This window comes from Platalea leucorodia (genome assembly GCF_965183815.1).
Source record: "Platalea leucorodia genome assembly, chromosome: 1".
Taxonomy (NCBI): domain Eukaryota; kingdom Metazoa; phylum Chordata; class Aves; order Pelecaniformes; family Threskiornithidae; genus Platalea; species Platalea leucorodia.
In genome coordinates this window covers 110,358,186-110,488,107 of record NC_138823.1, presented here as the reverse complement: position 1 = coordinate 110,488,107, position 129,922 = coordinate 110,358,186, and the positions used below count along the sequence as shown (strand labels likewise).

General features: G+C 44.6%; 2 protein-coding genes across 2 annotated transcripts; one reads left to right on the top strand and one right to left on the bottom strand.

Moving 5' to 3' along the window:
* The first annotated feature begins 8,495 nt into the window (after positions 1–8,495).
* On the top strand, positions 8,496–73,557 carry VOPP1 (VOPP1 WW domain binding protein). The gene is made up of 5 exons (XM_082337790.1): positions 8,496–8,806; positions 51,775–51,833; positions 67,020–67,097; positions 69,174–69,310; positions 73,047–73,557. The coding sequence occupies exons 1-5, from the start codon at positions 8,756–8,758 to the stop codon at positions 73,226–73,228; spliced, it is 507 nt and encodes a 168-aa protein (XP_082193916.1). The 5' UTR covers positions 8,496–8,755; the 3' UTR covers positions 73,229–73,557.
* A 7,365-nt stretch (positions 73,558–80,922) lies between these two features.
* On the bottom strand, positions 80,923–112,457 carry LANCL2 (LanC like glutathione S-transferase 2). Its single transcript, XM_082312569.1, has 9 exons — positions 112,109–112,457; positions 101,776–101,893; positions 98,449–98,656; positions 96,114–96,261; positions 95,349–95,495; positions 91,560–91,742; positions 89,266–89,442; positions 85,846–85,918; positions 80,923–84,071 (listed from the first exon to the last, which is right to left on the bottom strand). Exons 1-9 carry the CDS (start codon positions 112,310–112,312, stop codon positions 83,956–83,958), a joined length of 1,374 nt encoding a protein of 457 aa, XP_082168695.1. The 5' UTR covers positions 112,313–112,457; the 3' UTR covers positions 80,923–83,955.
* Between the last annotated feature and the right edge of the window lie 17,465 nt (positions 112,458–129,922).

Genomic DNA, 129,922 nt, shown 5'->3' with positions numbered 1-129,922 from the left:
TGAAGAGACCTTACACCTATTGAATCTACAATCCATTGGGCTTCTTTCTTCACTCTTGACATAGAAATCACCACACTGTTCATATTCCAGCAAACCTAAAGTTTTCTTGTCCACAGCCTCTCAGGATCCATTTAGACAGCAACAGCTATCCAGGTGCCAGCACTCATATCAGTGCTGCGTTTTGTGCTTGAATGGTTCAGCGCTATGAAACTTAACTCTGAGACAAGTGCTTGGGAACCCTGCCCAAGGGGCAAAACCTACATTTGACCTCCTGTATTCCCCATTTGCCTTCCTTGACTCATCATCTCTCCTGAAAATTTCCTTGTCTGACAGTTCATTACCTCACATGAGCGTATGGTGGACAACCCTGTCCAGAGTTTAAACAACGTGAGTCGTGACTCTGCTATACCTCATGCCATCTATGCCAGCCAGCTTTGCTGCCTGCCCTATATTTTTATCTAAGCTGTGTATCCATGCCGTCAAGACTGCTTCACAATCTTGGTTGGTAGGTAGACTTCGTATTGTTGAAGGGCTTAGGGTCACCCACTGGGCACACTTGCAGACCATCACTCAAGTGAGAAGGAAAGGTTACTCATCTACCACCACTGACCTCCTGTTCTCTGTTTTAGTCCCTGTTGAATTTTCAGGAAGCCAGGAGATATGCTTGATCCCCTCTTTTGGTTTTGTGTGCAGCCCTGGTAGTGGTGGTGGTGGTAGTAGTAGCAGTAGTAAAACATGGGAGAACAGGTGGATGGAGATGCCACTGGGGGTACCATTAAGGCAAATATTCCCTGACTATCAGTGTTGCGTGTGTGTGAATGTAGATGGAGACAGCACATCTCAAAGAAGGTTGATTAAAGGTTAAATAGTCTTCCTTTTCATAATGGACCCCATGAGGCTCTCTAAGGTTGCTACAACAGACTGAGTGAACAGCATCATTGCACAGTTCTTTTAACAGCCCTACATATTTTCCATTATTGAAAATGGTTTGTTTTACAGATCAGATGCCCCATTAGTATTGTTATGATTTCTTGTCATTCTGACATCAGTTGCATTTTATCCCTTGTGATTTCTAGAATACATCTCGTGTTGATTTTTTTTTCAGTCCAGCAACAGATTAATCCTCTTCCCATCTCATTACAATATGAGAAAATTGAGATTGCTGGGGGACATTAGTTAATAAACACATTGCCTGTAGTTCCCAGACAATTGATGCATTTTTCCATCTTTCTTTAATGGGATGTTATTTCTCACATTGAAATATCCAGGCTATAGCAGTGGAGAAATTCTCACTGTGCTACAGATAAATTCAAACTGAAGGAAAAAAAAAAACCAGGAAATGGTTGCTACTTCAAATGAAGAACAAAAACCCCTATTAGGCAACTTACTTCATCTTTTTTGTTTGACTTCAAGCTGAAATCTAAAACTTGATTCTCCACTTGCACTGGTTTTATATTTGTCCCACTGACTTCAGTGGAATTAATCCTAATTTACATTGGTATGAGAAGAATTGGATTGCTGAGGTCTCATTATTCCAGACTGTAACCAATGACCTGGTGGAGCTTTTTATTCTTTGGCTAGGAGGGTGCTGTAAGGGTTGAGAGACCATTCACGGCACAGACAGGAAGATGAGATAAGACAAAGCAAAAATAAAGTGCTTCAGACTATTTCATTCCAGAGGGCTCGTCCTCACAGGCCACAGGGGATGGCTTTGCATTTCCATTATGCCACCGTGTGCTTGGAATTGCATTCCCCAGGCATTTTCTCCAGAGTGCTAAGAGAGCTCACTGACAGTGTCCGGATACACGACATACTCCTGACAATGATCAGTCCTAGTTCTTAGTCTCTGCCAACATCCCTTTCCTCTCCTCATCCCTTTTCTTTTAACACTTAGGGAGAATAACCATGTTTTCAAATCAAGTGGCTGCTCTGTAGAAGAAATTAGTGGTGAGCAAAGCAGAGAGCAAGCAAGTGCTGATAGAGACATGTAGACATTCAGCAAGAGCATCCTTTTTTCCATTTGCAGTTTACTGTACTGCCTAATATTCTGAAACAAAAAGTGGTTTGGTATATTACATATTTATATATAAATTACAGCTGGGTTACTCAACCTCAGTGATTGCAGGCAGCGGCTGTTGGTTCTGTGCTTGGCCATACGGGGTGAAGCACTACCACCTCTTCTTCCCCCACCTTGCCTCCGTACCACAGGCTCTCACTTTCCCAAGGGAGGACGCAAATTGCATTTATCTGCCCCACACCACTGCCACTCCACAGCTTGCAGGCCACCAGCAGTACACGTATCACCACTGGGAATCTCTGTTTCAGTTCATTTCCAACCTTGTGCACCATACTGCTTATGTCTGCCGTGCTCTGTTGCGCCGTGCCTTTCTCTTCAGAGTCCCACCCTGCTCCATCTCCTCGTCCTCTTCTGGCTTCCAGACCCTCCTGACAAAATCTTACTCATTTTCTGACCCCGGTTCTGTCTGGCCAAATTTAGGCTGTTTCGTTTGGTCTCCCTATCTCCTACAGATGCAATTCAGCCCTGTCCTCCTCCGCTGGCAGATGTGATCATCTGCCCAGACCTTTTCCTTCTGTCTCCGTACAAACCACCTGAAGGTGGCTTGGAAAGTTACCGCTCTAATTTTGACAGCATTTCATACTCACCGTGCTCAGGTCTGAGGCAGTGCAAACTACATCTAGCTCCAAAAGCATGTGTTTAGACTTCTAAATACCCATTGAAATCAATAATAGGAGCCCAAATAGGAATTCAGAGCCTAAATGTTTCTTTAGCACTGAGCTTTGGTCCTATAACAACACTCTGAATGAACTTAACCTTCCTTAATCCTTCCACCAAGCCAGTGTTTGACCTTTCACGACGGGCTGCAAACAAAGAGTTTGCATTTACAAACGATCCATCTTGCAGGAAAAAAAAGAATCCCTCTGAGCTCCTGAGTTCTCTAACACAGCATTAGTATCTTTGCTGAGAGGATAAAACTTCCTTCTTGATTGAGAAAACTGAACAAAAAAGCATTTGATCTGATTGACACGGCTATTCTGGTTGCATTGGGTAGTATGTTTAATCAATAAGCTTTGTCTGTCGGAATACTAATGCTCATCTTGTACTTGCTGCTTCTCAAAATACTGTTTGCTATAGAATTATTTGTTTAATATGATGGACAAATATCTGACTCCGCCAAGAAAGCCTGAAAGTCACAGAGTGGGAGCAGCAGGGCTGTTCTTTGGGAGCCTAGAGTGGCTTATAGATAATCACTCCACCCTTCATTTCTTAGCATATCCGTTAAATATGTTATATTTTCTTGGAAACGGTGTCTGAAGTGGCCACGGATTTCCAGTGTGGTAGTATATAGTGACTGCGACTACGACTCTTATTGGGAGGTCTCAGAGTACAATCCAGTAAGCAGTCATTCTGTTTCAGTTCAGTGACTTTTATTTAATGTCAGTAGTTATGGAAAACTGGCCTTTTCATGCACTTTGCAGATATTAATGAAGACTAAAAAATTAATATCTGGATGTATTGGAATACTAAAATCCAAATCAGGTACATTTTTTTTTTGACTGGTGCCACTCAGCTCAATAATGTCCTTCCATAAAAAATTAAGTTGTAGGAGGTATAAGTATTTACATTACCACTTGAAGGAAGGGCTGTTATGTCTGGATCATCTCTCTAAAGCTCCATGGACTCTTACTGAAGATATAATTATCAAAGATGGAGGCACTGGGGGTTAATATGCTACTGAATTTGGAGTAGGTTGTTAAAACTTAAGCAAGTCCTGAGTCAGATTTCCTTTAAAGTTGCATTTAAAGTCATTCATGATGGGTAGTTATTGGTGCAAGTGATGAAAAAAATTAGTCTTTATTCTGGGAAGTTGGATTATAATTCAACTATTATTCTGCCAAGAGACTACACCTTTCTGTAAACTGCTAGAGAGTTAGAAAAAACGGTCATGGTTTCTCAGAAAATGTCCCGTATGTCTTAAAAGAGGCATAGGATCTTTAAAAAAACACACCATAGATAAACAAAGTGCTTTCAACAGGTACGGAAGCTGCAGAAGTATGATATTATGTTTGTCTTGGCTGGCTATTGCTGCGTTCATGAATATTTTTTCTACCTGTTTTTAAATGAATAATGCTAATGTAGTTTCTCAACAGATATCAGTGATGATTTTGGAAGGCTGAGACACTTACTGAATATTTTATGTAATTTAAAAGGGCTTTCTTTTACTTACTGACAAAGGCTATTGCCATTTACATAATTATAAAAAAAGAATCTCAAAATGTATTTGAGGTGATCCTACACTTAAAATACAGAGTTTGGAAAGCAAACAAGAATTTGACTAATTTTTAATAGCACATCTGAGGGAGGTAGTGGCATACTTTAATAAATACAAAATAGTGAATGTAAATAATTATTTACAGTTCATGCAGAGAAGCAAATGAGAATACTGTATTTGTTTGTTTATTATAAAGTTGTTACCTGCTTCACACACAGCCCTTGTGGAATCGAGTATTTCTCAATGGTATTAGACACAACTGTTTCAACATAAACAAGAAAACGCTCAATAAAAAGCAGTTTATAAGCACTATATTCTTTAAAAATATTCACCAGTCTGGGTTCAAAAGAAATAAGGCCTACAAGAGGCCTTACACATACACATAGGCTTACACATACACACATGTACGTGTACTGTGAGTCCATCCCAGGAATTGTTGCACCTGTTACTCAATTCGAAAAAAAAAATCACTCAATTTGAAAAAAAAAAATTGGTAGAGGAGTGGCAGTCTCAAAAATAATATATCCTTTTACGTTTCAGGAAATAGAGATGGCCAAGTAAAAAAAATATGTTAATTTTAGCACCTCCATGGAGAGAACGATGGCAATATTATTGAGGAACACCTAAGAATCCATGGAGGAGAGGGATATTGTGAATATTCCAGCTGCAGTGCAAGCCTCGATCAGATAAAATAAAGCTTCATTAATGCTACTGCTCCTGGAACTATTTTTTTTTTTTTAATATATATTTATTTCTATGCGCAGATTCTGGGTGCTCTGGAGTATTAAGCTCTTTGAACACCGTATCTGACGAAAGACTGGAATCAGGACGTGAAGGAAGAGGCTGGTATTTTACCTAGGGACCTCGCCTCTAACAAAAGCCTTATCTCATTTCACTGTTGTGTCAAACCGGCACGGTGCGTGCGCCCTGCCTGCCTCGCTGCCGAGCTGCGGCGTGGTGGATAGAAAGTGTTCATTTATCGCCTAGGCAAGCTCTAAGGGTCTCTGCTGCAACTCGCACTTTTGCTGAGAAAATGCCACATGCTGGGCTAAGTTCATTTTTACTCTAACTCCATTAAAGCTAATGGGCTTTCCCCAGGGATGAAGATGGTTCCTTGAAGCTAGGTGGAAATGAAAGAAGACATGGCTTAAGGGAGCCGAGATATGACTGAAATGAAATACGAAACCATTTAATCCTGGGTCAGGAGCTGGTTTTCCTTTTTCAGCTTATCTCTTGGCCTGGAAAGAATTTTATAGCATAGGATATCCATACCCTTATCTAGGCTGGATAATAAGCCATGCACTGGGAAGCATATGCTTCCAGACTGTGTGGCTTCCTCTTCCTCCAGCCCACCACCTCCATCTCACTCTTGCTAATCTGCCTATTGGAAAAAAATCCAACATAATCCTTTTTTTTTCCTTTCTTGCCCCAGCTGAAGCCTTGTTTTTTTTGAGAGAAAAAATCTAATGCTTTCTTGTTTCTCAACCCAAACTTAGTAGTGATGTATGTGTTAATAATTAACCAAAATGTATCTGACAGCTGGCTCTTGCCGAGGCATCTTGCCGAGCTGGGCCATCAGCTGAAAGTGCAGGCAGCGTTGGCCTTCAAGGGTGGTAGTGTCTTAGGTTGCAAGACTCCAGATTCCTCTCCTACTTTTTCTTTACGCCTTAGTGCTTTTTCAGTCCTCCCAGAATTTGTGCTATCAGGGTTTCTGCCCATCTCTGGGCTGCCAGAGCCCCCCTGCCAGGAAACACAGCAGTGGCACAGAGCACCCCTGCTCAGCGCTGACATTCAGATTCATTTGGTGTCCCTAAATGGGTCAGGCTGTTCGGCTTCTCCATGAAGAGTCATGGTGTCTCGATGTGTCTCCAAAACACTGTCTCCTAGGTCATGCCACACAGACATTAGGGATGGGAAGGGCATTTAGTGCTAAAGCCATACGTCAGGCTCTGAAAACTGTCTTTTTCAAACTTCTATGAATTGGAGCCTTTTTGAAGGGATACCTGACTTTGTCTATTGAGACAACATGAGCTGATCTATCTTAGATGATGATACTCAGCGTACAACGTGTCTTTCTCTATACGTCAGATGTAAGAAAGTGTGACATTTCAGCTCAGACTACGTAGGGACTTGTGTGTATAGTTGCCCCATTCAGTCTTCACTGTTGGACAAAGTGACGGCCGTGACATCTCCTTAGGAATCTTCTAGGAAATTCAGTTAGAGATGTGACTGTTCATCTGAAAAACGCACCTCACATCTTCAGATTGGTTGGCATCAAATAGAGATAAAAAGCGATATCAAAATCAGTCGTCATTCAGGAAAGACTTGGACAGGCTACCTCCGAGTACTCAATGTCACACAGTGTGTGGGAATTTGTTTAAGTTTACCGTCACTTCTTACACAGACCCTATGACCTGGGCCTGGGCCTGAGAGGACGTATGATTAACGGTGCCAGCTGGAAGCCACTCCTAAACTCCCCCAAAGTTCACTGTATGGAAATAATCACCACCTGATGACATTTTGCTGGGCAACCTGGCATCAGGAGACGGCAAGTTTCTTCCTTGAGGACTATGACAACAGGGAAGTGCTGAACAAAGGAGCTGGGTGTTACAAGGATGTGCTAATCGTTTTTAAACAGGCAGCCCACAAAAGGATGGTGGGAGGGTACACTTCCCGCAGAAATGCTGCTGGGAAAGGTCTGTCATTCAGAGGGAAACAGGGGAAGGTAAGAGAGTTTCCCCCCCTTATCTATTTTGATATTCTCCTGAGGGCTACGTAGCTAGCTCTCCTGGAAAGCAAGGGCAGGAGACCTCAGTAAACTCTGGTCCCTCATAGACTTAAAGAACAGCTGTGCCTCCCTCCCACTGAACACATTGCTGTGTCCAGCTATGGTAAGAGTGGAAAGGGCTTGGAAAAGGAGGCTCAAAGCACCAGGACAAGATGGTGGTGAAGGAAACACCCAGGGCATAACAACACCAGCCACCTGTGACGGGGCTCACTGCTGGAGTTGGCGAGAACCTCACCTCTGGACTAGGACAAGTCCTGAGACCTTTGTGAGAAGATGACCCAGGGCTGTTGCTAAGCAGGCTGAGGAAATGAAGGACCAGGGCGGGAGCACAGCCTCTCCTCTGAGGTGCCAAAGGTGCACCCTGTAGGCAGGGGGGGCTAAGCCCGCTCACGCAGCTCCTGTTCCCACCCATGAGGCTGATGGAGGCAGCACTGTCACAGAAGCACAGAACCACAGCAGGGTTTGGGCTGGAAGGGACCTTCAGAGATCATCCTGTCCAACCCCCTGCCATGGCAGGGACATCTTTCACTAGACCAGGTTGCTCAAAGCCCCATCCAGCCTGGCCTTGAACATGTCCAGGGATGGGGCATCCACAGCTTCTCTGGGCAACCTGTTCCAGTGTCTCATCACCTTCATTATAAAAAATTTCTTCCTTATGTCCAATCTAATGTGACCCTCTTTCAGTTTAAAACCATTGCCCCTTGTCCTGTCACTACGGGTAAAAAGTCTCTCTTCATCTTTCTTATAAGCCTCCTTTAAGGATTGAAAGGCCGCGGTGAGGTCTCCCTGGAGCCTCCTCTCTTCAGGCCGACCAGCCCCAACCCTCTCGGCCTTTCTTCACAGGAGAGGCGTTCCAGCCCTCTCCCATTTTGGCGGCCCTCCTCCCGACCTGCTGTAACCGGTCCGTCTCAGTCTTGTGCTGGGGACCCCGGAGCAGCACTCGGGCGGGGTCCCACGAGTGGGGCAGAAGGGGAGGGTCATCTCGTGTTGAACTTCACGAAGCTCGCCCGGACCGCCTGGTCACCTCCCCCCGGGGGCGCCGCACAGCCCCTCCCGGGGCAGGCCGCCGCTCGGCGGGGCCAGGCCAGGCCAGCGCGGCCGCTCTCTGGGGCCACCACGCCAGGGCAGCGCGGTGCCGGCCGGGAGGCCGTCAGCCGCCCGCCGGGGCAGGGAGGGGGGCGGCCAGCCCGCTCCCCGCAGCCCCGGCGCCGCCGCCACCGCCCCCTCCCGGCCGGGCAGCGGCGCGGGGCGGTGCCGGGGCGGGCCGAGGCCTCTCCCCGCCCTCAGCCGCGGCGGCGCCCGGCCTCTTTGTGCCGCCCGCCCCAGCGCCGCGCTGCCCAGCGCTCCGCCTCGCCTCGCCTCGGCGCTGCCCGCTCGGCTTCGGCCGCCGCCACCGAGGGGATCGGCGGGTCAGCCCGCCCTCGCCCCGCTGCGGGGCTTCCCCGCCTCCGTCGCTTCACCCCGCCTCGTCCCTCTGCCCTCGGCGCGGGCTCCTCGCCGCCCCTTCCCCCGGCCGTCCGTCAGCCCGCCCGGTTCGCTGCCCCGCCGCGCCTGTGTCCGCCCCGCCGCCCCCGGAGCTCCCCCGCCGCCGGGGATGGCGCCGCTGGCAGCGCCCGTCCGCGCCTGAGCCGTCAGGGGCGACCCCGCCGCCGCCGCGGGAGGAGGAGGAGGAGAGATGAGCCGCTTCCAGCCCGGGGTCGCGCTGCTGCTCTCGCTGCTGTGGGAGGTGAGGTGGGCCGGGGGCTGGGGTGGGGGGGGCGCCGCTCCGCCTGGCTCCGGCAGCCCCGGGCGGCCGGTTCGCCCCGGGAGGGCGGCGGGGGATCTGCCCTCGGTCGCGACCTGGAGCTGCGGAGCTGGCAGCCCGCACCCAGCCGGGGGTGTGGGTGGGCGTGTAGGGGAGATGGCGTTACAATGTTTATTTGGGGGCTAACGTCCTTGTGGGAGCGGGCTCGGCTGCAGAAGCTCCGGGGCGGTGCGCGGTCCGGGGTGCCTGGGAGCGGCGGTGCGGGGCCGGGCTGGGCAAAGCCCGGCTCTGCCGCCTGAGGAGGCTGCCGGCGTGCGGGAGTTACGGCTCTTAGCAGCGACCGGACTGGCTTGCTTTTTTAGTGTTTTATCGCGGGAGCGGGAAAAGGTTACCTGTGGTGTGCTGGAGCAGAGTAACAGGGGACCTGTAGGCAGGGGCACAAGCTGTCGGAAGCTGTCCCTTCCTAAAAGGCTGGCTCTCCGAGGGACACGAAACCCGCGCCTTTCCGTCAGGGTTAATGGAAGGTGCATCTTTTATTTTTAAGTATCCTTTCACGGACACAGTCTACATGGCGAGGTCGAGGTGCGGCGGCATCGGCTCGGGAGGAGCCGCGGCAGCCCCGAGCAGCGCGGTTCAACTTCTGGGAAAGCCGCGGTAGCGCAGCTTTAGCAGGTACAACAAACAAGCAACCAAACAGCAGCAGCAACAGAAAAATAGCAGCTCAGGTTAACTGGAGGGGGGATTTGTGTCACGCACTTGTGTCATGGGGCTGGGAAACCAGCTCCTTTTTTAGCAGGCAGATCCGTAGATGTTTTCTGGTGGCGAGCTGTCCCTTGGGCTTTGGTTTAACCTTGGGGTTGGGTTGGGGGCAGGCTGGGGGGCAAGGGTGACCACCCTGGGGCAGGTTCGTGGCGGGCACGCTGCTGTGTGCCGCTCCCGGCGGCAGGGTGGCCACCCCGCGCCCCTCGTCGCCAGGGCACGCGCGGTGGCAGCGTGCTGGGGTCACTTCAGAAACGCCCGTGGGCTCGTCTTGGGTACGTCTTTACATTTATAAAGCCCAGAGGCAGTCTAGCCAAGGGTGTTGGAGGGGTGGAGACTTGTGTTGCCTCTGTGATGGAGCAGTTTAGACAGAAAATGATTTTTTTTTTTTTTTTTTTTTTTAAAAACACCATACCACCAAACCTATCCATGGAAACCAGAGCACTGGCTGTGTAATTATTGTTTTCTTAATGGCTATAATTCATGAAAATGATGTTTACTACATGTTTATGCCACCTACGTAGATGAACGATTTCTGGTATGTTGCCCACTATGTCATCCAGCATCATCCCATTAAAACACTCGGATCACAATCACCATTTAATGTAAATAAATGTAACTCTTTTCAAGTTAATTGAGCTGCGTCTCATTACCCCAGCTGTAAACCTGGCCGAGAGCCTGGCCCGCGATTGCTCCTTGACTCTGCAGAAGCTCTTCAGAAAGCACGAATGGCAAAATGTCGATTAAATGAAACAGGCACCGGCATTTCCCAGAGGGAATTTGTTCATCTGAGAGTGTGAAAGGCTTCGCCCCTCCAGGATCTGTTTGATTAGATGTCTCTGCTCTCTAACGCATATTCCGCTGAAAAAGATCCTGTGTGCCTGAAAAAAGTAATTTGCATAAATCCTCTTTGGATGTAGCCCATGTTGCTGTTATTTAAGCTTTTATACTGGTTTTAATTGTGTCTTTTTTTTCTTTTTTTTTTTTTTTCCCCTTTTTCTTTTAATCTAGAATGTTTGTTTTGCCATCTGGTGTTGTGGATTTTTTTTTTCTTTCCTGGAAGTGCTTAGGATACCTTTTTAAATGAGATGCTATGTAAAGAAGAAGTATTACAAATTGGTTTAAGTTGTACTCGATGGGGAAAAAAAGGCCCAGAAGCAAAACACTGGGGGTTTAAATAACTGAATCAGAGACAGCTGGTTGTTTAGAAGGTTTTTGGTATTTGAAAGTTTTGCTGTATTCTGCCTTAACTTCCATACTGGCTATTATCTGAAATAGCATTGTTACAATTTTTTTAAAATCTGTTTGCAGCTTTGATGTGATCTTAGCTAATGTTTAACACAGCGTGAGCCGAGGAATATATTTTTCATTCAGCATTTTGCAAAAGGCTTTGACTGTTACCCAAATAATGGGGGGGGGAAAGCCATTTAGCCCTTCAGAGCAATTTGCAGTAGTTTACTGATGTTTAAAGTTCTCCTTGCTTAAATTACCCAAAACACCTGTAGCAAGATGTTCATGTATTTTCTGTCCGTGTGCATTTGAAAATGCTATTTCTGGTTATATGGATGGAAGGAATATAAACTCCTTCACAAGTAAACATACATCAGATTCAAGGTGGGTGTGAGTTTGGATGCAGGGAATACTTCTTTGTGGCTTTCAGGTTGAAGCCTAGGTTGAAGCCTAGTCAGTAACTGACTGTGCCGTGCTCCCATGGGGAAGTGGTGGTTTGCTGTTCCCGATGTAAAGGCAGAAGATGTAAAAGAGGGACTGAGGGGCAGGGGAAGGCGCTTGCGTGTGCTCACGGGCAGTTTCACGAAAGCAACTGAAGGCATCGCTATCGAAGCAGGATCTACGTGTAAGAAATTTCTGGCTCTCGATGCTAGGACACCAGTCCTTTCTCTAGCAGAGCTTGAGATACACTAATTAAAGAAACACCCAGAACACTGTGGTGGTAGGAAAGGGGGATTAATTGTGAATGTTCTTGTTTGACAAGGGTTTTCCACCATAGCGACAAAGACTTTCTTTATTTTCCTCCCATGATGGAAGAAAAATCTCCAACCCCAGGGCCCAGGAAACTCTGTTCTGAGAAGACCTTGCTGTTAAAAGCCAAAGATGCCATGAGTTTTGGTCACAACTTAGTCATCATTGAACAGTTTAACCTGCAAGCTAAAATGAGGAACTTCTAAGGTGGATAACTTGATAGGTAATTTTGGTTCTTGCAGGAAGAAAGGAATACTGTTGAACCTTCATTCCATCTGTCTTTTTCAAATTAATTTGGCTGTTCGGAGGTAGCAATATGTTATTAACCGCAGTTGCCTGAAACACCCTTTTTCACCAGGAGCCTGGATGTCTGGTAGACCCTTAGTACTGGGGTATGTGATTTCAACGTTCACATATAATCAGTGGTCTCGCTCACTAGCGTGGCTTGTGGTTCCACTGGCAGGACTGTGTTTTGTCTCAGTTTTATATGAGTAGATGGCTCTCAATTTTGTGGAAAGCTTTGAGGAAGTCCTTAAAGTGATGTCTGTTTGGGGTATATATCAAGATTTTCTGCTTTTATTTCATCAGACAGCCTGAGGGCTTTGGCTGTCTGAGCTTAAATGTGACTTTAATGAATAGTGTTGTCTTTGGGATGGGAAAAAAAAAAAAACCCTAAACAAGCAGCCCCCCACCCCCTTGATGATGGAGCGAGCTTATTGTCAGCCTGAATGAGGACACCAGAGTATCTTGGTGTGGCTTGCTTCTCAGACCAAGTGCTTGCTTTCTCTCCTGCAAGCTGCGGAAGTGCTGGGTGGAGGAGAGCTGGGTGGCTGAGGCTCAGCTCAAGGATGGGGAGGCTCAGCTCAAGGATGGGGAGGCTCAGCTCAAGGATGGGGAGGCTCAGCTCAAGGATGGGGAGGCTCAGCTCAAGGATGGGGAGGCTCAGCTCAAGGATGGGGAGGCTCAGCTCAAGGATGGGGAGGCTCAGCTCAAGGATGGGGAGGCTCAGCTCAAGGATGGGGAGGCTCAGCTCAAGGATGGGGAGGCTCAGCTCAAGGATGGGGAGGCTCAGCTCAAGGATGGGGAGGCTCAGCTCAAGGATGGGGAGGCTCAGCTCAAGGATGGGGAGGCTCAGCTCAAGGATGGGGAGGCTCAGCTCAAGGATGGGGAGGCTCAGCTCAAGGATGGGGAGGCTCAGCTCAAGGATGGGGAGGCTCAGCTCAAGGATGGGGAGGCTCAGCTCAAGGATGGGGAGGCTCAGCTCAAGGATGGGGAGGCTCAGCTCAAGGATGGGGAGGCTCAGCTCAAGGATGGGGAGGCTCAGCTCAAGGATGGGGAGGCTCAGCTCAAGGATGGGGAGGCTCAGCTCAAGGATGGGGAGGCTCAGCTCAAGGATGGGGAGGCTCAGCTCAAGGATGGGGAGGCTCAGCTCAAGGATGGGGAGGCTCAGCTCAAGGATGGGGAGGCTCAGCTCAAGGATGGGGAGGCTCAGCTCAAGGATGGGGAGGCTCAGCTCAAGGATGGGGAGGCTCAGCTCAAGGATGGGGAGGCTCAGCTCAAGGATGGGGAGGCTGAGTAGAGCTGTTTAAGCCCAGTAGAGGACCCTGCCTGTGCTGCAGCAGTAATAAAGATGATGTTTTATTGCTACTGCTGCTGAGTAGCTTGCTGGATAGCTTCAACTTTCAAAACTCACGAATAATTTTAGGTGCCTACGCTTCTGCTTGGCCCATGTGGTGTGTCCAGAGGACCCTAGGAGCTAATGCAACTGCCTGAATATTTAAGTCAAGCTTTTTAGTGCTCTGTATTAAGGTAAGCTGAGGCCTGTGGTAGTCGCTGTAGGTGGTGTGAGACATGGGTGAGAATCCCACCACGAAGGTTTCCACATGGCTATACAAAATTTAGATCATTGCTTTTGGAAATACTAGCATTGATATTTCTACACACTCAGTTTCTCATTACTAAGAATTATAATGTGGATGCTAATAGAAATACTGAGAATTGGATGGTTGGTTCTTGTTAATTTGTCAGATGAAGGATACTACGAAAAGAGTTAAGTGCCTTTTTTTAAAAGAATGAAAGAATGGACATGTCATGTGAACAGCAAAATGTGTTATCTTGAAATAACATTCAAACACACCCGACAGTCTGTCATACAAGATTTATTTAAATAAAAGCAAAGTTGGCTAGCTGCTTCCCACTTAGGTAACTGCTGTGTGGAGGGTTTTAGTATTATTTTTGTAAGTGGACTTCAACAGGACAGATTTTAGCAAATAAGATAAACCTAAAATCTCTGTCCTAAAATCTCTTCAAACCTGAAGAGCATTTTTTTTTTTTTTTTTCTTTTACCCTTGTACAAGCACATTAAGATGGGCAACATTTTCATCATAGTATGCACAGGTAGAGTTCAAGAGGTTGTGAGGACACCCCCCCCCCCCAGTTTCTGATACTTTTTTTTCTATCCATTAACTGTCATGGTTTCCTTTATGTACAAATTACAGGAACATAGGTACCCTTGAATGTACGAATATGCATGCACACCAGGATTGTTGTCTCTATGCTGTCCCTCTCGGTGGAAGCTCTCTAATACTGTCCTATTGAAGTTTTAACTCTTGTAGCCATGGCATCAGTGGGTGGTGGGAGGAATACCTTGCCCAAACCAATGGGGAAAACCATATCCCAAAAATTCTATAAGGGAGTTGTTAGTATAGATGTGTCCGCTAACCCTCTCCTGCTTGTTAGTTTTAGTTATGTAGGGGCTCAGCAGCTTAAACAATTTTTGGTGGCTTTTTTCTCACCCTCTTGCAGCCGGTTGGAAAGCAGCTATTGCATTGCTGAGCGAAGGCAGGAAAGAGCTTACTTATGATTTATAGTTTGGGGATCCAACTGGTGCTGGCAAGTCTCCCCTGCCTCTTGACAGCAGCGAGATGGGCTGTGATTTCCAGGCAGGAGGACTGAGCTTGCACACTTTTCTCACTTTGCTCCTGCTGAGGAGGAGACGGATTCGTGTTCGCTGCAGGAAGGGAACGGTGGCCGAATGCCATTTGCATCCTCTAAGGGGAGGTGCGAATAGCTATGCGATTTTTTTAGTCTTTTTTTTTTTTCATCAGAAAAAGCATCTGTAAAACCTGTTTATATTTTTTGCAGCAGTTGAAAATGTTTAGCACCTTCCGTTATGCTTTCTCTATAAAAGGGAAGTCCTCTGACTCTCTTTTTATCTCAGTACTTCCCACTCAGCTAATGCAGGTGTATGGAAGGATGTGTTAGACTTGACCAAAGCAAGCCTTTAGACTTCAGCTGCTCTTTGAAAATGGATTTAGCTAAAATCAGTGATAAAAGGCTCAATGGAAACTCTCTTTGGTTTAATGCAAATTTATTTGGTTTACTCCACTAGGAAGAGGCTTAGGAAAACTGGAATGAGTGTGCCCGCATACAGGTCTGCTCTGCTCATCTGTGTAGGCTGAGTTTACAGGCAGGAACAGATTAATGACTGAGCTTATGCTACAGAATTGAAAATTAAAATTTCTTATTTCTTGCTAAGACAAGGTGGCTACTGATGTACTTCAAATCTGTTGTGATATAAAGTAAAATCCATATAAATAAAAAAATACAGGAAAAAAATTATAGAAAGGTAGCATTTTTGAATTTTTAAGCCTAACTTTTGAAGATGCCGCATTGCTTTGTGTCATCAGCAATGCAGCTGTTACCACAGTTTTTGTGCTTTCCTGAAGGCTTTGTTGAAATCCTGTTAATTATGGCAAATACAAACTTTCTTCTGACTAGCAAGAGGCAAAGCCTTTCTAAAACTCTTTTTTTTCTTTGCTCGAATAGTTCCTTTTGGGCAACGCGTATTAACTTTGTCTGAAGGCTGGGGACACAGCCTGGGATCGTGGGCATTAAACAGCACTTCCAAGACAAGGGGAAGATAAGGTCTTAAATAGTGGATGTTATCACTTTCCTGACATCAGTAAGGTAATACATGAATTGAAATGCCATGCCTGGTATTTTGAGGGAGCATGAGAGGGGAGTCTGGGTTTGCTGAATGCTTTCTTTTTATTTTCTTTCTTTTTTTTTTTTTTCTTCTTTTTTTGAGAACAGTGTATCTTGACAGGTTTCTCACATATTAAGTGGAAAAGTTTTCACTGCTGAGTTAAAAATGTCTTTCTTCTCTAGTGTGTCTCCGGCTTCACGCTAAATAGGTGTTAACTTAACCCGTGTTTTAAATAACTCAGCTAAAAATCTCTTCCTCTTTCTCAATGACTCAGTTTTCAGTCTGGTAGACTTTTAGAAGGAAAGGAATTAGCAAAAGGTGGTTTCTAATCTGTGTCTGATCCAATGGAGGGGTGGGCTGTTGCTGGCAAGGGTGGTCCCTAACCCCTCGTTCTGCTGGCTGTGTGCTCCCGCAGGTCTAGTGACCGTGCAGCTGTGGAGGAATTGGATCAAGCCACTGACGCTATGGAAGACTAAGCCACCAAAAAGAGGACAGGGAAAAAATTGAGAGGGAATAGTTTTCCGTTGGTTCAGCAGAGGTTTGTGCAATGGTAGCATCGTGAAACTTGCTACAAGGGAAGAGAGGGAATGTATGGCTTGGAGCAGGACTGCCTGTTTTGGTAGCACACTTGTTGTTTCAGTTAGATATCACCTAACAGGAGTTACAGGACAGACAGTACTGCATTTTTAACAAAGAAGAACCTGCAGACCTTTACATGCAGTGCTAGAAGGGAAAACTAGCTGAGTCTGTTTCTTGTTTTCCCCTGAAAGATGCTGTTAGATAAGACTAACTTCTCCAGATGGTGTCCTGTTGTTTTCCCACATCACTTGCCAAGTGTCTGTCAGAGCAGAAGTTCTCAAACTGGAGCTAATGACCTCCCCAGCCTTTCCCTGGGGTGGGAGAGGGTTGTGGCTGGAGACCATACCCCCAGGGAAGGTCCACCTTCAGCTGCAGCGTGGGAGGGACCATCGTCCTTGAGTCCAGCTGGTGGGTAACTGTGAACCCAGCAGTCCTCCAGCACGCCGTTCCCTCTGCGTCTCATCTGGAGGTCTGGGGGAAAAAAAAAAAAAACAACCAAAAAAAACCCCAAACAACCCTACCTTGGGTGCATCCCTTTCATTGGAAATCACCATGAAGTGATCTGCGCTGTAGGTTCAAAGTTCAATGACGGTGGAAAGCGTCGATTTTCGGAGGGTGCTGAAGCAGGGCGGTGGGAGTGTGCCCTGACTCCAGCCCGGGCTGCACTTGAGCCCTCTGTAAGCAGTTTGTTCCTTTCCTGCCAGAGCAGGAATGATGGCGTGCCACTTGGCTTGGTCTCTCGCCTCTGATGTTGGTGGGCATCATGCAACTAAATAGCTGGCAAGAGTTTTGAGGGTGGATCCTTCCTTCTCAGGTCTTGCACTGGTGGAATTAGAGGTGAGGATCATGAACCCCAAGTATGCAGCCCATACCTGTGCAAATCCGTCTTTCCAATACACTAAGTTAAGGCAAGTACATTTAATGTATTTTTATGCCTTTCTAGTTACATACATTCCAGTCTGTTTGGATCCTCCCTCAGAGGAGGAGGAACTGGAGAACTCCGAAATGAAATTCATATGAGAGGAATGCAAGCATGTGGGAGGGTGGCAGGGGTCTCATTGACGGCAGACCGAAGCCCACGGGCAGCACGTGTTTCAAGAGCCTTACACTTGATGTGAGAGGAGTATTTTGTCGCACATATTCATCATCTTGGGGCTCAGTGGCACTGCCGTCCAAGGGAGGGTGATGCTTTTGCAGACCTGCTCTGCTTAGCTGGGTGTGGGCAGCAGTGTAGTTGCAGTGACAGACTTGTGCTACCATGGAGTCAAGAGCTGGTAGTGTGCCTGTGATCTAGAAGGTTTAGTCTTCAAGAAATTAGGAGCTCTGTCAGGGGATGTATACTAGAGGAAAAAAAAAAAGCCATTGGCTGTAGTAGCAAAGGCAGGCTTGTTTTAAGTGGCTGTGAACTTGTTTTTTTGCTGGCACAGTTGTATCTTTTTGCACACCTGATGCACGAAGGTAGGCCAACGAAATTCTCGTGTGTCCTGGCCTGAGTCTGTATTCCTCCCTTTCTGGACAGGAGACACGCCTTGCCTAACCAGAGAAGTTTAGTTGTTTATACCGCGCTGGTTTTAGTACAGTCCCTGTAGTGTCAACACAACGGATTGATATTAAAGTGCTTGTATGCACAGTGACTCCCATTTGGGCATGACGGTATGATAACAGACAGTGCAGTTGTCTCTAACCGGGGAATTGCCCAGGTGTATCTCAGTGTTTCCTTTTTCCCAATTTTATTAAATCTCTTCACTGAAGTGGATAGAAAACCTGTTAACACGGCAGATTCCTTTCTGCTTTCCCCGCAATGTCTCTGTAAATGCGGAGAGTCGGTGCAGGCGCTGTGGCGGGTGCCTGTGAGCGTGCTTCAGCTCTTGGCGCAAGAACCAGGCGAGGATGAGTCAAGCAAGTGTTTTCTTTCATTTCTGCTCCTCGGGTGAAAAAATGTATTGCTCATCGCTACAGATAATTATCTCAGTACTGGTGTGAGTGACATCCAGGAATTCACTGCTGGCTCTCTTACAGTGTGAGTTTCCAGCTCAGGGCCCTACTTCCCCACCACATTTGGAGCAGTGGGTTCAACCCAGTACAGGAAGGGTAACGGGTGTAAAAGTCCACCTTCATTTGTTCAAATGCCATGAAGTTTGCAGGGTTTCAGTCCAAAACAGAGGAGGAAACCTTTCTCTCTGCAAGTACTGCTTTCAAATGGTCAGCCAGTTGTCTAGCCTAAAAAAAAAAACGGGTGGGGAGGGGGGAAGGAAGGCTGAGAGAAGTCCTAAATCTGCTTTTACATGGTTTGCTTTTCTTTTTAAGGCTGACATAAGCTGCTCCTATCTTGAGTGCTGTCTTGTCTATCCCAAAGAAATATCCCTAACAATAATAACTATTTCCAATGGTTTGAGCAGCGTTACTGCTGAGGGCGCCTGCCAGTCGCGAGCTATCAGCAGTGCTGTCACAACAGGCGCTCACATGTGTCAGTGGGGTTCTGCGTGAGGGACCGGCAAAACTCTCATCTGCTTTTTGACTAAGGCAACCCACATCTCCCGGCTGTCATACAGAATTAATAATAGTGTCTGGGGTTGGGTTAAACCTCTTCAGAACTGGGTCATCCCGTAGTTCGAGAATAGCGTAAGATAACATTAAGCTGCTTCATTGTTTTGTTTTGGTTTTTTTCTGTAGCTGAAACGATAGCAGTCTCTATTCCCAAACTTGTCAGTGTGTGTCCCTGCATAAAGCATATTGTGCCATGCTAAGGCTGGGGGTTTGCCTGCGTATTGCTTGGGATGACCTGCATATCTAGGGACACGAGGGAGCAGAGGAGGCAGTAAGTGCCAAATAATGGCTAAATACTATCAGTGGCGTAACCCTGAGAAAAGATAGCTTTTGATTTGAGTGTCATTTGGCAGAGGTGAGTTGAGATCGAAGTCATTATTTTGTTCTGTCTTCCATTCCTTTGGTATTTACAGAACTAGGACTTGATTTTTTTTTTTAGCAGTGTTAATGCCTTGTTGTTGAGGGGCTTCACAGTTTTGGGTTTTGCCCTTAATGGCAGCAGCGCACAGCTAGCTGAGCTGAACGCTGAACTTGCAGCGTGGTAATGGAAAAGTGTCCCAGGATTCCCAGGTGATCTGCAGATCTCAGAGGTTGTATTTTCTGAAATCCAGGGTTTGAATTTTGCTTCTCACTTACTGCAGGTAACATTTTTTGATGCTGGCTTATTAAAGCACTGGGTGAACGTTAGTAAATTGGATCTCATTACACCCTGTAGCTGGCAATTGTCTGCATAGATGTCTGCAGTGTTCCTAGAAGGCATCAGATGAGATCCTGAAAATGCTCTAGGAGATGCATTGGTGTATGTCCAAAATCTTACAGTGGGTGAAACTTCCCGGAGTGGCTATGCTGACCCACGCTGCCAGCTCCCCACATGTGCACGCTTGTCATGAGGTGCCCTGCAGGACCCCATTTTGGTTGCAGCTTTGCCTGACTTTCCCTATGCATGAAAACCACGGGCATGGCTGTGGCACAAAGCCAGGGGCATTTGGATTAAGCTTGTTTTAATTCTGTAGTAATCTTGACCTCCTATTTTTATTAAAGCCTTAATCCTGGGCCCCATCCAAAGCCCATTAAAAGTCAATGGAGACATCCCACTTGCTTCTAACGAGGGCTGGGTCAGGCTACCCGGAGGGTGCTGGGCACCTTTTACTTTGGCATCTCAATCAGCTTGAGGTGCAGGTGATCTCTGCTCTGTGCATCTTCTGGAGCAGTGCGGGCAGGGATGCTTGTGTCTTCCCTGGGCCGAAGGCAGATGTTTATACATCGCTCCTTCTGAAAAGCTTGGTCGCCTCGAGTCGGCTCTTGCCGTCGCTCATCTGTGCACCTGCGGTAGCCAGCATGTCCGCCCATGGTGCTGCCGGTGCAGCTCTCCTTGGGGAAGGAGCTACTTCAGCTGGCCGCGGTCGCCCTCCATGTTGCATAAGGAGAAGAGCATCATCGTGATTATATAAAAGAGATTATGTAACCAGGTAATTTGGTAATCGCCTCTCCGGTGAAGGCTAAGAATAGCTTGTGAATATGCATTTATTTCTGTGATAGCCATCTACAGTGATTAAGCGCTGGGAACTGTCGGTGCTGGGCCATGATGTGGGGTGAAATACTTGGCACCTGATGCGTGCATGTTTGCACTGAGACTCCCCAGCTCTGCGGCCCCTGTGCCGCTCTGGCGAGACACGTCAGCTTCTGTTCCCGTTGCCCCGTAGCGTGGTGTGACCTGCTACGCAGGTACGGAGAAGGTGTAAAACTGCTCTGACTGTAAGTTGTCTTGGCTCTTGATGAACCTGTGCTAGCTGCTGGCGGCATCCTTATGACGGCAAGCAAAGCAGAGGAGGGAACACATGTTATTTCTCTGTGAATTTGGGGTGGTTTTGCTTTCTCTTGCTTCCCAGGGTATCTTTTTTGTGCTGAAGTTGCCAGTACCCCCTGTGAGGTATCTGGGGGGATGCTGGACAATTTCCAGGGCTGGATAATTTCCAGGATCCTAGTGAGGAGTAGAGGAGCCTCCTGGGCTGCTTTGAGACAACTGAGAAGACCACGTGTGCCTCAGCCTGGCTCCTACCTCTGTCTCTGCTCATGGGTTTATCCCTCACTTGCAGAGGGGAAGGTGACTCACGAAAAAATCAGATGCAGCCAAAGCGGACAAGAGCTCCCGTAGTGCTAACTGAAGTCTTCAGGGAGAGATGGGGGAGTAGATGGGTGCTGTTCCTCGCAGTCTCTTAGCCCCGAGAAGGTGGTGCAGGGGTGAGCTAAGGATAGCTCGGGAGAAGGTGGGAAGGGGGCGAGAGGCTGCAGCAGGGAGAGGAAGCGAGCAAAAGGAGCTCTCTGAGTGCGGGTGATTCATCTGGGAACATCAATCCTGGCTCTGAAAATGTTCCCGCAGTTCTCAGCTTGACTGCTGGAGTCTGGGTGGCTGCTGGGTTTTGTGTGTTTTGTGGTTTTGTTTTGTTTTGTTTTTTTTCCCCTGGCTTCCCCTGTTCTTGGTGTTGTGTGTTTTTTCTTTCCCTGCCTTGTACACTGTCCTGACAGTGTAGTTGTCACCTTTTCTTGTTGCTCCAGTCACATCCTCTTCTCTACCTTGAATTGCTTTGTTGGCTCCTGATCTCTTGCTGCCTGAAGCTCAAGCAGTTTAACCTTCTCTTCAAACTGCCACATAATCTTTTCTCTACAGCTCTCACCTTGTTTCCTCCTTCTCCTGGCCTTGCTCTGAACCGTCATTCCACCCCTCTTGGCCAAGGGTGGCTTTCTTCTCTTTTTGCATGTTACTGATTTCATGATTAGCAGATATATGGTTTGCAATGGTTTCCAATTCCTTGGCTGCTGAGTCCCTGTTCTCTTTTTGAAAGGCTGTAACTTTTTCTGTACTTTCCTCTTCTCTTTCTTTTCTGAGCTTTCTTCAGTCCCATCTAGGATTCAGCCCTTGCACATCCACTTCCCACATGGACTTTGCCTCTCCCATCGTTTCTTTCCTTTCCCCTGTTTGCAGAAGTCTATTCTTGAGGCCATACCATCTGCACTTAGAAGTGCCCTGTAAATCTATTTCTCGTGTTACAATTAAATGTTTGATACAGACAAAAAAATTATATATATTTTATATATATATATTCCTTTTTAATTGAAAGAAATACAGATTTCCATTCTGTCCCTTTTGCCTGAATATCTGTTTCCTTGCACATTTTTGTGTGTTAGGATAAAGATTTGAGGGCTCAGCTTGCAGCTTCTCCCTAGAATTCGCTTTGCAGCATGGGTGACCCTTCATTACAGCGTGCTGCCCTGCGTACAGACCCTTTCTCCTTGGTATTTATGTCCCCTCTTTTTAGTAGGGTATCAACCCTGGAATACACTGCTGCTGCTGTCAGGGCCAAGGAGTGTTAGGGGAATGTTTTTAATAAACATATGGTTGTTGCATAATGTAGATGGAAAGTAGGCAGGGGAGACTGCGTGTGCAGCTGGTAAGCTTTCCGTGAACTGTAGAGAACATGGGCAGGCACAGGCCATGGGTAATATGAAATTATTATGATAACATGTAAATTCTCAGGTGTTAAGTGGACTTAACTTTTCAGTCTCAAACTACACATCTGGAAAAAGATGTGCGTTAAGTTGAGAGTTTTTGTGCAAGAGCATGTAAAGATGCGGGAGAGCTGTTGTGGGAGCTTCTGTAACATGAAAACTGTTTAATTTGCAACTGTGCAGATACAATAAGAATACTCCTAACGGGACTGATAGGCAAGTGTGAAGTAGTGAGAAGAGGAGGAAGACCAAATTCATCTACTATCTTAAGTTGTTAAAACCAGCGAAACTGAAATGGTATCTCATTTACATCAACATTAATCATAGAATCACAGAATTGTTTAGGTTGAAAAATACCTTTAAGATCATCAAGTCCAAACGTTAACCTAGCGCTGCCAAGTCCACCACTAAACCACATCCCTAAGTGCAATGAGAGGTATCTCGCAATGAGAGGTATGTTAATGAGAGGTATGTCTGTAAACTCCTGCCTAGGATCAAATGAAAACATTATTTCTTAGTTTCAGATGGATAGAAGGGCTCAAGGTATATAAATACGGTATAAACAGGTATGAGGGCAATTTTCAGATCTGGAGCAGAGACGCTGTACAAGATTTTGCTTTATTTTTGTCTGTGTTGCCAATATTGGATACAGCATGTATAATCTGATTAATTTTAGTAGGAGTTTTAGTAGAATTAATTTTTTAATTCTTCTACATTCTGGGACCTCCAGACGCAGGCTTTGATAATGCGAGTTGCTAGTCCATGGCAAAAACGCCAGGGTTCAGCTCGAATGTACCAGTTGTATTGGCTTTGGTGGCAGCACTCTCACTGGTGGGGAGGAGGAGAATGGGTTACATGTTTTGGAGTTTTGACTCTGGTCCTAATTGGCGATTTGCTCCCTTCCAAGAAAATAGACTGTAAAGATATTAAATTTCTTATGAAGGTTCAAGCTCAGTTAAATAGATTCAGTTAAATAGATTTCCAAAAGCAAGTCTGATGGAGAAAAAAATGAGCAGTGTCTGCAAATGTCCCACTGTCTGGAAGTGCCTGACGGAGCCAAATTAATAACTTTTAAGAAGTTTCTTTTTCAAATGTTCCTACAGCAGGCTTTTAAAAAAAGACCTAGAGAGGCTTGGAAACAGAGACTCTTTGTAAAAAGGCTTTCCTTCAAGTGAGAACATTTAAACACGATGTGAAGCAAGGTTAAGAAGGGATAATTAATACTAGGTTTCCTGATACTACCTAGAGAAAGCTCGGTAGCCTTATTCACAGCAGTAGGAAAGGCACCTGTAATTTCATTGTCGGCATTTGCAAGTGTTATTCTAGCATTGCTGATGACTCCCTGGACATCTCCTCAAAGGGGACTGCCTCGCTCGTAAGGGTTGTAAACACGTGGGTCTTGAGGAGGGACTGAGACCTGACTGTGAAGCCGTCCGCATGAACAAATGACTCTTCCAAGGTGTTTGATCTCCCTGTCTACGCAGGCTTGCCAGATTTGTCTGGACTTGGCCCTCCCTCAGCCTGGCAGGTGTTTTTTGCAGGCAGTCAATGGCAGGGATGCACCACCTCTGTGCCTGGGAGCTGTGCGTGTGTCAGCTTGGCACAGAAGTGCCGGCGGAGCTGGCATAAGGGTTACAGCCGGCGGGGCTGACGTCCTGCCGCTGTGCTGTGTACAGCTTCTGTCTGCAGGGCAAACCGGGACCTGCAGGGACAGAGGTGGTGCTCACGCCCAGGTGCTTCTTCCTAGAACACGCACTGAAGGCAGCAAAACTAAACCGAGGACCTGACTTTAATACCTGGCTATTTAACTGAAAAAAAAAAAAATCACCATTCCTTTCTCCTTCAGTGCTGTACGTTGTTCTGGAGGAGCAACTCTATACTAATGATGTCCTAGACTTTGATAACTGCTGTATTCATGGTAACGGCTTCTCCAAATATCCATCTTCCAAATTAGATTAAACCTCTTTGTACGTTTACAGTATTTCTTCATGCTTTATTCAAACACAAGTAATCAAATAAAGAACAAATCAGGCTGTTATGCTTCAGAAGTCTCTGACAGTTAGTACTTAGGTTTTTATGGGAAACCAGAATTTTGCAATTATTTGTAATGACAATAAGTGTGCTCATCTGGCACCTCTCACAGAAGGATTTCATAGCACGTAAGAAACATGAAATATGCCGTAGCATGTTCCAGTCACATCCAGGACAGATGCATAGCCATTGTACAGATGGGTAAGTGGGCAGAAAGTGTCATGCACAGTGTCAGTGGCAGGATTAGAAGCTTAACATTTCTGACTCATGGTTTCCCAGTCCAGTGCAGTACAAAGAAACAGCTTTGACCTCACAGTAAACACTTGCTTTGGCTTAGGTAAGCGCATGCTTTGCAATGAGCCCTTCCTTTCCATGGACTTCTAAACATGATCATATTTGGAAGTCCCATGCCAGGCATCTTGTAGATGGGATGAATCCATCCAGGCACGTGAATAGTCTAGAAGAAAATTGCTCGGATTGGGACTCCTCTCCTTGTGGAATTATCAAATTGTCACCCTAATGGTTGTTTAGTGCATCCTGTTAGTAGTGAATCTGAGATCAATAGATACATCCAGACTCATCCTACATGCGTCTTTATCCTAGTCTTTTGATTTACGCATTGGACATTTACCATTGAGCTATACTTGTATTGGGATTGTATACTTGGCTTAATGACTTTCTGTTGCTCTAATTAGCCTCAGACTGTTACTGATAGCAATATTTATTTGGGTAGAATATGAACTAACAAAAGTCTTGATCTGCATCCTACTTCTTTGGATAGCTGACTAAATCTGTTTAACTTACTGTTGTCTTTAGTGCTGCGTTCGCATGCACTGAAGTACCACAAGAACTAACGCTTGGGTTTGAGGGGTTTCGGTTGTTTGCTTTTAATTAATCATTCACTGAAAATACAGTCCTAGGACAGTCTAAAGTTTTGTGAAATTGGGTCAATGCCACTGAGGAGTTTTAGTCAAAATAGAAATAACAGCACATTGAAACAGTTTCAGCACTTTAAAAAGCTGGTTTTGTTTAAATACTTCCAAAAGCTAAGGAATTGAAAGTATAGGTTTACAGCATGCGGTCAGAGGAGAGTGGAACTTTTTTCTGAAAAGCTTGGCATTCACCCAGGGTGTGGGAGGCCGGTTTTATCTCCTTCATGTCCTCAGGATGATTTCAGTGTGTATCACCCTTCTCCAGGAAGAGTTCCTAGCCTTCAAGAGACAGATTAATTCCAGTGTACCCTATGTCAGTTGTTGACATTATCCCTCTTCTCGGCTGTGTAAAATACAAAGGAAATATGCACTAAGCTAGGTGGAAAGCTAGTGGTTTAGATGCTCTTTGAAGAGGGAGACCTGTGTTTGCAATGCTTGTTCCAATTATACCCCTTCAGAGATGGAAGAACATAGAAATTAAAGTCAAAAAAGGATGAGACGTTAGTTCTTTTGGTTGCTATTAAACAGCATGGCCTTGAGAAGTGCTTATGTGGGGGATTTGGGGAATCTGCTTGGCTCTGTTGGAGGTAATTCTGTCCTTGCTGTTTTTTACATGATGTCCCCAGAATTTTGCTGCTGTCACCTGGCAGAGATAGGATGCTGGTGTAGATGGGCATTTGCTCCTATATTTATGCATTTCATTCAGTAGAAACACTGCTAGCACAAAAATATGAGATGTTGTCTCCTCCAGTCGCCTGCAGCTTGCTGTTCGTTCACTTCCAGGAGAGGGAGAGAGGTCTGAGTCCTTCTGGGTGTGACAGAGGCTTGAACACCGATTTGCTGTATCCTGGCAGAGCACGTGAGCTGGTTAGACTGCAAGGTGACAGTCGCTACCACCTCCGTTCTCCTACCTCTCTGTTCTGCAGAGGTGTCCGTTGGGACACTTAACAGATGCCAAGAAAACAAAGATTTTTTTTTTGTTTTGTTTTGTTTTGTTTTAGGAATGCAGGAAACAATTAGTTTCACAACCCCAAGAAATAGAGTTATGTGCCCAACTCCCTAATATGAGTGGGTTTCTCAGAAGACTTCTGTTTAAAGTTTCAGATCAGGCTGGCACCATCTGGAGGTTACCTGCCGCTACATAAGTAATTCATATGCTGATATGAAATATTTATATTTAATAAATAGCTCATAAAAATCTGTCTCCCCCTTCTCCTTTTACGTTGAGAGGGTCTCGTAGCAATGAATGTTGTTGCACATCCAGGCAAGGAGTGTGGCAATACTGGAGAGATTTATTTCAAATAATTGCTGTTCCTCTTCAATAACTAGGGGGATGGGGAAGGTGGCACAGTGAAGACTGCGGAGAGGGCAAGGCCTAGTATGCCTTTCTCAACCTTAAAGACTGTTGTAAAACAGATTTGTATAACATTTGGGCTTAGGCAGTGTCTTTTCTAAGCACCAGATTTTTGCGGGCTGTGGCAATGCTGACCGTGCTATGCCAGTTCATGGTACCTTCCTCAGCTCCTGTCTGTCTGATAGGGGCTGGGGTAGGGGATTCATGCTGAGGCTGGTTTTGGGGCTGTCCTTTTCCTTTAACAAAAATCTTAAGACAATCTTAGATACTTTTCAAAAATTTTATTTATATGAACTGATGAAATGTCCCTGGAACTGGATGTTCAGTACATAAAGTGGGGAGTTTATGCCTTCCTGTGTAAGTCTCTTCTATGTCTGCTCCTCTGACTGGTTTTGTGTTGTTTTTGTTTGTTTGTTTTTCCTAATATTTTGAAATAATCCAATGACTTACACTTTTTCTGGACTAGTCCAGTTTTCCAATCTTAGGTTTCTGTGGCCAGTGACAGGGCTGGTAAATCAGGATTGATTTAGCACTGGCAGCTCTCTGTCAGGAGAGACCATGCAAAGGCTCTATGCAATGAAATTAAGAGATAAACAGTTTTCAAATAAAAGTATGCACATCAGCAACATCAATCCTAAAGTTCCTTGTACCAACGTGTAGAATTGGCACTCCAGGTTTCTTGTTGCACACTGTGGATTTATGCTCAGAGGAAGCCCTGCATTTTTGTTATCTTCAGCCTGTGATCACAATTTTATGCGCATAAATAGTGCTAGATTGTACAACGTCCCCGAAGACTCCTCTCTTCTACCATCAGGCAGACGCAGCACAGGCAATGTCGAAGCAAGCTGCCTACACTTACGCCTTGCAAATACGCCTCAAACCTGACCTGGAGGGAATACATCTGTGGGTGGAAACACAGCCCAAGCTTCCCACCTCCTTGGTGCTCTGTCCCTCAGCTGAGGCTGTTGGCAAAGTTGATAATGAATCCTGGTGATGGGGATGATTTTTTTTTTGTTGGGTGCAGAAGAGCCCAGTATGGTGATATGACAGTTAAAAAACCCGTGTTATTTCTTTGGAGCTCAGCTTATGTTAGAAATAATCAGTTACCTCATTCATTTCCTCACATATTTGAAGATATTTTTCCAACCTGTGTTTTTATGTGTGATCTACTGTACTTCACAGGGAGCAGTATGAAACTATGGCCCCATGGCTAGGGCAGTGGCACTTAGAAAAGTGGGATTCTGCTGTTGGCTCTGCTGCCAGACCTGGTCATGTTTCTTTGTGATCTCTGTTCTGTTTTCTTCTTTTAGCGCTTAAGAAATTATCAACTTCTATGAATAGGTAGTCTTCGAAGCTATGGATTAAAAGCCGTAGGAAAGATGGAGATAAATTTGACTGAACTGGTTTAATTAAAAGCTGGTTTAAATAAAATTGAGCAGATTCTACCATTAACAGAGGTGAGGAAGAGGGGTTTCCTTTCTCAGTAGGTCCTCTCTTTTGTAATTTGTATTTTTTTTGCTAATGAACTTAAAGGCCTTTAATGAAACTTAAATAAAAGAAAGGAGGGGGTGTGGAAATCTAGATACCAGTTTCATTCCCTCCGAGAGAGAATCTTTTCTGGGGTTCTCTTTTTCCCTTTGTTTCATGGCCTCAGTCACATCAACTTTCCTCTTGGCTGGAAAAGCCTTAGGCAGCACTTGACTTCTGATACAGTTAGGGTTCTGCTTTAAGGAGCCAGAGACATTGCCGTTGAGTGGTCTTAAACTCCCCTCCATCATTTGTCAGAGCAGGGCTGTCCTTGTTCTGTTGCATCTTGATTCTGGAACTTGGATACGTCATTTTGCAAGAAAAAAGTAAACTCTTCCTATTTAAATCCATGCAGCTTTGATTTGAGATTTGTCTTCAAATGAATTCTAACTCCAAATAAAGTTTGGTCATAATGTTATCTCAAAATTATGGATTCCCCATGGTTTTCCAGATGCTTGCCCAAGTTTGTCAGAAAATGTTTTAAAGGAGAAAAGTCTTCCAGAGATTTTGATTTGCCTTGAAACATAAAAAATACTTTTTGTGGCTTTGTCACGATGCTTTCATGAAAAGCACCCTCGATAAGCTACCACACAGACCCATCCATATGTTATGTTGGTGTTTGGGAGGTGTTGGTCAAAATCGGATGCCTTTCTAAATCCTCATCTAGCCAGTTCTCAGGCTGTGAAGTTCAATGGGATTTTTGCATGGGTGAGACGAGATGCTCCTCCTGCTTGGAGAGCTGTTGTGTTAAATTGGGTAGTCTGTGTCTTGCAGCCATAAGATCACCTTTGTGGTTGTTGATGGATTTTTAAATCTGCATAATCATGGGGTTTGTATTGACTGCAGCTATGTAGGGAGAGCCTGAATATTTAATGGAGTATTGAATACTGCATTACTTTTCCGTGTATGAACTTGCAGAAGGTGTTTTGATGTATTGGTTGGTTTGTTTCTCAAACTCTCTGTAGGGTCAGAGATCGCGTGTCTGAAATATTTTATACGTGTGGTGTGGGTTTTAGGTAATTAATACTTTATGCTTGCCCCTGAGATATGTGGTAGTGGTTAAAACTCAATTAAGTGGTGATTATGCAGTGATTATACTGAATGATGAATATTTCATTTATTTGGTTTGAAATAGGAAATAAAATATATTGCTGCTGTGCTGGTTTATTTCAAAAGACTTTGTCAAGACTAGCACATTCAAAATCTGTTCAGTCTTCTAAATTTATTCTGTTGGGAGAACACAAATATTTCTTTGAGGACTTTTTGAAAGGAATTGTGTTGTCTTGCTCTATAAGGATGCTTCTGGCACCTTTATAAAGGCTTTTTGCCTTGTCACCTTCAGGTACAGTCTGAAGTCGTATTCTGTTCACACTGTATATTAGTTCAGCTCTTGCTAATTGCACATCAAGAAATATATGTGACTGCATGACTGAAATAAATAAGATGGGTGAGACGAGAGTCCATCTGTACCTGTACTCTGTCTCGGACAGTGGCAGGTGCTGTGCCAGGAAAGGCTGTGAGCCTGCCCGCTGTCTGAGGTCCATTCCCTTCATACTTCTCCAACATACGCAGCACTTGGATCAGAGGCGTTAGGGTGAATCTGTCTGCTTCTGCAGTCTCCTGTGGCAACAGATTTCAGATTTTGTCTATCTGCTGCATAAAGAAGTACTTCTTAAACTAATTTCCTGCTAGGACAAGGGGCGTTAATTGAAACTAATATTACAGGACTTGATGAATAATCGTTCTATGTTCAACCCCATTCAGCTGTGCATTCAACCTTGCTCTTGCCCATCACCCATGCGTCTGTTTTCCAAACTGAAGGCTCCCAAACCTTTTAGACCCTTCTTGAAAGATAGCTGCTCCATTTCATTATTCATTGTGCTTGCCCTTTTCTGTACTTTTGACTCCTAGCTACGAGCACTTCTTGGAAAGCAGAAATTCTTAAGGGAGAAATTTGTCACTAGTATCTGCTGAAAATTTGGGATTGCCCTCCTATATGGAAAAAGAGCTAAACGGAGCTTTAAAATGAAGCCAATTTTAATTTCAAAGCTTTTAAAGAACTGTAATAAAATAACTCATTGGTTTGAGTTGGATTCCAGTAGTGTTACTGACTTTTAGTTGTAACTTACTCTGCATGGGGTTATTAGTGGAGTAAAGGACTTTTCAACACAGAGAACTAAAGACCGTGAAACCTACCTTGAAAAGTATGTAGACTCATGCCTCATGAAGCTTCGTTGCTGTCGGTAGGGCTGGCTAGGAGGTAAATCAGTATGTGTTCACCTCCTGTGCTGACACAGTGAAAGAGTAAAGCTAGTCTAACATAATTTTCAAAACTTGGTGCTGAGAGGCTTGCTTGAGCATGCCTGTAGGAAGAGATGGACAGATTTTAGCCTGAAGGACTGTGGATAAGTGCAGCTGTCAGAAGACGGTTGGAATACACGTACTGCTTCTGCAGCAAATGCTCAGCTCCCTTCTGTGGCGTGAGCATCAGCAGGAAGGCTGTTTACCATCATGACTGACTCATAAGAGCTGTACTGCATGAATCTAAGTTCTATCACGTGATTTCTAGCTCACACTACTGTTTAGGAGTAAGTTTCATTTTATATAGCTGTGCCACATTTATGGCTGTACTGTCCCAGTGTCTTCCAAGCAACATGGCTAACATCTGTCCTATGGTGTTTGTGCACCTCAAGGGAGAAGGCTATGCAGTGGAGCTCTTGGTTTGGTTGGGTCTGTTGGCTTTTTAATGTACATATCATTGTGCACTTTTACTAGAAAAGGCAAAGAGAGATGCATTGTGCATTTGGAAGGAAAAACAGTGGTGTTTGTGAAGGTTTCTGTCTGTCTTCTTTCAGTAAGACTTGAGACGCCATAGAGTTTTAGACTTGGGCTGCTCTCAGAGAGGAAGCTTGTCTCCCTCTGCTTTCTCAAAGATGAGCTTAGATGATCGGCTAGAGAGCCGTGTGCCAGGTGGATGAAGATACTGACCCAGAGTCAGCTGGGTGAAGATTACCCAGCTAGGTGATCTTCCAGGTCAGAGGCACAGACCATGGAAAGTTTCTTGAGCTCAGTTTTGTATTGTATGAAACTCTGTTGTAGAGAGTGGAGAGAAAGTGCGGGGATTTTTTTGGGTTGTGTGGTGGTTTTTTTTTTCTTTTTTTTTTTTTTTTTTTCTGTAGCTTGCGTTGTTGAGGGAATGGACTCTGATACTCGGTGCCTGCTGGATTTTCTGAGGCACTGATGCCTTTATGATATATCACATACATCTCTGTTAGTGCTGTAGTTGAACTGAGAGATGGCAAAGGCACCCATGCCAAGACAGTCTGTAGGATGAAGTGGGACCTCCAGGCTGTTGGGGTCTCTTAACTGTGCTCTGCCCTTGAAACTGCAGGCAAATTTAACTGCTTGTGGATATGCATGGCGAGTCAAAGATGATTGGAAAATCCTGAAGACACATTCTGCTGCCCATTTTACCTTCCTTATGAAACCACGTCACCACAGTGGTACTGCTATGGTCGCAGTGGTGAGACAGAGGTAAAACTGAAAATCATCTGCAGATTGTTAGCATTCGCATCCATGTCACTTTTACCCATTTCAGTATTGCTATAAATAAAGAAAATTGATCCTTTTGAGCCTTAATTTGATTATCTGGACACAAACTGCTGGAGAAAGAACTAGGTTATATGCTTTGATCTGTGTTGTATCAGTCAGATTACATAGTTGGGCTGTTCTTAACAACTAATGCTTCTGTGAGTGTATCTTACATTAAATATTGTAAATTAAAGTTCAACTGCTATGCATCTTACATGATGGGTTGTTTTTTTGATGAGCTCCAGGTGTGGGCCTACAGTAACTGTAAGTTTGTTCATCAGCATAGAGGTTTTTTTTTGTTTTGTTTTTCATAAATCGTATGCCTATGATTTTAACGTTCCTTGTGGAAAAACACAAGAAGTTGGGTGCCGATTGCTCAAAGACATGCTGCTTTTTCTGTTTCCCTATTCTTTTAAATTCAGATACATGCAGTCTTGTTTCACTGCAGGTCTTTGTAGACTTTGGTTTACCTACATTTTGCTGATGTGTGGCTAGGCATGGTTTTTTGAGAAGGGCTGTTTTAAGCACATCTGATACTTAAAGCCAGAGACCTATGGTTTCTGTGTCATGTAAATGAAAAATACTTTATTTCCATGCTTTAGACCTGACCTAGTTGAATGAATGACATGTGAAACTGAATCATAGAAATCTTGGCTTGATCCCAGTTCTAAATTCTTCTGAGACTTTGGACCATGGATACACTTACTCTTTTTCTCTGTGATGAATTGGGAATAGTACTATACCACCAATCCTCTACTTAGTTCCAAGGTCTTTTCAAAATTGTTCTACAAATTCAAGAATGTCACTTGATAGGGCTTAAAAAAAAAAAAAAAGAAAGAGGGGGGAAATGATTAATTGACAGCCTAATGCCAAAATAAAGTCTTGTCTGTTTACATGGAGCCAGAACATCAGGTAGCAAACTTGTCAGTGCAGATATGATTGGAGAAGGGAAAAAAAAAAAAAAGACTGTTTCTGTGAGAATGCCGATAGTGGTGACATGTTGAGACCTAGATCCCAAACAAATATATCTGTAGGCTTGCAAGGCTAATGCACTCACTGTGGGTACTTGGTATTTGTTGACGCTACACTCCAAGGAAGACTGGCAGAAACGCAGGGACATACGTGAATGGTAGTGTTTCATTTGGATGTAGTATCAGCAAAGAAACTGATGTGAGATTCTTTGATGCTCCTGATTTCTCGTTGATGTTCCCGATGCTGCAAAATGTTCTTGCTTTGCTGCTGCTTGGATGAAAACATAAATAGGGTAGTCAGAATAAGACTTTTTGCATCCCTGTCCCATTGTCCTGGTCCTAGTTCTTTCTTCCTGAAGCCACCCTAATCTTCAAAGAAATTTATGAAGTCCTCAGTAAGCCTCTTTCATGCTTTCTTTCCCTGTAACCATTGGTAAAGGCTTTCAGTAAACACCTGCAATTTCCTCCCTTGCTTTTCTGGAGGTCCTGCCACAGACTCTATGCCATGAATGCAAAACGTGACAGCAGTTGAGCAGCTGTACAGAGACCATTTGCTGTCATGACAAGGAATATTGCTTCACTGTTTTTCCTTTTACCCTCTGTCTGCATCTTGCTTTCTGTTGCTTCTTTTGTTTTGTATTTTGATAGTCCCTGCTCCCTTTCTGTGTAGTGATTGTGCAGCAATGTCTTGGTTCCTGATTAGGGATGCGAGATGCAACAAATGATAAATCTGAAATAATAGTCACCCTGACATACTTTATATCAAACTCTACTTCTGGTAAATTTATTTCCCCTTTATTTCTTTCTGTGGTGCTAAGCACAGCAAACAGCTGCTCCTACCAGCAGAAACTTGGGAAAAGCCACTTTCCCACTGTTCGTTTTCCCTTCAGTCCATATGGATTTCTCCTTAGACCTAGGGACAGATGCACTATGACTGCGCAGTTGTATAACACGCCATTGCTTGCTTTTCTGCCCTGAACTCATAATGAAGTATCCTAAATGATTATAAAAGCTTTAGCACCAGCTTCATTTCATTTTAATAGACCAATAAAAGCAACCAGTGCGAAAGCTGCTGGCTCCAGTACTCCTGCATAAGCCATTAGCCAAACAACAGTACTGGCTCTTGACAAAGAAAAACAGCAGTGACAAAACCAAGAATTGGCTCTGAAAAGAAGTCAACCAAGTGCCAGTGAATCCAGAGACCCGCTCTCAGGCATGCTGGCTGCCGTGAGCTCTTTGTTTGAGGTTGAGAAGTCGGCACTTTCTCATAATTTGTTTTACATTCTGGCTTTTTCTTTGTCTTCTGTAAATATCCTTTGCAGTGTTTCCAGCAATGCTGGCAACTGCCCAAGCGCCCGAGGAGCTTTTCCAGTTAACTTGCGTGCATGGAGACCTGACAGGTTTTGCATTTTATGCGTGAGACTGGCTCATCTGGCTTCTTCTTATGCTCTCCCCCTGCAATACTAGCAGCTACTGTGTTTGCAATGTTATACCCCACATGCCAGGTACAGTGTGTTGGCTTCGAAGAGCAGGAGTCTCCCCATAAGGCCCAAAGGAGCCCCAAGATGTCCCTGCTACAAGGCCCCTGGATACCTCGCTGGTTGTGGGGAGATAGGAGAGGAAGCGTGCCCATCTCATGGGACCCAGCACATGGAGCTCTCTGTACTGGGCAACAACAAAGAAATCCTGGGAGCCCTCTCTTTACCGAAGGTTTGTGAAGCGTGCCTCAAAGTGTGCCTATACAATCGGTATATTGTGTATTTCAAAGTACCCAGAAACTGTAAAACTACCTACTAGCCCACATGAAATATAAACTAGTACCATCTGCTTATATATTATCCTCTAGTGTTTTGCTGTGTTTAAGAAACAAAAGCACTGCTCAAGTTTTGGTACCTGCATGGACAGCCCGCGGTCTGGTTTCAGACACGGCTACCTGTCAGGATGGTTTCACCCTGGTACTTTCTCATGAATGGTAAAAATCTCAGTTGGGCAGGTCATAAGACCTCAGCTCTGTTGACACCCTTTTTTTTGGATGGTTTGTGGTTAGGCTTTGCCAAAGCCCTCTGCAAAGGCAATACATGGTTCTGAGAGATTTGGTCCCCTTTTCCCTGTCTCTTCTTTTGTTTTCCTTCTTTCAAGCTGAAAATAACCCACCTTTTTAATTTCACTTGCTGAATTTACAGATGTCATGATGACTCTTCCAGGAAAAGCTTTCAGCATTTCAGACTGTACTAAGACATTCACTGAGTATGGGCATTCCCAAAAACAGCTGGTTAGCTGGAACAATTTAAAAATGCAGTATCAGCTAGAACAAGACAGATGTTGGAAGAGAGAGATGTAGATGACCTCAGGGAGAGTGAGGAGATAGGATGAAATTATCCCAAAACAGAGCTTGGGAAAATAACTTGCCTCTATTTTGCGTTATGTTCTAGTTCAGTTAGTTGTACATTAGGTACAAATAAGGAAACTGAGACTTCTTCCTGTCCCCTACAACCTGGAAGAGCACTTAATAAGTTTGTATGGACTCTTCCCTTCCCTCTCTTTGCTTTTGCAGAGCTGGGTGAACAGCACAGCATCACCACCTTTCCCTCTTGTCCACATCTTGTTTGTCTGTTAAGATTTGTTCCCCTGTCCCTACAGAACATCTGCCAATCATCTAGGTAGATGTGGTTGCATGTGTACAGTTTTTTAATTTATATTATTCTGTGATTCATTTGTGTCCAACAGTGTCATTGGCAACAAGCTAAGAGGTCACGATCTGGTGTCCTGGTCCCATGTGCTTCTCTCCTTCCTTCTTTTGACTGACCTTTCTGGTTGCAAACCTTTGAAGAATGCTAATCCTGTTGTTTCTGGTCTCCTGATCTCATTTCTGGTTTAAAGGAGGTGTTTCTAACCTGTCAAGAATGCCATTACTATGGTAGCTAGACTTTTAAAGTTGCAGTTTTTTTGTAGAGCTGTTCTGAAATAGGACAAAAATTTCCAGATGATCATCCTTAGACTCTCAGTGCATGGTGGAGTTGTTATTTTTACTTGTCTTTGACATTTAGTTGTCAGTCTCATGTTGGTGATCTCCCTCCGCCGCCAAGGTCAGCAGCTAGAGTCAAGGGGTTATGATTACTTTCACGAATGAACACGGAGCTTTGTAGCCTGATGGTTGCAGACAAAAAGTTTGACATATCATACTCTTTGAACAGAATTATAAAAAGTGAATGCAAAAACATACCATGTAAAGAATTCCAACAGTGTTCTGCTGCAAAACCCTACTAATTTTGGTTTCAAAGTGAAGAGTTTCTCCTAATGATGTTTCTTTTCCTTTCTTTTTATTTAAATGAACATTGTACTGTTCCAAGAGCAGTCCATGTGGATGTGCCTGGAAGAAGTCATCGAGTCATCTCACAGGTGCAGTCATTCTGGGTGTGTAGGGTTTTGGTTCGTTTTTTTTTTTTTTTCCCCTGCAAATTACTTTGTGAACATGGGGCCATGGTAAAACAGCTTTGTGGCATCGGGTTTTTTCTTTTCTTTTTCTTTCTCCCCCTCCTCACCCTAGTGAAAGGAAAACACTTAGCCCTTCAGTTGCCTTACCTGGTAGTATAGTTGCAAGCCTTGAAGTCTCACTGAAAGCTTCTGGCTGGACTGGGCTGTAAGTGTGAAGAACATCCTCTAGTGTAAAGGTTTCCAAACTGTCGTACGAGTACCACTGATGGCACATGAGCTAGTCCAGACGGATGCAGATACCGCCTGCATTTGCACGTGTAGGGCCTGTTCATATCGGTGTAATACCAGCAAGGTTCTCCTTCTGAAAACCCTGTATTAAGTGGGTTGTTGGAGCTCAGCGATGACCAGGGTCTCGTTTCACCCTTTCCGTGCATCACCTTCAAGCTGCAGTGTGTGCAGGAGCGTTGCTGTGATGCGGGTGTGTGATCCTCTGTTTGTGGAGATGTTTGCACTGTTTTCCTTGTTCGTCTCCTTTTACCTAGTTCTGCAATTGCTCTTGTGGCACAGGCGAGTTCTTGCGTTATTGGTAGCTCTAATACTAAATATAAAAGCTGAATAAACTCAGTTCTATGGTCTAGTTTCTTTCTTTGAAGAGAAAATGAAATGTTTCAGCTAGACAGTATCTTCTTAGAAAAATATGCACTGAATGGATACTGTCTGAGAGTGCTGAGTAGCAGCCACATCTGCTTCAACCCATGAAGGCCCAGTCTTTTAGCATTGGGGACTATAGGCTATAGGTCTTTACCTGGCTGGATAGGTGCCTGTATGCCTTGGTGTATGTATCGTCCCATGACGGGACCTAATACGCACAAGCATCTTCTGCTACGGGAGCAGACATGCGTGCAGGGAGCAAGCTGCGGACAGCCAGAACAATTAATTTAACATGAATAATGAGTTCAGCTGTATTACTGCTGTCTCTGTAGACACCAGAGGGATATGGCTTTGTTCTGTTAAATAGCAGGAGCAAGGGAGCAGGAAGGACCCAAGACACCTCCTACGAGCAGGATGAGGTCAGGGAGAGCCCGAAAGCCTGAGGATAGCGCTGCTTGTCTCGGCCAGCGGTGGGGAAGTCTTGCCAAAGGCTGGGCTGTTGGGGCTTTTTTTTTTTTTTTTTTTTTTTCTCCCCCCCCTCCCTGGAGTAGATTAAAACTGTATCTAAACATAACAGAGGGGTCTTGGCGATGTTGCAAGCTTTGACTTTTTAAAAAATTTCTCCCCCCCCAAACTGTTACTTACCATGTTTTAAATTTTGCTCTGCCAGTGGGCCCTTAACAAGAGAACAGAATTTTTTTCACTAACTATTACCTGCTGAATGCTCTGGCTTTGTGACCTCTAACTGTGCCTTTATGCATGTGAATGAGGCAAATGAAGCCCAACAGAGATAGAAGCTCTGTATTTCCAATTATAATCAACAGTTTCCCAATTTCCCTGTCACTTCTGAGCCTTTGAATTTTACTCCTGTACCTAAGTCTTAATTTTTCTTTCGTACTTAATCGCTACTCATGGATGTTTTGTGTGAATTTATAAGCATTGTGTCTCTGCTAGTTCTGCTCAGTCTGGTTTGTAAGCAGGTAAGCATGAGAAGATACTTAGCAACTGAAGACAGAGCTGCAAGAGATGTAACTAAATAAGCATTTCTGCTGCATCTGACTTCAGTGCTTTGAAAGTGTTTTTAGTATTTAGATGTGGTTTTAGTTTTTAGTTTCTCCTTGCCAAGCTTAAGAGGCATGTTTGTTTCATTTCTGTTCCCTACAAATACCAAGTACTTTATTACTTTGTTCTGGGGAAATCCACTCATCCAGACTATAGACAAATTGGTTAAAGACTTTATTCAGGGAGATAAGCAAGTGAAACTTCCCTGTGTAATGCATTTCACACGAGAAATGCTCAATACTTAAAATAGAAAGAAAAATCAGCTCTTCAGCTGTAAAAATGTTTTCCACCTCATGAATTTTTATTAAGCATATTTTTTTTTCCCTGCTATACATGTTAGTAAGTCTGTGAGCCTGATCTAGTCAGCTGGTGAGTTGACTAATAATTTTAAATGAGAAAGAAAAAGCAGGAGAAAATGTTTGGTGCGGATGTCCAGTGGTCTACATCATGTTGTCCTCCTGCCCTTTCTCTGCTTGCTGTAGTCGTTGACTTGCCTTTGGCATTCGCACGAGCTAAAATATCTGCCTCCCGCTCAGACAGCCTTGTGCCAGGACTGAAACTGGAGCATATTGTTCCATCATTAAATGGGCAACGTTGAATACTTGGGAAATTAACAACAGCTGTAAGTTCTTCAGCTATTTTTATTTGTACTGTGGCTATAATTTTTCTAGTGTGTTTGTGCTAAAGTCAGAAGAGGAAAGGAAAATAGATCCCCCAAGAGGCTGACTTTTTGTTTTTAATTAAAAAAGGCCCTGCCGAACAAAAGCATCCATAAAACAAATAGTACCGAGGGCAGCCTAGCAGTTTATTCAGTGTTACATGGGCCCCTTGGTCTGGTTGCTGGTATGACTTTCTGGGGGTTTTAGTGGCACCCCAGCACACGGTGAGGTAACCGGCACCATTCATGGTCAGCCCTCTCCTTTAAAAGTCCTACTGCTAGTAGCGTGTCTTAGCCTTTTGTAAAGGTTGGTGGCAGCAAAACAATTTTCTGTTTTATTTATGTTTTACAGTCCTACCCAGAGACATAAGGCAAAATCCAAGGCAGCCACTCCATTCGGTGGTCTTTGGATGAGGCCCTAAAATCAAGCTAAGAAAGCTTAAGAGAATGATTGTAAAACAGGATTTCTTAAGTATCCTTTAACAGTCCAGTGACTTGGATTTCTTCCCAGAAGTTGCATGATCATACGTCGGGAATGATAAGGCAGAGCCCACGCTTTAAAACGAAAGGTCAGCGTGGGTCCATGAATTGGCATCTTGCCCTGGTACCAAAGGGGCTCAGGCTCCTGCTCTGCCCCTTCCCCTGCGGCACCAGGCAGCTCTGCGGGTGCAGAGGGGAGGTGGGGAGGTGATACTGGGGGAGAATGGATATCACAACATCAGCTGTTGGTGCTTTTTGGAGCACCTGGAATTAATATCCCTCACAAGGAGTTAGGATGTTGGCTTGAAGTTTGGAACGTAGTGAGAAGCAGTAGCTGGAATGGTCACTGAGGGGAAAAATAAGGCTTTTGCTTAATCTGTGGCCATTTTAATATTCTGACTAAACACTTGGTGAATGCAGGAGCAAATGAGAGGAAGCCTATCCTGAAGCATTGCCCTTTCTGAAAGTACAAGAAGATGCTCCTTAGAAGCCTTGCTGTTGAGCAACTGTAGGAACCAGATATTAGTGCATTGTTTGTTTATTTGAAAAGCAATTTAGCAAGAAGTTTTTTGTTGTGTTTTTTCCTTTAACTGAGGGGAGAGGTGGTCCAACTCTTTTGTCTTTTTATGTGACCCAACTCACAGCAAGACATCCATTCATTAGGCTGGACATAATTTTAGAAAAATGCATACCACTGTGGGAATTCATAGCCATTCCTTTAAAAATGTTGAAAATGTGTTGGTGTATTTCTGGATTTGAGTGGAAATGAATAAGGGAGGTGATTTGCTGTTCTTACTCAGTTACCTAAAACTTTAAGGGCAAAGCCAAACCTGTTCCCTCTAACACTTGTGCATGTGCTTAACTTCACTACTGTAAATAGTAACACAGGGTCCTCTTCGTATATGGAGTCCTGTTCACATATTTGAAGGACTGAGGCTTTATTTGATAGCTTATTTCTGATTTAGGAGTCTGTAAACTGGGGTAAGGATTGCTGCTGCTATAGAGAAACATAGCTTTATTGATATGAGTTGGCACCGCTGCATTTAAACTATTGGAAGTTTTCATCTTTTCATTGAAAAAGAACAGCGTCATGGCAAGTGTGAGCCAAGAGTGAGCAGTCTCTCAATGTTGAGGTGCCAGGCTCTTCCTTTCCCAAATTAGAGGCTAAGCAGACTACAAAACAAAGGGGTTTTTTTTGCCTTGCACTGTGGGAAGATGATAACAAGATTTCCGCCCTGGGCTGGCATGAGGAGCTGTAGCCAATTCATGGTGTCATGCTTCTGTGTCAGAAAGGACTCCTGGTTTGAAACTCGGTTGTAGGTGAAAAGTGGAAGCTGCTGCCTTGCTTGGAGGAGAGGTGCACCAGCCACCTGTCTGCAGTATGAAAATGACCAAGCCAGTGGAGTTGTCCCCTCACCGATACCCTTAGCAAGATGCTGTCATTCCTCCATGGTGGCCTGTCATTTAGAGTTTGTCTCTGTGATTTCTTTGGCTGCCACCCTGTTGGATTCTGACCTCTGAAGCCTGTTTGGAAAAGTGCTGGGAAGAAGCCTTGGCTGCAGCTCAGAGTTGGTGCTGTTTGTTGTAGTTAACCTCTTCTGCTGCCTGATGGTTTTGTTTCTGAGGAGCAGAAGGGAGGAGGGTGGGTGACCTGACTGAGGTCCGATGTCCTTCTGGATAATCCACATCCTGAAAACTACATCTGTGGTGTCACAGGAGATGACTTGGCATGATTGTGGTTTGGTTCTTCACCTCTTACCTGTTAACTCCAGCTAGTGTGCACCCTGGTGAAAGAAGAATTATCCCCAGATTTTATTCTGCTTCTCATCTTGCCGGTTGTCTTGGACACATCATTCTCTTGCTCACTTCTCTGCCCTGCTGCTCCTGTTCTGTTTCTTTCTCCCATCCGTGAGTTTACGTTTGTGGCTACAGTGTAAAGGATCTTTTGCCTGCACAGAAGTGCCCTGGAAAAATGTAGGAACTGTGATGCTGCTTTAGTGCCTTCATTCTGCAGTGCTGTTTCCCCTCTGGGACAAACCCTGTAGCGCTTGGAAGAGCAGCTGGCAGGCCTGTGAAGAGGGGGAGCAAGCCAAGCCATGTCCTGTGGAAACAGAAGCAATGCCCTTGATACCTCTGGAGTTGCCCGCTGCTTGCACGGGGATTGAATTTTCTCTGAAAGTTCGATTTACGCAACGTTGTCAATGCTGACCAAATACGCGACTGTGTCTGTGCTCAAGTCTGAGCTATTGGTGCTGTTTCCATGTGTTAATGTGGGCAGGCACTATTAAAATCCTCAGCACTTTCAGTCTAGTTGAATAATTTTCTAGCTTCTAGGTTTATAAATTAAACATTTATGGCCATATCTCATGCTATTATCCATCCATAGCAGTACCTCCAGGCAGGGATCTTGAGCTTTTTTGGAGTGTAGACCACATGTTAATGGAGAGCGAATGTTTCATTTATACCTCATCTCACTCTTGCAGTTCTCAGTTGCAGAACGTCCCTGAGGTAACCTCAGATGTTCCTTGTGAGGAAATAGCCTTAGTAAAGAGATTTTTGATGTCTGTGTAGTCTGTGTCAAAGGGAAGAGCAGAGTTCATTGCAGCATCCCAGCTTTTTTTTTGTGTCTTGTCAAGTAACTTCCCTGCACACGAATATGATCTATCATCTGCAAGCAGGAGAACATAACATCAGATGAACCACAGCCCACGAGACTGGTGATTGGTAATTAGAGGTCCAACAGTGATAACTAGGAAACTGGCATTTTAACTGTTATTAAAGGAAGCTGAAAGCTTGATGGGGTCCCAAGAAAATCCGCGTATATATGGACGGATATTTAAGCCAGGAGCATGCACTGATTGAACAAGAGAGGAGACAAGTAAAAAGCTACCCACATCCAGCATGTCCTTCATCAAGGTGTGAAGTGGGTGGTTTAAGGGGTGAAAAGCAGTATGAGCCAAGACATGGCTTCTATACCAAGAGATTGTTTGAATTTGACTGGTTATGTGTATCCAGTATCTCTATCTAGACAGTCATCTTTGGAACCTGCAGTAGATCTTTTTTTTTTTTTTTTTTCTTTTTTCTTTTCTCCTTCCAGGAAGCTATTTTGAACGTGGAAAAACTCAGGTGATCACTCGAACGAACAAAATGATCCTTTTAGCAAAATGTCAAATGCTGGATATGCTTTTGATTTAAATGAAGAGATTTGTCAAGACTCCTAGTGGATTATGTTGAAATTTGACAAGCTGGAACATTGGAGATTATTGTTCAGGCACATTCAGGCTCCTCATAGAAGAAAAGCAAATGTTTGTTATGGTCTTATGTAGGAAGTTACTTCATTTGGAAAAATGCTTTGCCATTAGTAGGCATCATTACTTGCCAGAAAGGGTTGACTATTTATTTGCTATTCTAGTCCTTTCATGGGAAATACTCCAAAGACAAATGCTTAGTATTTCTTCCTGCTCAAACAAGTAGGTAGTTGTGAGGTACAGCTGTTGATTTGTCTCACTGGAATTTAATAATCATATGCTATCACTATGGCAGTGTATTGGACTGTCTGAGTAGAAGTCAGTTTAGGTTCTTAGTTTAATTTAAAAGGCATTGATGTTTCAGTCTGCTTGGTGAGTGTCTGCCCAAAAGCCACAACAGAGCATCCCCCTGAAACTTTGAATTGACTTGTTAAGCAAATGTAAATTCCACTCAGTCAGGCTCTTCTGCTGTTACTCTGTTTGAGGAGAGTTTTGGCCCAAGACAGACATGTGTTTTCTGCCAATTGGTAGGAACTTTAATAGACTGCAAGAATAGAAAAACCTGATTATTAGCCTGGATGAACCCAAACCCATAAACTCCTCCCAGTGTTCCAGGAACTGAATCCCAAAGCAAACGGTTTTCTGGACTGCAACATGGAGATGATCGTATTTCAGCATTCTAATATTCACACTAGTGCAGCCCTGCTCAATGAGCTAGCCTTGCAGACTGGACCGTGTTCACCTTTGCTGTGTTTCAGTGTTTACTTCAAGGTAGTTAGTCTAATGTAGCTGGACCAAATGAACTAAAGTTTCCTTTAGAACTGTTTCTCCAGTACCAGTTTGGTCATTAAACCAGACTGGACCTGTATCATAAATTATACATCTGTGCTTTTCCCTTGAGAGATTGAGATGCCTTGTGAGGATGTGAACGACACAGTAATGATGGCTGTTAATGGAAGTATCATCTGTAGGTAAGCATCTGACAGCAGGGCTTACAATTCACTGTTAAGCAGGTGGGAGTTGACCAAGAACAAAGCTTCCCCCAGCAGAGTGAAGTAAATGCTTCTCAAAGAAGTATCTGGATTCTGGCTTGCCGGGGTTTTTTAGAAACTGGTTTTCAAATATCAGAATGTTTCCAAGGTAACCTCTTTAATCTCCACTATATTCAGATGCTCACTTGTTTAATACACACATGATGTGTGTAATCTGATTTAAAATGAGCAGATGCTCCTAACAACAATCTTAACGCTAACTATGATGGGTTTCTAGAATAAGCTCTTGAAGGTGAGGACTTGCCTTGGCCTTGCATACCTTACAGGGGAACAGCACTTGGATAATATTTCATGATTATTGATTTCTTTTGTTCCCTGCACTGGGTGTGTGATTGGTCATGGACTCTGCATCGTGTTTCTTGAGACTGAGGAGTCGCTGCCTTCAGTGTTACAGATGTTTTCAGGACTTCAAAGCACAAAGGATTTTGGTCCAGTATTTGCAGTTTTGGAATAAATAGCTTGGGAAACTGACAAAGGAAAAGTTGTCGTTGAATAAACAAATATTTTGCTTTCCAATGACTCCTTATAAGAAGGATCTGAGGAAGGTGTGCATCACTGGATTAAATGTCAAGAATGAAAAATAAGGGTAGTAGGGAGGGGAGCAAGAGTTGCTGTGATTATGCAGCTGCGCTCTGTCCTGCCAGCTCTCTTGCCCGCTCTCTGTGGAACAAATGAGCGCGTGGGGGATGCATAACATCAGCAGAACAAAGCCCGGGAACTCCCAAAGCAACTGCCCTGAGCCCTGGTGACCGTCAAAGAAATCTCTCCTCCTGCAGCCTTTGATGGGCTGTCATAGCTTAACTAACCAGCATCTGTAGCACAATGCTGTTGCTGCCTCGGTCTTGTCAGCGCTGCAAATGACTGGGAAAATTGAATTCTGAATCCATCTTCCTTTGCTTAGTCTTTCTTTGCTTTGGTTTTATTATTATGGGAGATGAAAGACGGCCCCTGAGGATTTAAGTACTAGGTAATTTAAAGGCTGTTTTCATTCTTGGGATGGTGAAGCGGCAGAATGAAATGTACATAGGAAATGGGCAAATTTGCCAGTTCAGCATGAACTGAAGGGAATGAATGCTGGCATGGCTTTAGAAAAAAATAGGGGAACCCCAAATCTAGACTTTGCTCTTAAGAGTACTCTAGATAGTAAGTGCCTACCTAGGGTTAGGGCTGGAGATGAACCAAGCTTCCAGTTTTTAGTCAAAGGAAAGCAAGTTTGATATCTATGTCTTGATGATGACACTGAAAGTGTTACCTAGGTTCATTAGAGGATTAAAAGTCATTGTATAACCAAATCCTTTTAGCTGTAAAAACTAGCATTTGTTCTGTTTTTAAAGAGACTGAGGGTGGAACTAGTGAGTATCCTCGCTCTTGGCATGGTCTTCCTTTCAATTCCTGACAAATGATCCCTTCCCCCCCCACACTCTACTTTATGGGTTGTTTTATAAGGTGACTTATGACTTATTCTGTAGTTAAAGAATGCAAATAATAACCTTGCTTGTATTTCTCATGCACACATAAAAGGAAACAGAATAATTGCAGAAGCTAAATTCAATTTTGGAGCTGTGGAACCTGCCCAATACCATTTGGAATAGATCAACCGCTTCTAGTGGAGTTGGGAAAATGTTACATCTGTTTCCTTCCAGTTGGAACAAAAAAGGCTCCAGCTACCCCCTTGAAGCTGCAGAAACTCTGGTGGAATGTGGAATCTTTTTTTGCTTTTCTTGGGGGAAAATGCTTTCAATATGTGGCATGCCTCATGCTTTCTTGCGGATCTGCCATTAGAACTTTCAGTGTAAGGTCAGTTCCACCGGGAAGGTTTAAACCCCCCCCAGCTTTTATGTTTGTACAAATGTTGCCAAGTTCATGGGTGTAGAAATAAGAATGTAAAGCAAGTCCTAACCTTCTCTGGTGTTGAGGATCTCTTGGCACTTTCTTAAGCATCTGACTTGACATACTGACATAGATCCAAGTTGGATATTTCACATAACAACAATAACTATCATAACTACGGTTTCCCAAACGTTTTGCAGATGGAATAGAGTTGTTCCATCCACAGCAGTCAATTGTTGTCATTAATGCCTCGTCTTAGCGCTCACGTATGCCGCGAGCTGTTTAGTAGGCGCGACTGCTGCGCGGGTGAGAACCGAGTGAGGGGATGTATGCGGGTGAGGTTTTAGACAGGCCATTCGTGATACCAAACCGGTTTAGGCCCCGCAGCGCCGATGGGAAGCGGAGGGTGTAGCTGTGGGAAGCGGAGGGCGTAGCTACGGGAAGCGGAGGGCGTAGCTCCGTGCGGCCGGCGCGGCGGCGGCGGGCGGGCGCTGTCCGCGGTGCTGAGGGCGCCCCGAGCCGGCGGGGCCGGGGCGGGGCGGGAGGGACGCCAGGCCCCCATCTTGCCTCTTGTGGGCTCCGAAAAATGAGGGTCTCTTTCTTTTCCTTTTTTTCCCCTCCCATTTCCCTACCCACCCCCGCCCTGGGAGACTGATGGAAGGATTATATTAAATTGAAATCGTATCGTTCTAGGACTGAAGTGCATTTGCAATTTGCTGCACGATGGCCAAAAAAAAAAAATAAAAATAAACGAGTCAGGCTCCTGAAACGAAATTGCATGGAAGGGATATTTGTATTTCTTTTGTGGGAAAGGTTAATCGATCTAAATGGAAAGTAATGCTTTGTGATGGGGAGGCTATCCAATGCTAAACCCCTGTTAATGCTAAATAAAAATATGATGATTAATGTATGTGCTCAGAGCACCAGAAGAACTAATAAGAATTAGCTGCTTGTGCTGAAATTTTTTACTGTTGCAAAACACAGACTGATTCATTCAAGATGGGAAAGTTGCTTCTTTTAAGAATGGGAACTAAGAATATGGGAAATATGCCCTCTTTCTTAGAGAACAGTCAGAAAGACTGGCCAGAAACAGCTCTTTCTGAAATACATGAAAATTATTCTTTATATTACGAGTTATATGACTTTGTAGTCTTGGTCTTGATGAAACAACTGTATATCTGGAATAGTATTTGTTCTGTTTACTGTTACATGGGAGGGAAAGCTTGGTAAAGGATCAGCATCCTATTATACAAGAGTTTCCTGCTGTTCCCTCATTACCTTAGAAAATAAAAGTACCTTAACATAATTCATAACTCTTTACTAAGAGTTGCTTCTGTCTTTTGTAACAAGAGTATTTGTTGAAATCACTGGTAACATGGCTTGCGAGCTCCGTTTCTTAGAATAGTTTGGAGATGGGCTACTTTTACCCTCTGCTGTTAGCATCACCAGGCAAGAAGTAAGGATGAATTTTGATGGATTCAGGCAAGGCTAAAGCAAAATGTATTTTCTGTAGTAAATTGTTTTCACCCTTAGGCTGCACTTTTCAGTTTCAGTGTATGTTGTCTCTTAACTCTAATGGATGATATTTTGCCCTTTTCTTGGCTATGGAAGAGTGGTATGCTCATATTCTTGTCTCTGCAAATCCAATCTTTCAAACTTGCAGCATGCAAAAGCCCTTCCGATTTCAGCGCACCGTATCTAATGAGCAGCTTGTACCATAATGCTTTCAGCTCTTGTCTAGGCACTGAAATGGATAGTGTTCTGAAAACTGATACAATTTTAAAGGTCAGATCCTATAAAACATTGTGATTCCTAGCCAATAATGTGCCTTCTGGAACTGATTATTTAGTCTGGAGTTGCACTGTAGACTGCCCCATCCTTTTGTCTGGGCTCCATCGAGTACTTGCCAGGTGCAGCGACTAATAAAACTGGAAAAGATCTGTATGGCGGAGTTTTGCAAGAGGCCTTCTGTAACAGAGGCAGCAGGCATAGCCAGTTGTTTCTCAGATGCTGTGGAGCCATATGGTCAGAAAGGTGTTGTCCTTCCCGTTTCCTCAATGGCTAGTTTGATGTAGCTGTGTGGAAGACAGGGTTCTGGGTGTATGTTGAAATAGGATTGTGTGAAGCTCAGAAATGATGAGGCCTTGTTCCATGTCTTAGATGCTTTTAACTCTTCTTCCTGTGCATCTGTGAATTAATCCTAGCAGAGCCTCAGAGGCTGTAGCCACAGGAATGACATTTGGATCAACTTGCACCCTACTAACATGTAGCATATAGCCAGCTGAAGGGGAGATGACAGCCACTAAGTGGGTCATCCCAGCATACTAGGAGCCATTTCTGTCACATCAGTATGGCAGGTCACTCAGTTAAATTCCTGCTTTTTTTCCCTTCTGAATGTACCTATTTGGATCCTTATAACTGTAATACATAATGGAAATTGTGTGTAGCATCTAGCTTTTTGTCTGGTTAAAAAGAAAGAGCCACACCCTCGGTTGCTGATAACAGGTAGGGTTTCATTGACTTTGTGATCGATAGCAGACCTGTGCCTCCTACAGAATTTGGCTTTGAGCAGATGTCACAAACTCGCTCTGAATGTCCCTTCAGCATACAGATAGCAATTGTCCTCCCCCTGCCCTCCGCAAACACGTCTGTCCACAGCAGGCTGCTTTTTTCATTGGTACCAGTAACAAAAACGGACTGTACTCGTATTGGAAAGTATTTGCTATCTGCAGATGGGGCTGTAATTGTTTTTACTTCTTTATTGTTATTTTCCAAACCTCCAATAAAAGCGCTGGGTGTGAATCTACTGCTCCCTTGATTGCAAAGAGTAATTAATTGATCAGATCTGTTTTCTTTTTACTGTCCTGTGGACTGAAAGATAATGATGTCCAATGTGGAGGATATTCCTGCTAGAGATAGTATTTCTGCAAATCCTGCAAAGCATAACTAATGATCCGTAGAGTACCATCCGACATTCAGTGAGCAGGCTGCCGGCTCTGTCTTCCCCCACACCATGTGCATACATATGTACTCGCGTTCTGTATTTTATGGTGTGATCAAAACCAGTCTTTGGTTAATGTTTTAGTAACTTCTCTTTCTCATTGTTCTTCCTAGCAGCAGTAACATTTGCAGTTTCAATCTGTGGCAGGAAGCACGTTTCCTTTCTTAAAGAAAACCTGAATGAATTTAGAGGCCACAGAAAAGGACGGCTTGCAGTTTGCGTTGCTGCAGTCTGTCAAAGAAAACAGGCTACAAGACAGATGCTGATTTATTTAAAAACAAACAAACAAAAAACCAAGTCTTGTGGTTTGGTTTTTTTTTTTTCCCTCTTTCCAAATATGCAATCTTAAGGAATGTATTCAAGCATCTGGCTAATTCACATACCATTAATTCTCTAACGATTACATATGCATACCCAATTAGACCTGCATCATTTATTTAAAATATGAATGTACTCTTGTATTTATATTTTATAGCTGTGCCAAACTGTTTAAAGGACATAGAAGGAGGAATTTTATAGGCAAAATGTGCAGAGTCCTTCTCCTAGAAAAGTTGAAAACATCAGCAGGGCCGTACCTTAGCTTAGTTTAAAAACCATAAACACACTTTTTTTGCTTTTAGTGAACGGGTAAATGGCTTTTTAAAGACATGAACAAATGCTTGTTAGTAACTCTGAGATACAGCCCGTCTCTGTACAGGAGCTAGCGGAGCGGGCACGAACCCTGATGTCTGAGGTCCTTTTGTATTGCAGTAATATGAGTAATCTTCCTTTTGTGCTGTTTTGCGGACTGCAGCCAGTTGCCGCCAGCTGCGGTTTCTTGAGGGTTTAATAGTGTCAAACAAGTAGAAGGACATCATCCTCCAAAGGCTCTGTGAGGATGAGAGCTTGATGTTGACAGCGTACGTCCCCTCTCATGCTCGTATGGCTCTCCACCAGCTTAACTGAGAGGCCGGTACCACTCAGAAGAATAATTTGGATCTTGGCAAGAGACAGATGATCATAGCCTGCTTCAGAGGATGTGTGTGGTATGGGGAAAAACTAATCTGTGCCCTGACTACCCCGTTCATCTCTCTGGTACCTGAGTGCTAAAGAGGCTCGTATCCTTAGAGGTAATGACATTCTCATCTTATTCTTGGCAGTGAATTCCTGTAAGGTCTGCTAACCAGCAGTAGAGATGGTGGTTAGTAGCCGCCCGCTTTATGTCGGGGGTTACTGGCGTAAAGTTGCCATGGAGATCGGTAGGAGTTTTAATCGAGCAGGGACCGCAGCGGTTTGCCCTGCGTGCGTAAATCTGTCTGACATGTCATCTGTATCGGATTCGGCTGTGCTGCTCACATTTGAGGTCCACTTGCTTGTTTGCCCAATCCCAGTGTAGGAGAGCTGAACAACTGCCATGCGGTATTTATAGCGCTGTGATATTAAAACAAGGCAGAATCAGGATTGGTACCTGCTCTTCCAGGGCCCATATAAAAGCAAAGTCTGAAGGCACTGAAGGATTTTTAGTGCAGGTATCTAAGCCCTGTAAGCTGGAAGGAGCTGTTACTTGCAAAACTTTCCCAGGCTGGAGCCTTTCTTCTGACAGCACTAAGCATATTGGCTGTCTGAAACAGAAAATTGTTAAGAGGCAGAAACAGAAATCTTACAGCTTGGGAGATGTGGGAAGGAGGAATCTTCCCAACTCATTTTAGAACTTGTAAAGTGGATTAAAATACGGGGAGGAGGGCAAGCGGAATGAGTGCTGAATATAAATGTCCCCTTTACACTTGTAAAGGGTGGGCAGGCGCCACGTGCTCAGAAACATTGCTGGGAAAACATCAATTAAAATGCTCGAGACTGACGAAGGCTTTAAGGCTGTTGAGGTAAGTGGTGACTCATATTGGTTGAGAAGCAGGAAGGAAAAACTTTTAACAGCATACACCCCAAGCTGGACTCTGCAATGAGGCTTCCCAAGGGGTTGACCTGCAGGTGCTGGGATTTTAGCCAGGGCCTGCTGATCTGCAGCCTTCAAAGGTGAAGAGCCAGAGTATTTTTCACTGACTCGGCAGCAGACCTGCTGGGTTTACAGTGCGTATATGTTTGCAGGGTGTTACAGAGAGAAACTTGACATATTTCTAATTTTAGCATAAGAGGAAAGAGCCAGCTGATGAAAATATTTGGAAGGAAGGGTTAAGAAGTTGGAAGCTTTGAAGGAGAGGGGGGGGAAAAAAAGGGGAACAGCCAAATGTGGAGATGGATCTTTGAACACCGCTTGCTCCAGCAGCAGCTATGGAGCCCTCCTGCATATACTGGTTGCACCGTGGCATCGATTTGAGAGGGGAATGAGGCTTCAGCTGTGTTTATCCCGAAGAAAAAGCTCCGGTCCTTTCAACAGAAGCTAAAGCTTGTGCATCTTGGAGACTGGTGTGAGCCTCTTGTACTAGTGGAAAGGCCTGATCGCACGGATCTTCTCCTCCTCCATCTCTCCCCATCTTCTGTACCGCTCTTAACAATTTAATCCATAGCAGTTTGTCTTCATGGGCTGTAATTGATCTGTCTGTGATTTAGCACATCAGATGCTCATTAAAGAGCTTGCAGCCTTTCTTATTCATGAGGAGTGAGAGTCGGGGATCTAAAAACACTTTGTCTTTGTCTTAACTGGATTCATTTAGTATTCTGGGATTCGGGGAGGCTAATAAACTTATACGAGCTATTATTTAAAGGTGAGCTGCCAAGTGAACATGAAGGATGATCCAAGCACCACCGGTGTGCCGAGCGCTCTCTGACATTGGGTGTCAGGCGTGAGCAGCAGACAGAATTGTTGCTAAAACCCCATCAAGATATTCCTTGCTGCTCTGCGGAGGGTGTCCCACAACACCCTGGCTGTGTGTGATCGGATAATGCAGCTTGTGGTGGAGCTCCGGGAGGTACATCTGCGATGAAGATGGCATTTTATGCTAGCGATGTCAGCGGGATATGCAGAAATATTTTGTGCGTTGTATATAGAGTTTGGGCTTGACATCTGGTTTTCTTTTTTAAGCGCCGCTATTGTTCTGAGCTGCCGTCTGTACTCTGGCAGTGCCCGTAACGATGTGCGCTTCCCACGTTGCCTGCACACACATGCTGAGAAAATGCCTGTCGCCGTCCTTTAACAAGGATCCGCTGGCAATCTGCAAAAGAGAACAATACCCCTGGGCTGCAGAAAGCAGTTTCCTTTCCCCGGTGCTTTAATGAACACTTGAGATATTTCCAAGCTGTAGGAAGAGGAGATGGGATGGATGGGTTCTCCATTCTGCTCCTTTCTGAGCCTGGCTCTGTATGCCAGAGACTTCCAGAAAGGTGAATAATTCCCTGCAATTATTGAATTTACTGTGTAGTCGTATGCATAGTGCCATCAGACTGGTTATGCCTTGGAGGTCTCTTAAGAGCCCATCCGTGGTTATAGGCACTTAAGTTCTCTGTGGCCTTTTAAGACAGCAGTTCTGCCAGGGCACACGTGCAGCTGGATCCTCCGCCTGCACTGAACGTACTGACTTTGTTCGTGAATCGGGGGAAGCTACGGGGCCCCACAGACAAAGCCCTGCGTGAGGGGTCTGAACCCTGGTAGGGCACGCTGCCATTCACATGAACTGACTTCCCGCTTGCTGTGTGTATCGGAATTGGGAAATCTTTGGGAATATAAACCTTTCCTAATTGCTCAAAGTCACAGTATTTATAAATACTCTATGCTTGTATTTATAACTGTACATTGTCCTATGTAAATATTAATACTCTGGTTTTTTTCTTTGTAGTGTACGGAGGCCAAAAAGCATTGCTGGTACTTTGAAGGATTATATCCTACATATTATATGTAAGTAGTCATCTCTCTCCTTTTTGCGTTTTCTCGTGCGCAAGACAGAATTAGATTCTGTAGGCTCTTAGAGTGTTGTTCTTTCACTAATTATACTTTTTCCATAACTTTTCTGAGACTTTTTCTAATCTAAAAATGAAGATGCAATAAACTTTCCTTTCCTGCCTTTCCTGTGTCCCATCTCTTTCCCTTTCTCCTTATTAAAAAAAGTCTACAGACTCGTTTCACCACCTAATCCAGGGAACCTTTCCAATTGAAAACAAAATGCAAGATCTTAAACAGCTCATGTTTCCTTTCAGCTTTCTGAAATAAGAGTAGAGCCATGTAAGGACAGTTCTCCTTTTGTTTTGAACAAGGGCAGGTAATCAGGCAGAATACCAAGAATGCTTTGAAAGTAAGTTTGTCCCTGTGCTAATACTGTTGTTTAATTTAGGGAGTTGGGATGATTTGTTATCCGTGGCATAACTGTCCTTTTGATGAGTGGCATCTACATTCACATCAGGCTTGGGTGTGAACAAATGTCAGTGACCTGTAGGTGCATGATTGAGGATCTCTCTGAATTGCAGTTCTCTGTTTTAAATTGCCCACAGCAACAACAAAAAGGCGGAAGAAATGCGTGGGTGGGAGGTATCTTCCCTGTGGATTTAGGGGCAGAAAGAAGATAAATGTACTAAACTTTGTCCCTGTGTTGTATAACTTTGGAATTGCAAACACCTGTAAACATAAGTTTAAAAAAAAAAAATGGGGTGGAGGAGTAGGTAGCAGCATTAGGTCATCTGTTCCCTGAAACTCTTCCTTGCTGAAGGATAGGAAATTACTGTAATCCTTACATGACCCGAGAACTTTCCTCCCCTTTCTTCTCCACCTCCATTTCATCTGCCAGAAACAGGAGAGAAATGCTAGAGACAAAAAGCAGCCAGGAAGCCAGGCAAGAAACAAAGCTCACTGAAAGAATGAAACATGGTATGGTTTAATCGTCTGTGATCGTGAATATTAACTGCTTAGGAAGTGTTTGTGCCTAGAACTCACTGTCTTTTTTTCAGGTGACTGAAATGTTGAGAATTACTCATGAATGGCTGGCCAGAACAGATGGGTGAATTCAAATAAGTTCATTTTCTTTGCGTGCTAATAACAACAGGAGTTTGGTTCCACCTACATTTTATTTTGTTTTGCTGCAATGTGGGGAAGATGCTGGGATGTTATGAAATTATGAAAATCCCACTGTACCTAGACATTCAGGAGTGTGTTATTCATCATCACCTCGGTGTTCGCTTACGGTTCTGCCCACATGCTTTCGCAGCCAATGTTTGTCTCCCTTGGTAATACGAAGAGGTGGCTACTTAGATATTGGGTGTTAGCTCAGACTCTTCATGCCACAGGTGAATACATACTGAATCCTGCAAAAGCAAGGGGTACAAAGGGGAGACTTGCTCTCTGCAATAGATCTGATGCATGCAAGGTTGCTTTCTAATTGGTTTCCTTTTGGTAACTAGTTTACTGTTTTCTTTGTGTGCTGAAATGGAGTATCTTGTAGAAAAGCAGTATGTTTATTTTCCAGTCCTTCAAAGAGGTTAATTGGAATTGCACACAGCTTTGAACATTGGAAGGAAGGAAGTTGTGAGAGGGGCTATGGTGTTGGTGGGTTATTGGTTGGTCTGGGAGATCTTTTAATGTGGAGGGAACACTTGTATATTGACTATGTCAGGTCAATCAGAAGACTGTTACTAGTAGTTGTGTGTGTTTGTGGTAGTTACTGCAGCACCCTGTTGTCCGAGTCGTTGCCTAAACGCGTTGCGATTGCCAGTCTCCTGGATAGTGTACGTAAATGGAAAAAGGAAGGGGAAAGGGGTGGGATGTGTGTGCTCAGTGATTGTTGCAATGGTGATGAGTGTCACGTTAATGCTATTGTTGTTATTACGATTATGAGTTTAAGTGGGGAATAAGAAACCTAAGGGAAGACAATAAGGATTGAGGGGATGGTAAAGCTCAGAGGATAGATAACATGTGACAAGTAAAGAAATGTGGAAGGGAGGGGGAGAGAGGGTATTTGAGTGCATAGGAGCCCAGTAGGTTTAAAGGGGGCATGCATCAAAACGATAGGAAGGTCATTGATGTCTGTGGTGCCTGGGGTTTCCTACATTGTTACTTCTGCAATTTCAGTTTCTGCTGTCTACGATCCCCAGCTGCTTCCTACCTGTGCTATCTTTTCACACCTGTATGGTGGAAGAGCGGCACACCACCAATCTCATTATCTTAGGGTGAAGTCCCATTGCTTTGGCACTTGTTTGACCCTTCACTGAGTTAATTCAACTTGCTCATCCCACAGAAAGTTGTTCATTTTAGCACATTCGAGTCGGTGTTGAATCAGCGTGGTACGGTTTTTGGCAAACACTGGTGAAATGGGAGGAAAGGAGTATTCTGCATATTGTGGGGGAGGAGGCATGAATAGGATCTTCTCCACTAGCATATGGTTAGATGTTAAATCCTCTAAAGGCATAATACGTAACTTCATCCTGAGAGTGTCTCCCCTGTGCAAATCTAGATATGGGATGTGCTGTAGTGAAATGAATTTTATTTTATCTTACAATTTCTGGAGCAACGGTCCATAAAAAGTAGATATATTTAATCAAATGAGTTCGCAATAGCTTCCATTCTTTTCTATCACTGGTTTTCTGACAGAAGCTTTTTTCTACCCAGTTAACATATGTATTCTGTCCTTTGGTCTTGAGACTATCTTTGGAGACTTAGGAAACCCAGCAATGCAATCCTTCTTAATGATTTCCCTGTGATTTCAGTCCCATGCTGACAGTATGTCATGTCTCTCTTGGAGACATTTTGTGTTATAATGAAAAGGTTGGCTTGTCAGCTCAGAAATACCAAGTCCCGGGTCTATTCACAGATCTAGTGTGGCACGCTTGGACCAAGGCATCCCTGGACTGGCATGTCCATATGCTTTATCTCTTCTGTGTCTGTTAAGCAAGAGGAACATGGGGTAAGAAATCAGTGTGCCAAAATAAGTGTACTGGAAATTCAGCTAGATTGGGGGGTAAAACTTGCAGTGATATGTCTGCTCTTCTTTTGGAGCTTAAGTTTTTTTGGGGTTTTGATTCAATCTGTCTTCCAGTGTAATTATTTAAAAAATAAAAAGCTATTAGAGATGTTTAAGCTTTCTTAAAACTTGTTGGTTATGCTTTCTGTATTAACAGCTAGGGCAAAGGTTGGCGGTCTGTGTTACAGAACTAGTGATAACATCTCTCTGTCCAAGTAGTTAATGGTATTAGTACATCTTTAAATTATTTTTCCAGTGGACGTAATTGTTCTAGCCTTCATGGGTCATCAGTAAGCTTTAGTTTTTCAAGCATGTTTCTTCCAAATGCAATTCCATTTCTTAAGGCTAGACTGAGGAATTGATAATTTTCCAAGCTTTTCTACCTCTGCTGTGGGAATCTATTGACTTAAGATATCGCTTATTTCAGACCAGAAGCCATCATGGAAAGCTCCCCAGGATATTTGAGAGGCATGCATTGGTCTTCTACTGTTGATACAGAGAAATTTGCAAGACTGCTCTTAACTTACTTGACTAACCATACCAACCATTTCTCCATGTCCTAGTTGCCTGTGTCACAAGATACTGTCAGTTAAATACTTTCCTTCTGCTTCAGCGAAACGTTTATTTATGTGGCCTGGAAAAATAAGTGAACAAATATAAAGCGGAGAAAGGAATTAGTCATCGGAGTCTAATTCTTATCCTTTGGAAAAGCAGTGAGCCAAGTTATCCCGACTTTGCTTAAAGAATTAGATCATACATTTCCTTGTGTGGATGTACAGAAAGCAATTCAGAATTAAAGCTGTCTCAACAGACTTGACTCCTGATCCTCTACAAGGATCCTCATCCTACTCTCACTTAAATAAGCCAGCTCAGTCTTATTCTAGATGTACCTGAAGTGCTGATGGTTGGCAGAAGAGATGGTCAAGATACTTCTCTTACTTGGCAATAATGTGAATAATGATATGGTGAATGCATTAGATTGTGAAATCACCTCTTCTGTATGCAGATGCCAGCAGCACTTAAGATAATCCAGTTGTTTTTTCCCCACTTCTGAATTGGGAATGAATACTAGAGGGAAGGCTGCCTTATGTTTTGCTGATGAGTGGTAGTTTGATTAGAATGACTGTGAATGTCCCCCTCATTGCAGGGTCAAGTATGTTCCCCAGTATGACTGACCAATCCTATAGGTCTTCTCTGTTTATTTTTCCTTCTGTTGCTAGTTACCATCACACTGGAGCTTTTAATGAGGTGATAAATTCCAGATGCTAGAACCTGAATGTTTCTAATCCTCTCCTTTCCAGGCTCTGTGGCATGTTTATAAAGCAGCTCAAATGTTTTTGAGTATGAGTGGTAAGCACGTGTCCAAAGCAATGGAAATACCATGGCTGATGTCACTGGGTCAGTGAAGTAGTCGCTCACAGGGAGGGCGTTGGCTGACGTAGAGGGAGAAAAGAGTTTTGATGTTTTCCGGTACTAAGTTAACGTTATTTCAGCTCATGCTGTTGGATTGTTGTCTATTGAATTTTTTAATAATGTGATATTCTAAAAGAAGCAGTGAGGAAGATATTAACTCTGATTAGAGAATCAGAGGATAACTCAAGTGAGAAGGCTCTCAGGAGACCTCCAGTCTAGCCTCCTGCTCAGAGCAGGGTCAGCCATGAGGTCAGACCGGGTTGCTCAGGGCTTTAAGACCAGTTAGGTCTTGGGAAAACTCCAAGGAAGAAGATGGCACAACCTCTCCAGGCAACGTGCTCTGCTACCTGGCTGTCCTCATGGTGGATAAGTTTTTCCACATACCAGATCAGAACCTCTTTTTGTTTCAGTCTGTTGTCATCCCACCCTGAACCACTAGGAGGATCCTGGCTCCATCTGCTTAGTAACCTTCTCCTGGGTACTGGCAGGCTGCTCTTGAGTCCCTCTGAAGCCATTTCTTCCCTAGGCTGAACAAGCCCAAGTCCCTCAACCTCTCCTCATAGGGTAAGTGCCCCAGCCCCTGACTATCTTGGTGGCCCTTTGCTGAGCTCGCTCCCGTTGATCAATTTCATTCTTTTTACTGATGCCAAAACCAAATGTGGTATTTTAGATGTGGTCTAACAAGTGCTCAGCAAAAGGTGGCAGTTACTTCCCTTGATCCACTGGCTCGGCGTCTGTTGACACAGTCGAGGATGCTGTTGGCCTTTATTGCTGTCATGGCACACTGCTGACTCATGTTCAGCTTGCTGTCTACCGTGACCCCTAGAGCCTTTTCAGCAGAGCTGCTCCACAGCCAGCAAGATGTTTATCTGTCCCACAGGCAAGACTTTGCATTTGTTTTTGTTGAGTTTCATGAGGTTCCTGTCAGGCCATTCCTCCAACCAGTCTAGGTCTTTGAGTGGCAGCCCTGCCCTTGAGCTCATTGTCTGACCCCCAGTTTGGTGCCATCTCCAAACTTGGTGAGAGTATTCTATCACCAATTTCAACAACACGCTTGTCAACAGGACAGGTCCAGACCTCTGTGGTACTACCAGCAATTACTTCATACTCTCTAGGGAGAGTGTGACCCATTGACCACTGCCCTCCGGGCCCCACCATCCAACCGGTTTTTTTTTTACCCATCTAGCTGTCCGCTTGTCCAGACCATAATGTCTGAACTTGGGTACAAGAATATTGTGGAAGACAGTGTGGAAAGCCTTGCTGAAGTTGAGGTAGATGACATCATCTGCTCTCAGCTTGTCCACAGATACCATCCACTGCCAGCGTAGCGGGAGAAACTCTTCTTGCTGCACTTGTCCCTTGCAAGTATCAGTTGTAGGTGAGGTTTGGCTTTCCTGACGTTGCACGTACTTGAGTATGTGGTGATTTCTAAACTCCTCCTTTGTAGCCTGTGCCTGCTTCCACCTCCTGAACACTGACTTTTTGCATTGGAGCTCAGCCATGGGTTCCCTATATAAGTATGTTTTGACTAGTCACTGTTGTGCTACTAGGTGAAAGACCTCCAGAAAGAAACATGGAAACTTTCTCTGGAAGAAAATGCTACCATTGCTGCTTCCAAATGTGTGAAGAACAGAAGAAACATAGGGGCGTGCCATCTTGTAGCCTCTTCTAATTCCTGTTATCTGAAGCAGGACCTGAATTAATGTTAAAAGCATGTGCAGATGGAAGTGCTGTATTTTTGGGCTAATATGTTTCTGCCGTAGAAAGCAGTGTACTACACAGAGCAGACAGCTGCATGTGTACACATTTATGTTGATTAAATCTGTTTAATTTTTCATTTAGAATTAGTGTAAGAACATTAATGTAAACCTAAACAAGCAGTGTTTGTTATTATTCTTCACATTTAAAACATGTTCCTGCCCTACATGGGAATGGTAGATTCTTTTTCTTATTTTGGAGAAGAATGCTGATTGTATTCTGTTTGTGGTTTTTCACCATTTTTGAAATAAATTTCCTGTGCATTTCCACACACTTCTCTTCCTTTGCAGATTACATTTTATTGTATTATCACACAGTTGTATTCATTTGGGTTTTGAATGTAAGTCCTTATGTGCCTGGTGGTCAGTCTATAATAATAATATTTCGCATTACCAAGAACCTGCAAAACATTCTGAGCTGAAAACAATAAAAAGCGATTTTTCTCTCGCTGTTATTCAGATAGCTTAGAGAGCACTTCCATCACTGTGTGTACAAGAGGCTGGGAAACCCCCCCAGTCTAGACACAGGGCATGTTGCATGATGGGAGCTACTTTCTGTGCTCTACATCCTGTTGTGTTTACTGCTTTTAATTAAGTTGGCTTTCCTGATGATACACTTAGCTTTCCCATTGCAATTACAGCCGTGTGAAGTGTCAGCAGGTGTGTGCTTAGGGCAGTAATCTAGCTGTTGATTTATTCTTCCATTTGATTTGAAGCCAGCACGGAGGAGGGAGAGGGGGGGCAGCGTAATAGTTTTGCACGCTTCCAGGCACCTTGAATGGCTGGCACCGTACAGAAACGGAGACCTGGATTCAGGCCAGGGCCACCAGTTCAGCAGCGAGCAGCCACAGGAAGGGCCTGTTCGCATACGTAGTTCAACGCAAGAACGTAAGTGCGCAGTTTGTAGCGTGAAGGAAGACAGCAGTAATTATCAGACCATCTGTGTATAAAGGCAACAAAAACCCACCACCATTGCTTGGTCCTCTGTGGCCTTAAACAATAAGGGTACAAAACATCACAACTAGCTTCAATAGTCTGTGCCCTTAAGGTGGCATATTCCTTGCTTCAAGTAAGGGACTAGATTCGCTTGATGTTGATGGATCTGTTGAGGTTGTAGTCCCAACTGCTGTAATCACCCACCCGCTAGATGCCTTGCCAAACACTTGAATTTGCTTCAATGGATCAGTTGTCTGATGCGTAACCTGGGGAGAATTAGGTTACCAAATTAACAACGAACTCAACTTGCTAGGAGTGAGTCTTGAGGAGGGGAGAGGGGATTTAATATTTCAGCCTTCACAGGCAATCAAGCAGGTGACTGACCTAATTTGAGATTTGAAGCTCTGAATGACTTTGGAGCTGGAGGCTGACCAGGCATAGGCAGCCTATTCTGAGAGAGGAGAGGAGGGAGGAGAGGGGGGCAGACCCTGTCTGCTCTGGCTGAGGTGGAGGAGGGAACCCAGTCCCACCCCCTCTCTCATTTCCAGAGGATGCAACAACCACAGTTGTGGCTTATCATGAGTTTTTCCTGTTGGGGCTGTTTGACTTAAAATATTCATCAGAGCGTTAACTCCTCCGTGTCCTGGGCAAGAACCCTAATCTGAGGCTGAGAAGCAATTTCTTCTGGCTTCCTGTCGGTGGGACAGGAAGGCTTGTACCTGGTTTGAGCTCCAGGGGACAGTATCAAGGAGCACTTGACCCCAAAGTCATCTTGAAGCTTCTAACCCTTTCTGGATACGGAGACCCTGTGAAAGACTTGGTGGCACTTAACTGTCGGCCATTAGTACCTATGTCCTTCTCTGTGCGTGATCCTGCACTGGCTTGGTGAAGAAAAAAGATTTGCTATGCATTAGTATGTTAAATTCGGGCAGATAGCAAATTCACGGACACCCATCGCCCCCTGCCAGCAGATTGCTTATGATCTCCCAAAGCAGCAATTAGATGCAGTAGGACTGCTCGCCCTCTGGGAGCAGCTTGAGATAGGAAGAGCTAATCGTGTGTTTAATAAGGGGCCTGATGATTAACCAGAAGTCCTCATTCCTTTTGGTATAAGAAATTTACAGTTCCACCTCCAGAAAGTTAAAACTCATCATACCGATTGTCTATGGCTTACTTTTGCCAGAGCCTTAAGTTATGCTGTCTCTCCGCTTTGTTCTGCAAAAGAAAGGCCTGCAGCCTGTGTTGAAAAATGGCAACTTAAGGTGCCGTATACTGCCGCTGGACAAAATTCTTGGTAGGTTCTGCCACAGGAGGAGCAGAGAAAACTTCTATATGGGTATGTGCTGGCCAGAAAGCCATGTGGTGAGGCTTGCTGCCTTTACAGACAACAAGGGGAGTCTCTCTGTAGGGTGGCTTTCCTCTTGGGGTCTGAGAAGAGAGGGCTGGGGTTATGGCAAGCCATTGGGTAGCAGAAGGTTTGTAGAAGGGTCAGTTTGATAGGATCAGCTGAGCAAATACTTCTCATCCCATCAGAAGTGGGGGAGGATTTACCATATTCTGCTGAGTTCTTGCACACAGAGGGTGTTCATAGGCTCTTCACCTAAAGAGTAATTGAGAAATAATCCATTTTCACCTGTTGGCTGCTCTTGTTTTTCACATCTGTGTGAAGGACAGGAGCCAAGTCTCTTGTCTCGTTGTAGGAGATTTTAGCTGTGTCAAAGCAGACAGGAATCTCATCTGAGCAAATATTGTTTCTGTCCCTGTTGTTTCTGCTCTGTAGAAAAAATGACCTGACAGCCCCTTCCCTCCTTTTTGCCTTATGTTTTCTTATGTAGTTAAGGGCTGAGTGATTTATCAAGTACCTGGGTAACTACATCTCTAGTGCTCTCCTGGGTACCAGCGGCAGCGTTTCTTTGTGGAACAGATGTTCCACTTGAGGTCATGGCTGCATTCGTCTATGAAGCAGTTATATTTCTTATATATATAATTATATATTCGCCAAAATCAGACCTTCATTTTACAAGGCACTGTTCTTGCATGCGCTATGGGATGACCTTTGCTATGTAGAAAGAAAAGGAGATAAATGCCTTTGGGTGCTGAGAACCTATGACTGCAGGTAACTGTGGTGGAGTTGTGTCCCTGCTGAAAATTAGGCCATGTAGGCAGACGTGCCAAGGAGGCGCAACCAGCTCTAAGACCAAGGCTGGAAGACAGATGTTGCCTATCACTCTGCTCCACCAGCCAAAGACCTTGCCTTGTGTTAGTGCTCCTCAAGCATCTAAGTGAATGTCGATGGAGGGATGTGGCCTTTGTGTTGCAGTGTCTTTCTGGAGAGAGATTAAACCACTTCGGGACTCAGAAATAGTTACTCTAGGTGGGACTCCGGAGTGCAGAGTTGGACTCTGTGTTTTGATTTCCATATTCGTTGGGGTGCTGTGGCAAAATAGATTCCTTGGAGTAACCTCTCCACCATGCTTGTAGCGTTAAGCTCCTCCACTTGTCTGGTGGTCTTCCCCATGTATGCAGCCAATAACCTGGGTCTTTCCTTGCATAGCAGTACAGGCAATGGCTTTGCTTTGAAAACTGCCTTTTATTGAAGGATGCAAATGCACATACAGAATGATCTGAAATGAATTAATCAATGGTGAAATAAACTTGGTAGAAAAATAACTCCCTCTGTTTCAGTTACTTGCTACACCTTCTATTGATCCTCTTCATCATTGCTCATCCTTCAGCTCTAATTCTGGGTCTTGTGGCAGCGTAGTCCTGTTGAACTCAGTGCTTTACTCCTCATTCATAGCACAGCCAAGACTCTGAGCTTCATCAGAATTGTTTCTCCTAGCCACTTTGTGGCGGTTGCCTGCTTTGTTTTGCTTTTGGTTTCGTGACTTGTTTGATTTTTCTCTGTTCAGCATCACTGTATCCTGGCAGCTGAGTTCCAAGCAGATTAAATACTTTTTTTTTTTTTTTTTTTTTTTTTTTTTTTTTTTTACTTTTTGTCCTAGAACAAATACATACATATGCGCACTTCAGCTGTCTGCCTTCATCTGTTCAGTGGTAGCAGACCTGAGCCTTCTGGCTTTGAGGACTCAGCATTGAGTCTGCTTGGGGGTGGCCTGGTCTTCAGCGGTCCATCCCTTGAGTTCTTGTGAGCACTTGTGGTTCTCCTTCTGCTCGTTTGCCTGGGCCAGTATTAGGACCACAGCTGGGGCTTCCTTAGCTTCATCTGATGCTACTAGCCATCCCCCCAAAATCTTTCTCTTCTGTTCTTAGTTTTGATCTGTTGCTACACCCTCCTTTACTGGACTTCCTGGCTCCCTTTGGTTCCCTCCCATTTAAAAAACTGCCGGTGCTTCTTGTATTCCAGTGAATCCCGGTTTGCTTCATAGACCTTACATGCAGCAATCATTTAACCTCTCACTGGCATGCAGCCTTTTTTGGAATCAAAGTCATGCTTGTCTACAGGACACTGGTTAGAAATCATGCAGTTTACTGTGTCTTGTTGTTGTGGGCGTTTTGTTGTTTTCTTTCACCCTCCCATCCTCTGTCCCTGTGTCTACAGTACGGTTTCTGCCACTACATGTGGATTAACAATTTATATTTTGTTTCACTCTTCCAAAAGACGTTGCTAATTAAACATCTTAAATGTTAAAGCAGGTTTTGGCACACACTGCAAACAGTCTAGAGAGGAAACCTAAGAACACTGCAGCCTGCATTTCAAAGGGATAGTGTTGATGGGGAATACCCACGTTGGGTGAGGACAGGGAATGTTGTCAGAGCACTATGGCTATACAGTCTGCTGAAAACTGTAATCCTTGCTTTACCTCTTTAATTTCTCCAGTTTTCAGCAAGTGCCTATCAGGGAATTATTTTTAGATGCAGTTCTTTCCTGCAGCAGCTCTGCTAAGGAAGGACTTGTTCAGCTGCGTAGATGCAGGTATAAATGGAAAAGAGCTTCTGGACCATTTCATTGAGCAGTTATTATCCACAGAACACATGCAAGTACAGGGTTTGTTTGTGGGGCTTGGGTCATACCGTATACCCTTATGTGAAACTTTTTGTGCTTTGCTTGTCCATTAAGGAAAGAAGTTCAGTGTCATGATTTAAGTATGATCCCATACAAAAAGCTTGTCTCTGTGATCTGCCACGCAGCGTAACTTTGATCTCTGACACAGCAGTTCCCTGGTGGGCTAGCAGTACAAGTCGTTGGACATGCAGATGCATTCATTTCACTGTACTGAATTATGAATGAAAAGATGTACCTTCTAAATGATAAATCACATTGCAGACAGTTTTTAAGAGAGACACTGTGCTTGGTGAAGTTGCAGATTAGCCAAGTAACTAATGGGTCATGTCTTATCCTACATAATGGGTTAAATTTTGATCTATAAAACAAGCGTTGCCCTAGGGAAATGCAGTTCTCGTTGATGTGTGAAAGAGGAAAATTGGCTTTAGAAATGTCTTCTGTAGGAGACGGGCTCAGTCCAGTTCAGATCGATAGTAAAGCTCGTTCTTCTTCAGCTGGCACTGGGCGCAACCAGTCCTTTGCTGTTAAGCAGAGCCAAAGCAGAAGTATAATTTAAAGGATATGTATATCAATTCAATAAATACATGTGTGTGTGCTTAATTGTTTTTTTCTGAACAGGGTCTTAATTCTGTCGGGATTTGCTGTCAGGCAATAAGAGATGGTACCTCAAAGACTGATTATACTTAAGCTTGTGTGTTACTCCATTAATGAGCTGATTTTATTGTCGCCTTTTGCCTGCTAATAAATACGGCTTTTGTAAGTAAGTTAATTTTCTTGTAATTGGGATCAATGTTGGCAGAAGTGGTATTGTTTTTTTGTAGCTCATTGAATCCAGAACAAGAGATCAGCAGAGCTTCTGCTGACGGCAGTATCAGCAAATGGGCTGTTTGTTCTTCCAGTCTTTTTTGGTGCTGCTGGGGAATACAAACAGCAGGTTGTTATTGTGGTATCATCCTTGATTCCCGGCACCTACATACAGGTACCTGGGTCCCTACTCGCAGGCATGCAAAATCAAGCGCCCATTTGGTTTTATGGGTAAAAAGTGAAAGGGTTGCTAGTGTTGGATCTCAAAGGGATTTCCCCTCAAGTCATGATACTGATTTAGCTTCACGGATCCACCCAGCAAAGGCAGTGCTTAGCCTTGGATGAGTTGCCTCGGAAAGCTTACTGGCCGTTGTAAAATGGAGCTTGTCTAAACACAGCCGTAGTGAGAGACTCCTCTAGCCTTTGCATCATCATTTTCAGCCATTTGAAAGTGCAATCGTCCGTGTAGGGGATGAAACTTCTCTTTGATGGCCTGTTTGTTTGCCATTCAGTGGTCTCAGGAGCTTCATAAACATTTGGCAGTTGAGCCTTACTGTCTTCCAGCTGGTACTTTAGTCCTTTTTTGCAGAAAGAAAAGCTGAGCCACTGAGGCTTAAAAAATGGTGCTGACTTGCAGCCTAGACACTTTGGAGATTAAAAATAAAAAGTAAATTCAGGTACTACGCTCACTGGACAGATGCTGTTTTAATTTTGGTGGTTTGAACGACCATAATTATATATTTTAAAATAGCCTTTTCCCATCTCTTCTAGCTCTGGAGAAAACAGATGCAAAATAAGCGAGGCAAGGGTGGGCACGAGGGAGGTGTACGTGCAGCCTCTCTGGGCCCTCTGTTTTAGTTTTAACTTTTAATACAAGTTCAGCGCTTGGGGCTTGATCTGGGAAATGGCTTTGGGGCCAGAGGCCTTCCTGGTGCATCTGCTCCCCGTCGCGCATGTGGTCAGGTGTAGGTGTCTGGGCTGACAGAGCCAGTGTGTGGAGGCAGAGATAAAGACTGCTCACATCCCTAAAATCCTTCTATAATTTGGTCTTAATTGCCTCAAGAAAGGCTGCAAGAGAGCAGCCCCCCAGTGATGCTGGGAACTCATTCCCTTTCTTTCATGGATGTGAATGTGGCTCTTTTAAAACGTGGAGCAGCAGGAATGGGTGGGAAGCCTTTTCATTTGCTAGCACAGGTTGCCCACAAAGGAAGAGACCGATGTTCAGTTGCCACCTCCACCTCCTTCCTTCTAGATTTACGGGCTCTCTTTCCTGGCCCTGGCTCTGCTTTTCTGGCCTGACAAGCCTTAAAAAGGCCTTGCTGTGCAGCGTCAGCGGAAGGAGCAAGTGCCCATCAACATGGATGAGGTGCTCCAATCACGAGTGTGTTAAAGAGCAAAAGGGGTATTGCGACCACTGTTTTAACAGAAGGTAGCAGCTGCCACCCTGTTTCATGAGGGGCCTGATCCTGTCCGTGCATTTAACGTATGTCTTGAAAGCTCCTGTTGGGTTGATCCACTTGGGGAGCATGGAGGGATGCTTAATGTCTTGGTCCTGATGGGACTCAAGTTAATGCTGACTTGCTAAGTCTTGTTAGTAGTTTTGTGAGATCTGGTAGCTTTGAGTAGGAGCAGTTGTTAGGGTCCTGGCAAGCTTTAAAGAAGAAAGGTTGCACATTGGGATGCTTTCAGGTTCAGGGATGGCAAAGTGGGTGTTTTGTCTTTTGGCATGAGCAACTTACTGTGCTTGAGTCTCAGACTGGGTGCCTGAGTATATTAATGGGCCTTGCTGTGCTGATCATGTCAGACCCTCTGGCTTGCTTAAAAAAATCCTGCCTACTTGTCATCAGAAGAGCATGTAATGGTTTTCACTTGCAAAACAACTGATTATTGTTGTTTTGCATAGAGCATCCTCCTCTGGCCCCAGTTAGAGGCTGAAGCCTGTGTGACTTGATGTATTTTGTGAGTGAAGGCTTGTTAATCGAGCGTGTAAAGGTGTAATTGTCTGTACAATTATCCAATCGATTTTTTTTTTAGCTTTGCGTACAAATATGGGAGCACAGTCATGCAGTTGGGCAAATTTTCCAAAACCAGATGCTTAATTAAATCTGTGCATTGAGCATACAGATGTGAACACCCTTAAAAAGATTGATCCGGTTGTGGTAACCTCCTCTTTTCTTTTGGTATGCGGTTATGCTAATCTGAATGTTTTCATACGAGTCCGTCACATACGATAGTTTCTGTGTCACCTCTGTCCTTTTTCCTACTAAATATATTTGATTGGTGTGGGAAATGGCAGTTACCATAGAAATTGTTCAGAGGTAGCTGTTAACGTATGTGCTAGCTTTTAGTGAAATGGTACCTTGTGCTTACAGTGGTTGGTGCTATAATACCTTTAAAACGGTTCTATTCCATATGAAATACTAATTTTAAATGTGAGGGGTTTTTTTAGAGGAAAGCCTACGCAAATAATGGGAGTTGTTAGCAGTTGCAGTCCAGTGCAACTTCTGAGAAGCAAAAAAATGCCATTAAATTTGCAAATAATGGTACGCTTGAAGTTTTCTCTGCACTCAGTGGTCTCTCTGCTTGGAAGCTGCCAATTTGCAAAGAATGAGTGATCTGGCAGTTTTGACCTTGCAATTCTTGTTTGATGCAGTGAATAAAACCTCTAATGGCTCATGTTTGAGGTCTGCAGTGTTCATTTACTGTGAAAGAAAACACAGCAATACTGCTTTTCTTTATAACGTGTCATTTTATATAGGCTTAAACAGTACGGTCAGTCTTTTTGAGGTGGCTTTAAAAGAAGTATATAGGAAGGTAGTTTCAATAACATGCAAAAACCTCCTGAATAGTGGTAGAGCTGTGCCATGGATGTGTACATGTGATTGACGGCTTTATCCAGCCGAGGGTAGTCTGGGCTTATTCATAGACCCACAGAATGGTTTGGGTTGGAAAGGTCCTTTAAAGATGATCTAATCCAGCCCTCCTGCCATGGGCAGGGACATCTTTCACTAGATCAGGTTGCTCAAAGCCCCGTCCAGCCTTACCTTGAACACTTCCAGGAGGCTTTGCCTGCCTGGCTCATGGTGATGTTGTAAATAACGCATCGGGCAGGGGTGCGAACGGCGTCAGAGTTGGGGATGCTGTTTTGGTCTGAGTGACAGCCACTCCCCTAACGCCCTTTTCTCTTTCTTTCTCTGCAGATGTCGCTCCTATGAGGATTGCTGTGGTTCAAGATGCTGTGTAAGAGCTCTCTCTATCCAGCGACTATGGTATTTTTGGTAGGTCAGGGCACCTGGGAATTTTGTTTGTCCTGTTCTTGTCTTGTTTGTAGGACTTAAATCAGGGTATTGCCAGCCCTAGTATTTTAAAGTAAAGTAGGTACAAGTATGCAGTAATGTATATGTTTACATATAAATGCAAGGACTTTGGGTTTTTGTTTATAAAATTCTCCTGATGTAGTGAGAAAACACTGGAAAAGGAGGTTCCTTGTGTCAGGTTGACCTTTCCTGCTTCTGCATCCTGCTGGTCTGTACAGGCAGCGGTCCCACTTTTATCCAAAATTGCTGAATTCCTTACGCCAGTCCCAACTACTACCATGCGGCAGCGTATGTCCATTTTTGTTGGGCACTCAGTTTTAAAAGAGGATTGTATAAGGAGGATTGTGCATTTAGGCAGGGGTTAAGACATTCTTGCCAGCCGAATTGAGGCTTCAATTAAAAAGGAAGAGAAGTACATTTATGACTATGAGGATTTCACTGGAGATGACAGCAAGGGAAAAGAAGGCAGAAAGATTTGAGCTTGTGAAACCAGCAGCTCAGTAATCTGGATAAAGCTTAAACTAATCACTGTTATATGCATAATGAAAAAATAAGGTAAATTTGTTTTGGAGAGGAATTTAAGAAAGCACCTGAATAAAACTTTCTCATTACAGTAGAGCAAAAGCTCTCCTAGAAAACCTGATTTCAGGTGTTTTAATGTAGAATTTGAAGACCGTTTAAAAAAAAAAACAGCCTTCAAAATTGAAACGAATAAACACCGAAAAACAGAAGCCTGATATATACTATAATACTGAGATTTCCCGAAGCTGACTGTGGGATTTCACTGTGCAATCCTTTCTGATATAACTGAAGAGCTCTGCATCTCAATCCCTGGGGTGACGTCGTAAATCTCTGTTTTTCTGTTCAGAAGAAATCCTTTGCAGGAACGCTGCCAAAAGGGAATGTATTAATATTGGCTCGGGGAAACAGGACCACCTTCTGCTCTCCTTTCCACTGTAGAAACAAGTACAGAATTTGACCCTTTGCATGAAATACCTCTCGCTGCCATGCAGCGTCACGCTCTTCCTCTCAGGCACCTGGGAATGTTCCGGAGGAGATAAGCATGGTGTGTAAGCTTGCCTCTGGCCAACTTCAGTGGCCTCTGGCCAACTTCCATCCTTTCCAAAAGAGCACAGTCGTCATTGTCTTCCAGTAAAGGGCCCTGAAGTGAAGTGGCAATTACAGGCAGAAGAACCATTTGGTTTTACGGGAGCTTGCATCAGTCACTACCATGCCTGATAACTAATCAGGGAAACACAGTGAAAGCCACTGTCTGAAGAACAAAATCTTCTGACGTGCCCTCGCTGCATGTGCCTGTTTCCACAGCACCAGGGCGAGGGAATGATGAGGACAGTTTAGTCAGGTCGGAAAAGGAGCCAAGAGGAGAAGAACTGAAGCAAAATAATGCTCTTTTCCTTGAGAATGTATATTCCATCTAGGAAGCACAAAGCAAACCTTGTCCTCTTCAGTGCTGAATGCTTCAGTCTTCTGGCTTGAGCTTAAATGCCAGCTACCATATTTCCCATGGGAGACAAAATTACAGTGTTGAGTAATTTAAGACCATCTAAGAATCTTCTTTTAAGGGCAACTGCAGAATAGTATACTTCTTTGTCCCACACAAACCTCCTGGCCAGCCTCGATGCTGTAAGCGTGAGGCTTGGGTGCAAGATTCGCAGTTTGAAACTGTACTGACCTGGAATTTCAGTTCAGCATCCCGGTGGCAAAGGTCAGGTATGAACCTGAACTTTCCAAAAGTTCAACAGCATTTTAGTTTCAGACTTGTATTTTACATGCCGGAAAAGATCGGACAATAGTACTAATCACTCAAGATGTCCGTAATATATCCATAAGTGCCCCGTGAGTGCTATCTCAAATGACATAGACCTGCTCTCAAGAGACAGCCTATTTAAGAAACCCTGATAAAAGTCACAGGCTGATGATTGCTAGATGACACTCTTGTTTCTCTCAGTGGACAGGCTGGGTTTGAGAGCTGCCTGAATGCGGGTGGGTTTTGACTTCCCGCTTCTCTTCACCTAGGTTCCTTTTGATGATGGGAGTTTTGTTCTGTTGCGGAGCTGGTTTCTTTATCCGAAGGCGGATGTACCCTCCTCCACTAGTAGAAGAACCTACTTTTAACGTGTCTTACACCAGACAACCAGTCAACGCTGCATCAGGTCAGAGACTGCTCATTAAACAAGTTTCACTAATTCCTTACATTTGCCAAGGCATTTTAAAAGGGTGGGGTTGAGGGTTTTGTTTGTTTGGTTTTTGGAAACTGTGGGATTTGGGCAAGGGATTGCACCACACTAAACCATGCAGCCACCTCCTGTGGTGAGTGAAGTCTTCTGCCTTTCAAATAGCATAATTCAGCTGCAGTGTACAGAAGTGATTTTGAAACCCAGGATGACAGGACTTTCAGTTCCCTTCTGTTGTGGTTCCTAATATCTTTACAGCTGTGTGTCCATGTATGGAAGGAGGCTAGCAAGCTCTCACTTTGCAGCATAGACAAAATGATAGATATCTGAAAGGAACAGTGACATGAAGAAAGAGTTTTAAATACAGTTGATAACATCTGGCAGAGGTGAAGGAAAGCCTAACATTTTTCTTCCTCAGTCTGGCTATCTTGCAAGTCGTCTCTCTTTGATTTGCCTTCCGTGCTCTGTGCTACAGTTTTTCTGCAGCAAAGTGGTCCTTCTCCCCTTGTTAGTCGGATTGCGCTCTCTCTGGTCAGTAATAGCTGTGAACATCAGGAGGATCTACCTAGTGATGGCTCCTCTGGCAATACTGCTTTCTAAGTTTCTTATTTCTTCCCCTCTGGCTGTTAGATAGTCCCAGTTGGGAGAATCCAGCAAAATAAGACTCACCTGTAAGCAGATGATGTTTGTGCCTTATGGAAGCATTTTAAATCCAGCTGTCTCCAGTTGGAAGACTTCTGCAGTGCTGAGATTATATCTGAGTGCACACTCAGGTGCTTGTCTTCTCCCTGCCTCAGCAAGGCCAAACTGAGACGTTTTTAACCGTTTTTGGAATTGGCAATTTGTTTTTGTTTCATACTGGCTTGGAAGTGGAAATACAACTGAATACTTTGTAATGAGAAGGGGGATCTCTGAAAATTTGGTGCCTCAAACCTCTCCATCAAAAATCGTCTTCTGAACCACTACATCTCTGTGCAGTACTGTGACTGCATCAAGACAGCCTCATTAGAAAAGTGTCCTAAACCCCTGTCTAGCTAGCGGTGACTACGAGCGTTGTGCAGAGATGCAGCATTCAGGCTCTCTCCCCTGTCATGCCTGCTATTGCACACCCGCATGCCTTGTGCAGACTTTGGAAATGCTCTTTCTTGCATCCTTAAGCATGAACCCATAGACATGCATTTGCCCCCTCTCTCTCACAGGTCTAAATGGATAAAAAGATGTTACAGACACAAACTAACATTTTATTCACCCTTTTTTTTTTTTTCAAATCCTACGGGGATTTTTAGGGCTTCCATTCCGCATCTTTTTTTCTGCTTGACTGAACAAACATTTCCACAGAGAGTGTTTATTTTTCAGCAGTGGGGAGGGAGCCAAACTAACTAAACTGTATTTTTAAGCCTGAAAAATAACCTCAAGATTATGTGCACAGGGAGCATTTTTGGCTGGATTGGCGAATACCGGATTTAATTTTAGAGCATGGTTTTAGTTTTTCATGGAACGCAAATATAAAATAAGCACAAACCCTTTGGTGACCTGCTTATGCCACCTGCTTCCAGACTGTTATTACTGTTTCTTAAAGCTTTGGGCTCTGAGCTAACCCCACCACATTTTTTTTTTTCTACTATTCTAGGAATATTCAACAGCAAAAGCAATGGGAATTACTCATCAACCAAGTTCACATTTTCCTCTAGCTCCTCTTCCAGATTTGGTAGCAGTAGCCAGTTCACGGTTGAGGTGGAGCCCCTGACACGTGGCTCCTTGCCCATCTCCCTCCTTCCTTGCAGGGATAACGGCGGCATCTTCTGCCATCCCAGCAGCAGCCTGGAGGTGGGAGTGCTTTTTCTGTGGGCCTGACTGGGAAAATGGATTCAACACCTCACCTACAAACAGCAGTTTGCAGACCTGGTGGTGTCTTTCACTTTAGGTCTGGCCTACATAGCCCCAAACTGGCAGTTCAGGTGCTAGAAAAGGTTGGGTCCCTTTGTAGACACTTAACAAATACTTACTGAGCTCATCCCACAAGGAAGTTGATATTCAGATGATGTTTTCTGCTGGGTTTAATGAACTGAAAAAATATCTCAAAAGTGTCCACACTTGCCCCCCCTGAAATTCAATAATAATACTCGGAAGTTTTAATGAAAACAGTTGTTTTCCTAAGGAGCAAGCTGCTGTGAGCTATCTCAACCTCTCTCATTTCCACATGCAGATGGAAACTGCAGAAATGCAGAGCTGGGCAGGATTTAACTTTCAAACCAAAATGCTTAAGAAAAAGGTTACAGAAGAGGGTATTAGCTCAAACTTCGGAGAGATAGGACTCAGCTCCCGTTCCCAGCCTGGCTGTCCCGCAGCCGTGCGCTGATGGTATGCATGGAAGCAGAACAAGGGCTTCTCGTCGCTATGGCAAAGGAAGAGAGGCTGCAGAGCAGCCCTCTTCGCTCAGACAAGCAAAAGGAAAAAATATTGTGGTGGTGTGTTAAAAATTATTGTGTTGTTAAAAAGGAAATGGCTGTGTTCCCGATCTGCTTTCCATCCTCTTTGCTCCCAAGTGTCCAAACAAAGCTCCGTAGGCAGACACGCCAGGCTCTGGGACAGTTTCCATCCCTGTGCCTTATGGCTTGACCCATCTGATTTAATATCGTAAGGGCACGTTTTTGGGTTCGGTACGTAGCTCCTTCCTGAATGCTTGAAGTACTAAAGGATGCTTAAAGCTCCAAGAAGCCTGTATTCCTTCAGTGGCAATACCGAGTCCTAGTGTCACTAAGCCACGGAAAGGAAGGATTGAGTGGAAAATCCCTTAGAAGCTGTGTCATTATAGGAAAAACAGACTAGCACCAAAGGAGGAAACCCTGTTGGTCAGCCATGATTTTTTATTTTTTTCAGTCCAACTTTATTTAAATAGACAAAGAGAAGAAAACTAATTTACATCTTGAGATAGAGACAACCTGTGACTTTAGTTGGTGGAATTGCATTAAGTCGTCCTCTGCCACCCGCTGTGATGTCTGCGGAGGGATACACGCCACCTTTGTTGTTTCTCATGGCAGCAGTCTCTGTTACTCCTCATGTGTCACGGCTAAGGAATTTTGCGTTTGATCGTACGTTTCCTTTCCTTGTCCCTGCAGGCTCCAACATCATTTCCTAAACTTAATCTGTGCAAAGCAATCTTGTCCCATTGTGCTAGCCAGCCACAATTGGCTTCAACTTGGGTTTTTGCTTCATACGTGTTTACTCCTTAGCTGTATTGTGCCTTGAAGGGAAATTATCTATTTGAGATGCACTCTGGCATACAAGCAGATCCAGTGCATTACAAAATAACCTGTGAAGTCCTCTTGTAAGACTTGATACCTGAGTCAGGGCTGCAGTGGAAACCCCTTTGTCCATCTGGGATCCCACGCCTTTCCTCTCTGCAGGCACGGCAGCTTTTCTGTCTGGGGAACTGAGCAGGGCTCGCTGTTTGGGCAGCGGTGCCCTTTGTTTCACTAAATGATTTCCATTGCATGTGAAATTGAAACATTTTGGTGAAATCTCAAGAAGTGAATGTAGTCCTGCCAGCCTGGGTTTTCTCTGGAATGGGAGACAGGTGGCTCCTTGTCCTTGCTCTGATGAACACTTTAAGAAAACTTGTCCGAGCGTACAGAGCAGAAGCCCTGGAAGAGCACGACTGCTGCCAGATGCTTTTGCTGTTGTTGATACCTTTTCTCTCCTTTTCTTTTTTCAGGGTCACAACAACCTGGAGTGCCGTATTACACAGATCCAGGTGGACCTGTGATGAATCCCATGGCTATGGCTTTCCACGTCCAGCCCAATTCCCCACAAGGAAACCCGGTTTACCCACCCCCACCTTCCTACTGCAACACACCACCTCCCCCTTACGAGCAGGTGGTGAAATCCTCCACGTGAGGACTCTGGCTCTCTGACCTGACTGTGTGAGAAGAAGGTGCCATTGCAAAATGACCGAGATGGAGGGCATCCACCCTTTTGAACACTTGCTAGTTCTCCAAGTCCTCTCTCCCTCCCTTCCCTGCACCTTTCCTCATTAAAGTTACTTGCAAAGGGGTGATTTTTAAATTTTTTTTCTTTTTTTTTTTCTTTTAGTAGAAGTGGATTTTTTCTTTGTCTTCAAAATGAGAGAAGTTGTCTTTGTAATGCTTTTAATGGAAACCTATATTTAAAACCTCTATGTCTTTCTCTTTATTTATTGTTTGTTTCAATCATAGATTTAATTGCATTGTGGCAGGTTGCTGATAGCAGCTCTTTCTTTATACAACCCCAGAGTGATGTGCACTCTCATAAAACCCCATAGCAGAAATGCCCTCATCTAAGGGAAATGAGGGGGAAAGAGGGTAGAAGTAGAAGAGGCAGGGCAATGCTTTTACCAGAAATGGTGGCCACCAACTTTTCCATTTTTGTTTTTCTTGTAAGGCTTGATTCTGATGCACAACAGAGAGATGCTGTGATAGAAGCCTGTGAGTGACTGGAGCACCAGCCTTAGTCGAGTTGTTATGGCAGGGGCTTTGCCAAATGCCCTAGAAAACAGGGATTCCTTACTTTCAGTGATGCATCTAAAAGCAGAAGCCCAGGACTTGAGTGTTTCGTGGCTAGCACCTGGACTCTGCCTGTCTGATTGGCATCCTGACTCCCCTTGTTTTGCCAATGATGAGACTGTATGAAACAGATGATGACCTAAATGTCAGTAGTGAGAGGAAGGTGTTATCACCTCAGAGCTACTTGTGCTTGTGCCTCTCAACAGAAAGGTTAGAAACACTGAAATACGTGGGTAAAAGTTTTCTTCCCTAAATTGGAAAATAATTACAGTAAGAAGGAATGGGTGCACAAGTCCAGGTTTGCTTCCTTTGACACTGATGGGAGTTTTGTCGCTGAGAAATAGTAGCTTTCATTATGGTCTTACTGCTGCCGCAAGTACCAAGTAGAGCTGTCATCTCCAGGTGACTGGTCTGTAAAGCTGCTCTCCTCTCTAGGTCAGGCAAATAAATAAGTTTTGGGGACTAGTGCTTAAGAGCAGTTCCTTGACCTGATGTGCAGATGGTCTGGCTTTCAATGACTCTTAGCTCTTCATGTGTTTTGCTGCGAGTGGCCCCAGGATTCCCAGTTCACCATCTCGTGCTCGTGGCCGACTCTCTTGAGTGACCACAAGTCAACACCTTCCAGAGCCCCTTTCCCTGTGAGGGCTCTCACACCGATCTGTGTCTAGCAAAAACGTGAAGCTGCTCTGAGACATGACTGTATACTAATGGGACCTTCTCCCTCCGTGCCTGCTCAGAGCCACGTCACTAACGAGTGACAAAAAGAAGATGCCATCGGCTTGTACTGCTGAAGGACCTGCAGAAGCAGCATAGCTGAGGTTAGGAGTCCGATACGGTCCTTTGGGTACCAGGTGAATGCTTACTCACTGCCAATACGCCGACTGCTCCTGTGTCGCTCCAGCCAGGGCACTGAGGTCACCGAGGTGGTTTGGAGTAATCTGAAGACCTGCGTTGCACAGGGAGCCAAAGCTTTATTGTGCTGTTAACGCATGCCAGTGGCTTGTGAGAACTTGTTCCTAGGCGGCAAGCTGGATTTGCAGAACTGGCAGAAAAGAGCATCCCTTTTATTATGAACATGAGTCTCTGACAGAAAAACCATTAAGGGTCACTGTTTCTAAAAGCTGCTGGTGGAGTTAGTCATCTGGAGCAGCGCTAGCTTTTGAGGAGCTCATTCCCACAGACCTGACTTGGGTGATGTTGTAACTAAGGCCTTCCCGCAATAAGCGACAAAGCAAAGTACTTTTCTGTGTGCAGTGTAGGCTCACGGGATGCTTAGGATAGCAAAAAAGTACGTTTTATATGTGATTACTAGGTTCATCTGCACACCACAACTGTATGTATTTTCTAAATCAGTGTGCACTCGAGGTTTGAAGCTGCGCATGTCACTGAACATGGTTGTGTACACGTGACAGTTGTTTAAAAGCAAATCCAACCTTTCTTCTTCTACCAATAGAAATGCCAACAGACCTCATGTTAATAGATAGATAGATGTTGTTAAGTCCTGTTATATTACAAAATGTTTCTATGACAGCTGGCATTTTCCTGGACACACTGAATAGAAGCCTTTTATACTGAATTCTTACGCTGCACATTGAAATTCAACTTCTGGTGAAGTTTTCCTGAAGTCTGGCTCGTTTATTTGCTAGTGTTGATGGACGACGCTACCTCTTACAACTCGTGCACTCCTCTGCTAGCAAACTTGCTTGGTCTTCTCTTGAAAACACAGCACCCTTGTGGGCATCCATATGAATTACTTGCAAACTGTTTACATGCCTTTCCTCTTGTTGCCTCACTTTTGGAATTTTTGGGGTTTCTGTTATTGTTTTTCCCTTTTTTCCCCTTAGTTTAAAAAAAAAAAAGTAGTGGGGAGAAAGAAGGGAGAAGCCCTGTAACTTTCGGCAGGGTGGTATCAACAATATGAAGTTGTTGCTCGGGAGTGTACATCATTGCACGTTTTGCAAGGTTGGGCTGGAGGATGGATGGAGCAGAAGTAGGTCTTTCTGCAGTCTTGGGGGCTGCTCTTGCTCATAAAACTTGTGCAGGCTTTCTTTTGAAATGCATTTTATTAAAGTAAGATTGGCTGTTGCCGTACCTCTAGACCTCTTCATTGCTCTTTCCTGAGCTCTATGTTTAAAAAGTTCTTTGTATTACTGAGGAAGGAGTGGGGCCTCTGTGTGCGGAGGAGGCCGGTCTAATGCCACCGAGAGATTTGTACTCGACAGCACTTTAGCAAGCCAGATGTGAAGCACGGGCTACAGGCGTGCCACTGGAAAAGATAGCGTTACTTCTCACCAGCAGGCAGTGACGACAGGTCAGATCTGCCATCCCACAGGTGAAGGAAAACATCTCCCAACAGGATTTTACTTGGCAGTAGTGATGCCCTAGGAGCTGCCAGCTGCTCCAGCTTCGCTAATGCGAACTTCCCCGCAGTGTGTTGATGCCGTATCCATTGGGATTCCCGTTTCAGATTCTCCAGGTGCCGCTATTGTGTCCTCTCTCAAACACAACAGAGATTTTGGTGCCTCACTGACAAGGCAGGGTGGTGTTTCGACTGCAAAATAAGGTTGGTGCTGGTGGCTGGGTGCCCTGGGGATGTGTGGGGCACTCCCCTGCCCCTTCCTGGGGGTACGGGCCTGAGTCCTTGCCTGCCTTTGCGATCTCGCCATCTGCATCAGGAATCTGATTTAACGTGGTGGGGATCAGTCTCCTGGTTCTCGCAGAGGCATTTGATATGGGGGGGTTTAAATGCCTTGAACAGGGTTTGGGCAGAATGGAGCTGCTTAAGCCGAGCCACTGAGCCGGGGGGGGGAGGCCGGGGGGGAGCCAGGAACATAAATGATACCCCTTTGAGGTCCTTTCTTCAGCTGTGCATCCTCAAAATGTGTCTGATGAGGTACCTCTGAGGCAGTGATGGGGAGGAACATGCCTAGGTGGGTGGGGAAACCTTTGAGGTCGCTGCTGCTGTGACCCTGGCAGAAATGGGAATGAGACCGGGGTCAGACCCTTTCTGCCACAATGAAATCTTCAACTTGAGAGAAAAGGCACTACCAGAGACTCTTGGCACACCTTGCCCGTAGCTCTGGTGTGGCCAGTCCTTCATGCATCCAAGGCTTGTGCAACAAGCCCAGGCTGCACCGTGGGATGGGGAGGGAATCTGCCCTTTCGGTGGCTGGGCAGTTTATTTTTCAGCCAGAGGTTTCCCTGTCAGTCCTGTCTCAGTGAAGAACAGCAAAGGTTATGCACGACTGGATGTGCTCTGCTCTCTTTCCTCCCTGGGGATCATGCAGGGAGGGAATGAGCAGAGGTCTGTCTTTATTATAGACTTGTAAGGATCCTTGGGTGCAGTTTGTGCCTCCAGGTGTGCTATCATCAGATTTGTCTCTGGTGGTATTCCTGAGATGCTAGCTCTCAACAGGGCGTCGGCCATCTCCTCATGCCACAAACCTTCCCAGCCACAGGTGTTTTCAGAGCCACGGACCTGGCCACATTTCTGAGCAGGTTCCAGCTGCTAGTTCTTCTTCCACCATTGCTGGTGAGAGCAAATTGCCCTGTTTGCTTCCCGTCCTGCCAGCTGGCTTCTCACCGGTAGGTAGCTGCTGTGACCAACACACCACCCCCTGCCTCCTGAGGAGCTCTTCAGCTGCCCTGCCTCCATCCCACCAGCCGCTGTCTCCCAGGCCAGGGTGCTGCAGGCTGTGGACTCTGCTCCCCAGGTGGAGGGAATAGTTTATTTCTCAAGTGTTTTTCAAGTCATTAATTGGACCAGTCTGGCTACAGATACCAGAACACCTTGAGATTTGTTTTTGGATTATGTTAAATCCATTGGCTGCCTGATGAGTGCTAAGGGTAAATGCTTGGGACAGACGTATCCCGACTCCTCCACACCCTAGAAATGCACCTCTGGCGGAACAGACCTTCTTAAATCTTGGTTTAGGGGGGCAGGCCGAGGGTGAGGAGGGCGGGCAGGCCTCCCCTTGCCTCTGTCATGCGTGTGAGCCACCCTGCCACCGGCTGTAGCCACGAAGCCCCGGCAGCAGGGGATAGATGCGGGCGGTGCCAGGCGGCTGGTCATGAGCTGCCGGTCGAACGCATTGCAGACTGGGAGGTGCACAAATGCTCAGCTTGATGGGTTTGGGCAGAAAAAAAATCACTGCCAGCCCCTGAACAGCTGTCCTTGCCTCCTGCAGCCCCGTATCGCGTGGTGGCAGTGGAGGGCCGGCAGGGTGGCTGGTGCAGAAAGCGCGGGCAGTCTGGGGTACGTGCTGCACCAGGGAGATTGTCTGTTTGAGGGGGTGGGATGTGGGTGACCTGGTGGGTGGCAGATGGGTGGGTGTGAGCCAGCACTAAGGGACAGAAATGATCTGGCTTCCATCAGTAAAGGCACGAAGTGACACAGCCTGAGAACTTGCTGGTTAGCGTTGCGTGTGATGCTCCCACATCTGTGGTGAGCTCCGGGGTTTATGCAGGCGTTGGTTATCAGCCTGGTTTGCTGGTGGGTTGCTGTGGTGTGAGTGGGGAGGAGAGGAAGAATACTCTTGTAATACCATCTTCCTCTCACTAGCTACTGTCAGGAGTAACCAGGGGTGCAGAGTGACTCCACGATCATGGGACCAGCCTCGCAGCTGCTCTCTGTCCTGCCTGTCCCAGGACGCTTTGCAAATTACTTTCCTTCAGCTTCTGCCCCGTCGTATGCTCCACACGTCTCCTTTCAGCCCTGCAGCGGAGAGTGATGTCTCATTCAAGATGATCCCCCCCGACCCCAGGAGATGCTTTTGTCCCAGGAACGTAAGGTTTCTTCCCATAAGGTGCCTTCCCTCCAAGGTGCTGCCTTACATGCTATTGAGGGAAGGCTCCATATTAATGGGTGAATTAAGTTCATTGCAGTCTAAGGGTTCATGAAGTTTTGCTGCTGCTTCTTCGGCCTTCCAGCAAGTCCGCAGCCCTGGCACTCGCTGTCAGGCCCAGGGCACCCAAGACCCCCCTGCCGAGGTGTGGGCGAGGGAACCCGTCACGGCAGGGCTGTGGGGCTGAAGCCACTAACGTCGCACAATCTTACTCAGGGCTGTTCTTGCGCCTGTCCTCCGCCTCCTTCTCCCTGGTGTGACTGGGTGCCCCGTGGCTCGCAGGAGAGGGGCAAACGTCACCCGCCGCATCCCGCAGCGCCTTCCATGCCTCCCAGTAATTAGCGGGCTGACGCATCAGTTGTGCTGCAAATAGGCCCTGGATGGAGGAGGAGGGTACCAACCCTGCCTTTTCTGTTTGGGGCTGCCACACAGCTGGGCCTGGGTTGCATTATCACTTTGGGAAAAGATAATGTAGTGACAAGCTTTTTTGTTTTGCGGGCGGGTTTTTTTTCCTTTTCTTGAAAGCCCTGTGACAGCTTACACTGCTGTGAAAACCAACAGCTGGGACTACGTTTTCCAACAAGCTCTTCAGACTATGTGAAGAAGCAAAGGCGGTATTGCTCTTTCTTCCCTACTTAAACAAACAAAAAACCCAACGCCCAAACCCTCAGATGGGTTGGTTTTATATGCATATACGCCAGAAGCCACTTTTTGGCACACGGGTCAGCCAAGAAGATAAAACACCTTGTCAGATAGCGGAGCCTTACTTTTTTTTTTCCTTGTCTAACTAATGCATCCCTTGCTAATTCAGCAGGCGAGAGAAATGGGCCAGGATGTCTTTGCAGGCCCCGCGGCTGTGGGAGCCCTCCCCTCCAATTCCCTGTCACCGGGGCATAGAGCCGCCTCCTGGGATTTTACAATTGTTTGCACTCTTTGACAGGGAAACCCCTACAGAGACCCCAGGCAGGGGAAGATCCGGCATAAGGCAGATTCTACAAAACAACTGCTAGATGATAACGCTATTAAAGACCGGCAGCCACCGTCCCAGGCTGCTGGGTGCTGCAAGCTGAAGGGGACAGCAAAGAAAGCAGAGGGAACAGTGGCAAGTTAAGCAGCCCTCCGACCCCAGCCCCTGCAGGTGGAGGTAGCTCCTTAGCTGCGCCTATGTGTTATTTTGGCTTTACGTAGTGAGAGAAGTCACAAGGATAGGTGTAGGTGTCTGTATCTATGTCTCTCTCCACATAGTTACCACCTGCTGCCTAACCCTAGCTTATCTAATAGCTACAGCGGGATTTACAGCGGCCCGCTTGAAGCTGTTGAAGAGAAGCGATGGCCGATGACAGGTTACTACCGCTCCCTGCGTGCAAATGACGGCTGCCCTGCTGCGCAGAGACTGGGTTCCTGGGCCGGCGCATCGACGTGAAAGCAATGAAAACAAATGGGGGAAAAGTGAACAATTTCACCAGGAAAAAGACTGCTGCATCGGAACGCCCTGATGGGACAGGGTTCAGGCAGCACGCATGCTTCCTCCCACCTCTCTCTATCCTACCCTATTTTGACATTACAGAGAGCTATGGTGCTAGAAAAGGCCCAACGCATTTATCTAGCTACAGCTGAATTGGTACAGATTATCTTCAGGTCCCTACCTGCAGACCAGAAATAATGCTATTAATTGAAGAAAAAAAAAGCAGCCGTTGCTCTCAGTGGCACATGGGGCTTTGTGAAACAGAAACGCTGCCCCCTGCTTGCAGCCCACTCGAAGTTTTCTTCTGTTGAAGCCTGGCTCGACAAAAACATCAAGCTTTCTCAAAGCTGGAAAACAGATGTTAGGCAGCTGGACAGAGAAATTTCATACCTGCGTTCTTAAAAACCAGCTAGTCACGAGTCAGGCTTTGGCTGCAAACTGTTCAACAACAGGACCTACGTGACCAAAGAGGAAAGCAATGCTTTGCACTAAGCAATGTACACGAAAAATCACCTGGGAAAAGCAGCAGTACAGAGGTCTTCAGTGCTAGTAAAAGGCGAATGTTAAAAAAAAAAGCAATTTGCCCACACTCTGGCGTGTGTTTCAGCCTGCAGGACTAGGAGATCGGGAGGCGGTTCAGCAGTCAGATCGGTGGGACAGCTATCACCACAGTGCTGGAGGGAAGGAAGGAGTACAAGAGGGAAAAAAAAAAAAAAGAATCACACAAATTACCACCACATAGCTTGATCTTTACTAATAAAGCCAAAGAACAAAACATCAGCATTTTTTCCTCTTTTTCTGCCCAAAGAGCATCTCCATTTTTAACACCACTGCTTTTTGCAACAGACGGACTATTACACAGACAAAGCAAACCAGGGAATATTAAGACATTTTCCACATTTTAGTTTGATGTGATTTCTGAAAACAACGCCTTGATGAAATGCATTTTTTCACCTTCACACAATATCCTTCCTTAATGGGCCACCTAGACAGTGCAATGCTGTGACGAAGAGAAAGGAGGAGCCACGGGGAAAGTCACGCCAGGAAGACGAGGCGGACGCACCGTCAGACGCTTCCCGACTCGATACGTTACATTTCCAGCCTTGCTCAATTCCAAGAGGATTCTGCGGAGAAAGGCAGTGCCAGGCCCCACCGCAGCAGAAGGCTGGCCACAGTACAGAAAGACCTGGTAGCCAACTCACTATTTTGACAGGTGCACTCCAAGCATCTTGGAGATCTGCTCAGTATTAAGCTGTTCTAGGTGTGTATATACCTATATATTTTTTTAAACCAGCAAGTTTTAATTCCCCTTGGGCTCCAGCCAGCCAAAATCACCTCCCGCAGGTGCCATTCCAAACTCAGCAGCCAAGAAGGCATGTATGTATATCATCACTGAATGAAAAAACCTGCCTGTTGACCCCCCCTAGTTAAGTGGTCAGTACAACACATGCTTGGGATGTGCTGGGAAGGCCGGTGGCTTCTGTCCTGTGTTTGCAGGCAGCTCCAGCAAACCTGGCAAGCCCCTTCCCTGTTAACCCACCCCACATGCTCTGCAGTCACAGCGGAGGGGAAGGAAAAAAGGGGTGGGGGTGATGTGGAACTGGATCAGAGCTGCCATCTACCTCCTTTGTTAGGATTCCTGTGAGACTTTACCCTGGGCAAGCTTCCTCCCTGGCTTATCTATGGGCAGGATCAGTGATCCACAGGCTGAGGAAAGAAACACAGAGTTAGACCTTAGCATGCTTGCCACGGAGGAACATCTCATTTGAGGAGGCCTCTGCTGGTACACCCTGCGTATCGCCTCCCCTAATCAGCTCTCCCCGTTCCTCACTAATCCCTCCGCTTTCTGCCGCTCTGGTTTGCTTCACCCCAGCCGCTTGCCACGCAGCATCCCTCACTCCCACTGCCTTTCAGCATTGCCCTGGCTGTACGGACACAGCTGGGTTCGGTGCCCCCCACCTCCTCTTCTGCCCTTTGCCAGAGGGGTGGGAAAGTCTCTCCCACTGCTCCCGTGTTTTAGTCCTACCTGACAAACCAGCAGAGGAGCTACGCTGTGACATTAAGCTGTCTCTGCACTGGCACTGCCCAGCAGAACTGGATGTGAAGATGATTACCGTCCCAATGGATTTGGCGACAGACACGGTGAAGTTCAAGGAAGTCACCTGCTACCAGTCAGAGATTTACGCAGGTGCAACACTGCTTCTCCAAGCCTGACCGCAAAGACTGGCGCTCAGCAGATGGCCCACAGGTCACGTATATCCCAATGCACGCCTGAAAGGTCAAAGTCTCTGCCATCTGTCACGCTCCCACCCGATAGAAGGTATCAATTAAAATAAGCACCTGGAATGCCGGAGCACAGGGAGACCTGGGGGAAGGACGACAACAGAGCTTGAGCGAGTGAGGGCGTGCTACACTTACCTTCCCCAGCAGTAAGTGTACTTACTATCTGGAACACATAAGCCTGCTCTAAGTGTACTTACAGTATGTCCCGCTTCTCCCAAGCTGCCTGATACACAGGAGTACCTGGAGGCAGGTCTAGTATCTCACAACCCCACCACACTACAAGGGGAAGCAAAGCACTGGCAGCACGGTTAAAACTAAGGGCAAAGGGCTTTTTCTGTTTGGATTTTAAGATGAAATCAACTTCAACTACAGCCTCTAGCATTGGTTTCATATTGCTCATCAATCTTCTGCAGCCTCCACAAGCAGCTGGTATTTATCGCTCCTATCATACTATATGGGCTAAACGCAGCGGGGCTGGGAGAGGGAGGGAAGGGCCCAGAACAAATCACCGCCTTGGTTCGGAAGCAACACTCATCCCGAGTTACCAGCGTGAGAAACTGCCCTGGTGCCCTCCCTTACTCATTTGTATACTAGATGCTGCAGGACAGGTTTATTACAAATCAACGTACAGGAGAGGAGAAGCACAGTTACACTGTCCCTGCTCTGCTCTTGGCGGCAGCGGGAGGTTCGTATGGGCGACTCCACCTTGTTAAGCTCATGCCACGGGATGGGGCTTTGCAGAGGTGGGGACAAGCATCTCCACCCTGCTCTAAGTGCCTAACACACTAACCAGGTGCAGGTATCAAAGGGAGCCTCTCCTTCAGGCTTTCAAAAAAACCTCCCACAACAGCAGCAGAAGACAAGTCAGGTCCCTTCCAACCTGCTGTTTCTGAAAACCGAGATGGCCTCATACCTCTTCATCAAAAAGGCTCATCTCCATCACCTTAGCTTCTAGGGACTGTGGAGAAAAATGCAGAAAAATATGACCATAAAAACGTTTCTCATCTCTTTTTAAAGTTGCCATCTTACTAGTGAAGCTAGGCACTGTCCTGCAGCGAACTCTCTGGCCTAAGGTGGAACTCTCTGGGTAACCACGCTGCAGAAAGCAACACCGCTGTTGTGAGTCATGCGCAAAGGTACGGGACAGAGGTTCACACAGAGACCAGCTTTTTGCTAACGACAGAAGACTCGAATCAACAGACAACACCGATAAACATGCAGAGCATGTCAAAGACCTGAAGAAGACAAATGCAATGGAAGAGAGAAAGTTCAAAACTTGACTTCTCTTGTCTTACATCTGAAGGTGTCACTTTAACAGAACTTAAATGTGGCTTCTCCCGTTCATGCTCTAATGACTTCACGGTCCTTTGGGGCGGGGGGAGTGAGAAAAGGGGTTTATCCATCCATCGGTTCAGGATCGAGTTAGTTCAGTATCAGAGGCACTAAACAGTCTCATCTCTTTTGGCATCAGTTTCCTTTCAAAATGACCTTTTAGCTGTCCTGTTGCACTTTGTTTTCCCTCCTTTGAGGTCCAAGTTCAAATGCTGGAAACTGGGAAGTCTCCGGTACTGAAATATCTGAGAGGAAGTGAATAGCTCCAGCCATGCCTAAAACATAAGAAGAAAGAGGTCTTTGTGGGTCTTTGACATGAAAATAGCACAGTTGACAGCAAAGGCAACAGTGCCTGTTTGAACACCTCCTCGCTAGATCTTTTTTTGAACAGGTGAGCTTAGGGGCCTATAGAAAGGCAAGTTCATCTGTACTTTGCCCAGGAAACCAAATTTCACTTGAAAAGATCGAAGGCAAGAACCAAGATCTCGCTGCTACCATCTTTTCAGCTGCACAGCCTCAACACTACTTCCGTTAAGAAAAAGTAAATCCCAGTTTGGACTGTCCCTCAGAATTTGAGCAGCTCTTGCTTGTCATTTCACCCGTTAAAAAACAAAGGCAAAACTTTATTATACATGTGATGTACAGATTCATTTGTTCACTATTCATAAAGAGGTCATCCAGAGCCTGAAGCACTAATACCAGCATCACCTCATAAAACCCTTAGGGTGACAGACAACAGAGGCACCCTACAGTGGCAGAGCATACAAATACAAGCTCAGTTTTATGATCGAGCTAAAGTCCTATTTGATCAACAGCTAAGCACGTACAAACAAAGGAACCTTCCCGGAATACAGCATCTGATGCAAATGAAACGATTAAGACAATCCTGTAAGATATACTTCCACTGAAAGTGCGCATGTACATGAAGAATCGGACGACTTCAAGCACAATTTTGGCTACGCGTTTACAATTTTGCCCTCTCCCCCCCCCCAATTAAGACTTTTTTGTCTCAAATTTGAGACTTCTAGATTTTTCTAAAAAAAAAACCAACTGACGGACATTAAAAACTTAAAATAAAAGCTTTGTGTCACCATTAAAGCACAAATCATCCTATTGTTGGCATTACTTCACCTTCTCAACAAATTTCAAAGCTCTTATACAACAGATTGTATGCCTGCTTTTTCCCTCTACAAATGCATGCAAGGGAGCTCTTCGGAATAAGAATACTTAGACTTTTCTCCCTTAAACATTATGACAATAACTCTGTATTTAGAAGGGATGCATAAAACTACTGCTTCTCCTGTGCTCACACCTTGGATTGGTTTATTTGTAAAATAATCCTATTCGGTCTGCTGTAATTTCACGTATTTGTGATAGGTGGCACACTAGGCTCATTGTTCATGAAATAGCAGCACTACTTCCAATCCTACTTGGGTCTATGATTCCTTGCCGCTGTGTTTCTAAAACATAAGGATGAGATAGGGAATAGAAAATAAGCTACAAATAAAAAAAAAAAAATACAAAGCTCTAGGGAAATATTTAGGAACATCTTTGAACTTACTTACAGAAAAGCCCCTAAGAACTCCACATTTCTTTCCTGTTCAATATGATTTGGGTTTATATTAAAACTAGCTTTTCCTTGCTTTAGTATTGCAGCAGAGAAGGTCTAGTTCTGACAAGCCAGCAACTACTTTGAGACCCCCTACCCACAGCTGCTCCTCTGCCCAGTCCCTCTGCAACAACACCTGCGACAAAACTGTTGCCCGTACTTCTGTTTGCTTTAAGCCAAGAGGCATCAGCACAGCAGAATTTTATTCAAGAATGACAGTGGCACTGGCTTTACATTGGAAACTGCTGAAATGCAACCAAAAGTGGAAGTCGTGATAGTGAATGATTTTCTTTTGCCCCCCCCCTTAGGCAGAGGTGGTGCTAGGGGGTAGCTCTATTTTTAATAGGAGAGATTTCCCAACTCCTAAGCATATGCCAAAACTGCAAGGTTGCCCTTCTTTCCTGTATACTATAATACCATTTGCAACACCACCACTTTACCTTCAAAGAGAGAATAAGGTCGGTCAGGAATACGACATCCATGTGCACCGTACTCCAAACACCATTCAGCAAACTGGGGAACACATTAAAAAAAAAAAAAAAAAAAGACCTTTTTTATTCAAGACTGTTAAATGCAAGCTTGAGTATCTGCATATCTTTAATAGGTACTAAATGTAAAGTAGTGTAAGAAGAGACACAACACAGAAATCACTGTCCAAGATCAATTTGTCCCACTTCAACCGTGACATGGCTGCAATTAGGTTTTAGGATACGTATTTCCACAGCACGAGTTTCAGTTTCATAACAACATGATTAGGTGGGCTGTACTTAACTTCTGTCTTCTGTAAATCAATCCTGCTACATGTCAATGAAAAATGCTGTGAGAACAGATATATTCAGTTTCAAGGGCAAAATTTTTCTAATACTGTATCAGTTTCTGATCTGTCTTGGTACTTAATTTATCCACGTGCTCAGGACTTACGCCTGTTAATTGCATTTTGGTTTTCTTTCACTTCCGTGCACCAATTTACAGTGTTAAATCTCCAGCTGCCATTACTTAATTTTATTTGCTCTCCCCAAGCCTTATGAAAAATTGTTATAAATACAGTTAGACAATTATGGTCCCCAATATTTTGTTGCAGAAGATGTAATACCATTAAAAAGAGTTAACAGTGTCTTTTGTGTGTTTGATCAACATTGCTGCGCTAGCTACGTTAGAGATACATAACTTATGAACTGCATCTAAATCCATTTAATAGCAACCTCTATTTCTCCTTTATGGCTCCCCAGAGCATATGGGGGGCCACAAGTTCCCCTGGCATTTCTGCTCTTGGAAGCAAACCACTGCTTATTCAAAATACAGCGCAAAGATTCCTGCAAAGCAAAGAACTGAGAGGTCTCTCCCCGCTCCCCCTGCAATCTGGGCAACCTGCTCATGCTACTAACTCGAGGGTGCCCCACCTCTCGCGTTGGAGCTGTATGGGGTGCGAGCATGCCCCCGGAGCCATCAATCTGTTCAACAGGAGGATAACGGGTGGCATCTCCTCCCTTCTTCCCCCCACTCTGTTCTGTTTAAATGTTTATTGGCGGATGGATTTTTCTTCTCTTGGTAGGGGTGTGTGCATGTGTGTGCATGTCTTGAGGAAACCCAGAAAAAACCCCACAGACACAAACATTGTGGTCCACATTGTTCTTAAGAACTGATGAAACATTTCTGGGCCCCCCACGGGTATAAATCTTCAAACCAAGGTTTAATTCTCCATGTAATCTTGCCTTATATGTGAGGACAGAACATGTTTATGGCATGTTTCTAAACTACAATCAATTCTTGCAACATCCACATCTTATTACTAGCCTTTGTTATTACTGCCAGCCTGGGAATGGCAACAGAAATTAAAAAAAATGCCCCCCGGGCTACTGAAGCACAACCATCATTTACAAGTTCATAGCTTCAGCACAACTCACAAATCCAGTAAGCCACACCAATATCTTTGTTAAACCAAGGCAGGGGCGGGGGGGGGATCTAGCAGGAAGACATCTGCCATTATTTGTCACGTAGTCTGGGCACGCTTGCCATCGGCGGTGGCTTAATTGCAACGCTGAGCGGCACAAGGCTGGGATGCTCTCTGTTGCCTGGAGCCCAGGGTGCCACAGCCCCTCTCTCCTCTCACAGGCAGGCCAGCTGGGAGTGGCTCAGCCTCCCGGGAGCCTGTCTGATAATGCTGGAGAAAAGCTGCAAAGCCGAAATTGAGAAAGCACAAACCTTGAGCCATGGCCTTTCGGGCTCTTCTGGTTCATTTGTGAAACGCTTTCATGGCTCCCAAGAGGTAACCAGGGATTCTTGGCCAGACTCCTTCCCCTGGGCCTCATGTTTTCGGTGTGAGCAAGCACCCCTGGGAGGGGAGCCATCTAGTGCTCCCAGCTACATGCCTTTAGGTACCAACATCACTGCACGCTTGCTTCCCTGCATGCTCTGGCTCAGAAAGAAAAGATTTCAAGAATGCCAGACAAGCAAATTCCTCTGCCTGTTTCAAGATTTCCCCTGTAAGAGCCCGAAGGGCCTGACTGAGCGCTGGAGATGCTAAAATGCAAAATGGATACAAATACGCTGCCAGACCTGACTATGCTGGGCACCTCCGGCAAACGGTCTTTGGCCACTGTGCCACATCTTCCTTCTCAAAGGGACTTCAGGTACCTAACTGAGTCTCTCCCTTATTTGGCTTCGAAAGAGATACGCTTGCTTTTCTCTAGCCTGGCATGGAAGAATGTCAGGGCTCTCCTGGGCCAGAAATGCAGCACCACCAGGAGTTGCCAACGCTGCCCAGAGCCACAGAAGATGTACTAGCGTGGAGGATGACAGGGAGAGCCCGATAGCTGTGCCGACAGCAATGCCTGCTTGGTGCTGTGGCTCCCACGTCAGCAGTGGCGGAGTCCACGTGTAACTAGCTCACACATTTGCCATGGGAGCGTGAGGGGATTATTACGTTCCCTAGGACGCGGGTATGTTTACAGGTGTCCTCATGGCACGATGCTTTGGTAAACGTGCGAGAAGCAGCAACTTTTTAAAGCTCTGCTGGCGGAGGACAGGCTGACAGTGGAGATGAATACAATAGCTTTACATAGGGCCAGTGCTCATCTAAAAGCACCTAAGGAGCAACTCATCAAATTTCCTGTTGCAACACCTCTAAAAAGGCCTCAGCTAAATAGTTATGTATGCAATATGAAACCTAATAGCAGTGAATTGAGCTGAAAAAAAAAAACCAATCCAACAAAACAAACCAAAACCAAACAAAAGTCTTATGAGATGAGGAAACAAGAGGCAAAGAAAGCTTTCTCCTTTGGTAACTGCTAGCATAATCAGAGCTGATAGCAGTACTTGGACAATTTCAGTGGAAAAATTCTGAGTGTGTCTTTCTCTGCAATTTGTACTAATGAAAAAGATCTGAGTGAGCAATTTAATAACTGCAATTCAGAGCTCTAAAAGCCCTAAACAGACACCAGTCTGAAAACAAATAATTACAAAAGACTACAAACAGTATCGCTTGAGGAGCTGAGGACGACAGTGGATGTCTCAATGGAATAATTAGCACCACATAACATTAGTCTGTTATTGTTCAGGCAGGCTGATTTTCAGACTCTATTTTCTTCTGGATATGCATTTAGTTCCTCCCCCCTTACAGAACATTTGTGCGTTTCACTCTGCGTTAAGATGGTGCGTGCCCCACGTACACAGCTGAAGTCGTCCAGTCAAAGTGCGAGTAAAGGGGAGCAAGCGACGGGACCCTGCTGTCCCACCCAGCCGCACAGCCAGCCAGCTCCAGCTCTAGCACACAGCAGCCTACTCTGACCACAGTTTACTCTTGCACAGGCGTTATGACGTGAAAGGGAACAGTAATTTTGTTGGGATGCTGCAGAGCTCACCTTGCAAGCTCGGTAGAGGTACTTTTTGTCCTGAGTTAGGTTATAGAGAGACAAGAAGGAGTAGCCATTGCCAGCAGTACCATGGCAGATCCCGTATCCTTTTCTCAATAAACCTCTCTGCCAGATGACATCGCTACAATCCATAGCATCTTTCAAGTATTTATCCTCTTTAAAAGTCTGTGGAATAAAAACAGAGAATAAGCATACATAAATTGAAGTACTAATGAAAATAAAAGGAAGCTGGACCCGAGAGATGTTTCGCTGTTGGTGTGGGGTTTTTCCATATATGATTTATTTTGAATTTTAATAATCATCATAGACTTGCCTTTCTTTTCTTACTAAGTTTTTTCTCCTTTCCCTGCTTGGAACAAGAACGAACTTCTCAAGTTTTTGTTTCTGAAATCAGGACCCCAAAGGAAAAAACTCAAGTTCAAGGCCCTTGGTTCTACAACCTATAATCTATCTGAAGGGTACATAGTCGTTTTTTGCTTCTCCCCTCCATTCCCAAACCACAACCTCATTTCATTTGAAATACAGAAATGTGATTCTTGCCTCCAAGAAATATAACACAGAATACTGGCCATCAAATCTAAAGGGCTAGGGGCCTGGTCTAAAGGGTCCTAAAGGGCTAGGTCCTGGTCTTCCTGAGTAATTCTTCCCAGTTACTCACCCTCTGCCTTCAATTCCCTGTCCAAAATGCACAAGAATATCCCTTTGCATAGCACAAGGCTCTCTTCTCTGTCACAAGTACAAATAGGAACACTCCATTACCTTGATTAGTATTTGTATTGGAAATACTCAGAAGCACTAGCCAGTCTCGGCAAAGGACCAATTTTGCAAAGTTTATTGCAACTGAAGTGCATTTTGGACACAGAGGGCCCATCAAGAAAGCAGAAAACAAAAGCAAGTAATCTAGCTGAACATCACCAGACTTCTACCTTTATAAGGCTACTTTTTTTGCTCCCTTTTGCCTAAGTCACTCTGCAGATCAACAAGACAAAAAAAACTTGTAACTGATGCATGACTGTAGACTTAGTCCTTTAGAGATGGCATCCCCTGCCAGGCTATTTAATAAGGTAACAGAAGCAATTAACATGCAGGATTCTTAAATCCACAACCTTGATAAAGGAAGTCCCTCTCTCTGAACAGGCTACTTAGCTGTAACATTTCAAATTAAGGCCTGGCAACAGCATTTGATTTCCAGGACAAACACTGCTGTCTGTTATCGCAAGTCCCTGTGCTTGGTATGAAAGCACCGCCAGCAAAACATACTCCAATTTTACTTATCGCTTCTTCAAAAAGCAGAATATAAAGAATAAAAGAAAAGCATCATATGCCCCACCACCTTAAACATAAAAAGAGGCCAGAAAGGAGACTGCTAAACAGAACTTGGTCCTATCCCTCTTATCTCCTGCAAAACATTTTGTGCTGGGGAAAGCATCGCATTGACAAAGAAGAGGAGGGGGGGGAAAAAAAAAAAAAATCTGCAGTGTTAAGTCAACCTCCTACCACAGTCCAAAGAAAAAGCAACTGTGACTGCTGCTACATTCAGCAACGCTGTAAGAGATTTACAGTTCACATTTCAGGTAGCAGCATGAGTAATTATTCCATAAACCAAGCCTGCTTTTCATCAGCCCACCCAGAGGCCGACCAGGGAATCTGCCAAGGAGGGCTGTCAAAAGCAAGAATCAATTTGCATAAATTTAATTAAATGGCATACTTTCAAATGTCATGCAAATCAGAAGTGCGCAACACAAGAGAGACAGCAAACCTAGTTCAGGATGGAGAAGAGCAAACAGTAGGCTTGAGGTAGCTCAGCGGTTGTATTTATGCCCTAGAAGGGGCCTGGAATCTTTGCTCTGACGTTAAGTTCTCAAGAGCTATATCTTGATAATGGAGTAATTTATGGAAGACATTCTTTGGCAAGACACGTGAACCTACGCTTTTGAAAACCAACATAATTCTTAAAACTCCTGGGATGAAGATTCAAAGAATTTAGGTCAATGTTCTCACACCCTGGACTCCGACACCAAATTGTTTAAATACATGGCCCTTTTCCAAGAAAGCCTGAAGTCTAGTAACTACTAGCACCCTGAGAAGCAATTTTACCCACTTATTTCCTCTTTACAAACATATCTATGCAAGTATTTTGAGATTTTTAGGTGCCTAGCCTAGGGTTCTGGTTTGAAAGTCTAGATCTAGAAAGATGTAAAATGCAAGCCTTACAATCTAACAGGCCTGCACGCAGTTCCTTCTGTAAAAATAGAAGTCTGTATGAACGCAGAATGATTCACCTTATAAGCTTGCATGAGCATGTGGATGACTCCGGGGGCACCATGGCACCAGTGAACCAGTCTGTCAGTCTCATTGCTCAGCGATGATGGGTAATTCCCAGATCTGAATTTTTTATGACGCACATAGTCAACGCTTGGCTTCACCAGCTCTGTCAGGGTCTCCTGGTCCACATTTGCAATTGGCTAAAGAAAGCATTAAAAAAAAAAACCACCACCAAAACCATAAACAAAAGTAGTAACAAATTGTGTATCAACACTTAATTCTAGGATCTATTTTCAAGTATCCTACATATGTGCCCTTGATCCAAATACTTTGAATCACTTCATACAGATTTAATTAATGTCTGCTTACAACACCCTTGGGAAGAGCATTTTTACAGCTACTGTAGAGACAAAGAAATTGGGGCACCAAGTTGTTACCTGTCTTACTGGAGGTGACACAGAAAGACTACGGAAGAACTGAGAACAGAATATGGATTTCAAGGCTCCCGGGCCTCTCTTTATACCTTAAAATAGAGAGAACACTTACAGGAGAAAGATGGTTTTATAGAGACGTTGCTCATAATACACACTTAAAACACAACGGGTTACACATTTTGTTTTAAAAATAACTAACATAGACAAACCTGTCCTATTTCCCAATGAGAAGAAGAGTGTATGTAGTGGCATACCTGGCAAAGGTTTATGAAGATTAAAGTTTTCAATCATAAAGAAAACTCCCTGAAGCTATGGGCTATAAATCTGCATTTCCAATTTCAGAAGCAAAAGCTACTTCTCCAGGTAGCTAAACAACTTTGTACTACAAACTCATCCTTAGATTGCTCTTAGGAATTTTCTTTTGCATTTCTTCTATTTAGTTTACATCCTTGCCAAAAGGAGAATATATCCATCAACCCACATGCTTCTTGTAAGTAAAGGTTTAGAAGCCGAGTATCTGTAGGGTCTGCACTTGTTCTTAGTTGGCATTCCCTCCTCTACCACCCCATTTTACAGTATTTTCATAACAGCTCTCCATTTTTACACAGCCTACATCATTTCTAGAATTCCTGCAAGCTGTGGGAATAACTGCAGAAACTGGAGCCTAAAGGAGCCTAATAACTGAGCTTATATTTTTAAATAACTTGTCTTTGTTGCTGACTCGATGTCATACAATGTCACTGTTTCCCACCAGCTCCAGCACATTTGCATTCCATAGGTGAGCACACTGCTACCATTGGCAGTCTTAACAGCCAAATGAAGGAAGACTTTCAATAGCTGTATTTTCAGTAACCTGAAAAAACCAAAAGCCTGTTTCACCTCAGCTAGGAAAGCTTTGCCAGACCTACCAGGTCCCTCAAGCAAACTCCACCTCTGCATTTTTCTGAGTGGAACAGAAACCTTCACACTGCTAATCAGAAGTACACCAGAATACAGATCACCTTATCATGAATAACACCCTCGAGCTGATCAGCCCTCACTCAGATGCTGACCTGTGGGGTCAGGAGGCTCTGAGGAAAGCTTTGTTTTGGGGCTCTGATCTCACGCTGCACCCCTGCAGCGGAAGGCAAAGCAGATGGGCACCAGCAATAAATGCCTTCAGGCTTAAGCTGCGCAAGGCAAGCCCAGCCCAGCATGTCTGTCCTTGGGAGGTAAATCCAAGAAGAGCAGAGCTCTTTGCAAACCTCCTTCTCACCTTGTGCTTCCGAGACCTGAGTACAAGTAAGTTCTTCACCCAGGCTGCTGAGGTTCCCAGTACCTACTTCCAACAGCAAAAAAGTAACCTATGGGTATGTGCCCTGACCCTCTGGCCAAGAGCAATGATATGCAAACAGACATTTTTGCCCCAGGGTTAGTGAAAGGGGATAGAATTAGAGATTCCCTAGCAAGCACTTCAGAATTCCCCCTCTGCCTCCTGGATGAGTTATTTAACACTGCTGAGCTGTTACTCTTCCAGTAGTCTTCTGTAAGTAAATCCAGCAATACGTGTTTCCTCATAAAGGTGTTGTACAGAAATGATGATCAGTGACCTTCACATCTCAGGTGCTATGTTGGACGCCCTTTTTTTGTTATCAAACAACCACTCAACAAACCATCTCCTGAATTCTTTGCTGAAAATACAGAAATATTCTTCTCATTTGGCGTGGGACGGATGGGGAAAGGATGGACTCCAATATGCCATCTTCTTCTGCAGTGGATGACTCAACTCTGCATGACTCACAATATTTAATGTACAGTGAAAAGACAGTAATCTAATGCTGCATAAACAACGGCTTTGTCGTAATTCTTAAAAGCAGCAATTATACATAAAGGAAAAAATAGTTATGATTTTAACATGTAGACAGAGTAGCTTCTGCTTAAACCGAAAAGCACTGTGCAATTATTTCTGCTATCAGCCTTGAATAGCAAATGAAGGATGGAGCCTTTAAAGAGGCTTCTTTAAAGGACCAGGTGTTTCTCAGAAAATCTAACAGAGCCAAGGGAGGAAAAACAGAAGCCAGGAAGATGAGGGAGCCGGAAGGGGGTGGACCACCTTGTTGCAGAAAGCAGGAAGTGAAGATAAGGGCACAGTAAATCAGAGCAGCCTGAGGCCCCAGCGAGATGGTCGCTGCAGAAAACAGCTGTAGTGGTGTTAAGACATGCCCCTAGGTAGCAGAGCAGTAGCCACTTCCACAGCAAAGTCAGCTGCTTTAGCCTAAGCTACTAGTGGAAGTGGTGTGAGCTAATCTGAAACAGATGGGGAGAAGTCGCAGCATCTTTTGCGAAAGAGGAACGGCTGAGCAGTGGCAACACCAAATACCAGCTCAGTCACTTCTGCAGTGAATATTCATACGCAGCTTCAGGCTGCGAGGATGTCCAATCCTTCCACTTGCCTGAAGGAAAGTCATTCTGCATGAGCTGGTAAGAAAATAAACATTTACAAAGATGCACAGACTGGCAGCACCTTTAAAAACCAGAAACAGGTACAATATTTTGTACAAAATTTTGCAACTCTATGGCCATCTTCTATAATGAATCTTAAGGCTCTTTTTCCAGATTGTACAACAGAAATAAGATATACAGGTCTGTTTTGAAAAACATCATAATCCTGTTGGAGAATCTCAGGGCAGAGGGGAATGGATTTAAGTGCAGGAAAGAGGAGGTATACAGAAGAGAGGAATCTCACCCAGGACAACAGAAAGAGGCAAGCAGGGGACATAAATGCACTAAGGAACATCAGATTTTGGGGGGAAAGATAAGGGGGATAAGGAGGAGGAAGAACATCTAAAGAATAAAAGCACACTGAAGACTAATGTGTGATTAAGGATAGTCTTCCAAAAGCTTCAAGACAGTGGGGAAAAAAAAAAAGTCACCAGAGAAGAGAGGAAGGGCATGGAGGGCAGGAGGCACCAGCGGTGCACTCATTTAAAAATAGCAAAAAATGGAAGATTAAGAGTGATGGATGGTGAATAAGTGAATATTTAGCTGGTCTAACTGCATGCACCAGAAGAAATAAGTATGAGGATGAGGGAAGGCACCTCACTGTCTCTGTTGAGGACAGGAAACTTTAGCTCCTGGAATGCTGGTGCTCGGAACGCTGGTGCTCAAGGGTTAATTCACTCTAATGCGAGGATACCCAAGTCACAGTTTTCTTCTGCTACCGGGGCCTGAGCTAGCATCTCTGCACAGTTCTGTGCTGCACAGCCTAACTCCAAATTGTAAGACCCTGACCCAGCACAACATTGCACATGCATGAAAGCTGAAGATAAGATCCTCTGATGCAAAACAAGAAATCACTGGTGTTTCACCCCAGCCCACAGAAGACGCTCTTACCTGCATGAGCATGTAATAGATCCCAGCCACTCCGTGGGCCGCTCCAACATATTGCTTCCTGTGCCACTGGTACAACAGAGGACAACGGTCTGTTTTCCGCTCCTCCTTTGAAAAGTTTTTCCCCGATTCAATAATAGCATCTATTACCTAAGAAAGAGAACACACCCCTTCTGTCTGTCTCGCTTGCTTTGATTCAGAGGGTTTTGCTTTGTCATGACTAAAACCACAGTAAAGAATAAGCCATAATAAACAGCGATAGGACAACAATATGCAATTCATTTGGACCTGAGTGTTGAGGTAGAAATGGAATTTTTCCTAAATGACGGGATCACTTACATTTCTAAGAATGGAAATTTAATATATAAATATTTCTTTTTTCCAGGCCTGCCTTTTCTGGTTCTGGTATCTACAGAATAGTCGTGCGTCTTCCCCACACTGAACTATCCTTCTTTTCACTTAAACACTTCCACACTTCTTTCTTAAGGTTTTTCATAACAATTTCTCATCCTCAAATGCTCCAAAGCTAGTTACACATTAAATCAATTTCCATGGCTGGCAATGGACCCACCTGCAGTGGCCTGTCTCAGTTGCAGCTGGGCAGCAGGGAAAGGGGGAAGAGATTGGAGGGAGGTATGAGACAGAGTTCCCGGTTCTAGGTCCCTCTCCTCTCCAGCCTCCCTCTCTTAATCCCTTCAATTATGTGAAGGAGTGATTCCAGTTCAACCTCACTGATGCTGTGGCACTGGAGAGAGAAAAGTATCTTACCTCTTTGATAACAGACTGTGGGACAGTGTCCGGACCGATTTCAGTATTCAGGTACAGCAAGGCATATAGGTAACCTGCTCTGCCATAAAGCAGCTCATCTGGGAGTTCAGCATCTGTGCTTATGACCGTCCTTTGGAGCTGCAACAACCTGCATCAGACAAGGAAGGTGGGGAGAGAGAGCATCTTCTCTAGAGACCATACTGGACTGTGTATTGCACAATCAAACCAGAAGGAGAATGAGCGCCGAAGCCCCACCACTTCCCTTCAGCCATCCCCCCTTCAGCTGCCTGCCAGGTTTACACACAGGAGCTCTGCATGCGTGCCGTCCCTGACAGACAGGCGACTCGGAGCCAGAGCCGGCTGAGTATTAGCGCAACTATCAGGTTTTTGTGCAAACAGAAACACTCGTATGGGTGCAGAGTGCGGGCTGGATGAGGCCGGAGAACTGCTCCAACAAATAGGGAGCACCACCTGGAGCCTCTGGGAATTTCAGCTAAGCAAGGACCCTTAATTGTAGATGTATAAGAGGGAAATAACAAAAACAAACAAAACCCCGCAATACCACCATTCAGCACTCCCCCTCCCTAGACAACGCATTGTCTCAAATGTTTAGCAGCTCAGTTTTGAAAAGGGCAGGGCTATTATGCACAAGTGTTTTGCTTGCCTTTAGTGACGAAAAAAAAACTTGGGCTGGCCATCGCAACTCTCATTTGCTCCAAAGAGACTCCAGCAGTCTGCATTAGAATCGAGGTGGAGCAGAGATCTGTTTTCCTGCCCACTCCCCCCCTGTCTCTTCCTATCTTTTGTGATTAAATTGGCAATTAGATGAAACGATGGAGATGATCGCATTTTAAATTGGGGGAGGGGGCAAGACAATCTGGATTAACACCAAATTAAATTCCCAGATTCCCCCCAACAGCTATTACTTGGCAGAAATGTTAGCATTAACATCATGCTGGAGCAAAAATGCTGACCCCAATGGCTTGTTTATGCTGTCACTGCTTAATACCAGGGAAAAGCCACTCACACAAAAAAAGTTTTATATTATCATTCCTTTCTTGGAACTACTCTTTGGACTTGGAATTACATTATTTTCTGTTAAACTGTCCACTGTTAAGTTTTATTGTTCAAATCATACAACTGGACAGCTACAACGTAGAAAGTTAAAAGTGCAATCATAGATTACATTTTGACATCTATAATCTACCACTCAGCTGGTGTCATGAATATATTTGTAAACAAAAAAAGGAAGAAAAGGAACAAATAATCAAACTGTCCTCCTCCTAGAAATGACTTTCCAAGCAAAGGCGAGACTAAAAGATTTATTGCTAATCTCATTTTGCTATACTCATTCTTCACGCCTTACAGCAACACTGCTTCCCTAGCTGCATCCAAAATGACATGTCCAAGTTCACTGCCAGTTCTAAAAGCAAAAAAACCCAAACCTACCACCCATTTCAAAACTGAAATATTCATTCAGGAAAGGCAGCAGAGAGAAATCACACTAGGATTCTAGATCAGAAAGAGACCAATTGTATTTCCAAATATAAACCCGAATCGAGGTGAGGACACAAGGCTAGTCCGCAAATTCTGGCGGCGTAAGGAATGCTGCTGGACTGCTAGCAGGTGGATGGCTGGTGCCGAATGCAAACCCTACAGGGCTCCAGCGCTTCCAGCCCTTGCTGGGACAGCAGTCAGTTCTGTACCAGCAAAGGGACAGTTAGTTCTCCAAGGAAGCTCTACATCTAAATGGGATTTCTCAAGACATTTGTTACGTCTAGATTACTTGGAAAAGGGGCTAGAATTTTTTCAGGCTACCCTTCATATGCTCTGACCTAATTAAAGCCCTTGCCTTTAACGGTTCAGCAAATACCTCCTCTTTGCTTTATTAAATCTTTGTTACATATCAATCCAATGTACCATGTTTCTGTCTGGATTTTTCCAGATCCCTGCAGTGTACATGTTTTGTAATGAATCCACAATTAAGACCCACGCATCACATACTGCACAAGCACTACATATTGCCGATGACAAGCGTGCGGCTTTTGTTAAATGTCACTTCAATGTGACAAAATCAAAACGTGCATGCACTACAGATATGTCCAGGACATCCTGTCCTTACAGCAATAGAGGACTCAAGATAACCCACTAAATGTGAATCAAGTGTAAGACAGCTTTAATAAAGCCTATTTTGCATTCTTCTACTGAAAATGTATCAGGGGAGAAAGCATCTCCATTTCTCAATCCTGCCCTCCAAAACTCCACTTGCTGATGTTACTGAACCAATGCTCTCTACAAATGAAGGGCATGGCTTTTTCCACCATCAACCACTTACTTGGCAATACATTCTTTAGATTCACTGTCATTTTTCAGCTTGTGATAAACCACTGCACCCACTGCCAGTGGCCCTGCATCACCACAGAGGAAAGTAACTCTTCTGCCATTCAGATTGCGAAGGATTCTCTTCACATAATCAAGAGATCGCTGCAAATGGCTCTGGTTTTTCGTGACACGGTACAGTTGCAGATATAAGAGGGCAATACCTGGAACAACCACATGAAAAAGAGAGAGTTTCATTTACTTTTCCTTCTAAGTATATCATATTCCCCTCTTCAGTGCCTCTGAACCAGTAACTCAAATGCAAACAGGTATTTGGGCAATTAAAACATGTCAGTCAAGTGTCCTAGCTTACGCAATGGGAAGGCATGAGGCCATCTATGTCGATTACATTTCAGTTTGGATTGTGACAAAAATAAAAAAAAAAAAAAAAAAATCAGACTGAAGCCCAACGGTAGACTCATAACTTGCAGAGAATGAAGAAAATTCATGACACAGGCACCAAAGCTTGGTGAAGAAATCACTGAAGACTCAAAAACATGGGCTAACAAGCATGTGTACGATCAAGTACATTGACTGTACAATCTGATCTGAATTCTCTCAGCGCCAGGAGGCACACAAGGCACGAACATCGTTCTTCCACTTCGATCGGTCCGCGGCTGCGTGCTCTGGAGTCAAGGGCCACAGCGCAGTCTTCCGTCGGTTTCCCCCTCAGGACACGACCGATCCAGCTCCATCTCCTCCTCCTCACTTCGTTACCGATTTTCTCCATCCCCACCATTTCTGATGCTTGTCGTTTCTGCAACTTTTTATTTTTTTTTTTCCGGGAGGAGGTAGCTGGCCTCCTGCCCAACCCCCATGACTTGGAGGGCTTGACTGTACACTACTCATCTATTATATGCAAGAAGTGACTTATTTTCCATTTGATTTGTAAAAGGATCTTTTAATGGGCTTTTGGATTCAACTTGCTAAGTTCTTTATAACCCTTAAATGTACTTCACAACAAGATTATGAGCTTCTACAAGTTAAGCTGGTTTGTAAAGGCCAGAAAGCAAACAAGTCCTCAAAGAATGCTGGAAGGTAGTATCAAGCTTCACTCCATTAAACTCATTACATAGTTTTCCATTAAAACCAAACCAAACCAAACCTTACCTTAAAAATTGCAACAGTGTAGACTAAGGAAAGTGAAACAAGTCCATCTAAGTGGATGTTTATCGGCCAGCTGGAAGTGTGCAGAAGGAAAACGTTTACCTCCAGACCATACCGCATCTCAAACTCATTTCCGAACAGGGAGAGCACTCTCCCGAGCCACCACTAAAGCCGAGTACACACAAGGCCCACTTAGCTCCACAGAGAGGCTACCTGAGGAGTACAAGAACAGCAGCACCACAAGAGTGCTGGTACATCCTCAGGTGTTCTCCAGACTGGCGCTGAACAGGCCTTTCTAGGTAAGTCCAAGAGGAGACCTGCAGAGATTGGTTAGCCCAATTCAGTGGCACGGGAGCTTGTGGGCTACTTACTGGGATTTCTGGAACCCTTTTTTATGTTGCAATAAATGTGTAGATATTTGGGCTTGATCAAGGGATGATCAGAAAGTAGCCATGAGGCCCAGTTCATCCAGTCCTTCCTCATGCCACACCTTTAAAGTGGCTCCTCCAAGATGTCTGGCACATACAAAGAGTACTTGCATAAGCAAGATGGACTCTAACATGAGTCCTATGACTGTTATGTGCCAACAGTATGTGCTCCAAGATATTTAAAGGTGTTTCACAAAGCTCAAGCCAATGCTCGGGACTGTGCACTGCCAATAAGATTTGTCTAGACTTGGTACATAACAAGCAGGGCAGTTGTTTTCAGCATTGCTTTTATCTTCTGATTTGCACACTAGCAAAATGTTGCAAGGAGCAAGTTTGGGAAGAAAGTACTTTCACTAAGTTTTTTAAAAGCCAGACCATTTAAGTGTTTTTATTCAGGAGTCAATTCCACAAAAGCCTTGAAAGAAGTTTACAACTTGGAATGGATGTAACAGCGATCTAGGAAAGCAGGATGGAAAAACACGATTCTCATTAGACTGCGTTACTTGTTCGTCTGTCTTCTTGTTTCAGCTAATGATGGCTGTGTTACTTTTAGCTTATGACTCACTTTCAGCATGCTCTGGTTTATCAGCCATAACTTCAGCTGTCAGTCACAGTGTCAGAACATGGCTCCCCAGGAGCCGCTTCAGAGTGTCAGCACAAGAATGCCCACCGCTTGAGATCTTCTGCACTCACTTAGCAGCCACTCACTTTCAGACCTTGAAACACATCTACCATTTAAGTCTGAGCTGTCTAAAACTTCCCCACCCATCCACCCACAGCACCATCTGTACCAAAACACTAAAAAGAAAGTAAAGAAATTTTACCCTTTCACTGCCAGAATTAAGCCTGAGCACAGGCAAAGCCTGGAGAGTTTTTCCAAGCTGCTCCCCCTCACGACACAAACGTAACAGAACAGATCTCCTCAGGGCATGTTTCAAACATGCTGTGCTAAAAGCATAGGTATGTCTGAAGCGTGAGCTAGACAGAGCAGGAATAGAATATGCCATTGTAATAGCAAAGTGGCACTTGAGAGGCCAAGACAGAAAAGCATTTTGGCAGCTTGAAGAGCAGTGGCCGCATCAGGCTTGACAACCGCAGGCTCTGCCTAAAGGATCAGAAGGGCTCATTCACGTTTGGACAGCATCAGTGACGCAATGCTACATGAATGACAGTGCCTAGCGCTTGCACACGCCTGTTTATCTTCATGCGCTTCACAATCTTGCAACTCCACCTCCATACTCCCCCTCCTCACACGTTCATTTTACCATTTTTGTACAGACAGAACAAGCAGAGCCAAATTATCCATATTCCAGATTTTAAGGCTCTAAGCTCCTAGGCACAGAACATCCCCTCTCAATGATGAAGATGCTGTTACCATCAGACAACTGCTATCAGTCAGCTGAACAGAAAAAGGTGAAAATAACCCATTTTAAAAAATATTACAAGAAACTAGAGGTAAGCCAAAAGAAGAAATAGCCTTAGAAAATCCACTCCTTTTGGAGGATAAATATCTCCATACACAAAAGCCAATTACCTCTCTGTAACTAGATCCTTTGTCCACTGAAATCAATGCAAGTCATTCCAGACAGTAGTGACCAAGGGTCCAGAGTTAAAAGAAACCAACTCACACAAATGCCTGTATCAGAGTATTTCTGCTGCTCCTGTGAGAATATCAGAACCTCCTCCTGTGAATACACCCAATTATGCCATTTAACAAACACACTTGATTCAAATTTTAGCTTTCTCACCAGTCCAGCCAGTATAGGCAGAGCAGTCATGTGGATCTGCCGTCTTCAGCCCTTCTTCCATTTGTTGCAGAAGGTCCTTGATTTTTGTCTGGATCCGTTTTGAGAACCAAGCACTGACCTGAAAACAGGAGACAGGAGAAAAGGAGCGAGTCAGAAAAGGAAATAATTGAAGAATGCAAGCTGGCTGCTCCACCTTCTTGTTTGGAAAAAACAAACAAAAACCAACTATGGAATAAATACTACATGCAGCAATCAGCAGTGTCAAGGTGGTTCATCTTAAGTGTGTCCCATGTAATGCATTCTGATTACATATTAGAATAAGTCACTAGTATCTACATTAAACAAAAATTATCTGGGGATGCTTTAAAGTCACACAAAGAGCAGCTACGGACACTGTGACAGTATGTAATTATATGCTGTATCTTATCTCAGGCTCTTAATACAGTAAGCAAAGCTTCTCTGAGTTGAGTAAAAGGTGAAGAGAAGCAAACAGAAGACAACCACCTGCTGCCACTCCATGGGCCAATACTCCATTCAGGGTCCTGGTACCAAGACCACGTTATGGACGAACACAGCGCAGTGAACCTACAAGCCCTGTGTAATAAGCGGTTGCGCTCATCGTAAGGTCCCTACACATCTTCTGTGGCACTACAGAGCAGGAAATAGCTAAAGGAAAATAAATGCTCATATTTGAGACAACCAAGTCAAAGTCAAGCCATCATCTTCAACGATGTGCTCAATCACATCATCCATGACGTATTCACGTTTTCTTCCTAAATCCAAGATGCTTTTTGATGTCCCAGTTTGTGATCACCACATAGAAGGCAAGTCACTTAGAGCCATAAAATGCTCTTCCTCTCGCTTCTTGCTCTTTCCTCTCCCCAAAGCAATATTACAGTTGACATGCTTTATCATGAGAGGAGGTTGTTAAATGCAGTGAACTACTGAGGAACAACTACCTAAAAGAATGAGCTAGACACAAAGAAGATGAGTAAAAGAAGCTTGGCAGCTTCAGATCATGCATGAAGTTGAAGAAACTAACCTTTGATTTTACTTGCTGCTTGCCTTTACTTTTGACCAAGAAAAGTTTACATAGATGCTATATATGAAATATAACACAGGATGCTTCACTCTTGCCACCACTTCCCTCTCATTAAGCATACTGTATGGGAAGATACATTACTGATTATGCTCTTAAGCCCACGGAAATAGTCAATTCACTAGAATTTACTGCTCCACTAACTTCCATGGGAAAGAGTATTCAGGAAATCCCTTCACAGGACAAGTCCACATTTGAGTGGGAACATCAGAAACAACACTCAAAAATGTTGTGGTGTTTTGGGTTTTTTTGTTATATAACAGTATCACTTATTGATCAGCTTTTCCTATTAACACATTTATTAAAAGCTATTTTATATATTTCAGTAGAGCCTAAGGTCTAGGTTTACTTATAGAACAATTTATCTACTACAGAGCTAGAGAAGGAGAAACAAAAAACCCTCTTCCCTTTCTGAGCTATAGGAAAAGCTTTACCATTACCAGATAATTGCATCACTCTGACAAAATAGTGATGTACACAAACTTTGTGCCACCCAAAAATATTTTGTGAGTGTGCTTTTTCCATCACCTACAGAAAGCCCCAAGCATACATCACTTGTCACCCAAGTCTCACTTATCCAGGAACATCTAGAAAAGAAACTCTCTAAGAACACAGAAGCCAGCAGAGCTTCCCCACCTCCCAAACCAAGAGTCACAACACAGTGGTCATCAGAAAAACAGCATTCCACAATTTGGCTACCTGTCAGCTTACACTGAGAATAAGCTACTGTTTCCCGAATAGTGCTTGATCTCCTTCCACCACTTCCTTCCCCAACCTGCTCCCAAATAATAGCCAGAACAATTCATATTGGTGAAGGCTTAGTTTCATGTTAAACACATCTACATTTATGATGTTTTACTGGAGAAGGAGAAATTAGCTCATTACGAAGGATTACAACACATCCCAAAAGGGTTCGGAGGTGTTCAGATAAATGATGGGTCCTGGATGCCAGCATGCAACTGATTACTCAAAATACACCACACTTTGTATTCTTGTTCAAAGCAGAACTTCTAATAAAAATCAGTGAATTCAAACATCCATTCAGTGGATTCAGAAACCAGAAACATAACAGGAATCACACAAGTCCTCTGACACACTCAGAAGTCTCCAGGGTCAATGGTTCAAATCCATTTTATGATGGTGGGATAGGGAAGAAAAAGGAAATTGTGCCATTATATCTCATGTCACACTCATACCACTCTAGGAAGGAGCTACAGCTCCTTTAACCTTCTCCAGTAACTCTAGAAGTAGCAACCAAACACAGTAAGCATCTGACATCTACTCTTTGGCCTTAATATGGCATTAAGCACCTTTTTGGTAGCAAACTGTACCATGCAACCACAACACAGGACACCCCCTTTTAACTAGTTCAGTGAAGTCTGAATGCAAAGCAAAACCTTTCCCAAGGGCAGAGCTTCTCTCCTTCAAAAGACAGCTATGCCAAGGCTAAGGCATATGGTGAAACAGCGTGAGGATATCCACACGGATGCATCTAGGCGTACCACTCAGTTTATCTGACAAGAGTGAACTAAGGTTTCAGACTCCCAGTTTGTTTACCTACTGCACATCACAAGCACGCTGGTTATCTTTTTGTTCTGACAACACACCCGCTGTTACCAAATCAGGATATTTTTTGTCAAACACCAGATCAAATTACTTCAAGGCAGGAGGGGAGGAATAGGACATCAGGACACCTGGGTTCTGCTTTGAAACCTCAGTCCCATACAAGTAATTTAGCTCAGGTTGGCATCTCCCTCTCTCTAGAACGGGAATTGTAACTTACCTATCTTGATTCAGTGCTTGGAAAAGCACAGATGAAAAGTATTTTTTTATTATGATTATAATCATTTATCAGCCCAAACAAAGCTAATCCCAAGCTTATGCCAATGTGAATAGGTTATGAGTGGAAACAAAGGTTTTTCCAGCTACCTACCTACTCCTCCACCACTACCTCTTTTTTTTTTTTTGGTTGCTCTGAAGCTTTAACAACAGAGCACTATCACTGTTCATTTGATAAGATTTCACTATAAGCTTATAACAGATGCTTACATGCACTAGAATAAATTAATTACATAAAGGAATGAATGTTGCAACGTGGCTTTAGAAGACTGATAAACCTCCTTCAAGGAATCTTATGGCAGCATTACCGCTGAGCACAGAGCACACTAATTCATGTTGAGCACAGACTGATTTTCATGAGAAGCATAGTCATTCCATGAGGATGATTCCAGCTGGCATTCAGCCTTTTCTGCAGGTGACTCCTGTTATTCCTGTAGGGAAAAACAAAAACCAGGAAGCCTGACCTCTGATACCCAGTATCATATTTACTCCTGGTTCACAAAAGACTGGGTAATAACAGGAGCTGAAGAGTATCTTTAACAAGTAGAAACGGCTCTCTCCAGGAATTCAACTGCTGCATTACTCTTCTGCTGCTGCAGGAAGAACACCGTCATTCCAACCGCTGCTCGAGTCTCAGATTGGCAAAACAAAAAATGAGGGCTCATTCCCCATAATACCCAACAGAACCCTGCACCATATTGATTATGGTAACAAAAAAGGCTCATTATCAGCATGAAACAAAAGTAGTACTGCAGAAAAATACAAATATGTTGTTTTGCACATTAATTGTTTTGCGATTTATTTGAACCATATCACTTTTTCCATTGCAGTGAGGTGGTATGCAAAGCCTTTTAAAGCCAACAAAAACATAAAGAATGTAAGCATATATGTAACATCACTCACCTTTGGCACTAATGTCATGGTGTCCAAATTGTCAGCAATACCCATTTCCCCTATCTGCTTTCTTTCATTTGTAGTGTTCCTAAAAAGAACTTAAATCATCTTCTTTTGTAAACCCAGCACTAAAACTACAGACACACACGTTACAAAAAATACACCACGATGCAAATAAAAATCTCCTAAAAGGAGTGCACGTTTCACTTGCAATTGATATTACAATAAAATACCAATTCTTACTGAACTACCTCTCCATTACAGCCATATCCAGCTCTACAGCTGTGGCTTTACAACAAACCAGCACCAGGAGCAGATGAGGCAATAAGCAGCTGCTACGTATGTGTTTTAGATGACGATTTCTGGTAGGTAAGAGAAGCCTGTAACTTGAAGTCTTGCAAGTTTTAAAATAAACCATGCACATTTGGACCAGGTATCGCAATGTTTACCTACGTCTGACAACACAACGGTAAGACCTTATGGCACTCCTTTTGTGGTTAAAAGTAATACTCTGGTTTGACCGACACAGGGTGAGTTAATCTCATTCGCCTTTGTCAAAGACACTTAGATACTAATGTTTTTCAAAGCATTTATTTGCATCTTGACACATCTATGCCAAGTAACTCGTGCAGACTCACGGCAAGACGGCAGGACAATGGAGACCTGAGCTCAGCTTCCTCAAGACTTGTTAACATTTGTTGTCCTTCTTGCCACCACCAGCTTCCAAAACAGCCATCTTGCTGTTAACCCTCTTTTACCCTTACACTATTCTATTTTACCCCATCACCTTTTGGGGGACTGAAGAAGAAAGCGACTGATTATGCAGAAGCAGCAAGGAGATGGCCTATACACAGGGTGCTACCTACTGAACAAGCAAAATAACTCTTTGGTTTTATCTCAGTTCAAATCAGCGTTAAGAAGCAAGATTTCAGAGAGAAGTGACTTTATTGTTGGTGATGTGTAGAACAGGAGACATAGCACAGTGCCGGGTGTTCTTTCAGGCAAAGTGCATTTCAGAGAGAAAAAACAATACAGCTCAAGTTGGCAATGCAGCGAAGACTCATTCAAAAACAAAACTTGCATAGAAGACTGCACAAGGGACATGAGAGACACTGGTAAGGCAGAACAGGGTGGGGGACGACTCACAGCTCTACTGAAATGAGAAATCCTGGCCGTACTGAAATCATTGGGAACTTTGCCACTGACTGTAAGGGAGCCAGGTTTCACACCCACGCGCTGGAGCACAGGTTTATCGAAGCAGGACGAGGTCTCAACGCTCACCTCCACAGAGCTCCTGCAAGAGCCGACCAGAAGGCAGTAGGATCCCACATGCAGAACCTAGCAAGGTCAGCTGGGAAGTGACCTGCCTTTTTGTACAGAAAAACAAGTTTTACTTTGGTTTTACCTAAATCAAAAGACTGTTACAGCTCCAAGAGCAGCTTTTTTCCTTTCTCTGAAAACACCAGATACTAAGAAACCTCATCACCCAGCCTCTGAAACAGTTAAACACAGCTCTCTGCGACTACTCAGTTAGGTCCTTCCAGAAACAAATGCCAGTTCTGCAAAACCACATGCTTAATAAATGATTTGAAACACTGCTGTCTGCAGAACACATTGCTCTGTTTTTCTGTGATCCAGCACCTAGTGCCATACATGTAGTAGCGGGGAAAAAAGAAAAGAAAAAAAGAAAAAAAGAAGAAAAGAAAAAAGGGGGAAGGGAGGGAAAGAGAGAGAAAGAAATCAATAGCTATACGCAAACTACTACACTGCTACAAATGCCAACTTAGGAATAGGCTTTAAATGTAGGCATCACCCTACCTCAGAGGAGGTGAGGGCGTGAAAAACAGCATTAAAAGGCAATCCATTCAAGTTACAGGAAGAATTGTTTAAAGCATGTAAGAAATAGTGAGACCGTGCCTCTAACGCATTTGTGTGTAAAAGGAGGTATTTGTCTCATTGGTGACTAGGTTGCAAAAAACCAAATCATCTTTATGATGATTTAGATCATCATAGAGAATCATCAAAAAGCTTCAGATTATTGGTAACAAAAATAAACAGACACCGAGGAACATTATCCTATGTTTTGGGAAATGGAGGCTGATAAAGCAAAAGAGCAATACTGAAAATCACTAGCCCTCCAGGTAGCCTAATACCAGAATGCTACTTCTTGAAAACTAAGAAAATAAAAGTCTGTTGTGAGTCACTCACTACACAGAGGTCTCTGCCCTAGCTGGGACATTTTTAGGTGGTCCACAAGTTGTAAAAAAAGCTAAAACCTCTACCAATACTGTCTAAATTATTAGCTAAATTATTATTATTTGCTTTTCTTGCAAACACACAAAATCCACATCAGCTTGCCTAGGCATGGGCTTGCTTCCACTTTCACCTCGATGAGCAGGTAAAATCAGCCTGCCTTTGGTTCCCAAGTCACTGGTCTGCAGATGGTGTGAAGGTGGCTCCCAAATCACCCCTGACTATGCTATGGATGTAGCCACAGAGCTGTGGCGGCTCCGAGGACGGTGGGCTATCTGCGGGTCACCCACAGAGCGCCAGCTCCTTGAAAGAGCCATCGCCACCCCTTACCAGCAAGCTCTCCTCACCCTTCCCCTTTCCCAGGAAACCCATTACAGCTTCGGAGCTCTCTATCACATGAACGTTTCGATAAACGGTTTCTAAGCCAGGACAACTGGCTGCCCCCACTTTATGCAAGCCTGTGCAGACCTCCCCATTCTCGGTCCCCCACCCACAGCTAATGGGCAACACACCGCCAACAAGTCTCAACATTAATTGCAGCTATAGGTTGCCTCTGCTCCAGTTCAGGTGGGAAAGCAAAGCACAATACTGCTCAGACGAGTTACTCTCTGGTTCCCAACCTGCGCAGGCCCATTGCCTGACATTGCCACATTTAAGAATAGGTGAGTTTATAACTAGAGTTGCCTACAATGAAGGGGAAGCTATCAGAAGAACACCTGCTTTTCAAATATTAATACTTTCCCCAATAAACAACTACAGTGAATTAAAAATGAAATGGAACTTAACAGACAAACTGATTTTCCCATGAACTAGGGAATATGCTTTGTTCTGAGTTTATAACTGTCTATTCATTTCTCTGCCTCCCTGACCATTTACATTTCCATTTTGACAACTTTTGGACCACTCTGAGATAACATCTATAGGTACTTTTTCAGTCTAAGGTATCACTATGGGATCCACATCAAAAGGAAAAGGGCTACAGAATATATACTTAATTGAAAGATTCATCATTTTTTAAACACTTGCATTTAAAATTATGTTTCTTACTAATCTGGAATTAATGCTGTCTGACGAATTATTACCTTCAGCTTTCTCAGACTAGTTGGAGAAGCAATTCAAGTCCACGATACTTTCATGGTGAAGAAATCTAGTTAAGAAGAAGTGAATTTCAACTACGTGAGCAGAGCCCACCTAGATAAGTGCAGTGTTTACTGTGCCTATTTTTAAGAAGGCAAATCAGCAGCCCCAGACTTTGCTCTCTCTTCTCCTGCTCCCATACCTTCTAGCTTCCCAAACTGTACCTTATGCACACAAACACACGCTTCCCTGTGCAGCACTCTGTCCCAATTGTCTCACATTTCAGACAATGACTTGAAGAGCTTCTTGTCCTTTTATCAGCCGGATGAATTTTAGATGGCAATCATGCCATCTTATGAAATCAAATGGAGGGATTAATAATGCATTGCCTTCCATGACAACGGCAGAGCCCCACACACCTCTAGCTGTCATTACGTGAGTCACTCAATGCTCACCGCTCCACACAGCAGCGGATGGGAGGAAGAAATGATGCAGTGCACTGAAAGATGCTGAAAGCTGCTCTCATTTGGGGGAAACTTGCGCTATTGTGTACAGTGGTTTACAGAACGGACTTCCTAACCTGTGTAAAGTCCTTTTTTCTTCACTGGGGCTTTAGGCAGGCAAAGACTGATGGGACTGGAGCCTGTTACATGAAAAAAAGAACAAACAAAAAAAACCAAACCAAAACAAAAACCCCAAAAAACACAAACCAAAAACCACAAACAACAACAACAAAAGCACCCCAAAATACTCATCAGGAAGTCTCACAAAAGTCAGGATAGTACTAGGATTGACAACATACAAATGTTGCAAAGAATATAAACACACATAAGTATACTCATAGCTACGTTCTAGCCCAGAAATATGTAGGACAATTCCTCAGATTTTGCAGATGCAGAAACAAAAGAAAATGTACACTCGCATCGGCCTTCTATGAAATGCGGAGTTGAAAAAATTCAAAGACCACTGAAAGTTGCAGTAGTTACATCACTTTAACATGATACAGAAGATGATTTGTTCTTCCAGAGGAGCTTCACACTTTTGAATGTAACAAAGCCCAGACACCAGCTTTTATCACATACACAGCTACACAGGTGCTCAAAGATATTTTCCAAACAAAGCTGCACAAATAGCTGCCAACTGCCACACAGGTAACAAGGAATGTCATCCAACACTGATGCTGGGAAAAAAACATTTGCACCCACTGTAAAATAGCATACTCACTACAGCAGAGCAGAACAGGCATTCCCAACATGAATTTAGGCCCACAAATTCATTAACTAACTCATTTCAGCTCTGCCACAAAAGAATGTCTCTGAATTTGGATTATTTCAAGAATTAAATCTGAAGTAAATTAGAGTTAAACTATTCTGCAATACAGCTAGTGTTCTCTAAAAAAAAAAATTTCTAGGGATGTTCACCTTCCTCCGATATCAGTTCTCACTTTGGAAAGCTGTAGTCAACCTAGATCAGCAGCAAATGAAGGCTTATTTTCTCTTTAAAAAAAATGGACATAAAGTGTCAGATCTAAAGCAGGTATATAAGAAGGATGACTGGCCTACAGAAGGCCCTAGAAGAAAGTTCTTGGTATGTTTTTTACCATTTTAACAACAATACATAGCTATAGCTGTTCTACCATCTCCTCTCTGCCTTCATAGTCCAACTCATCATACTTGGATGTTTTTTATGTACTAAGCCAGATACAAAAGAACAAAGAAATCGCAGCTCTCTTTCACAAAAAAAAAAAAGAGTTTTACCAGCACTGAGTATACTGTTAGGGATTTTTGTAAAAACAAATCAGATTCCACTTCCAAACCTACACTTGCTTTTTAACCTCCTTCAAGTCCCAAGTTCTGCTTCTGACAGCTGCAATTAGCTGTAGCAGTAAGACGGCAGTCCCCCAACATATTCTCTTTTGTGTGTTCTGCTCAGCCACACACAACTTCACAAACCTCAGCTGCAAGAACTAGCGAAACCTTTCATTGCCTCAGACTGATGGTGAGCTGATGCTGTCCTGCTCATTCTTACAATGCTCAGGAAGAATGCTGCTCTCACTGCTGGGCATCACCATCCTCGGCCCACCCTATCAGTAAATTAAGGTAATTCCTTATTGCCACAAGCAGCAAAATACAGAGCCGAGATTAAACGCTCTCCTTTATTCACCCCGGCATACAGCCGAGCGCGTTAGGGAAGTCAGCTTCGCACCCAGCGCATTTGTGCTTCTAGCAATGTCACCATGCAGTGTTTTTTCACCTGAAAGATGACACAGTAGCACAGTACTGAAAGATGAGGCCGCTCAGGGGCTCAAATGACAGAAGGTCCATATTCTGGTAATCCTTCTGCAGCGTAAGCCAGCCTGGGTGATGACAGGCCAGAGCAGCTTCTGTGCTTAAAGCCTAAAACTCACATAGCTCCCCAACCAGCAGCGTGTGGTGTCGAGGAGATAAGCGGAGCAGGAAGACTGCGAGCCTCCTGTGCCAGTGCCACCAGACAGACACTCTGCCGGCCCGGACCGACTGCCAGGTGCCTGTCATGGTGCACCTGAACCTGCAGACGTGTCTATGGCAGTGAATACATGCCTGGGAGAGAATGGTCCAGCATCGCCTAAAGCCTGAGTGCTGCCGCCACCCGAGGAGAAACCCGTCTTTTCTAGACGTGGGCTCATCTTCTCCCTTCCCTGCGTGCTTGCTTTGGGGAAACTCGGGCAACTTGTAAGCGGTGTGGCAGAACCGCCGTGGCGACTGCAGCACGGGCAGGGCGACCTGCAGCCGGCCACCGCCTTCGCTGCATGCGGGGGGGGAACAAACAGCTTAGGGCAGCCGCTCCCGCCGCGCCCGCGGCCGGGCCGAGCCCGCCCGCCTCTCCCCTCCCCTCGGCAGCCCTCGGGGCCGCTGCCTCCCCACGCCGCCCCCGCGGGCACGGCCCGGCCGGCGGCCAGGGGCCGGCACGGCGCTCCGCGGCGGCGGGGACAGGCCGCGGGCCGCCCCACCGCGCCGCCGGAGGCCGCGGCCGGGCCCGGGGCCCCGCCGGAGGCCGCCCCGGGGTAGAGCCCACGGCCGCCCGCGCCGCGGGGCCGCCCCTGCGGGGAGGGAGCGCCCCGCGCGTGGGGCAGGGCCCGGGGGGCCGGGACGCGGCGGCTGCCTGGGCGCCCGCCCGCCGCCCGGGACTCACCTTCCCGTCGGCGCCGAAGGGGAGGGACTCCTCCTCCGGCGGGAGCCGCGCCTTGTCCCGCTGGGCGTCCGCCGTGCTGGGGGCGGCCGCAGCTCCGGCTCCGTGGGGCTGGTAGTCGGGGTAGGGGTTGGGGAAAGCCCGCTCCTCCATCTCCGCCTCGCCGCCCAGCTGCAGCTTCAGCCTCTTGGACATGCTCTCTCCCATCTCAGCCGGCCCCCGGCCCGCCTCCCCGCACGGCAAGCCGGCGGGGACACACTCCGCCCCGCAGAGCGGCGGATTTGCAGCAACGCGAGCGCCGCGGCCGGCGGCCGCCCCCCGGCTACAGCCGCTCCCCGGCTACAGCCGCCCCCCGGCGGGCGCGGAGGCGAGGGGCCCGCGGCGGCCCCGCGGCGCTGGGGCAGGGGCTGGGGCTGGGCCAGGGAGGGCGGCGAGGCGCGGCCCGCCGGCCCCGCGCTGAGGGCGCTGCGGTGGCAGTGCCCGCGGCCGCTGGCCCATCTGGGCCCCCTCAGGGCAGAGGCGCCGCCGGCCCCGGCCCCGAGCCGCCGAAGCCCAACTTGGGACGGCGAAAGGAGAGCGGCGACGCCGCGGCTCTGCCTGGCGTCCCCGTCAGCCGGGGCGGGGGAGCGGCGAGGGCGGCGGCGGCGGCATCACGCCCGCAGGGGCAGAGCGCGGCCGGGGCCGCGGCCGGGCCCCCCCGCGGGGAGAGGCAGCTCGCCCGCCCGCGCAGGCTGGGTGGCACCGCCGCAAAGCCGGCCCGAGCTCCTCACCGTCCCCCCGCCGGGCCGTCAGTCCCTCGGGCTGCTGCCGCTGCCGCCGGCCGGGCGGCGGAGCGGGGCTGCCGCCGGCTCCTCCCGCCCGTCCCCCCGCGGCGGGGACGAGCCGTCGCCCGGCGCATCTCAGAGGAAGGGCAGCAGCAGCAGGAGGGGGAAGGACAGCCCCAGCAGCAGGCAGCCCGCCACCAGCTCCTTCGCCCGGCTCATCCGCAGCCTCCGCCGGGCCGCGCTCATCCGCCGCCGGCCCCCGAGCCCTGCGCGCCCACCCGCGGGCAGCCCCGGCGGGGGGGAGGCGGTGGCCGCGGCCCCCACGCCCGCCCTGAGGGGAGGGAGGCGGCTCCCGGCGGGGAGGGGGCAGGCGGCCGCCTGAGCCGGCGAGGGGAGGCAGCTCCCGGCGAGAAGGGGGACGGGGGGCGGCCTCCTTCCCTCGTCCCGCCCTCGGGTTGCAGTGGCGGCCTGGCGGCGCGTTGTGGCCGCGCTGGCTGCGGCCACCGCTCTGCCTGCGGCGAGCCCGCTCCCCAAAGCCACCGCATGTCCAAAAAAAGCAAAAACCAGCCAAAGCCCCCGCAGCACCGGAGAGCGCCGGCGGCGGCAGCTCGTCGCCCCCGGCCTGTGTCCCCCGTCCAGCGCGGGGCCGGGCGGGGGAGGCCCCCCGCGGTGGGCGGTGGCGGCCGGGTGTGGGGGGGAGCGCTCCCGCCCCGGGCGGAGCGGCGGCTCGGTCCCCTGTGGATCCCGCTTTTCTGTTGGGGATCCCGTCCGGGGGGGGGGGGGGGGGGGGAGCTGAATGCACCGTGTCAACATAAATTTAGCCCGCTGTTTTATGGACGCCTCCATCTAAAGCTAGGAGAAGAGCTCCAGGTGAAGGGGCACCGTACAATAATCAAGGAGAAATCTTTTCTATTCACAAACAAATGGTAGATGCTGTCGATATTGTCGTAGCCTTCAGGAATTCGTATCGTGTACTGAAACACCCTGGTGTAGAAACAGGCTGCAAGAAGCCTGCAATCCAGCCAAACGCAGCACGCAGCACTGTGTAAAAATACGGACACGGGAGACCTCATTATCCCATTAAATATTTACTCCCAACTATGCCACTGCTTTTTGCTAGTAATTGTAAGTCAGCCAAACCGTAAACTATTAATTCAAGATCTGGACACTGTGCAGCCTTATTGATCTTTAGTTTTCTGTGCTGAGTAATTTTATTGCTATCAAAATACATATTTAGTGTGTAAGATTAAATATAGGTGATGCCTCTCCCAGCATTGGCTTCAGTTTACGGTTGTTTGTAGCGATATACAGGCAAATAAATGGGACATGTCCGTTATCTCGTGGCAGGATATAAATTTTAGGAAGTACTTTCTTCATTTTATGTATTTTTAGAAATTGACCTGATGACAAAGCAGAAATTCCAAACAGCTTGTCCGACAAGAGGTACCTTGTATTTGCTCTGGAAGTGAAAATAACCATCCACTCAAAAATACACAATCATCTATAAAATATCCTGTTCTGTAATCATTTAAAAAAATCACTTAATGCATGATTTCCTCTGTGATGGGGAAGCCTTTTGTGCTGTGTTGTGGAACCTGAAAGGGTGAACGCGGAACCTTTTTAAAAAAATCTCGTCTCTGTGTAGACATTTTGCTATGCAAAGAAGATGTTTTCATCTCAAATGGTTACTTTCCTCAGTGAAGACCAGCTGTGTCAGTGCAAGTAACTACATCCCTGTAACAAAGATCAGAATTAAGCCTTCAACACAAATGTGCGTGGCTTCTGTTTTCTTATACCTTCTACTCTCTTCAGTCAAACCGGTGGGGATATAAAAGCAAGATCATACCAACTGGTACCTGCTCAAGGCCTACAGATGAGGAGTGAAGGTGCTCCCTGGCACCTTGCAAGAGCAGGTTCTTCTCTTCCTCCGGAGCGGTGGGTTTGGGGCGGTGGTGGGTTTGGGGCGGTGGTGGGTTTGCATCTCATTGCGCTGTTGGGTTACCTGCGCACTGCTCTGTTTAACACCCTGTTGTGCCTGTGGACCTGAGATTTCTGAGGCATTTCCCTCCATCTTCACCGTTCTTCACATTTGTTGGAACATGGTGTGTTTAAGCTCAAGCATACGAGGTCTTCTCTTGTTCTTAGCAAGTGGGATACAGTTCGAAAGAATTTCAGGCTTTCCTTTTGCTCCTGTACCTTTGATACACACAGAGCTCCCACAGCCTGAATGGGAATCGTGGGTAAAGGAGGAAGAAAAATGTTGGGCTGAGTGAGGTGACAACCTTTAACGTAAGTTTTAAGCAAGAATAAATTCACATCTCTCATCTGTAACAGTACAGAGCAGGAGGCCTCGCCTACTGAAATCATGATTTCCTGGGTGCTTTCATCCAGAATATGTCTAAATGCTACTGAAAGCAGTGAGTCCTCACCCTTTCTTCCCACCCCAGCTCTGCACTCCTGTGACCTGCCTTCTGCAGCACTGGCAAACTTGCAGCCCTGCAGCAAGCTGATCTAGCTGAAAGCTGTCCTTTTCCTTTCGGTGATGTAGCTGAAATTGCAATGAATGTTTAACCAAGGCCTGATTCCTACTTAGATGTTGGTTTCTTCGTATAAATCATGACAAGTTTTGCTTAACAGGTCATGGGATACTCATTCTTTATACAGGAGGAATTCATAAAGCCCTCTCTTTTACTTCTTCTGGCCTTTCCTTCCCTCTAATCCTCTTTACATCCTGCAGCATCTGGTACTGTGCTCCCAGTCAGACTAGTGCCAATTTTTTAAATAGTAAAGTATTTGTTACTTTTTGGGCCAGGACTAAATAATCAGAATCCATGCATAAACCGTTAACGATGCTGTGCTTTCCCATGTATTTTGCTGTTTGATTCCTGGTATGCATAGTAAATGATCATAATTAACAAGGAGGGAAAGAGCATCGTGTATCACAGAGCCAGCCCTCCCAGGGCTAGCACACAGCTGCCCTTCACACTATACCCCACAAGAGCTCCATCGTATTGCAACGTGCTGCGGCTTGCAGAATGAGTTTGAGCGACCATCAGGAATCTCTGAAGCTCTAGCTGTGACATGTTTAATCGTTCCTTCAGCAGCTGTGTTCATTCTTCTTACAGTATAATAGCACTCATTTATTTTCGTGCACAATGGCTCCAGAGATGTGCAAGCAACAGCCCTGTCCAGGTTTTGTTCCGTGGAGACAGGATGATGAGTATGTGACTTCAGCACCCATGGTAAAGCGCCTTGTAAATTCTGGGAAACCAGTGTAGCAGCTGGCATTAATCTCATTTTATTTCTCAATACAGATCTATGAGATTCAGCTGAAATTAACTGAGAGAAGCGAGCACTTCAGGAATGGACCCTGCTAATGTGATACATAATGGAGGACAAGGCTGTACACTGCTTTCTTCAGTATTTACCTGTGGAAAAACAAGGTATGGCAATTTCTCAGCTGGCGTTAATCAGGACAGCGGGTCAGTGGGATGGAGTGGTTTATACCCGCTGCAAATAAAGGATCATACCTTTATTCAACACAAATGAAGTCTTTCATGCTGACTTTTGCTTTCTCGCTCTCTGGTCCTCTCCTCTTCAGGCTGTGCTTTGTCTACGCTGCATCCTCTGTGCTCAGCAGCAAGCCTTTTTCTCCTCTAGCACTACCATAGGTCTGTAATAGCCTATAAGCACTTCCTAATTCCCTCTTCACCATTACTATCCCCTCCCCTTAGCTGTAATTCCTAATTTCTTTTTTTCTCCACCACTGTCTAATATTATATTCTGCAACTAAATTCTTTAAAACTGTTTAGGCCTAATAAACTGTGGGGGACTGCTTCTTGTAATAAACGTGATATTGCAAAACAAAATCTGCAGGATCAAGTTTTGCATTTTAATTGCGAAAGACTTACAGATTTTGGATGAAATTTAGTCCTGCGTTTCAATTCAGCTTCAGGTGGAGTATAACCCAACATAAGAACGAATAGGCTTGTGTGATATGTTATTATCATGTTGCTTTTCAGTAGCAACAAATTTCTCTGGCTACTGTAAGTAACTGGTCTCTATTATAGCATAATCTTGCTATTTAAGATCTCGGAGATTTCTGTGAATCTGATAAGACACTGTGCTACTCAACCACCAAAAAATGTTCTAATAGTAACTCCATTTAATACAATTCTCTTCTTATTTTCTGTTATTATCTTTGGTCTTGTAGCAGAAAAAGCAGTGTCATCAAGTCTGTTGCGCTTCTGTTTGGATGAGGATGAGTGCACACTAATAAATGATAAGCCTGAGCAGCAGTTGTTGCACTTCAGCCTGTTTTTGAAGAATGGATATTGTCATAATCAAACATTTCCCTTCCTTATCCCCTTAATCCCAGTGGGTTTCGATTTGCACATCCTGAGGAATACAGCTAATAATGAAATCATGCAAAGATGCCTGTAAATGTTCTTACAGGTCTTTACTGTCTGTGATGGAAATGGAACCAGCTCGCTGTTGTTAAAATGTGCCCTTAACAATCATCGGTCTAGTGCTGGATTTTCAAAGGAGCTATTTCCAACCCTGACAAGGTTTGTAAGCCCAGGGAAAGAAAAGTTCTGTTAGTAGAAAAAAAATGTGACCCCCAAAGGCAAAGCGCAGGATGAACAGAGGTGAAAGATGTGTACTTTTAGGATACCTGTGGCTGGCCAGTATCTATAAAAAGGAGCAACAGAACAGGTGTGGGACGAGAGGATTCCCTTTGCCTAAGGAAGCTGTTGCAAGCCGGATGTTTAAATTTGACGTTAATTCTGCTACATCTTATTTCTTTTTATATCCTTTGAATGACATAACGTCAGTGTGGCTTAAAAAGCAGCCTTGAGGTAAAGATAGGTGAAAGACCCAGGCCCAGGATTCACCAGATCTAATGGGCATGGTGCTGCGATGCACTGAATGATCTCAGTCCTGTTCGTTCAGGGTTTGATTAGAGAAGTTTGCGTTCTTCAAAATGTGCTCACAAATTCACAGGTTTGGGTTCTATCTTTAGTGGTTTTCGCCGCATGAGGACAGAGTGGGATAATGTTTTTGGGGGGGACTAAACACGCAAAACGCAAGCACCTTCAAGCAAAGTAGCTTTATAACTTTTGCAGCATGAGAACAAACTACGACAGTACAAGAAGGGAGAAGAGAAACAAGGGGAAACAAGGGAATGAGAGGAAAACAAGACAAAGATAAAGCCATTAAGGACTAGTGAAGTGCCGTGCTGCTCCTACTAAAGGAAATGGAGAAAGATCTCACTGACTTTAAATGAGGCAGCTGGCTTATCTCTACTCTGACACTGAAGGCGCACATAGAGAAAGTATTGCTCAAGATAGCACAACCTGGATAATGATAGTAGTGAAATGGCAAGGAAGTCTCTAACGCAGGCTGTACCATCCACTGCCTGTCACTGTGGGTAGTCACCAGCCTTCAGAATCAGCAACACGGGGCCGAGAGGGAGGACAAACAAACTTCTCACCTGCCTTCTGGCTGGAAGAGGTCAGGGCTGTTGCTGACACATTTGCCTGACCAGATTTTAAAAACCACCACCAGGAAGACTCACCTCTGCAGGCAGCCATCGCTGCCCATGAGCAAATTATTCCCTGTGTCCAACCTGGAAGTCCTTTGCTGCAGTTTCAGACCATGTGGAGAAAAGTTCACACTGTGATTCATGCCTCTGCAGCCTTGCTAATAAACCAGAACTAGCACAGGTACAACTACCTCAATACAGTGTGGGTTTGTGGGTTGTGGTGCAAGGAGTGAAATGGGCCCAATGGCTGAACAGCACCCTGCTCTTTCCCCCACTGCCCCCCACCTTTGTAGCATGATATTCTGGATCCCTTGGCTGCCATGCATTTGATAGCTAATGCTTTGTCCAGATAACCATGCTATAACTCCCTTTGTTATTTGCTCCTATCTCCCAGAAGGGCCCTGAAGATACCTGGCTTGCCACCAGCAGTAAAAAGGCTGACGGGTCATGCATTTACCTGGAAACCTGTATCAGAAAAGCATCTAAGGTGAAAGCAGAGCCAGACTACTTGTGCATCTCAGTTGATTACCACTAATTGCTCCGAGAGCCCTTGGGACCGCAGCATTTGTAGAAGCATAGAAAGTCTCATTTTCTGCTGTATGTTATGGACGTGTTCCTGCAAGCTGTGGAGAGCTTTCCTGATGAGCATATAATTTTCAGAAGCCTGGATCAGAAACCAATTTACTAAGATGTTATTGGAGCATTCAGTACTCAGCAGGATTCTGTCCTTCTCATGTATACTGCTCACGTATTTTAATAGAAATATAAAACGTCTAGATGGACTTCTGCTGGTAGAAACATTCTACACATTGCCTGATGCTGTGGAGAGCACCAGGCAGTGCCCTTTTCATCCCTCGCTGTGGGGTCCATGCCCCAACCTTAGTCATGGAAGCAGAAACTGTCTCATCTGGTGCTTTATGTCCAAGCCTGAACTGAAATCACAGCATAAGGAGATAGATAGGGGTCAACAGAAGCATAAACATTTTTCCCTCCTTACCTGAAACACCAAAGGGGAACCACATTCACGTGGAAAAGTTCCTAACACAGCCCTCATACAGGAAGAGACTCCACGAGGATACCAATCTCTCAATTTAGTTATAACACAACCCTCTTTTATCGTTGTGGGGAACAGCACAGGGAACCGGTGTGTTTTTACAGGAAAGCAGTGATGACCAAGGGACTCACAGCCCCCTTATTATCATTGCCTGGTGCGATCTTGCTCACATGTTATAAGATGCAGTCGCAGGTACAAGGTTGTGCAGCTCATCCCTTCCAGCTCTTCCCAGTCAGTGCAGGGCTTCATCTGCCCCTGCGGGGTGTGCAGTTTGCACCATTAGCCCCTCTCTTCCCAGGGTTTCTGCATCTTGAGGTTGGGAAGAGAGAGAAAAAGAGGCAGCTCCATTTGTTCCATGAGTGACTGAAATGTATCAGGTCCATGCTAACCAAAAAAACATTCTGCCGAATGTGCCTGGATGACCTTATCTTTTGAATTCTTCTTGTAACCTGCCTCTCTAAAAAAAGCCCTGTTTTGTCAGAGAGTATGAGGAAAAAAGTCAGAGTTCCTCAAATTATGGTGACTAGGATCTTGCAGAAGAAATCAACTACTGCTGTATCTACAGTAAAATCCCTCTAGTTATATAAGTAACAAAGAGCAAAGAAAACATGTTGTTTGTTTGTTTGTTTGTTTTTAGTAAGGTAAGGAGAAGATTAAAAAGTATTAAGGAGATTAAGTGTGATCTAGGTCTAGTGAAAATCAAAATGAATATTTTGCCTCCATTTTCAGTAATATGGCAGTTACAGAATGTGGCAGTGAAACAAGGTAATGGGAACAAGTGAAGGAGAACAAATTACCACATTCTGGGTTTGGGTTGAAGCAAAACTTAAATTATTTAATACCGAGTTTAACTGGGATCATAAAAGTTGTCAAATGAAACTGCATGGTGCTGTTTATCTGTGCAGCTATCAAATTAGGCAATACTGTGTGGTTGGAGAACAGCACATATATAAATGACCTGTTTAACAAATAGAGAAATAATGAAGCACTCCGTTACCAACCATTAGTATGACCTCAGTAGGATGCAAAGATTTAAAACAAATGTTGAAGAAAAGATTGATAAGGGAGATGCAGATAAATGGAAGTGGGAAAAAATACAACATGGGTTTGTATTCATCGCTCACAGTGGAGAAACTCACTACTGTTCTTTGATGAGAAAAGCAGGTCTGTAGCTAAAGGACATACAGTAGCTGTCAGTCGTTTGTACAGCTGCAGTAGCACAACTGGTAATTTCCCATGTAGCCCAAGAGCAGATTAATACAATTATTATACAGTAAGCAAGTGTCTAGCAGAAGGGGAGGCAACAAGGTGCTGTTGTCAAAGGGGATGCATGGGGCTAGAGGAAAGGTAATAGAGTTGATGGTAAGGTGATAAAGGAGTGGATTTGGGACTGATCCTAATCAACATTTGTATTAACAAAGTTTGTACAGAAATAAGAAAAAAAATAACAGTTAATTTTGCAGAGAATGGTCAGAATGTTGTAGTAGAAGACTTAAGCAACAGAAATGGGCAGCCATGAATGTGGGGTTGGTAGTTTCAATAGGGATAAGGGTGTATTGACCACAGTCCAAGGTCATAGTAAGTCTGCCTGCAGTAGAGCTGGTCAGTCATGCTCAAAAAAGATCCATTAAAATTGGAGCAGAGGCATAGAGTGGGAGTGGAAAGCCGGTTTTATAAGGAAAGCCTAGATCACTCTGGCTTTTTTTAGCAGAATGAAGGCTGAAATGGTGTATAGTTGCTGTTCATAAGTACGAGAGACATATAAATATAGATCTCTATCTATACTAGGGAGCAGATAGAATGATTAAGGATCATACTTGCAACTGAACAAAATGGTTATATGTTGCGCATGATGAAATTCAGGCTAAAAACAAAAAGGGGTTTAACTATCAGAGGAGGAGGGTTTTGAAGCAGCCTTTCAGTGAGGCTTTTTAGAAAGACCTCAATAAACATCTTGAAAAAAAAAAAAAATGCTATAACGTGGTTGTTGTGAGCCAGTAAACCAAGATGCTCGTAGTCCTGTGCCTCTGGGAAGTACAGTGGTCTCAGGGGACGTGAAAGAGCTTCTCCTTATTCATTGACAGCTTCTACTAGCCAGTGATTAAGAGAGCATAGGGTTTTTTTCACCTTCATAAACTTCCTATTGAGGGAGGTATATTGGCAAGTGAGATGGTTGTCATATTCACTGAGCTTCTGGGTGAGATCTTCTACAGCAGGCTTTTAAAGTCTAATCGTCATTAACAGTTGTGCACATGTGGTGTTTACGTGGGGACAGAGAGCAGGCATCTAAACCTGCTTAAAATTCTGCCAGGGGAATGACGAGCCAAATCACTGGGCTGACAGATAAGAGAAAGTTAGAAACGGATGGATCTAGGCAGCTTTCCATTTTATGGCTTGAAGGGAGATTTCTGTCTGAAGTGAACTCCCCATTCAGACAGTTTCCTGACATGTGTTTTTATTTCCGTAGCTCTCTCCTGGTCTTTAACTGTACAAATATTTCTGTCATCCAGCACTGAGCTTCCAAGTCTAACAATAATGAGAAGACAGCTGAAATATGAAAGTGGTGCCCTCCTGGAAGCCATTTAAAATCTGTCAGTCTGACATAAAAGAGACTACTAATAGTGCCATATTTATATTTTTCCTAACCTGAACAGGTAAGGAATTTATGTGGGGTGTGTGCCCCTTTTTTCCTCAAATATTCTAGCTTTGAAGAGCATTTTGGGTCACAGAATAGAGGAGCGGCTTAGTTGTTGTATAGTCCCTCCATCACTGTTGGACTGGATGCAGTTCACCATTAGGCTGAAGGATACCAATATGAATATCCCTCTGCAGTTATGAAGATGCTCAGAAGAAGTCATACAGTACAGAAGTTTGTATGCTTGAAGAATGTGAGTGATGATGGCTAACACCTTAGAAAATCTAAACTCTGCTGGGGTAACTGCATTGACTGGTTTAGGTTTCCTTAAGTAACAAAATGAATTAACATTACTTCTCCGCGTGTGTGTTGCAACTCAGTTGCCACATTGCAACAGAATTAAGCAGATCACCTTTGCGCACTTCTGGAGTAATGTTGACTGTTATCAAGTAGGACAGGTATTGTTGTATCCAGGCTGAAGCAGGACATGCTTTGCAGGCTTTTTCATCTCTTGCTTGACCAGAAACTACAGGAGCTTTCAGACACAGGGGTTTCTTAACACACTGGCCCAACTTCTGTACAAATGATAGATTCCAGGGACTAAGGGGGAGGAAATGGTTGCAAAGCTATTGATCATGGTTCACTATTTTAAGAAAAGGACAGCATGAGAAAAGCAAAATAGAGATAATAGGCTTCAGTAAAGCAGACGTTGATAAACTCAGGGAATTTATAAGTAGATTCTCTTGGGAAGATAATTTAAGGATAAAGAAGTGCAGAAGAGAGAGCAATTACTGAAAGAAGCTGTATTTAAGACACAACAGCAAATTATTGTGCTATGAAGGAGAAAGGAATCAGCGTAAGAAAAAGGAATAGCTGCAGCAGAAGCTCTTTAAAGTCTTGAATATTAAAAAAGGATTTATTTACAAATTAGGAACAAGGACATCTGGCTAAAGCTGAGTAGAAAAAAAGTAGACCAAAAGTGTATGGTTGAGCCCAGAAAGATAAAGTACACAATGACTTACTACTCTTGAGGGTGATAATATGAAAAGATTGTATGAACACTACAAGAGCAGAAAAAGGCAAAGTAACATTCAGACCCATTCCTTAATAGGGGAGGATTGCAAATAATAGACCACGATAAGAAAGCCGAGATATTCAATGGCATCTTTGCTCCAGGCATGACATAAATTGTGAGCAAATGCCTAAGGCAATTAGGTTGTTTACAAGAGCACAGATACACAAGTCTGAGTAGGGAAAGAAGAGGTTAGAAGATATTTCATGTGTTACGTATATTAAAGTTAGAGTGGCCTGGTGGAATTTACCCCGGAATATCTAAGAAATGGAAGCAGTATCTGAACCATTAGCACTCATTGGTAACAAAAGAGGAGAAGGTTCCATAGGAACTAGAAGAAAACCCACAGAACCCATCCTTCAAAAGAGGAAAAGGAAGGTTCAGGGAGATAACAAGTCTATCTGTGTTATCCGGAAAGATACACAAGACTAAATTATTAAAGAATGAATTTATAAGTACCTAGAGAGTAATAAGCTAATAAAAACAGCTGGAGTAGATTTGTCAAGAATAAATCATGTCAAACTAGCCTTATTTCCTTCTTTGACAGGATAATTGCTCTCATGGATAAAGGAGAAGCAGTAGATACGTCTCGACTCTACTAAGGCTTTTGACATGGTCCCACCTAACATGTTCTTAAGGAAGCAAAAGAAACGTGTACCTACCCAGAGTCATGATACAGTAAGCACACACTCATATGGTTTGATGTTAAACTGGGAAGACATTAAAAGCAGGGCTCTGCAGAAATAATATTTCTACTCAGGATTTTCATTAACAACTTGAATCATGAAACACATGTTTTTGAACAACATGAGGCTAGGAGGGATTACAAACTCTTTGAGACACAGGATCAAAATGCAGAACCATATTGAGAAACAGCACAAAAGGCCCAAAACAAGGGAAAATTCAGTACTCAAATGCAAACACTTATCCTTGGGAAAGGGAAATTAAAAAATAAATTATGAAATAGGGAATGAAGAGATGTGATTGCTCTAATGGAGCCATCTAATGGAGCCATGGCAAATGAAATTGTCATAATATGATACTGTTACAAAACTAAGCAAATCTCATGCTGTGCGGTGCTGACAGAAGTGTTGTAGGTAACATATGCAAGGTAATTACCCTTTCCTGCTTGGCCCTGGGATGCCAACATCGGCACTGAACAGTTTTGGGCGCCACACTTTCTGAAGTGTTGCCAAACTGGGAGGAGTCCAGAGGAGGGAAATCAAAAAGGTAGGGGGTAAAGAAAACATGGCCAGAAAACAAGACCCAAAGACATGACTTTTGAGAAAACATTGAAAGAAATGTCTTTGTTTGGTACAGGAAAAAGACGACTAGAGATAAGATGAAATAATAATCCAGTATTCAAAGGCCCGTTAAACAGAAAGGTGGTAATTTGTTCTCAAAGACCCTTGCAAATGACTGTCATAAACTCAATGAATTTGGGTTGGAGATACTTTAGGGTTTGGTATTAGGAAGTATCTGTGGTGCAGTGCCTAAATATGCTGCACAGAGGAGGACTGTTTATGGAAGGGTTTTAAGATCAAGCTAGACAAATTATTAGACATGGTTTAGGTATAATAGCCCTATCCTTCACAGAGGAGAAAGGACTGTGTGATCCCAGGAGGTCCTTACCAGGCTTGCATTGCCATTATTCTATTAAATTAAGACCAGGAACACAGCAGGGTTGACTGTTATTATCTTTGCAGATAATTTTCAGTTCCAAGCTTCAAATATACAAGGATATTATAAGGCCTCTTTTGTTTTATATGGATGTTAGACAACCACAAGTAAGAAAGGAATGCGATTAAATATTTTTTTAAACTGACTTTAATTTGGGGCCAGTTAAGGAATAATGATACATGGAGAACAAGATGTAATTAAGGAACTGTGGGAGGCCTGTAAAGAATTAAATCTGGTGTGTATAATGAAATCCCAATAACTTCAGCAGGCCAGTTGAGCTCGTAGGCTGGTTGGCAGAAATCAGGCTAATTGCACATACCCTAAAAGACCATTCTTAGGATTATTGTGGAAGAGGAAATGGAGGATAAGACAGAACACAACCTTAATGTGAAAGACCAAGCATAAAAGAAACTGAAAGGCAAGACGAGGTGAGGGCAGGCTGGAGGAATCCTGAAGATCTCAAGAACCAGAAGCAATAGCAGAGAAATATGTTTAAACCCAAAATCTGCTCTGTGTTTATTAACCCGGGCAGAGACTGTAAAGGCTTCCAAAGTTATCATTTAGTCATTTGTACATTCTCCAACCATGTGGTCTAGTACAGTGGTTGCTGGAGAGCTATGACCCCAATCCTCTTGGGAAGCTGGGAATGTAAAACCTGACTTCATACTGTCCCTTCAGTCCTGCTCTGTTTCTATGAGGTCTCCCAAGTAAAAGGTCTGTATGTAAAGATTGCACCAGTGTTGGTTTCAATCAGGTCTCTAACGCAGCAGGAGGAAAGGGCATTGCTTAATAGCTACCACATTCATCAGAGAAGCTCTGGGTTTTTGAATGCCAGTTGTGAAGCCCCAGATTTGAGATGTAATACAGGAGTTACCTACGAACTGGGAAATGTAGTACTCTCCTTAGCTGCTGAATCCACGTACGCCACTCAGTGGCTCTGAACGCTGCTGACAGCCTTGAAGGAGGGAGGCTTTACTGACTGCTGCCACTGTCGAGGCAAAGCTTTGGCTGATGTCACCAACTCAGTCCTCTGCCAGCCAACTTAGGGGTGCTTTATGTGCAGTGCACAGGACAAATGTCCATGCAAACACAACGTCCCTCCTGGTTCCTCTTCTCCCAGGCACTGCAGCCTCACCCCAGTCTAAACTGATCCCCAGAGACGAGCTGGTGGAGCAGCAAAAAGGACAGAGCTCTTCTCTCCCCCTTAGGGACACAACAACTGGGAGCCTTATGGTTTGGTGCCAGCTCTTCCCTCACGTGCTTCCCCATCACAACATCCACATGTGTTTGAAGCCCTCTGCTGCGGCAGCACTCCTCCAAGGACAGGGGTCTTGGGATCTCTGCATCAAACATGAGTCCTGGGGCTGAGCCTGGATTCCATGCCTCCTTTCGTGTGGGGAAGGCAGGTGGGCACCTCCAACACAAGAAGTGTGTCAGGGATGCAAATGGAGGTGCCCCATGGCCCGGGACAAAAAGATTTCCCTTTCCCCGCTGCATCCTGAATCTTGATGTCTGATAGCATAAGACCCTTTACAATGAGGTTTCTACTCTTTAGCAGAAACCCTGGCATCTGCTGTGGTATGCTGTTGAGAAAAGGCACAGAGTAGGAGGAAAGGAAGAAACTGTTCCAAGGAAAGTGTATTTTCTGAGAAAGCTTCAGAAGCAAAGGGAATTAAGTTTGAATGAGTTCTAGCTTTATTCCACATTAATCTCCTGGCTATTAATCTGGAGTCATTATCCTCAGAGCACCAGTGACTGCAAATGCCCTTCTTACCCTTCTGAGCAGAGGTATGCGTGTACACACCCATTGACCTGCACCTCGGAGGAGCAGCAATAGATAGTGGGCAGTAAGGGTCAGGTGAGGGAGGCAACCGTCTTTAGCAGACGGGATTTGTTAATTCTTTTTTCTTAACCAGACTCCTGCTGTTACTGAGAAAAAAAAATCTTAAAGGTCTTTTCCAACCTAAACAATTCTATGATTCTATGATTCTACCTATGAGGAGTTAAACAGCAGGGTTTTTTTGCTTAGAGGAAATAACAGCAAAACTTTGCTCCTGTCAATAAAGAAGACATGGTGTCTTAATTAGCTAAAGGACAGAGTTGGTTAGCTCTTCTGCTGGTGATCATAGAATCATAGAATCGTTAAGGTTGGAAAAGACCCTTAAGATCATCAAGTCCAACCGTTAACCTATCACTGCCAAGTCCACCACTAAACCATGTCCTCGAGCACCACGTCTACCCATCTCCAGGGATGGAGACTCAGCCACTTCCCTGGGCAGCCTGTTCCAATGCCTGACCACTCTTTCAGTGAAGAAGTTTTTCCTAATATCCAACCTAAACCTCCCCTGGTGCAGCTTGAGGCCGTTTCCTCTCATCCTATCACTCGTTACTTGGGAGAAGAGACCGACCCCCACCTCGCTACAGCCTCCTTTCAGGTAGTTGTGGAGAGCAATAAGGTCTCCCCTCAGCCTCCTCTTCTCCAGGATCTTCTGATGCCTCAGAAGATCTCACTGACCATCAACAATAAAATAGGCAAAGGCCTAACTTATATAGGACATTTTATTTCTCTACAGAGTGAAGGATTTATGCACAGTGCTTACTTTAAACTTTGGGTATTCTTCTTACTGTATTACAAACTAACCCTTCACCATTAATGAATAAGATGATTAAAATTTTTTTAAAAAAAGCCTTTTAATGTGTAACTTCAAGCACCTCAACAGAGAAAAGTTAATATGCAATGATGCAATCTCTATTTTCTGTATCAAGGATGCTTATTATTGCACTTCCAGATGATGAGGTAGCCTGTGCTACAGCTAGTTAAGCTCACATTTTTCTCAAAGATGGGCAGAGATGTAGTCAATACCCAGCAGCACATTGTCCAGAGAACATGATCTGCTTGCCTTCCTCATATCAGGAGCTATTGAAATGAACAGATGTCTACTCTAAAAATGCAAACTGAAAAAGTGTAAGCATTCCTATTTATCTAACAACAAATTGAGCATCTTTTGTAACAGGAGTGCTGCAGAGAAGGGAGGAAGGATTTGTAACAAGAGGATGTTGATAATTTGCAAATCCTGAAAAACTCAACATGGTATTTAAGAACTGAGCGTGATTTTTTTTTTTTTTCCCTAGCTTTATCATCATCACCAGTGATTAAAATTGCCTATGACTTGTAGAATCTTCTTGGCTAGGATTTAATTAAACAATTGTGGTTTAACCCCAGTCTGCAATTAAGCACCATACAGCCACTCACTCACCACCCCCCAGTAGGATAAAGGAGAGAATCAAGGCAAAAAAAAGGTAAAACTCATGGGTTGAGATAAAGACAGTTTAATAGGACAGCAGAGGAAGATATAAAAAACAAACAAACCAAAACAAAACAAAAAACCCTAAAAGAATATACAAAACAAGTGATGCACAATGGAATTGCTCACCACCGCTGACCAATGCGCAGCCTGTCCCCGAGCAGCGATCGCTGCCCCCCAGCCAACCCCCCCCCCCCAGTTTCTATACTGGGCATGACATCATATGGTATGGAACAGCCCTTGGGCCAGTCGGGGTCAGCCCCCCTGGCTGTGCTGCCCCCCCCCCAGCTTCTTGTGCCCCTGGCAGAGCATGGGAAGCTGAAAAGTCCTTGACTGGTGTAAGCACTGCTTAGCAACAACTAAAACATCAGTGTGTTATCAACATTATTCTCATCCTAAATCCAAAACACAGCACTATACCAGCTGCTAGGAAGAAAATTAACTCTATCATCTGAGCCGAAACCAGGACAACAATTCTCTCAGGAAAAGCAAAACAAGTTAGCATCTGATTTGTGCTTTCCTAGCTGTATAGCATTTTTGGAGCTCATGCAACTAAGATTCAAACAATAGTATTTTTATCTTGAAATCAGCACAGAAGATTCTGAACAGATTCCTTTGTAAGACCGGCTAAATAATAAACACCTTATATATATATCTACTTTCCTCATTTCACTAACAGTAAAAGTATTGTGAGAAAGAATTGGGAAGACTCAGAAGTTTTAATGTATTTTGATATAGTAAGATTTTTTTCATGACTGCTTTCTTTGCTTCTAGGTTTTACCAATTCACCTCTGAGATTCAGATTTCAATGGCTAAAATGGTGCATCAGTCTTCCTAAGTAATGCAAACCAAAGAACATCACACAGCAATTTCTGCAGCTAGTGGAGAAAACTTTGAATTATAGCAAGTTTTACAAAGACATCCTGGCTTGCTTTTCTCTCCCTTATAAATACGTTCAATTGCCTCAGTCCTTATGTGTAGGTGTTTTGGCTTTTATCAGTGCTTCAATATACCAACAGAAGTATCTTTCATTGAAATGCATATGTATTACTCCTCTTCTAAATAAAAGATACATTAACTTTATCACAGTTAAGATGTGCATTTTACACAGAGTATCTTGATTAAGTAACTCCACACCTGGTAGCAACCCGGTAGCAATCTCAAGAAAGAGCTAAATGGGCACACAGGCATCCTTGTGATGCTACCATCTCATCCAGGGTTAAAGCTGAAGGGCATTGCTGTAGCAAGAAAAGCAGCTTGTTTTGCTGTGGCCTGGCCTCTCATTAGACATGTTGATAAAAAAAATGTCATGGATATGCTGTGCTTGTGACAATTCCAGAATTTACAGTATCAAGTAAAATATGGAAAACGAATATTTATTCTCCAAAATATTTGCCTCTAGTGGAAAAGATTGACATTCATTGTGATCGCTCCCTTATCAAAGATATCACGTTACTTTTAGAGGAACCATTATTTCTTAACAATACCAAACAGCTATCAGTTGCGACTAATTAGAGTTTGCTGCTTGCTAAAGCTGGTTACAGTCTATACCATCCCCAGATTTTTCTTTGCGTTCAGTGGAAATTCATTCCTGTGCTATTTTGGTTCTACTAACAACATTAGTGATGTGATATTTTCTGCCTGCTGCCTCTTGGTTTGTCAATGGTTTTTGTGTTTTTTTTTTTTTTTTTTATTCTTGGTATCTGTGTTGAGTTTGCATTGCTTAAATGACCTCTCTTTGGTCTTTTTTCTCTCCCTGACA

What these genes read in the sequence shown, in the direction of transcription:
- LANCL2 (XM_082312569.1), bottom strand. Translation starts at nt 112,312, where the DNA reads ATGGGAGAGAGCATGTCCAAGAGGCTGAAGCTGCAGCTGGGCGGCGAG. An exon ending in TGCCTATACTGGCTGGACTG is followed by an intron (nt 98,657 to 101,775) that starts GTGAGAAAGCTA and finishes TGGTTGTTCCAG; the next exon opens with GTATTGCCCTCTTATATCTG. An exon ending in TCTAAAGAATGTATTGCCAA is followed by an intron (nt 96,262 to 98,448) that starts GTAAGTGGTTGA and finishes TGTCTGATGCAG; the next exon opens with GTTGTTGCAGCTCCAAAGGA.
- VOPP1 (XM_082337790.1), top strand. Translation starts at nt 8,756, where the DNA reads ATGAGCCGCTTCCAGCCCGGGGTCGCGCTGCTGCTCTCGCTGCTGTGG. An exon ending in TTATATCCTACATATTATAT is followed by an intron (nt 51,834 to 67,019) that starts GTAAGTAGTCAT and finishes CTTTCTCTGCAG; the next exon opens with ATGTCGCTCCTATGAGGATT. An exon ending in CAGCGACTATGGTATTTTTG is followed by an intron (nt 67,098 to 69,173) that starts GTAGGTCAGGGC and finishes CTCTTCACCTAG; the next exon opens with GTTCCTTTTGATGATGGGAG.